Source organism: Mustela erminea, chromosome 4 (assembly GCF_009829155.1).
Source record: "Mustela erminea isolate mMusErm1 chromosome 4, mMusErm1.Pri, whole genome shotgun sequence".
Taxonomy (NCBI): domain Eukaryota; kingdom Metazoa; phylum Chordata; class Mammalia; order Carnivora; family Mustelidae; genus Mustela; species Mustela erminea.
Genome location: NC_045617.1, coordinates 137,647,731 through 137,791,909, shown reverse-complemented (window position 1 = coordinate 137,791,909; position 144,179 = coordinate 137,647,731). Strand labels below are relative to the sequence as shown.

The window sequence follows — 144,179 nt, the reverse complement described above, 5'->3', positions numbered from 1 at the left end:
TCCTCCCTCCTCCCCCAGTGGAGGGCCACTCATCTCTCAAGACCCATCAGAAGGAAACAAGGTTCCACAGCCCTAGGTGGACCTGTCTTGGATTCTAAGCACTGCCCAGAGCCAGCATCTCTGCCTGGATATGCTCCTGGGCCGCTTGCTCACTTGCTCACTTAGCTTCCAGAAGGCAGTGGCTAGATCCCCAGGGCAGGCTGGGCAGAACCAAACCTTCTGCTGGATGGGTGAAGGGGGAGAGCAAAAGAGATGAGGCAGGACACAGTCTCAGCCGTTCCTGGTGATGAATACCCAACCTGGGTCTGTGGGAGTGGAACGAAAGTAACAGCCTAGCCAACACTGCAGGCAATGGGACAGAACTCCTTACCGATGGCTGACAGGACAGGACCCTCCCCTGCAGCCGGGGAGGGGTGGGGTGCCCTGATGTTGCTGGCTAGCCAAAGCTAACAGCTGCAGTTGGGCCCAGATGATCACCTGCTCCTTTAATAAAGGACCCTTTACTGGGGCGCCTGGGTGGTACTGTCGGTTAAGCATCCAACTCTTGGTTTTGGCCTAGGTCATGAGATCAAGCTGTGAGTCAGACTCTACACTCAGCTTGGCATCTGCCTGGGAATCTCTCCCTCCCTCTGCCCCTTCTCCCTCTCTGTCTAAGAATAAATAAATAAATATTTTTTAAAAAATAAAGGATCCTTGATTAATACAGCGCTGACCATTGACTCCCCTGCTTAGGGACTTCCGACAGCTTCCTACTGCCTTCAAAGCAGCTTGTTCCTCAGCAACTTGTGGGGATCCGTATTGTGTCAGGGCTCCGCAGAGAAACAGGATCAAAAGGGTGTACGTGTGTGTGTGTGTGTGTGTGTGTGTGTGTACGTGTGCCTGCATGGAGAGAAAGAGAGCGAGATTTTGAGTTATTTGTTCATATGCATATAGAGGCTGACAAGTTCTAGCCGTGCAGAGTAGCCAGCAGGTTGAGATTCAAAGAAGCAGCAGCATTTGAAGCTCAAGCCCAAAGGTGGCCTGCTGGCAGAATTTCCTCTTCCCTGGGGAAAGCCAGTCTTGTTTCCAGGAAGGCCTTCAACTGATTGGGTGAGGCCCACCCACACTATAAAGCGTAATCTGCCTTACTCAAAGTCCACTCCTTTAAATGGTCATCTCATCTCAAGCACAGCTTCATAAAAATATGCAGAATAGTGTTCGATCAGCTATCTGGGTACCATAGCCTAGCCAAGCTCACACATAAAATTAGTCATCACAAATGTGGTTCTCTGGTTTCTTTTTCCAACACAGGCCCTCTTTCTGGCCACTCAGAGGCTAGTAACTATTCCTGGAATACACCGGGACCTGAGCAGCCTTGAGTAGACCTTGTCCATCCTGGCGTGCTCCCAGAACCCTGTTTCTGTGTCTTAGCACATTTCATTCTAATGAGGTGTGTACCTGCCTATGTGTCCTCTGGATTTTTCTACATCCTCAAAGACATTTTCAGTCTTTCATTCATCCTCATCCTGCCAGCATCTAACACAGTAGTTGGAACTCAAAGATCTTCAATGGGTGTTTGTGGAACAAAAATGAGTCCAGAAAGACAAGGCCCCACACACGGAGGAGGACTGATGGAATTAACCGTGTTCCGAGATGGCCAAAGAGCCCAGAGCCCAGAAAGCTACAGTGATGCTCAGATTCACTTCTGGCTCTGGAAGTCACAGAGGGCTCCCTGGAGGAAATAACATTTGCATTGTATGCTAGAGAATCATGGGATTTCAACACGTAGAGGTGGGGGAAGGGCATTCCAGCAAATGAAGACCTTCGTTTAGAGCAGAGACGTGGGAAGATGCAGAGAATGTTCAGGAAAGTGGACACGGTTTTCTTAGAACAAGGGCTCCACGAAGGTGGGGTGGGTGGGGTGGGGAAAGAAGCCAGCAAGGCAGCCAGGGCCAGATGATGGCACCAGGCCAAGCTCAGTAACTACCTGGATGGATTTAGAAGCAGTGGTAAAGCATCAGAGGCCGTCTACACTGGCAAGGGCTGGGGAGTGACCGAACTCTTCAAGCTGGGCTGTCATTTCTGCCTCTGCCGGGAAAAGTTATTAGTTCGAGGTCGCTAATGTGCCAGTCCGGAAGGGTGAGCTCACTGACGCCTGAGTGAGTTAAGCGCCAGGGGTAGGTGCAGAAGGCACCTTCAGTGTCATTTATTTGCTAACCCCAGATGGGGCCAGAGATCCGACAGCTCTAATCTCACTTCGTGGTGTCATTTAGACACTGTCTGAAAGAAGTAAAAGAAAATGTTCCAGAAGCTGAAAGACCCAGCAAGGGCAAGGCTTTAGTCCTGGCCGCAAATGCAAGCCCATCAAGGCGTGGCGGGTGGGGGGGGCGGGGTGCGAATGGCATTATCTCCGTGGTTCCAAACACGTGTGGAAGGCTGCCAGTGGGGCCGGGGCTGCAGCCCGCACCTCCATGGGGTCCAGGGTGCTGGGCTCCGAAGGCCTCCTCTCTGCAGACTCAGGATGACGGCAGATTCCCCTGCCCCCCTAGACTGCTGGCATGTGTACGTGCCCCCTGGGGCTCAGGCAGGCCAACCCCAGCTCACACGGCCCAAGCAGCTGCAGACAGGCACTGTTTGCTAGCTTCTTTGTGGACCTAATTCCCCACTTCCCCAGCCTCTGACTGATCCCCTACCCCAGTTCAGTCTCAAATATGATTGCAAAGGAAAAGCTCCCCAAACACCTGTTACAGGTGATGTACTTGGCCTTCGGCGTCCAGGGAAGGGCAAGTCCCCACCATGCCGCTCAACTGCTCCTCGATATTCGACTTTCAGGGGGTCTCACTCCCAACAGCTGTCAGGAATGCATTTCCAGTGGCCTTGGTTTCCTGCGGGCAACTCTCCCACAGGACATAAGCTCCCTGTTCTCTGGGCGCCCCCCCACCCCTGGTCAGTCAGATCCGCAGGTGTGTCCCTAGCACTTTGGACTCAAGGGGGTCCCATGTGGTGGGCCAGGGCTGGACCCCGGCTGGCGTGTGGTGCCACTTGGCGTCAGGCTCTGTGCCTAAACACTCAAGGCCACTCCTTTGGCCTTGCTTTGCGAAGCCTGCCCTACTGTGTGCGGTCCCAGGCAGGGCAATGGCAGGTGCTGAATTCTGGCCTTACTTTATTCCTAACTAGGTTTTAAGGCTGGAGCTCCAGGTTTTGATGGGATTGAAGAAAAAAAGAAAAAACAGCAGAGAACAAAATATTAAGGTCTATTAAGGTCTCTCAGTGAGGAGAAAATAAAATTATTTTTTCATTTAAAAAAAAAAAAGAGGGGGGCGCCTGGGTGGCTCAGTCGTTAAGCTCTGCCTTTGGCTCAGATCATGGTCCCAGGGTCCTGGGATCGAGCCCTGCATTAGGCTCCCTGCTCAATGGGGAGCCTGTTTCTCCCTCTCCCACTCTTTCTGCTTGTTTTCCCTTTCTCACTGTGTCTCTATCAAATAAATAAATAAATAAAATCTTTAAAAAAAATAAAATAAGGAAAAGAGGGGGGACCTCAGAAGGAAATTAATGAATGAAGGTCTTACTAACCATAGAAGTATTCTGTTTACTCCATACAGGTTGCATTTCACAATTGTTACATCTCTTCCTTAAAAAAAATTAAAAAATAATTAAAAAATAAAGAAAACCCAAATTGGGTCAAAAGTTAGGATACATAAAAATCTTTATGGAGGCAAACTTTCTCAAAAAGATCAGATGACAGTTTCTCTGAGCTCTGTAAAACCACAGGTGGCGGGTAATTCCACAGGCTGTGCTAGAGGTCCTCCCACTCCCTAGGATGAAGTACTGGAACATTCCAAACTCCTCCTCCCAGCAAGAAAACCAGCGAAGGCTGATTGAACAGAAACAGCAACAAGGCTGGATTTGACCCCTAAGAGCCAGGAGGGGAAGGGGCCCTGGAAGCAGTAAGGTCCCTCCAGTTCTGCCACCCTGCACTCCACCACCCAGTATGCCGGAGCCCCCACTATGACGGGGACCACGCCAGCCACTAGAACAGGACTTTGAGATCCTTCCTGAGTCACACCCTGCTCTGCATCATCTGACTTAGTCCTTACTACAGTGCCAAAGGTTAAAGAGGTACGATGATTATCTCCACTGTCTGCATAAGAAAACAGAGCCAGAGGGGTTAAGTAACCTGTCCAAGCTCACACAGCTACAATTAGAATTAGAGTTAGAACTCAGGATGGTCTAAGTCCAGAGCTCAAGAGCCAGCCTTATTTTAACTCTCTGCCTCATGTCCGTATCATGCCTCTGTCCAAGCCCTTAAAATCAGCCCTTCCGTCACGAGTGGGAGGGACAGGGTGAGGAACGTGGTTCCTCTTGCACTTAGCCTCTTGCAGAACAGCAAGAGGCTAAGTGTAAGGAGAGAACCAGGAACACAGATATGGGCGAACCATACCCCAGTCATTCCTCCGGCAATGACACCAAGGTTAACCAGCACTCCTCTCTGTAGCCCTGGGAGGGACCCCTCATTCGATGACTCCAGCTAGCCATAGACAACCTTTGCCTAAATACAAGACTCCTCTTTTATTTGCGATGTCTCTTTCCACCATTTCAGGCATCCGTTGGGGGTCCTGGAATATATCCTCAGTGGATAAAGGGGGAGATGCTGTATTCTGGGTATTCCAAATGTCAAAGGAAATCAACAAGCCTAGTGACCCAGCCTAAGACAACCAGTTTAGCACATGTGAGTCTCCCTTCTCATCTGTGGCGGAAGGTGCAGGAAAACAGACGATAATCTCCTAATGATGCTGCTTTTCGTCGCCTTCTCTCCTCTCTTCTCTGTTGAGCTACCTGGACAGTTAAAGGGGCGGGAATGATCAGAAACATACAAAAGAAATATACAAAAGAAAAATGTTGAAACACTTCCGAAGACCAGTTGAGAGGCCCGTGCGTTAAGTCTGTAGCCTTTGGCCAGACTGTGTGCTTTGCCTGCTTCTAGATACTCTGTCCAGAGACCTGACAGATCCTGGTCTCCGCCTGGCGATCTGTTGAGGTGCCAGAAGTCAGGCTGCTCTTCTTCCTCACTGAACAGAACATTCACGGTCGATGGGTACCCAACCTGTCACGCAGAGTTTGTGTGTAAAATCAAGCAGAAGTAACATGGGGCCGCGCACTTGGCATCTTTGTTTTCGTTAGTTGAGAGAGTAAGTGCCTCCATTTATACGGTCAGACCTTACCAAGACTTCCTTTCCGTCCATCTCCTGAGTACCTCATTTTCCACCCTGCGTTTATGACTTTCCAAAAGCTTGGAGGACGGAAAGGCTAAATGTTCCATCAGCTTCCCGGGTGTGGCTTATATGACAGCTGGAGGTGTCCCTCCTGGCCAGGCGGTGGGAGGTCAGACAGCGGGTTCTCATTCCTGAGAGCAGTGGAGTGTCAGGTTGGCTCAGTTGCTGGGGGTGAGTTAACCAAAGACTGAAGTCTCAAAAATCACCTTGGCTGTGTGTGCCATTAATCCCTAATGAGAAAACAGCATTTACTTACTCCCATAGTCTCAGGGGGGCACGACTCCAGAAAATATATCCTGATGCACAGAATCAAAATACTTGTTTTGGAAGCGTCGCCTCTGGTGTTGTAGAGGGTTGGGCAGTATCCTGTTCCCAGGGCCGCTCCGGTCCTGCCCCTTAATTTCTACTTGGGGGAAACATACCTTCGTATAGTTGATGCTTTCTCTCTGCTAGAAATCAAAAGAATTAAAGTGCACCACAGAAAGGAGAACTTTGGAGAACAAGTAAGCGGCTGCCAGAGCAATTTATATAAGAGACACACACGCAAACACTGGTCTACTCCCAGGATTTACAAAACCTATTTATAAATCGGCAGTTGAATTGCTTGTGAACGCCTTTGCACAAATAAATGCTGACCAGGAAACATCAGTTTGCAGCAGGAAAAAAATATTCTTAAGGGACAAGGGATGATCTACAGATAGAGAGAAATAATTCATGGCGCTATTTTCACCAGGCCTTCAACCCCTGTGCTGTCTTGAGTGAGCTGGTGATGAGGCGAATTTAAATATTCATTTGCGGGGGACAGCTATCTGCTTTTTGTTTACACTGCACGACCTCGAGCTGGCATTTCTGTAATCCCGCCTCTAACGGGCCTCCAAAGATCTTGCCTCTTGTGCTCAGACCCTCGTGCAGCCCCACCCACACGGTACAGAGCTGGTCTGTGTGGCCAACAGAATGCAGCAGTCATGAAGTGTGTCCCTCCCAAGATTAGATTATAAAAGACTGCAGTGCCACGCTGGGTTCTCCCCTCCCCTCCATGCACTCTCTCCCCTCCTGATTTGTCCCTCCACTCCCCTTCCCTCCTTTCCTGTCTTTCTTAGGTCAGTTACTCTGGGGGAAGCTAGCTGCCACGGGGAAAGGCCATTCAGGCAGCCCACGGAGAGGCCATGTGGTGAGCTACCCAACGGCCAGCGGGAAACTGAGGCCTACGAGCCGCCACATGGCTGAGCCTGGAAGTGGACCCTCCAGCTCCAGGGGAGCCTGGGAAGACAACAGCTCACCTGCAACCTCGCGACAGACCCTGAGCCAGAGCCACCCCCCAGCCAAGCTGCTCCCAGATCCCTGTCCCACAGAAACCATTTGAGATGATAAAGGCATTAAGCTGCTAAGCTTTGGAGTAATTTGCGGGGCGGCAAGAGATAACAAATACGTTGACCAATCAGATTAGGCCAAACTCCCGAAGACCTCAAGCCAACACTGTGATTGGTCCAGAGGAAGAAACACAACCTAAGCGGAGCCAATCAGAATCCTTTTTAAGAACTGCTATGGAGACTGGGTGACAGGACATTTTCTTTGGAATCTCAACGGGGGGGCTGTCCTCTGTCTCTAAGGGGCATTTGAAAGTTGGGGGGAGGACAGGTTTCGTAGTCAGGGTGTATGGTAAAAGAGGTCAGACTCAGTTACTGATATTTGCCACCCAAGGAAGCATGACTACTTCATCACTCTGTCCGTTCACGCACCTGGCGTTTACTGAGCCTTTAGTACAGGTAAGCCCCCAGTCCCATCCTGCAGAGACACAGTTAACAGTCATTCCAGAATGACAAGGAATTAACCAACAATTACAGTACAGAGTGATACGGGATATTTATACACACCACACTTTTTTTTTTTTTAATACTAAGAAAATACAAAAGAAGAAAATCAGCTCACTCTAATGGGAGGAGGGGGTGGTCAGGGAAGATCGCACCCAGATATAAAAGGAAAGTGATCACTTCTAAAGGACTGTTCAGGAATGCCAGCTGAGAGGGTAGAGGAGGCTCGCTTGATAAACAACAAGTGACTCATTGCACAGGCCAAAGCTTTTAATACATCCCAGCCCTGGCTACCGAGGCCGAGATCACAGGGGTTCAAGAATCATTTATGGACCATGTGGGAAAGCACAAAGTAATAAGACGAAACAGCATCGATCCAATAAACTGTCCATAGAAAGTACTCGGGTCATTCTCTCTCTCCACTTCTTTCCGATCTCTAGTATTCCATCTGGAGAAAGAAGGCTCCATTATGAAGCGACTCTTGTTTTTTAAAATGGATAAAAAAGAGTTAAGACAGCCTTTCCCAGCCAGACTCAGGTCGAAGTAGGCAAAATCATTTTCATTACACCTGACCTTACTACATGTCCTTCACACGGTCTGCAGAATTAGGGCAGCCGGTGACATGCTGTGAACTGGTGGGCTGCAGTGACTGTACTTCTAATTCCAGAAAGGAAAGAAGCAGCGCTACCGTTATGGAGGCTCTCGCCCTCTTGGAGGCACTCAGACTGGGTCTTGGGTGTGAGCACAGAAAGGAGCAGCGGCCGGATTTCTTTTCTAGAGACTTCCAAACATTCCCACCTTGGCTCCCCAGCCCTGGAATCTCCAGGCCCTCCTTCAATCACATAGTCCTATCAATCGGGGTCTATGAGGACAAGGCATTAGTCCAGGCACCACGGAAAATGGGGCCAGAAAGATACAGCCCTTGTTCTCAAAGAACGTGCTGTCTTCTTAGGGAGGTGATGGGGACATGACCGGAATCAGAGGTGGCAGAGCCGGTTGAAGCACACAGAGAATGGTCAGGAGGCAGCTCATAGCTGCTGGGCAGGGCCTGGAGCCAGGTCTCTGGAGCTGGTAGAGAGTGATCAAGAAGAGAGAAGGAGGGGTGCCTGGGTGGCTCAGTGGGTTAAAGCCTCTGCCTTCGGCTCAGGTCATGATCCCAAGGTCCTGGGATGGAGCCCTACATCAGGCTCTCAGCTCAGCAGAGGAGCCTGCTTCCCCTTCTCTCTCTGCCTGCCTCTCTGCCTGCTTGTGATCTCTGTCAAATAAATAAATAAAATATTAAAAAAAAAATAAGAGAGAAGGAAGAACACTCCGTAGGCGGGAGAGATCAGCGCCTGGAGGAAAACAGCTAACCTCCAAACTGAGAAGTCGGAGGGTGTGTGATGGGGAATAGGAGTCATAGAGCCACGTGAGCCAGCCTGGGGGAGCAGTCAAGGTCAGGAGCGGCTATCGGTCCGCTGCTCTCAGCCTCAAGTTCATGCTTTTTCACCAGCTCTGCGATAAAGGAGATGAAGCGTCTCTGCAGCAGTAGCAGGCTTTGCGCACCGCGCGCCGCGTCCAGCAGGTGGAAGGAGCTTCTGTTTCCGGTTCCGGTGCTGGAGCCGCGGTCTCCGCCCCACACTGCCAGGGCTGCCGGGTTCCCAGGGACTGGACGCAGCCCTGCACCCAGAACTTAGCACCCAGCTCCAGCCCTGTGATCACCCACGGGGACCACCAGGCCCCAGCGCTCCTAATGTAGTACCTGAGAGCCCCCATCCTTGAACTGCCCCACTGGGGAGGAGGCATCTGACACCCCCACTGCCCTCTGTGACCTCTCCCGCCAACCTCCACCCACCTCCACCATTGGCCAGCACCAGTGGACAAGCAGAGAGCGTCCCCCCACCCAGCAGGCTGGGATCACACGCTCTCCAGCACTTTTAAAACCCAGCCTAGAAACAGGGTCCCCTTCCAAGCTTATCCTCCCCCAGGTGCTTTCCATTAGCTTTGGGGTGTTCTGTGGGGTTCTCGACCTTTGGGTAACACCTCCGCTGTTGAAGTCGATAGGTCTGTATAGTAAACTTCCCACATGCAACCGACAGTGTGGTCTGTTTCCCATCTAACGCAGGCAGGCAGAGGAGTCTAGACGGCATGCCTGGGAGGGGGGCTGACAGCAGGTGCGGGCGCGCGGCTAGGGGAGCAGCAGGTATGAGCGCAGCTTCATTCCTGTCTCTCTGAACATCTCAGAAAGTAAAGGAGACGGGGCACAGGTGGAGAGGAGAAAGGGGAGGGTGGAGGAAAGCAGAAGCAGTACAGTCTCTAGGATCTCCCCCAGGCTCCCCAAAGCCCACCCACCGACCAGCCTCCAGGGACACGCTGGGCCCTGCAGACGCAGTCTGAGCATCAGCACGGTGAGGTGTAGGGACCGCTGAGTCTCCCAAGGGCTGGGAGAATGCATTGGAGCTGTGGTGAAGGGAGGAGGGGGACAGGGCAGGGCAGAGCTGAGCTGACGGGCTAGGGGATCAAACAGGCCAGGGGAAGAATGGTCGGGGGCTGGTGGCAGAGGAGGTCTGGCAGGAAGACTGATGCCAAGCATCACAGTGTGGTCTTGGGTCTTAGGGAGGAAAGGCAACAGCCCCCACTCCCTGTCTGGAACTGACAAAAGCTCATTATGTTAGAATGTAGAGAGCAATGGATGGGCCACCCATTAGGTGAACTTGGCCCCATGGGGGCGGGGGGGGGGGGGGTGGACAGGAGGGGAAATGGGCCACGTGCAAGGACAGGGCTCCTTGGTCACAGCCAGTCCTGGGGCAGGGAGGGAGGCTTCCCTGCGTGAAGACAAGGTGTCAAAAGGAAGGACTGGACCCAGCACAGCTTCTCTCAACTTTGGGGCTTATGGGTTTTTGAAATCCCAAACTAATCGTCCTAACATCCTTTTTTGGATGTTGCTGTTTTTTTCTCGCAGGGCAGGGTCACTGTACGGGGTTATTCAAAGGATGTGAATAAGTGTTCTTATCGTGGCAATCCGCCGCCATACATCAGTGGGACAGGGGTCTCCCTGCTCTGCCGGCCACATCCCAAAGTCAGGAGAAAATGCAAATGTTACCTTTCTCTAGGGACTTCTTGCCTCTCTCTCTTTTTTTAAACCTATGGTCTTAGAGAATTCCCTGCAGGTTAATTAAAAGCTTTACTTTTCAGCCTCTGGTGTGTTGTGCTAAATATATTTGTTGGTTTGGACGTCAACAGCAACTGGTATTTGTGACTAGCTTATGCAACACCAAAGAGTAAAAGAAGAGGAGGGGTAAACCTCAATTACTGTATGCCACACGAGTAAGTGCCTCACCTTCAGTGTTTATTAAGATCATCGAATTCTACAAGAGAAGCACTTTATTAAAAAGCTCCAAGTGAATGAATATATTTGAACAATGTAGACTTTTAAATAAAGCAGTCCTCTATTCACATCTGTATATTAGAATATGATCACACATTGATTGGGTCAAGAGAAACTGACAAATATGTGATTAAAAGTGACTATCTCTAAGTCTTCGATGGAATCTCTCCCTCCCTCTCAATCTCTCTCTCTTATCCCACCCCCTCTTTCTCTCTCACAATCACCACCCCAGATGAGAGGCTAAACAGATTCATTCATCACACTCTATCATATACGTTAAAAAGAAGAATCAGGGTTAAGAGTTTCAGTCTCTTGGGATGCCTGGGTGGCTCAGTGGGTTAAAGCCGCTGCCTTCGGCTTAGGTCATGATCTCAGGGTCCTGGGATGGAGTCCTGCATCGGGCTCTCTGCTCAGTGGGGAGCCTGCTTCCTCCTCTCTCTCTGCCTGCCTCTCTGCCTACTTGTGATCTCTGTCTGTCAAATAAATAAATAAAAATCTTTAAAAAAAAAAAAAAAGAGTTTCAGTCTCTCAAGCCAGAATTCTGACCTTCATTCAGATTATAAATCTGCTGCTGCTAATGATGAAGATGAGAATTTTTAAAAGGTTTCAAGACAAAAACAGACGTTTTCATTCAAATGCCATTTAAGGGGTACCTGGGTGGCTCAGTCGGTTGTGTCCAGCTCTCGGTTTCAGCTCAGGTCATGATCTCAGGGTCGTGGGATGGAGCCTTGCCTCTGGCTCTGGGAAGTTTGCTTAAGGTTCTCTCTCGCCCTCCGCCCTTCCCCTTGCTTACTCACATGTACACGTGTGTGCTCTCTCACTGTCTCTCTCTTTCTCTCAAATAAATAAATCTTTTTTAAAAAAATTAAAAATGCCCTTTAAAACAATTTTCCCTTTGAAAGATAACCCTCATCAAACTTGTTCTAAAACCCAACGCCCCATTTCTCAGAAAGAGGGTCGCACTAATTAGTTCCTCAGATCCCTTGGTTTATCAACAATTAGTTAGCATTAAAAACAAATTTCGTTAAATCTTTCTTCAAAGTTCTGAACCCTCCACTTCTGTTAATTAGTTCACGATTGTACAAGGTGTTAGGGACCCAATCGGAAACACTAGAGGAAATGTGAGAGTCGTTTAGCTCTTGCTCACTGGGCTTCTGCAATGAGGCACAGGTAGGGGACAAGGACCAGGCTTCAGTGGCCTCGAGGAGCCGTCAGAGCCCGGCCCCAGCTCCTTCTGGTAACTCCCTCAGCTCCTTCAGGTAACTCCCTCAGCAGGCACCACAAGCCCATGAATTCTACCACCCCACCCCATCACCACTTTGGGTCAGACGCCATCTGTGCCTGCCACATCCTGGTGCTGTGTCACCCTAGTTTCCATGACAGGCTTCACCCCATGTACTCAGCCTACCCCAGGCCCATGAGACAAACGGCAGCAGGCTGAGCACATGCCCAGGAAGCACGCTTGCTTTGGAGCTGGGTAGCTAGAGCAGCTAACCTGACATTAGCCGTGTCCTTATCCAGGGGTCCAAAGCCCTCTAAAGATGAAAAGTAATGGAAATCCTGTGCAGAACCAGAAGGAGAGAAGGCAAGAGAAGGATTGGTTATAAGTGGTTGAGAACATGACAAGCAATTATAACCAAGTGTTGTGTCTCAAGTTTTATTTTTTTAAAGATTTTATTTATTTGACAGAGAGAGAGAGAGCACACAAGAAGGGGGGTGGCTGGCAGAGGCAGAGGGAGAAGTAGATTCCCCGCTGAGCAGAGAGCCCAATGTGGAGCTCTATCCCAGGACCCTGGGATGATGACCTGAGTCAAAGGCAGATGCTTAACCGACTGAGTCACCCAGGCGTCCCATGTCTCGAGGTTTAGAATCCAAGAATCTCAGGACTGGATGGAACCTTGTAAGTTACCATATTAGCTAAGGTAACAGGGAGCTGCTAAAACAAATAAGCCCAGAAATCTCAGTCACTTAACAAAATGTGAGTAAATCCACACAGGAGTTAGGGAACGGTGATTTGGTTGATATCTAGGAAGAAGAGAAACCAGGCTGGTGAGCAACCAGCCAAGCTGGATGATAGTTCTGTAGGACACCCTCATACGTCCCCATAATCACCTGTAAGCAGGCGGCATGCCTGTCTTTGAACACCCACAGGGAGGGGCGCTTCATTCCTACCTGGGAACCAGGTAGTACACTCAGGGCCCAAAAAAATGAGCAAATGAAAGATCTGACAGTAGGACAGTAGGTCTGGCTGTGGCTAGATAGCTTTCCACATCCTGTAGCAGAAGAAAGTTACACCAACTGGGTTTAATTCTGAACTGACCCCAGCACTGTCAGAAATGCAGGCTCCACGATCATAACTTTGCAAGCTAGTCCAGTTTTCTTCTGGAAGGGCTGGAGCAACAGAATCAACAGGGATAAAGACCTAGAGCACTTTTTGAGTATTTAAGGCTGAGTGAGTAACACCAGATGATTGGTAAAAATCACGACATAATCAATTCCTGGGTATGCAGTTGTTTTCAGGAACGCTGGGATGCTTTGTAACCTGTAAAGGTCTAGACACAGGGAAGCCACTGTTGTCGCTAATTTGTATCAACAGGTGGGTATTAATTCAAATTGCTTGCATAGGTTTACTAGTGAATTCACTATTCCTTGGGAAGACTGAAGGAAAAAAATGACACACATGCACACGGCCGGCCGTCCTGCCTATTCTCTTCCACATCTGTAGTTGTGACTTCTTAGCTGACATCTGTAGCTGACTTCTCCTCTGGGCTTCCCAGAGTGCTGTGCAGCAGCCCTAAGCTCCTCGTTCCCGATTCCCCGAACAGATTACTGTGACTAAATGAGATCCTCTTGTGACACCTGTCACCTTACTGGGGATTGATCTTTGGTGCGGGGCGGGTGGATTCCCGCCGCCCACTGTGACTGCTACATGCTGCAGACAGGGGAGCCCTGGGAAGGAGGGGGTCTTAAACATGCTGAGCAGCAGGATATAAAAATACAGCAAAGGGCTTCGGGAGAAAGAGGGAAGAGTGTACCTGAGCAGCACCCACACGTGTAACGTGCTTTTTCTGTCCTACATTGGGGAGGCCTCTAAATCTCATGCCGGAGAGGGCGTTCATAGACAGCCGTCATCGGGCAGAGGGCAAGAGCAGTGCTTGCACTTGAGCAGACTCATGTCTCTGCCTTTCCTACATGCCTCAAATATGTGCACAGGCTTCACAGACACGGGAGTAGTGAGGACTTCGGAAATATGGCAGGTAACCCCTGAGCAGCACAGGCAGCACTGGGGTGGGGGTGGGGGTTACAGGAAGGACAGCAGAAATGGGAGCCACCTAGGGCTGTGACCTTTGCCCAGGGGGAACTTGGTGTGCTGCGAGCTTGGAGCTGTGTCTCCCAGAAGCCGCGGGTAGGACAGAACATAGGCTTGTGAGCAGGTGCCCAAAAAGACCTGAGGCTGTCCTGCTCCGCACTGCTCTCTGCTGCCCCCTTTAGGACTTCAGTAAAGGTGCCATCCGTTTGCAAAACACCACTGAGAAAAAAACAGCCACGGGGGGCCTGGGTGGCTCCACCGGATAAGCCCCCCTGCTCTTGGCTTCAGCTCAGGTCATGATCCCGGGTTTCTGGGATCGAGCCCCACCTGAGGCTCCGTGCTCTGCATGGAGTCTGCTTGAGATTCCCCTCTCCCTCTGCCCTTTGCCCTGCTTACTCTCTCCCTCTCTTTCTAATAAATAATAAACTTGACTCCAGCCTTTTGTTCTCTAGCTTGCCCTGTGGTTTATTCCATGTGACCAGAAGCATCTTTGCACGCTATTTGAGGCTAAAGGCTGCTTCAAAGATCTCGGTAATATTGAATACAAATATCTAAAGGAATGCATTTTTTTTTACCAAACCCACAAGAATTTGTACAACAGGAAAACAGAAAAAAAATTTTTTTCCTAATGAGCTCAGAGCATTTTAACACATTCCAGGTAAACTACTGACAGCTTTATGGAATAGGGCAGGTAGAAACCAATGTGCGCATTTTGCAGATGGGGACCGAGAAACCCAGAAAAGACTTTCCCAAAGCCCAATCGCACATTGTGCAGGAGAACTGAAGTGACAGGTAGCCCAGAGCACACTGTAGATAAGAACCTCAAAATGTTTTCTGATGATGATAGGAAATTAAGGGCCTCTAAATTAAGACTGAGAAAGTGGTCAACTCCCCTAATTTTCTTTATTGACTCTCTACGCATTGCCTTTATGTCAGAGAGATGCTTCAGAGGGCAAGAAAGGATTTGTTGACTAGCAATTAAGTTAAATCATTTATCAAAAAACTCCCCCCAAACAGAAGTCCAGGACCAGACAGCTTCACAGGTGAATGCTACCAAACATTTAGAGAAAAGTTAATACCTATTCTTCTTAAACTATTCCAAAAAAAGGCAAGAGGAAGGAAAACTTCCAAATTCATTCTATAAGGCCAGTATCCTCCTGATACCAAAACCAGATAAAGACACCACAAAAAAAGAGACACAGGCTAATATCTCTCATGAATATAGATGAAAAATCCTCAGCAAAATATTAGCAAGCTGATCCTAACAATATATTTTTAAAAATCATGCACCACAATCAAGTGGGACTTATCCCTTAGATGCAAGGGTGGTTCAGTATTCACAAAGGAATCAACATGATACGTCTCATCAATAAGGGAAAGGATGAAAACTGTGTGTTCATTTCAGTAGATGCAGAAAAGCATTTGACAAAGTAGAACATCCATTCATGGTAAAAACAACAACAACAACAACAAAAAAAAACCCTCAACAAAGTGAGTCTAGAGGGACTATACCTCAATATAATAAAGGCCTTATAGGAAAAAACCAAAGCCAACATCATCCTCAATGGTGAAAAACTGAGAGCTTTTCCCCTAAGATCAGGAACAAGACAAGGAGGTCCATTCTCACTACTTTTATTCAACATGGTACTGGGAGTCCTAGCCACAGCAATTAAGCAACAAAAAGACATAAAGGCCATCTAAATTGGTAAGGAAGAAGTAAAACTCTCACTATTTGCAGATGACGTGATACTCTTATGTAGGTAACCTAAAAGGCTCCACCAAAAGACCAGAATGGATGAATGAATTCAGGAAAGTCACAGGATACAAAATCAATGTAATAGTGTTTGCATTCCTAAACACTAATAATGGAGCAGCAGAAAATGAAATTAAGAAAACAATCCAATTTACAAATTGCACCAAAACCAATAAAACATCTAGAAATAAACTTAACCAAAGAGGTGAAAGTCCTGTGCTCTGAAAACTTTAAAACACTGATGAAAGAAATTCACGACAATGCAAAGAAAGGGAAAGACATTCCATGCTCATAGGCTAGAAGAGCAAATATTGGTAAAATATCCATACTACTCAAAACACTATACAGATGTAATGCAATCCCTATCAAAAAACCAACAGAATTTTTCACAGAAATAGAACAATTCTAAAATTTGTATGGAGCCACAATAGACCCCAATACCAAAGCAATCTTGAAAAAGAAAAACAAGGGACACCTGGGTGGCTCAGTCGGCTAAGCCGCTGCCTTTGTTCCACTCAGGTCATGATCCCAGAGTCCTGGGATCAGGCTCCTTGCTCGGCAGGGAGCCTGCTTCTCTCTCCGCCTGCCACTCTGCCTGCTTGTGTGCAGGCAAATAAATAAATAAATAAATAAATAAATAAAATCTTTGAAAAAGAAAAAGAAAAACAAGTCTGGAGTATCACAATTCCAGATTTCAAGTTATATTACAGAGTGGGAGTAACGAAAACAGTATGGTGCTGGCATAAAAACAGACACATATATCAATGGAAAAGAGGAGAAAACCCAGAAATAAACTCGCAATTATATGGTCAATTAACCCTCGACAAAGGAGGATTGATTATCCATTGGGAACAAGACAGTCTCCCCCGCAAATGGTGTTGGGAACACTGGACAGCCACATGCAGATGAATGAAATTGGACCACTTTCCTGCACCACACACACACACACACAAATAAACTCAAAATGCACTAAAGACCTAAATTTGAGACTGGAAACCATAAAAATCCTAGAAGAGAGCCCAAGCAGTAATATCTTGGACATCAGCCATAGCCACAGTTTTCTAGGTCTGCCTCCCGAGGCAAGGGAAACAAATCAAAGATAAAAGTATTGGGACTGCACCGAAATAAAAAGCTCTGCACAGTGAAGAAAACAACAAAACTAAAAGGCAATTTACTGAATAAGAGAAGATATATGCAAATGACATATTCAGTAAAGGGTTCGTATCCAAAACATACAAAGAACTGATACAGCCCAGCATCCACAAAACAAATGAACACATTTCTCCAAAGAAGACACCCAAATGGCCAAAGACACATGAAAAGATGCTCCACATCACTCATCATCAGGAAAATGCAATCAAAACTACAATGAGATCGCACTTCACACCTGCCAGAATGGCTAAAATCCACAACACAAGCAACAACAAGTGTCAGTGAGGGTGTGGAGAAAAAGGAACCCTCTTGTACTGTTGGTGGGAGTGTGAGCTGGTGCAGCCAATGTGGAGAACAGTATGGAGGTTCCTCAAAAAGGTAAAGATAGATCTACCCTGTGATCTGAAAATCACACACTACTGGATATTTTTCCAAAAAATACAAAAATACTAATTTAAAGGGATACCTGCCCTCTGATGTTTATAGCAGCATCATCTATAATAGTCAAGATATGGAAGTAGCCCAAGGGTCCATTGACAGATGAATGGATATAGATGATATACTCTCACACACACACACACACACACACACACACACACACACACACACGCACAGAGTATATATATATATATATATATATATACACACACACACACATGCACATATGTAGATACATATATAATAATATACAAATGCATACACATAAAGTATATATGTATGTATAATACATTTATATGATACATAAATATATATATATAAATATTATTTAGCCATAAAAGAAGAATGAAATCTGGCCATTTGCAACCACATGGATGGAGTTAGAGGGTACTACGCTAAGCGAAATAAGTCGGTCAGAGAAAGACAAATACCATAAAATCTCACACATACTGGAATTTAAGAAACAAAACAAATGAGCAAAGGGGAACACAGAGAGAAGCAAACCAAGACACAGGCTCTTAGCTCTAGAGAACAAACCGGTGGTCACGGGACAGGAGGTGGGGTGGGGGATGGGCAACGTAGGTGAATGGGATTAAGGAGCGCACGTGCTGTGATAAGATAAGATATATAAGATAAGATAAACAAAAAAGAAAGGCCTTGCTATTACATAAAAAATGCACGGGGAGCAAATATGCACTTAGAAAGGGACCCTTGTGATTATTTTACGGATAGAGAGACTGAGGCAGGGAAGGCAAAGGGCCTCCTCCCAACACAGCAGGAGCCTGTGACCGAGCCGGACAGGCCCTCAGCGCTGACTTCTCCCCCTCCCCCACCGGGTTGGGGGACTCAGAGCTGAAGCCCTTGTCTAAGCCCCGCTCCGACAGCAGACAGACAGGCAGGACTAATGGCTGTTTTGGTTCAAGTCTGTGTAATATCTGTGCAGACTCTGCAAGGAGATAGTCTCACTGACATGTTGATTTCTAAAATGTCAAAACATGTAAAGGATCATGAAGTTCAAATTAAATCTCAGGCGAGCTGGAGAAAATTGTCAGTTTTAGAACGAGAAGACAGGAAGAAATAAGAAAGAAAAAAAACACACCCCACTTAATGCCGCTCACAGGTGACGGCAGGAACCGCCGTGGGCAGGGCTCTGCACGGACGAGATGGGGACGGCGCCCCCCCCCCAAAGGCCTCCACTGGCCCCCAAACACCAGTGCAGCACTTGGTGAAGAAAATTTCCAACGGCAGGTTCTGGAAAACATTTGTAGGCGCTGCCAGGAGGGAGAGTCCTGGAAGTGAAAAGCCTGTCCTGGGGAACATTCTGGAACCTTTGAATGATGGTGTAAGACACGGTGGGGATAAGAACTCTGCTTCTCGACATACCTGCTCCACTCCTTTTGCTTTGCAGGCCCGGCTGGGGCACACCGAAAATGAGATACAAGAATCCCAAAGAACAAATAAGTAAATGTTCTACGCATTGAAAAAAAGCACTGGACTAACAGGACGACCGTTGACCCCCTGTGAGATTTCAGCCCCATTTACGCAGAGCGTCTGGCACCTTCTGGCCAATCTGGGTGTGGAGCTGATGGCCCCTGAGGGGCAGGAGGGGACCATGGGGTGACCAGTGACGTGACCTGCCTCCCAAAGCAGGGAAGGGCACAGGAGGGGCCTTGTCCAAAAACCCTGTGCAGGGGCCACTGTGGACTTCTACCCCGTTCTTTTTTCAGCTCAGTCTAAGGATAGAAATGGGTCTTTTTCTGCCTGAAAAAGAGAATACCTATGGGGAATAAAATCTCAACAAGGTGCAGAAGCTGGGATACTAAGATTCCCCGTTCTAGGTGCAAATTACTTCCTCTGCTCTGGGGGTTCCTTTGTCTTCCGTGGAGTCACCATGGGATCTGCTTTTTGTTTGGGACAAAGAGCGAGTTCTGTGATGAGATACAAGAGCCTTGAAATTCTACAGGTGAGTCCTTGTTGGAGCAAAAGGAAGACACCTACTTTCTACTAGTGGTGCGTCCCTCGAATTTTGGGAAGTAGAGGTCCGTGGTCCTTATCTTTATACTGCGTAAAAGGAAGCATCAGGGAAAGCAGGAAGCATGGTTATGCGCCCGTGACCACTGATGGAAACACCAGAGGAATTATCTTAGTGCTGCCCTGACGGCTTAACCTCTGGGCGTTCTGAGCTGGTCACCCAAGCTCGCTTTGAAAGTAGCCCAGAGACCTCTGTTCTGGTTATAACACCATAATCTTAGAGGATTTTCTTTCGTTCTTTCTTTTTTCTTTCTCTCTCTCTCTTTTAAGATTTCATCTATTTATTTGACCCAAAGTGAGAGAGAGAGAGAGAGAGAGAGAGAGAGCACAAGCAGGGGAAGCAGCAGAGGGAGAGAGACAAGCAGACTCCCCACTGATCAGGAAGCCCTATATGGGGCTCGATCCCAGGACCCCAGGATCATGACCTGAGCCGAAGGCAGACACTCAACTGACTAAGCCACCCAGGGGCCCCAGGGGAGGAGCTTCCATTTCACTAATGTTCAGAACACTTTACCATGGAGTTAGTCACTGGGGCAAGAACAACAGGTTTTTCTTTTCTTTTGTTTAAAAAGATTTTATTTATTCATTTGACACCAAGAGACACAGCGGGAGAGGGAATACGGGCAGGGGGAGTGGGAGAGGGAGAAGCAGGCTCCCCCTGAGCAAGGAGCCTGATGCAGGGCTCAATCCCACGACCCTGGGATTATGATCTGAGCCGAAGGCAACGACTGAGCCACCGAGGTACCCCAGCAGGTTTTTCTGACAAAAGTCTGGGCAGCTAGGCAGTGCTGCTTACAGCTGGTTCCTCCCGGTTCCTACCTGGGAGGCTTGGCATTTTCCGTTGCTATGGAGATTTGCAGGGGAGGGGGCGGTTTGAGCAAGTCCCCTGACTTGTGCTTTCACTCTGGAAATTGAGGTAAGAAAATGTATTCGGATCTAGGCCTTGGATGTCACACAGCACCACGTAAATTAAGGGACCTCCTAAGCCAGGTGCCCAGGCTCATTCCTCAGATCTTTCCGTCCGCGTGCCCCCAGCTCATTGGTTTCCAGCAACAAAAGCCACAAGTTTCTTTGATCCAGATGATTCAGAAGACAGCGACCCTCGTAACAGGCCCCGTTACCAGCAGCTTGCAGGGTAATTCCGCACCTTCAACATGAATTCCCATTTTCATCCAAACTTGGGCTCCTTCATGGGGACTGTGGCGTATGATCTGCCCCAGAAGTGCCATGGGATAAGAAATGAGGAAACGGGGGCGCCTGGGGGCTCAGTGGGTTAAGCGGCTGCCTTCGGCCCAGATCATGCTCCCAGGGTTCTGGGATCGAGTCCTACCTATGTCAAGGCGCCCTGCTCATCGGGAAGCCTGCTTCTCCCTCTCCCTCTGCCCCTCTCCCTGTTGGGGTTCTCTCTTTCGTATAAATTAGATCTTGAAAAAAAACAAAAAACAAAAAACAAAATGAGAAAACATGGCCCCTCTCCACTATTTCTCATACAAAGTTCCACAGCCCAAAGCATCTGTCTTGATGTTATTCAACCAATCCTGAGTGAATGACTTCAACAGGCAAGACAACCGAGTCCAGTAGGTCATGTGACTCGTAGGATGAGCTGGAGCTCTTATCCTTGGGTTTCAACTAACAAAAGAAAGATACAGGACAACACAAGCTACCTGAAGAATGTTTGGAAAATAATGGCAGGTGTAAATAAAAGAAATTAAATCTGCATTACTCTATGATCTGGCAATAACTACTGTGAACATCTTGCCTTAATTCACTGGTGCTCTTTCTCTTTTTCTTTTTTTTTTTAAATTTTTTCCCAATTTTTTTAAATTGACATATAATGTATGATTTGTATCAGGGGTACAGGTCCGTGAATCATCAGTCTTACGCAATTTCCTGCTCTTTTTCGGACTCCTCCTTGCTGCCCCCCAGTTGAAATTGGACTGAATACATAAATTTATTTCTTGTTTATTTCCCTTTAACGTTATAAGAAGATTAGTCTCTCTATTACCGGAGAAACCCCGTGGGCACGCCATTTTCCTCATTAGTCGTTTTGCCTTCGTCCTCCTGTGACAGATTCATTCATCACGGGTTAAATGCTTTTGTTTCAAAGTTTCATTAGGTTCTGATTAAGTAAAGTGAGGCTCTGAGGTTGCTCAGTTTCACGTGAGTTTGTTTTTAAAATCTTGAGAATAAGATGGCTGGGAGAGGGCCATCTACACACACACACACACACACACACACACACACACAGAAGGTTCAGAGGGCGGGAAGCTGACGTTGATAGGGAAGAAGCCTCCCCCCAGCCTGGAGAAAGTGCCAGAATGCCGGTCTGGCAAATGCAGAGCCGAAGAGACAGCGGAGGGATTATTGAGAAAATCAAATGTTCTGCTGATCGAAAGGCCAGATGATACTTCTGTTCAGTACAACCAAGTCCAAGAATCTCTAGTTAGAGGCAAGCATGGTGGGTAGGCGGGTAGTCCTCTGCGGAGCTAAAGAAACCCAGGGAAGTTCAAGGATTTCTGAAATTCTGGGTTAACACAAACACGGGTTCCCTGCAAGCCGGGGCATGGGGAGTAGCCAAGTTAGATGAGCTTTTGCTAATGGTGTACATGGCTATGAAGTTCCACTAGACTTTCCTAGTTCTTGAAATCTGACTGAATCACAGGCAGAAGTTGTTGTGGGTTGAATTGCGTTAGCCCTAAACTCAGATTGACGTCCTAGCTCCCGGAACTCAGAACGGGACTGTATTTGGAAACAGGGTTGTTGCCGATGTAAATAGTTAAGATGAGTTTACACTGGCCTAGGGTGGATCCTGACCACTACAACCGGGGTCTTTATGCAAAGCAGAGATTTGGACACAGAGACAGAGGCACAGGGGAGCAACACGTGCAGAGAACATGCTAGAAGCTGGGAGGGAGCCAGGAATGCATGCCTCCCTGGCACCCAGAGGAGCATGGCCCTGCTGACTCCTTGACGGCAGATCCCCGGCCTCCAGAACTGTTGTGGGAGCCCCTCCGTTTGTGGCGGTCAGGGCAGCCCTGGGAATACAGAAGACAGAAGGATCCTCCAAGTGACGTCACCCCCCTTCCTAGCTAATGAGGCTCTTCCTGCTGGTACGGATAGACGCTCACTGCCGCCAGCCTCCCCAGGACACTCGGAGGGACGTGGAGGCCACTGTTCTTTCGTGGTGCAGCACATCCACTGACTGAATAGTTGCAGTTATGTCCTTGTTGGGTGGGGGGGGGGCTGCTTCTCCAAGACTCGCTGACACTAAGTTTTGCCATTTCCATTTTTGAAGTTCTCTTTAACACTCGCTACAAGGGTGATGCGTAGAAAAATACGTCCAAATCTCCAGCCTAGCCTCTAACCCAGGCCCCTCGTTTGCCCAGAGGCCCCAAAGTATCAGGTGCTTCGATGAAGGCCCTGGCCTCCTGGATGCAAACCAAAAAGGCAAGAGCATCCTTCGAGTTCTCCGCTGTGCTCTCCACTGTGGCTCACAGAGCCTGCTGCCCCACGCGGAGCCCACAGAGAGCAAATCCGCGGTACCAGACTGGCCGACTGAGTCAGGAGAAGCACAATGCATGAGCCAGAGTTCAGCGTGTCCCCTTCTGGCTACCAGAGATCAGGGAAGGAAACAGAGCTGTGAGTCACAGAGGACGGCGGGCAATGAGAAAACCTGACTGGTGTAGGCAAGGGGACATGCGAACCATCCTTGATGTGTTCCCTGACATTCTCTGTTTCCACCCAGCCACATTTCCGGAAGGACTGAGAGCTAGTCTCCTGCCATCTCCCCTTCAGGCTGTTCAACAGAAGCATTTGTGGAGTACACACCAGCCACCCTAGGAGAAGCACCTGGAACCGTAGGGCTGATGAACTCTCCGGAGCTAAGAGTCGGTTCCTGGGAGGCTGCCTGACTCACGATCCGAGATCAAGGCATTAGGAAGGAGTGGCAAGCAGATTGCACGTCCAGAACGCCTGGCTCAGGATGCCAGTGAGAAACCCTGACCCTACTCTGTGATATGGCCTCTGGCCCACGCCTGGTAAGGAGATCAGGCCATCTCCTAGTGGGAAGCAGAGGCTGTATTTTCACCCGTCGGGCCTATCGAGGATGTTCCAAGCCCCTCTCCCCCCGGTGCACCAAGACCCCTTGTCTCACACACTCACATTCAGCAAACGTTCACCAGCTGGTGCTCACTCTGGGCAAGCCCCATGCTAGATGCTGCAGAAGCTACAAAAAGAAGGACCAGGTCCCCGGAGGACCTTGGGGAGGAAGCAAGACAATTACTCCGTCTTCCCTTGCTGACGTCAGTTCGCCAGGCTTTTCTATTTCTTTTCCGTCTGGGACTCACAGAGACCCATGGCCGTATTCCCGCACGAGTGTTTGTTTGCTGCGGGACACAGGGCAAAATCCTAGTATGGGATTCGCCCAACATGACACGCTGATTTGGAAAGTCATATGAAAAGCAAAGGACCAGCACTGGCTGAGACAGCTGGAAAGGTGACGGCCAAGGTTACGGGTCTTTCACTGCAAGATGTCAGGTTAATACGAGATGGTCACTGGTCAAGCAGAAGCACACGGCGGTGTGAGAGCATGGGAGGGGACAGTCGTGGCATTACCAACCATTCGGAAATCACAGGCTCTTTGAAAAACGGGGTTGAGACAACTGATTGGTCCAAGGAAAAAAACTAATTTTATCCTCCAAGTACTGCGGTTGTCTTCTCCTTCTGGGCCCAGGAAAAGGGTGCACTTTGCTGCCTCCTCTGAAGTTAGACATGGGCACATTCACCCCCCAAGCTGCAGGGATCCTGGAGGCCCCGTCTAGATAAGCCCCCATCAGCCTGGGTCCCTGGGAAGCTGTGATGAGCAGAGACTCTGCCCGTGAACAACAGTGTACATGAGACATAAATTTGGGATTAAATCTCTGGAATTTGAGGTGGTTTCTTTAGCATCACCTAGCCTCTCCTAAAACAAAAATAAACCCAAAATTAAACTCCCAGTGATTAGGGGCACCTGGGTGGCTCAGTAGGTTAAGCATCTGACTCTTGATGTCAGCTCAGGTCATGACCTCAGCCCCGAGTTGGGCTCCACGCTCAGCAGGAACTCTGCTGGAGATTCTCTCTCTCTCTCTCTCTCTCTCTCTCTCTCCTTCTGTCCCCCCACCTCTCACATAAATAGACAAATCTCTGGGGGAAAAAAAACAAAACAAAACAAAACACACACATAAAAACTTCCTAGTGATTAAAAACCTGGATGTGGAAATTTTAAAATTTTTAGAAGATACAAGCAAAGCTCTATATGACCACAGAGTACAGGAGAACTCTGTTAAAAGTTTTTAGAATTATAAACCATAAAGGAAAAGATCAATGTATTTGACTGCATCCAATTTAAAACCTTCTGCTCACCAACAAACACCACGCACTGAACAGATGAGACGTAGACTGGAGAGGATCCTTGCCATGTGTATACTGCTGAAAGACGAGTGTGGAACATCCACAAAAACACCCTGAAGATCAATAAAGAAAAGACAAACAAGCCAACAGAAAAAAAAGGGCAAAAACATGAAAAGACAAGAAACACGGGAAAACTGCTGCCATCATTTCGTCACTGACGAAATGCGCTGTGATATACTTTAAACCATCTCACACAGTCGGTTTACCAAAAAATTAAAATCTTGCTAATGCCTGGGATTGTCAAGGATGTCAGGAAAAGCTGCGCTGATAGCAGTTTGGACAAATCTAGTGAAGCCGGGGACGTGCACAGGTTTCAACCCAAGAATAATCGTTCTGCTCAGTGCATTTCCTAGGCACCCCTGCACTCTGGCACAAGGAGACGTGTAGTCAGGAAAATGCTTTGCAAGCTTGTTTTGAATGGCAAGCCGTTAGAAACGATTCGAACACCCACCACCAGCCGAGTAGATGCGTCATGCGGGATACGGGTTGGTGGGGGAATAGACACAGCCATTTGCAGCCTCGTGGGTAAATCTCAAAAACACAACTTTTTTTTTTTTTAATATTTTATTTATTTATTTGACAGACAGAGATCCCAAGTAGGCAGAGAGGCAGGCAGAGGGAGTAGGGGAAGCAGGCTCCCCGCCGAGCAGAGAGACCGATGCGGGGCTCGATCCCAGGACCCTGAGATCATGACCTTAGCTGAAGGCAGAGGCTTAACCCACTGAGCCACCCCGGCGCCCCAAAAACACAACTTTAAACAACAAAAGCAGTGAGGCTGTAGAAAGACCTGCGGTGTGTGTGCCGTTGATATGAAGTGTGAAAATATGTACACTTTAGTAGGTATGTAGGCAAGCAGCACCCGGCAAGGCTAGGGAAGCCTGCATGGGAATGAGAAACATCATCAGAGCGGGTAATAGGGTTGGGAACATAGGTTTTTGATGCCTATATATTCATTTAACTATTAAGAAAAATTTAAAGTAATACAGTGCAAATTTGGATTGGGTTGAGATCAGATCGAGGTAGAAGGGGTCACAGAAGATCATCAGGCTATTCTCTAGTTTTCCCCTGACGGAACCCTCCTTTTTTTTTTCATTACTTCCAAAGACCTCCTATGAGCAAAGGACAAAGTGAACCTCAGAGCACTGTTTTACTCTCCACCCCATATTCATGTTAATAAACTTAAAATCAGTAAACCTTAATTCTAACATTTCTTTTTTTTTTTTTTTAATTTTTTTCCTCCTTAATTTATTTAATTGACAGAGAGAGACACAGTGAGAGAGGGAACACAAGCAGGGGGAGTGGGAGAGAGAGAAGCAGGCCTCCCGACAAGCAGGTAGCCCAATGTGGGACTCTATCCCAGGACCTTGGGATCATGGCCTGAGCCCAAGGCAGATGCTTAACAACTGAGCCACCCAGGCGCCCCTCTAACATTTCTGTACCCCTCTTGAATAACCCAGTCTCTTAAGAGAGACGTTCTCAAATGTGGTTACACATGGGAAGTTCTTCTGGGGTGCCTGGGTCCCAAACCCAGAGGTTCTAATCACGGGCCTACCTTGGGGATATTGCTGATTTGGGTCCAGACCACACCTAATAAAACGAATTTCACAATAAAGTGAATTAAATGTATTTTTTGGTTTCCCAGTGCATATGAAAGCTGTTTACCCTCTATCGTCAGCTACTAAGTATGCAACAGTATTGTGCTAGAAAATGCTAACCATCACCTCAGCTTCCAGGGAGTTGCCATCTTCCTGCTGGTGGAGGGTCTTGCGTCCGTGCTGCTGGCCGCCGACTGGCCAGGGTGATGCCGAAGGTGGGGTGGCTGTGGAAGTTCTTAAAATAACACAGTAATGAAGTTGGCTTCATCGATTGACTCTGACTTTCATGATTTCCCTGTAGCTTGTGATGCTGTTTGGTAGCATTTTACCCACAGTAGAACATCTTTCCGAATTGAGGCCAGTCTTCTCCAACCCTGCTGCTGCTCGACCAACTAAATTTATGTCATATTCTAAATCACTCACTGTCGTTCAACAATCTTCACGGCATCATCACCCAGAGAAGCTTCCATCTCAAGAAACCACTTTCTTTCCTCATCCATAACGAGCCTCTCCTCATGAGGTTTGATCACGAGACGCAGCAGCTCACTCCCATCTTCAGGCTCCACGTCTAACGCCGGTTCTCTAGCTCTTTCCACCACTTCTGCGGTGACGTCCACCACTGACATCCTGAACCCCTCCGAGTCATCCTTGTGGGTGGGAATCAGCTTCTTCCAAACTCCTGTTCATGTTGATATTTTGACCTCCTCTCATAAGTCACAAATGCTTTTACTGGCATCCAGAATGGTGAAAGCTTTCCAGAAGGTTTTCAGTTGACTTTTCCCAGATCCATCAGAGGAACTGCTGTCTATGCAGCTATAGCCTTAAGAAATGAATTTTTTGAATAATAAGACTTGAAAGTTGAAATGACTCTTGCTCCACGGGCAGCAGAATAGATGTTGTGTGAGGAGGCATGAAAACAGCATTCATCTCCGTGTTCATCTCCATCAATGCTCTTGGGTGACCAGGTGCATTGCCAATGAGCCATCGCATCTTAGAAGGAATCTTTTTCCCCAAGCAGAAGGTCTCTACAATGGGCTTAAAGTAGTCAACCACGTCGTAAACAAATGTGCTGTCATCCAGGCTTTGCTGTTCCATTTATAGAGCACAAGCAGAGTAGATCTAGCATCATTCTTAAGGGCCCTAGGATTTTCAGAATGGTGAATGAGCACTGGCTTCAACGTCAAGGCCGTAGCTGCAATGGCCCATAACAAGATAGTCAGCCTGTGCTTTGAAGGCAGGCATTGGCTTCTCCTCTCCAGCTACAAAAGTCCTGGGGGGCATCTTCTTCCACGACAAAGCTGCTTCATCTGCTTTGAAAACCTGTGCTTGGTGCAGCCACCTGCATTAGTTCTCAGCTTGATCTTCTGGAGAACGTGCTGCAGCTTCTCCCTCTGCACCTGCTGCTTCACCTTGCACTTGGTGTTACAGAGATGGTTTCTTTCCTTAAACCTCTTGAACCAACCTCTGCCAGCTTCAGAATTTCCTTCTGTAGCCTCCTCACCTCTCTCAGCCTCCACAGACCTAAAGAGAGTCAGGGCTTGGCTCCGGATTAGACTTTGGCTTAAGGGATCCTGCGGCTGGTTATCTTCTGAGCAGATCGCTCCCAATTTTCCCCATATGAAAAGCAGGGCTGTTTTGTCTTCTTACCATGGGTGTGTTCATGAGAGTAGCACTTCTAATTTCCTTCAAGAACCTCTCCTCTGCATTCACAACTTGGCTCCCTGCTTGACACAAGAGGCCCAACTTTCCACGTATCCTGGCTTTTGACGTGACTTCCTCAATGCCTGAGCTTACTCATTTCTAGCTTTTGACTTAAAGTAAGAAACATGGAACATTTCCTTTCACTTGATCACTTAGATGTCATTGTATGGTTATTAATTGGCCTCATTTCACTATTGTTGTAGAGGCCCGAGGAGGGGGAGAGAGACAAGAAACAGTCAAGAGGAGCGGTCAGAACACGCACAACATTTATTAAGCTCGCCATCTTATATGGATACACTTCATGGTGTCCCAAAACGCTTAAAATAGTAACATCAAAGCTTACTCATCACCGATCATCATAACAGATATAATCATTTGAAATCCTGCAAGAATTACTTCATTGTGACACGGAGACATGAAGTGAGCAAGTGTTGTTGGGAAAATGGTGCCAATAAACTTGCTGGATGCAGGGCGGCCACAAAGGTTGAATTTGTAAAAGACACCGTATCTGAAAACCATGATAAAGTGAAGCAAAAGAGAGGGGCATCTGGGTGGCTCAGTGGGTTAAGCCTCTGTCTTCGGCTGGGGTCATGATCTCAGGGTCCTGGGATCGAGCCCCTTGTCGGGCTCTCTGCTCAGCAGGGAGCTTGCTTCCCCCTCTCTGCCTACTTGTGATCTCTGTCTGTTAAATAAAAAAATAAAAATCTATAGTGAAGCAAAAGAGAATGAGGTATGTTTGTGAACTGACCTGGGATGTGGCCTGGCTGTTAAGAGCATTTAAAGCTTCCAGGTGATTCTAGGAGAAATGGGGGGAAGAACTCAGGTGCTAGAGCCTGTAGGGTTGTCCAGAACAACGTGAATAATAATGCTTCTTTGAGGGGTGGGGGTGTTAGAAGAATCAAAAAAGAACGATGTGTATAAATTACCCAGCACCCAATGTATAGCAGTACCAAGTAGTTTCTCTCCTTAAGGCCGACAAAATTCAGATGCATTTGTGGAAGTGAAAATGAGTTCGTGTCCTGGATGATCTTACAAGAAATGAACAGCAAGCAGATTGCTCAGATCCTGGGAGTGGGCTGAGCGTCTTAACACCATCCTCCGCCCCGTGCCCCAGGCTTCCCTCTCTCCTCCTCCTCCATCCCACTGACTACACTATGAAAACGCCTATAATCCTGCTGCTCTCCCGGCCTGTCTTACCCAAGCGTGCTCAGAATTTTGAAAAGCCACAACTGCATGTTTATACCCAAAATACAGCCCTTCAGCCAACAACTTGGTCCGCTGGACTCTCCACATTTCTTCTTAACTGGTATCATTATCTCAAGGTGTCAAATAACCCGAGGGAAGAGATGAGTGGAAAACGCTTTTTTCTTTCTTCTTTTTTTTTTTTTAAAGTCTTTTACAATAGAGGGGAAAGATGCCATATTACAAAGCTTCAATCTTTTTTAAACTACCTTGCGCATGGATGAGACTTCTCTTGACTTCAAAAGATGGGACTCTATTTTCAAGATCTCTTGTTACTCGTTCTGCATATCATGTATTACAAAAACAATATTATATATTCACCATGTTCAAAACAACTTATTTTCTGAAATCCCTTCTTTTATGTATGTGAGGAGAGAGAAATGAGGAGTCTAGATATCCAAGTGATAAGGAACTATACGCATGCAGGCTCCCAGGTGGTTTTGCTGACCAGACCACATTCTGTGCTTAAGCAAATGTTTAGTGTATCTACCAGATACTAGATGTGTTGGAGATAAAGCAGGGCATAAGACATAACCTCCATTCACAAGACACTTGTAAGACATTTTTGAAGAATAAAAAAAGGTCTAAAAAGATCATTCATGGGGCATTCCATGGTGTAGTCCATTGAGCACCCAAGTCTTGGTTTCCACTCAAATCATGATCTCAGCATCCTCAGATTGAGCCCTGCATCAGGCTCTGCACTCAGCCTGGAGTCTGCTTAAAATTCTCTCTCCCTTGCTCTCTTCCCCTCCTGATTGTTCTCTCTCTCTCTCTCTCTCTCTCAAATAAATACCTAAGTCTTCAAAGGAGAGAGAGAGAGAGAGAGAACTCATATTACAAGATGTTTAACAATTTAAAGTTAACCACATGGAGAGATGATACTGGTGAGAATTCTGAGGAAAGGGAGATCAAGCTGCGTGGTGTAGTGAGGAGATCATTGAGGCAGCAGGGAACAGTGCTTGAGCAGGACATTAAAGGATGGATGGTTTGGCAGCCTGGAGGTTTGGCTGCAGCATCATTCATCCCTTCCTCATTGCTTCTGGATCCCTGATTATGTTTGGACAGCAATATGCCCATTCTGGAAAATAAGTCATGTCTTATGGTAATCCTGCTGTCTTTGCTGTTGGTGGATCGAGGGATGAGTTTAGGGTACAGTTTTGCTCCAATTCTGGGAAATATTATCTTGCTGTCTGACCCACTCCCTTTTCTTGCTTCCTTGCATGCCTGTCCTATGAAGATATGATTCTGAAAGCTGAATCAGCCCTCTAGTGAACATTATGGGCTGGAGGGAGGTTGCATCACCAAAACAATGAAGGTAGTAGAATACAACATGAACAAGTCTGGGTCACCCGTGATGTCGTAAAGCCCTCCAGTCAACCATGGACTGCCCACCTCCGGATTTTCTGTTATGTGAAATAACTATGCCTTTATTATTTAAAATACTTTAGTTGGCTGAACCAATAATGATTAACCTTCAAAAAAACAGAAGGTACCAGGCTTATCTGGTTTTCTGGTTATTCTACCAAACATTTTTAAATTAAATACAAAATATCCACAATTCTGTCCAGAAAATAGAAGCAGAAGGCATACTTCTTCACTCATTCTACGAGAACAGCACTGCTCTAATACCAAAACCAGATAAAAGGCATTATGAGAAAGAAAAACTACAGACCAATATCTCTCATGAACATAGATGCAAAAATCCTCAACAAAACATTAATAAATCAAATCCAATGAGGTACAAAAATTATATAACACAACCAAGTGGGATTTATTGCAAGTATATAAGTTTGGGTCAACAACCTTGAAAAATCAATCAACATAATCCACCACATCAATAAGCTAAAGAAGAAAAAACACATCATATCAACCGATTCTGAAAATGCATTTGACAAGATCCAATACCCACTCATGATAAAACGTCAGCAAAGTAGGAAAGGGCAGAATTACCTCAAGGTGACGGAGAGCATCTACAAAACTCTACAGAGCATCATACCTAATGATGAAAGACTGCATGCCTTCTCCCAGAAATGGAAAACCATAAATATGGTCAACTCATCTTCGACAAAGGAGCAAAGGCAATTCAATAAAGAAAGACTTCAGCTAATGGGTCTGGAATAAATAGATGTTCATACACAAAAAAAGGAAAAAAAAAAAAAACTACCCAGAGACCTTAAACCTTTCACAAAAATTAACTTAAATTGGATCATAGGTCTCAAAGTAAACCACTCAACCATAACATTTCTTGAAGAAAACACAGAAGAAAAATCTAGGTGATCTTGGATTTGGTGGTGAACTTTTTAGATACAACAACAAAACCACAATCCATGAAAGAAACCATTGATAAGTTGAGCTTTATTAAAATTAAAAACTTATGCTCTGAATAAGACACTGTTAAGAAAATAAAGAGACAAACCGCAATCTGGGAGAAAATATTTGCAAAACACATGTCTGATGAAGGGCGTGTATCCAAAATATACAGAGTAGTTCAAAGCCTGTTGTTCAAGAGTCAACTGTGATATATTGTATTAGGAATATCTGAAACGGCCTCTCAGAAGGTGGCGGCAGCGGGAAAGATGGTGACATAAGACACTTAGGAAACACAATAAGAATAAAGCAAAAGGGGGCGCCTGGGTGGCTCAGTGGGTTAAGCCTCTGCCTTCGGCTCAGGTCATAATCGCAGGGTCCTGGGATCAAGCCCCGCATTGGGCTCTCTGCTCAGCAGGGAGCCTGCTTCCTCCTCTCTCTCTGTCTGCCTCTCTGCCTACTTGTGCTCTCTGTCTGTCAAATAAATAAATAAAATCTTAAAAAAGAAAGAAAGAAAGAATAAAGCAAAAGGAACTGCAAAATCAAGGCATGTGGTTAATTGATAAAGTTGCATCCCACGGGGAAATGGACGAACAGTTCTGATCCTGATCTACATGTGTACTAGAACTGAACAGTGAAGCTCATGGACAGTGGATGGTGGGGCCGGTTTTCTAACCCCTGGAATGCGATTTTGTTGTTAAGCGAAGGGAGGAGGCTAGAATGACCCGTGTGGTGATGGACTGGTGTTGGAGACAATAGTATGAATTCACGTTTAAATTAATGTACTGAAATATTTATAGATTTGTGTACATACAAAAGGGGCCTAGAAGGGGGCCTAGATGCTAACAACACCCCAGTCACGATGGCAAGGTTAGTGTAGCTTGGTTTCCAGTATCAGTCTCCAGCTCAAAGGAACCAGGTTCTCTGGAGAATGGTTGATGTTAGGACTGGGAGAGAAAATATACAAGGGGAGCCTGGACCACCCTGTAGTGTCAGGAAGTAAGGAAGTGCTCACAAGCCAAACCAACCAAATCCACAACGAAGGCGGTATGTCACAGGGAAATAGGAGACAACTAAAGGAATTCCAAAGACCCAAAATGGAGCAATCTGAGACACTAAATAAAGCAGCCTTGGATTAGAACCCGAGTTATAAAATACATATCCAAGAGTCTATACTGAAAAAAATAAATGAAGAAGAGATAATTCTCCCACAGAGAAAAACCTCAAATAGTTGATGCCAATACTCCACCCTCAAGGCGGGAGAGCACAACTCCTGCTCCCTGTGGGTGAGCTCCCCAGACTAGCTTCCTTCCAAACGGGACAGTATGGAAAGAAGGGAAACGAGTAACTCTCCAGCTGAGAAATCTGACACAGAAATCTCGGCCATGCAATGAAGGTCAGTTTCAGCCATGAGAAGTCACATTGACAGTACATACCACAATACGATACAGTGAAAATGGCACTTTCTCTCCGTGGTCTTCTACCCAAATGCCCATAACCCCAAGTCTAATCCTGAGGAAAACGTCAGAGAAATCCCAGGTGGAGGACATTGTACGAAATAGCTAAAACTCTTAAAACTCTCAAGGTCTCCTGAACACTAGAAATGGCCCTCAGATAATGCGGCGGTTAAGAACACCAATCCCCTTCACCAACAAAAACCTGCATATAGCTTTTGACTCCCCCAAAATGTAACAACTAATACTAGAAGGCCTACCAATAATATAAACAGCCAGTTAACACATATGTTGAAGATTTTACTTATTTATTTGAGAGACAGAGAGAGAGAGACAGACAGAGAGCATGAGCTGGGGGAGGGGCAGAGGCAGAGGGAGAGAGAGTCTCTCGAGCCGACTCCCCACTGTGCGCAGAGTGTGATGGGGGACCCAATGTCACAGCCCTGAGATCATGAACTCAGCCAAAATCAAGAGTCAGATGCTTAACTGACTGAGCCACCCGGCATCCCAACACATAATTTGTATGTTATATGTGCTATATACTGTATTCTTTTTTTTTTTTTTAAGATTTTACTTATTTATTTGATTGACAGAGATCACAAGTAGGCTGAGAGGCAGGCAGAGAGAGAGGAGGAAGCAGGCTCCCCGCTGAGCAGAGAGCCGGATGCGGGGCTCGATCCCAGGACCCTGGGATCATGACCTGAGCTGAAGGCAGAGGCTTTAACCCACTGAGCCACCAGCCGCCCCTCTCTCTCTATACTGTATTCTTACAATAGAGGAAGGTGGAGAATAGAAAATGTTGCTAAGAAAACCATAAGGAGAAGGGATGCTTGGCTGGCTCAGGCAGTAGAGCATGTGACTCTTGATCTCAGGGTCAGGAACCCAAGCTCCCCGTGGGGCACGGAGCCTACCTAAAAAAAAAAAAAAAAAAAAAAAAAAAAAAAAAGAAGAAGAAGAAGAAGAAAAGAAAAGAAAGAAAACCACATGTGAGGGAAAATACATTTAGAGTACTGTACCGTATTTATTAAAAAACCCGCACATCAGCAGACCCGCACAATTCAAGCCTGAATGATTTGTTCGAGGATCAACTGTACTCATCAGTCTCCCTCCAGTTGTCAAGGTCATCAAAAACAAAGAATTTCCGAGAAACTGCCACAGCCAGCACGCACCTATGGAGACAGGACAAATGAGTGCACTAACTTAGATGGGCTCCCAGAAGAGGAAAATGACCTTAGAGTAAAACTAAAGAATATTACCAAACTAAAGAATTAGGGCAAAAGTAAATACAGTGTGAATTGTAGTTAATAATAATATCACAATACTCCTCATTAACTGTAACAAGTATGCCAAACTGACTTTAGATATTAAGAGGGGAAACTGAGCACAGGGTATATGGGAATTCTCTCAATTATCACGTACATCTTTCTATAAATTTAAAGCTCTCCTAAAATTAAAAAAAAAATAAAAGTTGATTTAAGAAATATTTACTTGGGGGATGCCAGTGGTTAAACGTCTGCCTTCTGCTCAGGTCATGATCTCAGGGTCCTGGGATGGAGCCCCGCATCGGGCTGTCTGCTCAGCCGGGAGTCCGTCCCCCCACCCCCCGGCTCTGCCCCTCACCTCCCACTCATGCTCGCTGTCTCGCACTCTCCTCTCTCTCAAATAAAATCTTTTTTTTTTTTAAGATTTTATTTATTTATTTGACAGAGAGAGATCACAAGTAGGCAGAGAGGCAGGCAGAGAGAGAGAGAGAGGAGGAAGCAGGCTCCTCTGCTGAGCAGAGAACCCGATGCGGGACTCGATCCCAGGACCCTGAGATCATGACCTGAGCCGAAGGCAGCGGCTTAACCCACTGAGCCACCCAGGCGCCCCTCTCTCAAATAAAATCTTAAAAAAGAAAGGAAGGGAGGGAGGGAGGGAGGCAGGAAGGAAGGAAGGAATATTTACTTAATGCACTTTGGAAACATGGCAACACACATCGCTCAGAGTCTCCACCCCAAATCAACAAAAAGCTACAATCTAAGAACCGCAGGTCAGCCAGTCATAGAGAAATAAGGTTAGGAGTTGTAGAGAGTACAGCTGAGTTTGGGCAGAGAAAACTTTCATTTTTCACATTAGCAGTGCGTAGTCGTTAGCTGCTAGCTGGGGATAATCGGGTTTCTGCGACGGCTGGCTGAGAAAACGCATTGAAGGCGTAGGTCCCGAGCGTGGCACCAGGTCGGGCCTCCGTAAATCCCACACAGGCTTCTCATCATGGGTCTTCCAGAAAGGCATGCTACAGGAGGCAGCACCAGCGCTCAGAGTCTGTAGAGACCTTAATTCACAAGCACAGGGTAACTTAAGATGTGCAGGAAGCTGGGCACCTGGGTGGCTCAATGGGTTAAAGCCGCTGCCTTCGGCTCAGGTCATGGTCTCAGGGTCCTGGGATCCAGTCCCACATCGGGCTCTCTGCTCAGTGGGGAGCCTACTTCCTCCTCTCTCTTTCTCTCTCTCTCTTTCTCTCTCTCTCTGCCTGCCTCTCCATCTACTTGTGATCTCTCTCTGTCAAATAAATAAATAAAATCTTTAAAAAAAGAAAAAAAGGAGTGTAGGAAGCAACTTTATGGCTCAACAGTGTACATCACTTCGCTTTTACTACTGGGTAACATAGAGTGTGTTGTAATTCCACAACCCGATGGGAAGCGACACCCGGCTGGTATCAGAGTCAATATCAGATACTTTTAGAGACAACAGACTCCAGTCTCACATTTACCTGCATAATTGAAAACAAATGATGCCTGACAAATGCTTAATTAATTTCTGAATTTTATATGAGAACAATGTCAGCATCGTGCAAAGTAGGAGTTTGATGAATAACTTGGCCACGGTGAACCTTGGAAAAGAAAAATACTGGCTTTGACGATCCGAGATTTTCAGATTATGAGGTCATTTATCATGGCAAGTGTTATGTCTCATTTCTGCTAGAGAGTTATTTTATACCCTTAGGGCCATAGCATGTTTATTAGACTGAAGTTAAAAAAGAAAATGATTTCTGCTCATAGCGATTCAAATTTTATTAAAAATAATTTCTAAACCAGCAATCATTTTTCCTTCTCTCCATTAAATGTAAGAAAGAGGAGGCTTTCTAAAAAAGCCCAGCCAAGCTGTCCCACACATTTTCCATGTTCTAATGCAGTGATAATAACACCCACTGATGAAGAATCTTTCCCTTTGTGAAATGGCTAGTGATGACGTGTGTGTCTCTTGTGATGGTGAACCCCAAGTGAACCCACCCAGGCACCAGGTGGAATCAGTCGGCATGTGTGTTTGAAATGTTTTAACCCTCCTTGTGTTGTGTATACACCTCGACCACATTCTAAGAGAAAGTTCTAAAATTTCTTTTTTTTTTTTTAAAGATTTTATTTATTTGACAGACAGATCACAAGTAGGCAGAGAGGCAGGCAGAGAGAGAGGAGGAAGCAGGCTCCCCGCTGAGCAGAGAGCCCGATGTGGGGCTCGATCCCAGGACCCTGGGATCATGACCCAAGCTGAAGGCAGAGGCTTTAACCCACTGAGCCACCCAGGCGCCCCAGTTCTAAAATTTCTAGAACCCATAAGAGCTACTTTGGAATCATCTCAGCTAACAAACAGAGGCGACAAACATTTACCAAAACCTTCTGCTTAAGCCTGCAGCAGGACCAAGTGGCAGAAGCAGCAAGGAGAAGAAAACATGTCAGAAGAAGCACGTTTGGGACGCCTGGGTGGCTCAGTGGGTTAAGCGTCTGCCTTTGGCTCAGGTCATGATCTCAGGGTCCTGGGGCCGAGCCCCGCATCGGGCTTCTTGCTCCGTGGGAGCCTGCTTCTCCCTGTGCTCCCCTCCCTGTCCGTGCACTCTATCTCTCTCTGTCAAAGAAATAAATAAAATCTTCAAAAGAAGAAGAAGAAGACGCAAGTTAATTCATTTAACAGAATCTTGGAAAGGCTTAAGAATCAGAGGCACCAGCTACCTCTGGCGTTGCGGGTAGAGACTAGTTGAACATTGGCACCGAAGAAATTAGCCTCCTGGATTCTCCTGTCTCTTCCTCTAGCCCACTGAAGGCCAGAGGCTCGCTTTCTCGAGGGGTTGCATCAGAGAGAGCCTGTCCCCAGAAATGGGAGTACCTGAGGGCAGAGGTAGGGAGTCCTACTGAACACAGAGGGATGAACTAAGTGACAAGGTCTATATTGAAAAGGGCATCTGACATCCTCCTCCCCTAGCTTAGCTTCCAAATCACTGGCAGCCAGGATCGGCCTCTGTGGAGAAACTCATTAACGTAAAAGACTCACAGTGAGTTAGAACTGAACATTGGCCAGCAAAACAGAAGGACCTTCCCCAGAGGCCTGTCAGTGACAAGCCGCAGCCATGCATACAATTTCCAACCTGCTCATGGAGCTCCTCACTAAACTGAAAAGACAGACAAGGGTCAGATAGTTGAAGGGTGGTTCTCCAGGAAAGACAGAGTCCAGAATAAACTGACAAAATTAACATGAAAGAAACAAGACAATGCAGGGGAGCAAAGGAACGCATAAAAACTCTAGAATTAAGATTCTCACTAAAGATCCTGTGTCCTTGAAGTCCATAAAGAGAAGAGAATATTATTAAATATTTTATATATTAAACAGATATATTTTTAAAATTCAGAGAACAAGAAAGCACTCTAAGAAATTTAAAACGATGGCAGATACTATAAAATTAAAGAGAAAAGTTGATAGGTAAAATTGAGGATGATTCTCAGGAAGCAGATAAAAAATGAAAGAGATAAGAAATGGAGAGAAAGAATGAGCAAATCAGAAGATCTGCCAAGAAGATTCTACAGGAATTCTAGAAACCAGAAGAGAAAAGTGAAGGGGAGGGTATTTCATTAAAAATAATTAAATATAATTAAAATAATTAAATATAAATATAATTATTTTATTTTAATATAATTAAAATAATCCAAGAGCAGGAAGCTTAGGTGGCTCAGTCGGTAAAGCCTGAGCCTTCAGCTCAGGTCATAATCCTAGGGTCCTGGGATCGAGTCCTGCATTGGGCTCCCTGTTCAGTGGGAAGTCTGCTTCTCCTTCTGCCTGCCACTCCCCCTGCTTGTTCTGTCTCTGGAAAGTTAAAAAAAAAAAACTTTAAAATTATAAATAAAAAAATAAATAATTCAAGAGCATTTCTAGAACCAAAGAAATGAATTTCCATGTGGAAAGGGCCTACAGAACACCCAGCACAATGAATGGAAAGAAGCCGTGTAAAGTTGTTCACCATGAAATTTCAGAACAGGACAAAAAGAAGATCCTAACAGTTTCCACAGTGGAAAATATAAAGATCACATACAAAGGCTCAGAGATTAGAATGCCATAGAACTTCTCCACAGCAAACTGGGGATTGCAAGACACAGAATCAATAAGGGAGAATGATTTATTTTTTTCTTTTTTCTTTATTTCTTTTAAATTTATTTATTTTAAAGATTTTATTTATTTATTTGACAGAGAGAGATCACAAGTAGGCAGGGGGGGGGGGCAGGGCCCCGCTGAGCAGAGAGCCCAGTGCGGGGGGGGGGGGGGGGGGGGGGGGGGGGGGGGGGGGGCGGTGTAGGTCCCTGAGATGATGACCTGAGCGGAAGGCAGAGGCTTTAACCCACTGAGCCACCCAGTCGCCCCTTTCTTTTTTAATTTAAAGTCAAGTTAGTTAACATATAGTGCAGTATTGGTTTCAGGAGTAGAATTCAGTGATTCATTTACATACAACACTAGGGCTCTCTGGACAAGAGCCTGCCTTAATGCCCATCCCTCATCTAACCCATCCCCCACCATCACCACCAACCCCTGCCCTCCAGCAACCCTCAGTTCATTCTCTTAACTATACAGTCTCTTGTGATTTGCTCCCCTCTCTGTTTTTATCTTGTTTTATTTTGAAGGAGAATGATTCCTAAACAAGTTGTGAATCAAACCTACGGCTAGAATACAGATATTTTCAAACGCACAAGTTCTTAAGAGTTTTACCTCTTCTGCCTCTTTTTTTTTCCCTCCTTCGAGCTGCTGGAAAATGTGCTCTCCCCACCTCAAAATAAATAAAGCAAGAAAAAGATGGGATGGCATGCAATTCAGAAACACAATTCCCAGGATAAAAGGAAGTCCCTGTAGGCCTGCTGGGCAGAAAACAACTAATCCAGATTTCGAGGGGACAATGAAGGGCTCCAGGAGGCCAACTGGCAGATTAGCTACCATGTTTGGTGGTAAGGTCTTGGCTGAGTCAGACACTCCGGGGATGATTCCGTTGTAAGGACAGAGACATGGAAGCAAATTCTTAAATGAGGCAATTAACTCTAGGGAAAATTAAAATAAGAACAAACATGGCTGTGGTTGACAGGGGCGGGGGGGGGGGGGGGGGGGGGGGCGGGTCCGGGGACAAAGAGTTGGTGATCAATGGGCATAAAGTTCCATTTCCCCAATCTTGGGAGTTGAGGTCCAGAGCTTGCAGCTAACAATTACGAGTAGATCTCATGTCGGAGAAGGTAGTGACAGATATGTTCACTACCTGGAGTGTGGGGATGGTTTCACATGTATACATAATCTCCAAACTCATCCAATTGCATTTATTAAATATGTCCAGGGTTGTTTTTTGTTTTGTTTTGTTTTGTTTTTTACATATCAGTTATAGTTCAAAAAAAGCTGTTAAAAAAGGAAAATGTAATCACAATACACTAGAACCTCAGCTAAGAACAATACTACAAGGTCATTCACAATCTAACCACGGAATACTTATTTTACCAAAACTTGCAATCGAACTACATTGAAAAGTAAAGAGTAGGAGCATGTCTGCCTGTGTGTGTGTGTGTGTGTGTGTGTGGTGGAGGGTAGATAATAAACGAAATCCTCACTTTCCAGAAGAGAAAACAATGAGTAAAATTGAAAAAAACAACAACAACAACAAGGACTTAAAAAGTACAGTTTTCAGGAATATGGAAGTAAAGAGTTAAAAAGATCCTCGAGCAGAAACTGTTTGCCCTTGGAGGATCAGGAAGGATGGGTCAGGGGCATCTGGTTGCCGTTATATGACCTTAAAACATTTAGTTTTTGATGACATATACATGTTTAACAGCTAAAAATAGAAGTTACTTTTTAAAAGAGTTTTCGGTCCCTTTGAGAAAAGAGTTTCATTACAGTCACAGTGGTAAAAGCCAAATGTGGGCAATTTGATGTGAGCAAGAGGATAGTGGGCATTGGGGCCATGGGGGATGGGGAGGGGGAAGAGAACCAGGATGGGGAGAAGGAAGAGAATGGGGCAGGGAGGGGCGGGGAAGAGAACCAGGATGGAAAGGAGGAGAGGACCAGGGTGGGGAGGGGGAAGAGAACCAGGATGAGAACCAGGGTGGGGAGGGGGAAGAGAACCAATCGTGGGAGTTGAGGTCCAGGTGCTGAAGGACCAGGGCATCAGAGGAGCGTGTCCCTGGATGTGAGAAATGATTCCAGATCCCGAGGACATCAGACTATGGAGTAACCCCGTGTACCAGGTCTTCAAGACTATTGCAACTACCCAGGGAAGGGTGTAGATGCATATTTACAAAGACTCTTCAGTCAGAGTCCTCTGCTCAGCTCAGCCCCACCTGGGACTTCCTCTTGGTCTTTGTGATGGGGTTTTGGAATAGAGGCCAGGGAGGTTGAGTGGGGTGGAGTCTAGAGCCCACACCCAAGAAGGAATTCTTAAGCTGTCTTTGGCAAAGTGGTGGTTTATTAAAACACGGGGACAGGACCTGAGGGCAGAAAGAGCTGCCCCTGGATTGTGAGGGGTGGTTGATTATGTACTATGGGGTTGGGGGAGGTAAAAAAAAAAAAAGGGAACAGAAGGATTTTTATATGTTAAAGAAGATTCACAGGGTACCAGAGGCCTTGTTATTATCAAGTGAAGGTTGCTTTTCCCTCCAGCAAGGCAATAACAACAGTAAGATAGTTGGGAACTTACTGGGGGAACACTACACTCTGCTCACTGCAAGTATCTGTCAATGGGCTGCAGGACATAAGGACATGTAATTGTATCTACACTTCCTTCTGGAAGCTAGGTTATTGATAGACGAGGGAGACACATGTCTTGCAGGATTGTGATCTCTGTAATTTAACTATTTATTTTTCATTTCCTCCGCTCTGGAGCAGCCAGGAGTGCCTGAGGAATGTCCCATAGATCCCATCTGGGGGAGAGGGGTCGTGGGGGGTCACCTTCTGCTTTGTCCTCAGCTTGACTTCTGTTCCCTCATCATTGGTAGAATCCGATTTGAACAAGAAAAATCACCTACCCTTGGTGTCTGAACAGCCTTAATATCTTATCCCTCTGGCCAACCTTCAGCAAGAATTATTTTGAGTGGGTCTAACAAGAATCCCTCTATCCCTCATGTCTCCTCTTCGTAACTTTCTATCCACTGACCCCCATCTTGCTCCTTGGATGGAAATCCCCACTTGTCCCTGCGGAACCACAGCTGAGTCCAGTGTCTCTCCCCCGACTGCAAGACCCCATCCCCTGGGTCCTTCAGCCACCCCAGTGCCCCCCCCCCCAACTTTGTCGTCCTTGAACAACTGTCACTGAATAAATTTTTCCTTAACAGAAAAAGTATTTTTTCTTTAAGAATGTGGAAAGAAAATATCGGTGTCAGAGTCTGCAGATCCTGATGATTTATTATACATGTACTGACCTCTTACCTTCATACCCTCTTCCTTTTCCTAATGACCACGGCTGTCTGCTGGTGTGGGACAAGCTCTCAGTTTCTGTTGCAGTACTCAGTTCAGCAGTACTCACACCACTGCTTCGATCTTTCTTCTCCAGAACAAAGAAGGATGTTGAATAATTCCAGTGATCGCCTCCTATCTTCATTACCAATTTTTGCAGCTAGACGTAACTTCTAAGAATAAAATGATCTCCATTCCACACGTATTTTGCTGCCCATAACTTGATAATGCATATGGAAAAAATAAGTTGACCAACACTGACTATTGGGAAGTGTAGGGTAAAAAGCAAGCTCGGATTTCAAACACCTTGCTGGGAACATGGCCCCCGACATTTGTCATGCGACTCCTCCAATCACTTCTCAGGGCGTAGGTCTTACAGTCTATAAAATAATGTGGTTGGGCTGTGATCTCTAAACTCTTTCCCATCCTAACATTCAATTGATGAGGGAGCAGAAGGCAAGTTGAGGACAAAGCAGAAGCTGACACCCTGACACCTTCCGCAGCCCCTACTCCTAGGTGGGACAGGTGGGACAATCTTCCAGGATAATACCTTGCTAGAGGGGGAAAGCAACCTCAACCTGACAATGGCAAGGCCTCAAGACCTCCTGTATCTTGTAGGTCCTCTTTAGCCTATGAAAGTTCTTTTGAAACCTCCATTTTCCTTACCTTCCCGAATGCCATAGTCAGCCACTCCTCACAACCTCTGGGGCAGCAGCTCTTTCTGCCCCCAGGTCCTGTCTCCATGCTTTAATAAACCACCATTTTGCACCAAAGATGTCTCAAGAATTCTTTCTTCGTTGTCAGCTCCAGGCTCCACCCCACTGAACCTCACTTATATCCTAAAACTTCATCACAATCATCAAAAATTGAAATCTGGGGGCACCCAGATTTTTAACCCACTTTTTTTTAACCCACTTTTTTTTTTAACCCATTTTTTAAAACTCATTCAGTGGGTTAAAGCCTCTGCCTTCAGCTCAGGTCATGATCTCAGGGTCCTGGGATCGAGCCCCGCATCGGGCTCTCTGATCAATGGGGAGCCTGCTTCCCCCTCTCTCCCTGCCTGCATCTGCCTACTTGTGATCTCTCTCTCTGTCAAATAAATAAATGAATCTAAAATAACAAATTGAAATCTGGTACATGTTTTACAAATTTTGGAACATAGGGTTCCATTCTTTGAGCATTAACTGTGGAAGTCACATAAGCTCAAAAAATAACCCGTAGTTCATTATTCTGCTGGGGCCCTCTTTCTGCATATATTTTGATATTTCTCCAGGTGCTATGTAAAGACTGATGCCTACCTAGGGCATACAGCCAGAGTTTCAACATGTCATTCCATACAACTCTGATAAGCATATAAATTGCTGAATTCAGAAGCAAGCCGTATTATCAACATTTTACTGTCCCTGCTCCTAGAAGCCTGTTCCTCTCCTCCTTTGCATTTTGGCATCCTACTTGGACCCGCTGCCAAATTATGACTTTCTTCTTGACTGTCTTTTTAATTCACACACTGCTTCCGTGATTGACATCTGCGGTCAGATTCCACATGGCTGTTTTATCAATTCTCTAGAGAAAATTTCCTACAATGTGCCCCCACAGAACACTAATTCCATGAAATATTAATCGATGTTTGAGAAAAAGTTTGATGGTTTCTTAAGTTTGAGAAAACACTGGATTAAACCACTAAGCAGGCTTCTTTAACCGACTGTCTTTCCAGTGCTTTCCTGGGCTGATGCCAAGTGAGCATCTTTAAGAGGAAGATCGGGTACACACAGCTACTGAAACACACACGGCCATGAAGCCCTCTCTTCTCCAGCCATCTACTCGGACATGTTCCACGTCGTGTATTTTGCAATTAGCTGCTTTCATAGGATTCTCTTTCCAAACACCGTGATTGTCTTTATGTTTTTTCACTGAAGCATGACATGCCTTGGCTCTATCAAAGAGTCAGGGAAAATTTGTATTCTATGCATGACAAGTAGTGAAGGATATGGGCTCAATAATGAATCTAAGTGTTTGATCCAATTATCTGACAAAGCTCCCCCTTGGAATACAAAGCTATTAGGTAAGGAAGAGGACTAAGTAATCGGCAGTGTAGCCTTCCTCCTTGGCTCCAAGAACAGAAGTTAGTATTCTTGGCCTTCTGGTGCCATTTCACTCTACCCTCCACTCCAACAGCAAGAAAAAGTCCACAGAATTATGGTACATTTTGCTCCCTTTCCACTGGTGGTAAGAGTTTGCCACATTATAGGCTGGAAATAGTTCTATAATTTTAAAAACTCTAACCAAAGATAAAACTTATAATAACAACAAATTTAACAACAGAAATACGTCGTGCTAGCTGGAACATCTTGAAAAAAATCACACCAAATGGAAGCAGTGTCAACATTCAGTCCATCATGTATCTCAGGATAATCTCTGATGCTTAGTAATGGTGAACACTGTAAAGGAGGAAACAATTACCTCCAAGACAAGCAGCTGAATCCATTATTCTATGAGAAGTCAGAAATGTAGTTGGGTAGAGGTCACAAAAATATTTTGAAATAGTTCTTAAATGGATAATTACTGACAGGCAAAAGACTAATACGCTTCTCCTTCACAAATCTGTTTCATACAATGTGAAGACTTGAGAGGGGTGTGTGTGTGTGTGTGTGTGTGTGTGTGTGTCTACATGCAGGAGGTGTGAAGGAGGATGACAGTGAGAAACACTAGGCTCTTTCAGAGGTGGCATTAAAGAAATTAAAGAAAGTAGAGAAGGAAGAGTGCCGGAGGTTTTGGCTCAGGACATAACAAAAACAGATATTCACTGGTTGACTAGAGATATTATTTAGCATTAAGAATAACACTTCATAGCTTAAGTGTCATTTTAATCTAATTAAAATTCCATGTTAGGAGGGAAGTTTTCTTATCTATGGATGTGGAACAATAAAAATCTTCATTTACTCTAAACTATCGAGAAGGAATTCAAGATGAAGCCAGCTCTCGGAATCACCTTACTGTAGTCCAGTATACATTTATTAATGTGTAATTCATGATGGGCTCAACCAAATTGGAATTGTATTGGCAAGAATTAAGGGGAGATGTTAAGTTTAGTTAGAATTATGCAGCACACATTTTACTTAAGAATAGCACTTATTAGAAGCTTTACAAATATATCCAAAGACTACAGATTTTATTATGTGAGCTGACATAATAAAAGACAGAAGCTCTGTGTGTATTCCACTGGCCACTCAAGGGACAGAAACATCTGAAAATGGGAGGATGCCTGTAGAAAAGTTCCAAAATACTTATCATGGCTAGGAAAATATACTGAACTTTATGGAAGTAATTCTTTGCCTGGAAAGGATTTTAGAAGGGAGAAAATGGTCAGACAATAAACAAGAGGTATTCTGGCCAAACAGAATGACTTCGAAGATAAACTGAGGAGCGCTCTCATTCTTAGAAAAACAAGAAGATTGAGCTATCTGAAGTTGAGCTGTCAAGACGATCTGACGAAGACTGAGGCAAAGGACTATGGAGTCTTAAGGAAAATGGTAAGTAGTCCCAACATGATTGGAAGATAACCAGAGAGTTGGTTAAGTAACTTAAGCCAGAGAGCCACAATGTGGTCCAGATGAGTAGTTAAATAACCAGGTGGTATTTTGAAGGTTTGAGGCTAGTCGAGCACATTATATACAAGTTTTACAAGATGTTATTTCACAGAAGTTTCAGGTTTCTTCCTTCTCTGAGATTACAGAAAGTATCTCAGGAGATAAAAGATTGTTAGCCATTTCAGCTTATTCCTTCAATAAATGAATGACTCTAATGATGCATTCCAACCTTAAGATTCACTGAGGCTTTAGACAGGTATAGGCTCCTATGAGTCTACCTCCTCCCCAACATACCTGCCAACAGGCAACTGGACCACCCCCTCTTGGAATCCTCCAGTGACAGAGAAGTTAGCTCTCATGGATAACACATTCCAAATCTTTGGGAAATGAAATAACCAATCCAAGCAAGGATCATCACTGGATGCTAAGACCATCAGATTGAAATTGTCAAGGAAGATGATATTTGCATGATGCCGAAGTATCCCCCCACAGATGACTGGGGAAATGAGAGTCCTTGATGTCACCCCCCCTTAAACTGACTGATCAGACAGCACTTCAGATGGTGGAGTGAACTTTCAATCATGCCTCCTGATGTGATGCAATACCAAGTACACAGCACCCTCTAAGAAAAATTCTTGCCCCAAATCTGAATGCAATCAAAATTTTCTACCTAACTTCCAGTTTACAGGAAATACAAGTGATAGAAGAAGAATCTCTGACCATCTCCTCACCACCACGAGGAAACAGACATCCAGAATGTGGGCTATTGTACAAGATAATGGACCTCCTTTCTTCAAGCTGTCAATGTCATGGGGAAAACAAAGTGGAGTGACTGACTGTTCCCCGTCACAGGGAACACAAAGTGGAGTGACTGTTCCGACATAAAAGAGAATAAAATACATAATAACCGAGTGCAACATGTGAATCTTGATTAGCGCCTGGCTTATGTTTTTTGCTTGGAGCTATAAAAGATATTTTGGGACTAGAAAAATTTAATGAGACTGCATATTAAGCAATTAGAGAAGTATTTTTGTCTTAGATGCAATAATGATATTTTAGTCAAATTAGAGAAAGTCTCTTATTTTTGGGGGGGAGAGAAAAAACAAATATGGCAAAAGGTTAAGTGACCGACTCTCAGAGGTGAGTGTACCAGTGATAATTACGTGATTCTCTGAACTTTTTCTTCATGAGAAAAGCTTAACAAGCCTTTTTTCAATAAAATAATCTTCATCTGCTTCCATCTGTGTTCGTCTAGTCATGCTAATTCCACCTCCTAGCTCTTGGCCCCTGTGAGCACACAGTCCTCCAGTGGCTGCTGCTCTCTTTCTCAGGGCTTGGGCTGCACCAATGCAGTCCCTTTGTCGGCTCCTCTACCGCGAAATTAGAACTTCACAGAGCTCAACCTTGACCCTCCACTCTGTCCCACTCGTCATTTCTCTACTTCCTTCACTTCCAGTTTGATATTGACACACCAAAGATGCTCAGACACAGGTGTCTTGGTCAGACCACTGATCTGAGGTAAATGGGTCTGAACACTTGCAAAAACAAAAAACAAAAACTTTCTTACCTAAAGCACTGAACTTCATGGGAAAACTAAGATCTGAAATGACCTAAGTCTCAGCATGTTCTTCTCTCTTATCAAATTCTCACCATCTCGGTTTAAAAGGAAAATGTTAATATGGTGCAAATCCAATAAGCTGCTGGCTGATTAAAAACGCTTGTTGTGTGATTGTTCCAGGTAAGTGAATGTTTTCATTAAATCAAGCTTTGACCACTCTTAAGAATACATTACCACACAGCCCCACTTGGCATACAAAATGGGCAGGGCATAATTTAACTTCTATTTTTTTTTTTAATTCCTAAATTTAAAGCCCCTTCTTGTCATAAACCATAAATATCTGTGTACTGAGCATTCCTGAGATTTGGATTATACCACAAATTTACATGACATAAGCAACTGAGTTGCACCTGTATTGCCTCTAGGACTCACTTGGAATTTATACAAACTTCGACATCCAGCTATCCACATACTCTTTTTTTTTCAAAAATCTTTTACACAAAAGTAAACCTGTAAGGGTAGACCCAATACTAAGCCTCTAGCTCCCCACAGAAGAGTAAAAATTCATAAATCATTAAGAGGCCTAGAAGTAAACATCTAATGGGCAGAATGTGGAAAATACACAAGACTCAAGCCTCAAGAGCCAGTGGTGAAACTTCTTCAGAGAGCTTACCTATAACCAAGCCTCCCATTGGTTTTAAAGAAAGTTCTGGAATAATATGTGGTGTTTCTGTGGTGTTTCTAAAGAATTAAGGCAGGTATTTGCTTTTTGCTAAGAAGAGTGAAAAAAGAAAAACCATAAAAGATACAGAAACACAGAAAACTGTAGTTCTCCCTCATTCCACGCAGGCTAACTCTTTTTCACACCTTCTATGCTCCAGGAGTCACAGAGATGGTCCTTAGACTGTGCTACCAGTCTCTCTAGCTGTATAGGATTCCCTTGGCATCTGCATCTACCTGGATGACATATGAGAACATGTCTTGGAAGTCAGGGTGTCTGTTTACAACCTAACACAGGCTCATCATTTGTGGGTCTCTCAGCAGGTAAGCAGGACTCATCCAAGTTACGACTGACTAGTGCAGGTAATGCCTTTCCTTAACCACATTCCTTGCTCATTTATGCAAAGGTTTCAGAAGTGAATGAAAACCATTTCTCTTGGTTAACATGTGGTGCCAATTCACTAATTATCATAAACATGTAACCATTACATACTGTCAACAATGTCTACTTTGCCTAACAATGGTCATATTTAAAGATCAGGTAATCACAAAAATTTGCCCAGTTCACAGAAGGCTAGTGATTGCCCAACTAAAAGGGACACTGTTTTGCTGAGTGGCTAGTCAGATTCTGGAACATAAATCAAACAAATTAAAACCAAAAAATTTACTTATAATGATAAAGACAATGGTTTAGTTTTGTCTTCTCAATTCCCTCCCCTGTTTTGTTTTTGGTTGCTTGGTTTTTGTTTTGCTTTGTTTTGTTTTTCAAAAACAAACTGGTGGGACAAGTTAGATCAACTTTGTCGGAAAGTTCTGGAATCTTCATGTGTATGACAGAGGCACTAGCTTCATCAGTGTTTCTGAAAGCTCCAGTTCGCAATTACCCAATGTTAACAGAAATCCGTAGTAATAACTGAATCTCAATCACGAGTCAGGGAAGTCAAACTTCTAGTGTCGAAATAATAATTTAATGGACAAACAAAATATTATCACAGTGAATAAAATATTGAAGCATTGTCCTGTTTTCATTCAACAGCATAAAGAATTTTCTGTTGGCTTACGTTTAAAATTCTTTAAAACCAAATTAATTTACTGACAACTAAAAAAACTAGCACAATATACAAAGAGAGACAAATTTAGCACTGCAGACATTATACGAAGAAGCAAAATACACAGTACCCACATCCAGAGCTTTCTAGAAATCTCATCATAACTCATTTGATGTACATGTCAGACAAAATGAACATTTTTTTTAAAAAACCTTATAAATATATAAATCCAAACCATGAAACACCTCCTAAACATTGTATTTACTCTAAGTACAAATGGATTTTTGGAAACTGCATTCACAATGCTTTCTAATCTAGATTTTATGAAATTATAAATGTATTCAGCTATAACTCAAGGATTAAATTCATTGGGCCACACTTCAGGTATGGTTTTCCATCATACTCACCCTTAGGGGTACGTATTCTCAAAAACAGGAGTTATATGATTAAAATCAAACTACTATACTAAAAGTAAGGGTCAATTCTTCCTGAAAAGAGAGATCAGACTGGTCCACTACAACAGTGTCACACAAGAAATGTTTCCCAAAAACAGGGGGAAGTCGTCTTAGGAAAGCCCTTTTCTAAGAGTTATAAATATTTTAATGTTAATCCTCAGTAATGGGTTTTAGGAACTGAAACCCCCCCCTTTTTTTTTGGCCCAGTTTCTGTGGACATTCTATTCCCTCAAACCTAAAATCTGCTAAAGAGTTTCTTCTCATAAATATATACATTCAACTTCCCCGACATCACGAAAAGGAGTTCATTAACTCAAGTCACACAGCTTGTGTTTTTATTTGAAATGAATTATGTAAGAACGTGAATCCATGCTAAAATGGGCTTTAAGAGGAAGAGCAACAGGTCAAGGGACGCCCTGCCGCCTCCGTCTGACTGCCCCGGAGGGTCCTCTCAAGCAGCAAGTCAGCTCTGTGTGTTCTTTCCCTGTCACTTTGGCCAAATGCAACCCCATTGTGCACAGAAGCCCAAACCGTTATGTTCTGGTACAATTCAGCCCCGTACAGCAAGAAGACTGGCATTCTCAGCACTTCAACCCGGGAGCTCAGGAATTGTTTCTGGGTTTCCACTGCCACAACTTACCCCCAGACTGTTATAGGATTACGTTAAACAAGTCCCTAGCAGAATCTGAAATACAACGGGGGGAAAAATCCTCATGCTTCGAACAACTAACTGAAGTAGAACGTCACCCAGGGTAAGGGGTGGGGTTGCCGAACAAGGTGGTGAACAAAACTCAGCGACACCGTTCGAGGGCAGGACCCACATGAAGACGCCCGTGAACTGTAACTGCTCTGTGAGAATTTCAGAGAGGAGGGAGGAAAGAAGACAACAAATATGGACGAAAGGGTCTTAAAGACAGGCGGCCATATTCAGTCATGAGTCTGCTTTAAATACAAATTCCGCAATATGTTTAATTCTCTTTAGAAATCTGGCAAAATGGGTATTTTGCCAAGGGCATGAGGCCGAGTTTCCTTTCGGCGAAGAACCATGTACAGAAGGAAGGAGCGCGTCACTGGGACACTGACAGCGTGCTGACTGGCAAGAGAGCTCCTCGAGAGGATTCTGGGGGGGGCCAACAACAGGGTGTGGGAGGGGTGTGGGAGGGGTGTGGGAGGGGGTGCGTGGAGGAGGGTGCAGGAGGGGATACAAGGGGGTACGGGAGAGGGGTGCGGGAGGAGTGTGGGAGGGGTTGGGGGAGGGGCAGGTCACACTTTTCAAGTAGATGTGTCTTGGAAAGCTCTCCTCTTGTGTCCACCCACCATCATAGATTATTAAGGATTAGAGGAACAGGTTCATCCCTAACCTTTTGCAAAGACCCCTCCTACAGCCTAACCCCTCCCTGCTAGTGCCTTCTAGCAGGGGTGAGTGAACTCCTGCCCTTTCTGTGGGCAGGCTCACAAGAAGTGCTCTGTGAAGGCTTAGCTTATACATGCTTGCATCTTTGCTAACACCTAAGAAGAAATGAGCACTTTCTATGTCCAGCATATAGGAAAACCAATGGAGTCAGCTTTTTGATGGAAAAGAGACCACAAACATTGGGCCAATGGCTTTGTTAATGTCATGGACACTAATCACTGAGAATATAAAATAAATAAATGATAAATTACCTAGCTTCAAAGATGGCAATGTGTGTCAAATTTCTTAGTCTGCATATTAATTAAGAAGAAGGTGCCATACAGTCTAGAAATTCGTGACAAACACACTGGCAAAAACCATACACCATGAGAATGACAAGGCTTGAAGGGACGAGGCTGACAAAGACAACCCCAAGAGTGACTTTCTTAGACACCAGTAGGTAGATCCCTAAGGGCAAGGAGCTGAAGTAGAGCAAGCCCAGCAGCCACACCAACACCCGGACAGACGTCTGAAAGAGCAGGGACGTACAGTTCCACACTGTCCAGTTGTGCGACACGGTGGTGACAGAGTCGAAACTCGCAGGCCTATAAAATTCTACCACGGGAGTGGAGCTCAGAGACGGGGAGCTCTCTCTCTGCACCTCCATGATGGTTATGACCAGGCAGTTGGAGGAAGTGTGAGAGGGACTGACCAGGGACGCCAGCCTCTTGGGGGTCAGCAGCAGCTCGGTGGGGTTTTCGGGCAGGCACTTCTTGCCTTTGCCTCCACAAGTCAAGTTTACCAGGATGTTGTTGTCATCGGGCAGGCTACTGACTTCATCATCTGGCAGGCAGGTCTCAAACCTGCAGAAAGGACAGACGATGACGCCTTGCGGCGAGTCCCCAAAGTCGATGATCTTGTAGAGGCATTTGGCACAAACCCTGTGACAACACTCCAGCACTTTGGGTTTCCTCTGCTTCAGATTGTACCGATTATAACAGATCTTACACTCGAGCTCGTCAGAGACCTGAGCCTCTGCCGCCTCATCTGGCGGCTGACTGGCCATCTTGAATGGTGTCTACCACCTCCCACCAGAGGCAACTCGCGGAAGAACGGCGTCGATGAAGGCGTCCCTTGGAATATCACATCATCCAAATCAGGCACTGATGCAAAAAGGCTGGACAGGTAGTAACAGAAACCAGCAATCTTCCAGGCATTTTCAGCTTCTACATTCACTCTGTCTCAAATACATATTTAAAAAGGTCACATGAAGGGTCTGCAAAGGAAAAAAGAGATTCTAATATAGTCAACAGTTCACTGAAATGTGCTTCATGGTATTTTCTGAGCTCCAAGTGGTTAGAAGCAATAGGTTTAAAGGTGAGAGTCCCAGGACAGGAAAGTGCTGTCTACATGCTTAGCTTTCTCAATCCACAAATAGGACAGTAAAGAAGGAATTAAGATTCCTTCTGGTGTAAACGCATTTAGAGCACCACCAGCATGACTAGATACAGAGTCTATCTGAGACTGGTAACAAATTCTGACCTCTTCGAAAATAAAACGGGTCATCTATCAGAAACAGATACACCTGCAGTCAGATTCCATTCAATACAGACTGGTTAATTCAAATTATCAACAGTATAAACACCAGTTATCTAAATGCCCTCAGTAGTATCTTGGAGTACACAAAAGGAAAATCTGAAGGATAAATTCACATAAGGAAGAATGAAGCAAAGGACACCTGACAGCCAAGACTAGCTCCCAGCCAAGAGAAGTAAACACAGCCACCATGGGCACGGAGAACGGCCTGTGTGAGGCTCACTCCCAGTTCCCCTGCTCCAGCTCCTGTCAATTCCCTCTCCGTAGTGAACAGGAAGCATGACAGAGTCAACAGCACTCACTGCTGGCTCTCAGGTGCTGTCACTGGCTTTGGCCCAGACTGGGGGGTGATTCCACAGGCCTGGTCAGTCCCCAGTAATCAGTACGAACGAACAGGGCAGCAGAAGGCGGCTATCACCACACCGTCTGCATTTGCCCTTGAAGTATGTGACTTTTTGGGTAACAGATTTGTCTTAAGTTGTGTTTTGCTTTGGAAAACATCAAATTGGATTTGAATCTCTGAGCACATCCCCAAGCACGGCAGCGCTGAGAAGTAGAGCAGGTAGAACTGAGAGGAAGAGCGGGTAGAGAGGTAGAACCACACAGGGATCGACTTTGCTGTGGGTTGTTCTACATAATGGGGCAGAGGCGGTGGGCAGCTCAACTTGAAATATATGAAATTATGAATAGTTGGCTTGTGAATATATATTGCCTTCCTTTTTGTGACTTCAGCTAATTTTTTAATTGACATCATATTATACAAAAATGCATAATGGGTACCAGTTGCAAGACATTCCTGCTGGGAAAAGGAAGCTAATCAATAAATAGAATCTCTAGTGACAACCAAAACATGTAGAAAGGGTTTTTTAAAATACAGTTTACTGGGACACCTGGGGGGCTCAGCCAGTTGGGCATCTGCCTTCAGCTGAGGTCATGAGCCCAGTACCCTGGGATCAAGCCCCGAATTGGGCTCTCTGCTTAGCAGGGAGCCTGCTTCTCCGTCTCCCTCTACCTATCACCCTGTCTACTTGTGCTTTCCCTCTCTGTGTCAAATAAATAAAATCTTTAAAAAAAAAAAAAAAAACAACAAAACAACAACACCAGAGTTCATTATATATGAATGCATGTATTTCAGAAATGTTATCATAAGCCAATTTCTATATATCCACTCTTAGACACACACAAAAAGGATACACAGACACAGACATCAACTCTTCTGTGCTTTTTCCTTTCATGGGCCCTGAATGTTTTCTTCATTCCTGATCCTGTTCATGAAACATGTGCCCATATGGTCACAAAATGTGACTGTGTCTTGCCCATAATCTTACAAAGCTGGCTTCTTATTCTCCTGTGACATGAACATCTATCTCCAGGAGTGGAGTCACAGACCAAGAAGGTGCTCTATCGCCGTAACCGTTCCCAATCCTCGCCGCCTTCACAGAAGGGGCCCAGGGGCTGGGCAGGTTACTGCAGATCCATGTCCTGGACAGCTCCCACTCATCAGGTGTCCTGGTCGCTAAGCGCAGACCAGAGACCTATTCAAACGGAATGTTCTGTTCTTTTCTCTCTCTACCCACCCACTCAGCCTTAATGCCTTCTCAAATCCAGGCGTACTGAAACTGATGGCAAGGGTAGAAATCACAGCACCGATCGCCTCTGCTATCATCAATAGGACTGGTGTACATGAAGGTGTGTGAAAAAGGAAAAAGACAGTATATAAACATATACATAGAGACATCCGGAAAAGAGACAGTAAAATACTGAGTGAGGATAAATAAGCAAAATTATATAAGACTCATAGAAAGCTAGAATATGCATCTAGAAACACCAACAAAAGGTGGCTCAGTCGGTTAAGCATCCAACTCTTGATTTCAGCTCCAGCATGATCTTGGGGTTGTGGGATTGAGCCCTGAGTTGGGCTCCATGATCAGCGGGGCGTCTGCTCAAGATTCTTTCCGTCTGCCCCTCCCCCCACACGTGCACACTTGTGTGTACTCTCTCTCCAATAAATACATAAATCTTCAAAAAAAAAAAAAAAAGACACTACTTTAATTCTAAGACTAACTCCAGGAAACCCACTCCACCAGCTTGAAATACTTCAAGCCCTGCCCGTGAGAGAGGCACTTCTGGGCGGGCAGGACTGGCTTACTGCCTTGAGCTCTGGTGCGTCCCTAGAAATGCAGCCAACACAAGTATTTCTTCTGGAATGGCACAAGACAGCATGGTGATCATTCCTCTCAGGAAGGCAGGGTACCAACTGCAAGGGTTCCTAGAGAATAAACACTTCATCTGTCTCATTGGGACTCTTAATGTTCCTCAAAGAATTCAATTAATAACCTAAAATCTGTAACTTCACAGGGTTGCCAGAGTCTGTTATCGAAAAGCTGTGCGTTCCCACTCTGCCTTCACTCCTGACGAAAGCTGTGGACAACATCTGTGATGCAGAATCAATGAAGCAAGACCCAAAGGAGACATGCTCCGTGATCCCACTTCTGGAAAGCTGAAAAGGCAGGCAAAACTGAACCATGCAAGATGTGCATTTAGGTGGTGAAACTAAGGGGAAAAGCCAGAAGTAAGTAACAGAAAAGTCGGGATCACTTCCGACATTGAGGGGGTGGGGCAAGCAGTGCAGGGAGGGCATGCGCTGACTGAAAATGCTCTGCTGCCTGACACAAGTGGTACTCAGGAGTGTTGGGTTTGGATACACCATGGGGCAATAAGTTTTTCTGTGTTATCTACCACATTAAGACATTTTTAAAGTGTTATCTATAACTGTACTCAGAAAACTATGAAGTATTCATAAAAGAAATTGAGGAAGATACAATGAAATGGAAAAATGTTCCATGCTCATGGATTGGAAGAACAAATATTGTGAAAATGTCTATGCTACCTAAAGCAATCTACACATTTAATGCAATCCCTATCAAAATACCATCAACTTTTTTCAAAGAAATGAAACAAATAATCCTAAAATTTATATGGAACCAGAAAAGACACCGAGTAGCCAGAGGAATGTTGAAAAAGAAAACCAAAGTTGGCGGCATCACAATTCCAGACTTCAAGATCTATTACAAAGCTGTCATTATGAAGACAGTAAGGTACTGGCACAAAAACAGACACACAGATCAATGGAACAGAATAGAGAGTCCAGAAATGGACCCTCAACTCTATGATCAACTAATCTTCGACAAAGCAGGAAAGAATGTCCAATGGAAAAAAGACAGTCTCTTCAACAAATGCTGCTGGGAAAATTGGACAGACACATTCAGAAGAATGAAACTGGACCATTTCCTTACACCACACACAAAAAATGGAAGAAAGACCTCAATGTGAGACAGGAATCCATCAAAATCCTTGAGGAGAACACAGGCAGCAACTTCTTTGACCTAAGTCACAGCAACTTCTTCCTAGAGAAACATCGTCAAAGGCAAGGGAAGCAAGGGCAACAATGAACTATTGGGACTTTATCAAGATCAAAAGCTTTTGCACAGCAAAGGAAACAGTCAACAAAACCAAAAGACAACTGACAGAATGGGAGATGATATTTTCAAATGACATAGCAGATTAAGGGCTAGTATCCAAAAATCTAGAAAGAACTTAACAAACTCAACACCCAAAGAACAAATAATCCAATCAAGAAATGGGCAGAGGACATGAACAGACATTTCTGTAAAGACAACATCCAAATGGCCAACAGATACACAAAAAAGTGCTCAACATCAGTGGGCATCATGGAAATACTAATCAAAACCACAGTGAGATACCACCTCACACCAGTCGGAATGGCTAAAATTAACAAGTCAGGAATTGACAGATGCTGGCGAGGATGCAGAGAAAGGGGAACCCTCCTGCACTGTTGGTGGGAATGCAAGCTGGTGCACCGCTCTGGAAAACAGCATGGAGGTTCCTCAAAATGTTGAAAATAGAGCTACCCTACAGCCCAGCAATCACATTACTGGGTATTTATCCTAAAGATACAAATGTAGTGATCCAAAGGGACATGTGCACCCGAATGTTTATAGCAGCAATGTCAACAACAGCCAAACTATGGAAAGAACGTAGATGTCCATCAACCGATGAATGGATAAAGATAATGAGATACGTACACACACACGCACGCACACATACACACTGGAATACTATGCAGCCATCAAAAACCCAAAATCTTGCCATTTGCAATGACATGGATGGAACCAGAGGATATTACGCTAAGTGAAATAAGTCAGTCAAAGAAAGACAATTATCATATGATCTCTCTAATATGAAGAATCTGAGAGGCAGGGCTGGGGGTAGGGAGGGAAACTATGAAACAAGATGGGATCAGGGAGACAAAGCACAAGAGACTCTTAATTTCAGGAAACAAACTGAGGGTTGCTGGGGGTGGGTTGGGAGGGACAGGGTGGCTGGGTTATGGACACTGGGGAGGGTATGTGCAATGGTGAGTGCTGTGAATTGGGTGAGACTGATGATTCACAGAACGGTACCCCCAAAGCATATAATACACTCTATGTTAATTTAAGAAAATCTTTTTAAAAAGTATTATCTGTTACAGTAAAAAAATAAAGAAATAACAAATAAAACCAGATGAATGAATGAATGGGAGGGAAGGAGAGGGGAGGTTATGAGGGGAGGGAAGAGGAGAGGACGGGAGGGAGGAAATGGAAAGAACATCTCTGGTTAAATATTTTAGGTATTTTTTATAGCCCGAATTTCTGGATCAACTTACCATCTTTTCCTCTCTGGTCTGTAATTCCATTAATTTTATTTTTTTTTTAACAAAATAGAACTGTCACTTACTAATCACCTAAATATCCAGGCACTACTATAAGTCAGTATTAAAACGGGTGGAATCTCTAGGGTGAGTGCATCTGGCGCACACGTTCCTCGACGACAGCGGCGGCTACAAGTGTGTCTCAGCAGGCACAGGGGAAAGAAGCTAACACACTAAAATCACCTCAAAAATAAATACGTGCGGTTACCCGCGATGATGAATGTGTTAACTAAGGTTACTGGGGTAAACATTTTACAGTATACCCGGGGATCACATCCCATTGTACACCTTAAACTTACACAATGTTATAAGTCAACTGCATTTCAATAAGGCTGGGGATTTTTTAAAAAGGTTTTTGTTTTCTGGAAAAATACATGTTCAAATCCATGAAGCTGATACTCCTTCCTAATCACTTAACACGTATTTTGTGAAACATCTGGGGTAAGATAATACACGTCAATACTTACCCATTATAAGTGTTGGGGTTACTGGACAAATGTTTACTCTCCCTACCCTACATACATGGTACCTACTGCTTGATTCAAATACACTTCCTCTACTATGTAATTCCTTTGATATTAAAGACGCAAACTTGGCTTATACTTGAAACAAAGCCCTCCAGCGGGCACCTGTGGTTTCTGTCTACCCAGGATCTTTTTTCTCTCCTTTACACAGAACCACTCCCCCTTTCTGCCAATACGTCTCTGGGGAAGTGTTCCCCACTCACTCGGTGTGATTGTGTTTGCACCGTCCACCACGCACAGTACCCCCTTCTCTCAAGGTGGGACTCTGTGACCCAGACCTCATCACAGTACTCCATCCTCCCCGGCTCACAGGGATTAGTCAGGGTGGGCAGGCGACTCAGCCCAGAGTCAGTGCTCTTCCCTAGGACTTTGTTATGTGAAGCCACGGGAAGAAGGAACATGCCAGGGAAGGGAGGGAGCACAGACCAGAAGAAGATGTTTCAAGGAACTGTCGGGCCGTCAAGAGGAAGAATAAGAGAGAATCAAGTCAAAAATAAAATGAGAGATACAGGAAAAGTAGAAAGCAGAGATACAGGCAGCTGATGACTGCTGCCCTGGACCTGTGAGAAGGCTCCTGGCAGCCAATAAATTTCCTTTTTCGCTTCTGCTAAGTTTTTGGTTGGATTTCTGCTACTTACTTATAATCCAAGGAGCCCTGGACAGTTACCATGCTGTATCTGATTTGAGAATTAATGTTTTTAGATTGAGGTTCTTCCTTAGTGGTACACAAACTAGAAATTACAGAATTGAATAAATGTACTTTTAAAATTTCATTTGTGCGTGGATGTACATATTCAGACTTCATAAACATGCAAATGTCCTCATAAATATCATTATTTATTAGTAGCATGTGTGTGTGTGTGTGTGCGTGCGCATTTGTCCTTTTTTTATTTGGTTAATGTCTCTTCCTCACTCCCCCCACCCATACCAGCCTCACTGTCACCCTCTTCCCCCAGTAACACACAGTAACTACCTGGTATGTTTCTTCCAGATATATTCCCATGTATACATAAGTATCCATGTACATGTAATTATACAGACACACAGAAGCACAAGTTTTCCATTGTCTTCTGACTACTAAGTAATACCCAGTATTCTGCAACGTGCCTTCCCCACATAATAATGGCTCACGGAAAGCTCTCAATTCAACTAATAAGAGCCTTACATTCCTTTTTTAATGAACGCATATCCCACCATTTGGATATGACATAATTGTAGCCAACCATTCCTCTCCTGGCAAACATCCATTTATCCTCATTTCTCCCCAACACAAACATTACGGAGGAGCACAACCTTGTGACACTCTTACGTATGGGTGTTTTTATTTAAGAGACAAGGAGTGGAATTCCTGAGTCAAACAGATATTACCACTGACCCATGTGGCTAGACCGCTCTCCAACAGGAGTATAACACAGACTTTGACCAGTAGTAATAGGACTCTTATCCTCCAACAGCAATGGATGTTAGCGGACCATAAATTTTTGCCCATCTTAGTGGTGACAGACTATGATATGGGTTGGAGCTCCTTCTCTTGTATCAGCCTTCCGAGCTTGCTCCTCTCTGAACTACACCTTCCTATTTTTTGGCTTATTTTTCTATTGGATTTCTGGGCTTTTCTGGTCAACTTGTAAACGTTCTTTGTCACAAGACATATTAAACTATCCTCTGTATTGCAAACACTTCCTCAAATTTTACCATTTATTGGTCTTGCTTAATATCTTTTGAAATGCAAAATATCTTACTCTTTGGACAGAGAGAATATCTTTACCCTCTCTCGTAGCTTCTAGGTCTCCAAACTTAATACTGCTCCTAATATTATACATGCGGCTATTTTCTTGCGAAGTTTGTCTTGCTTTTTGACTTGTTTTCAGCTTTATATACAGTATAAGATACAATCCTAATTTTATTTTCTTCCAAATTTGGACATTTATCTTTGGCAAGGAAATAACCCATTTCTTCTGGTTTCTCAAGTTCGTTGCCATAGCGTTGAATACAGTTATCTCTGCCATCCATTTTGATTCATTCCTGCCTCTCTGATTACATGTTTATTCTTGTTTCTGGTTTCATAAATTTTTGACTCTTTATCTTCTAATCAAACAAGTAAATCTTTGTATCTATTTTGTATTTTCAAGGAACTATCATCTATACTTGTCCTTTACATTATTTTTTGATTTATTAACTTTGGCTTTTATCTTTACTATTCCCTCATTCTAATTTATGTTAGTTTTCTCATTCTTTTTTCTCACTTCATAATAAGGGTACACTTTTATTCTTAAATAATGAAAACATCTAAAAGCTGTAAAATGTCCACTAGCTACACCTTTCACTGTATTCCATGGCATTGGCAATAAATTGTGTTCCTTTGATTGATTTCTAGATATCTTGTAAGTTGACTTCTGTTTTCTCCTTTGATGCTAGGGTTGTAAAGAATGTTTTTAAGTTTCCAAATGTAAAGGTTCTTTTTACTACCTCCTGTTATTTACTTCTAATATTACTGGATTATGATCAGAGAATAAGATCTATAAAAATCCCTTTTCCTTTGAATTTGCTAAGGTCTTCTTTGTGGTCAAGCATATGATCAAGTTTTATAAGTGATCCAGAAAACAAATATGCTTTTTTTTTTTTTAATCAACAATCACAATAAAATTTAATGGACTAAACTCACCAAAGATTCTCAGATGTGAAGGGGGAAAAGATCTAATTATATGTTCTTCATAAAAGACACACCCAAAATATGATAAAATGCTGCAAAGTTTGAGATAAGAGGCTGGAAGAGGATATACCAAGAAAATACTAATACAAAAAAAAAAGCTAGCATGATTTTCTTACTATTAGATTGAGCTGACTTTAGTCCATGAACTTGGTCTGCATACAGCCTGAGCTACAGTAACAAACGAGACTCCTAACCCACCTGTTGTATCGTATGACAATCCAGAGGCAAAAGATCAGTTAGATCTGGGAAAGTAGAGGCAATGGACTAGAAGGTCATTAAGAGACTCATAGTCCTTCAAACCTGGATGGTCCACCACCACGTGCAGTACTGCTCTTTTTTTTTTTAATTAACATATAATGTATTATTAGCCCCAGGGGAACAGGTCTGTGAATCGCCAGGTTTACACACTTCACAGCACTCACCAAAGCACATACCCTCCCCAATGTCCATAACCCAACTACCCTCTCCCTACCCCCCTTCCCCCAGCAACCCTCAGTTTGTTTTGTGAGATTAAGAGTCTCTTATGGTTTGTCTCCCTCGCAATCCCATCTTGTTTCATTTACTCTTTTCCTACCCCCAAACCCCCAACGTTGCCTCTCAACTTCCTCAATCAGGGAGATCATACGATAATTGTCTTTCTCTGATTGACTTATTTTGCTCAGCGTAACACCCTCTAGTTTCCTCCATGTTGTCGCAAATGGCAAGATTACGTTTCTTTTGATGGCTGCATAGTATTTATATATATCTATCTATCTATACATATACATATATATACATATACATATATATACATATATATATATATATATCTCACCTCTTCTTTACACAAAATGAATATTCTGTATTGAAGGAATGTAAAGTGTCACATAGCCACTGAATCCATTTTTATTTATTGTTTCTCCATCTTAGAGTTCTATACAAGGTTAATACAGGTTGAGAAAAGCAAGAGATGTTTCTTAAAGTGTCTCACCATAACTATTTGCATTTCTAATACTCTCACTTTGTAGATTTTGTGGCTCTGTTATTCCATAAACACAGGTCTATTTACCTCCCTCATACACTGTGACTTTTTAAAAGTATTATGTAATGTCTTATCCTATTTATGGCTTTAACTTATTAAATACTACCTGTCTAACTCTTATATTGCTAGTTCTTCTGACTCTTTGTCTTTCCCTGGGACCTTTGTCCATCCTTTTATGTTGGCCTTCTATCACTTTTTTCGTGTGTTTTTTATAAACACCAGATAACTGCATTTTGCTTATTAACTCAGTCTAACAGTATCGAATGTTTTATGGGGAAAATTCAGCTCAGGGCGCCTGGGTGGCTCAGTGGGTTAAGCCGCTGCCTTCGGCTCAGGTCATGATCTCAGGTCCTGGGATCGAGTCCCACATCGGGCTCTCTGCTCGGCAGGGAGCCTGCTTCCTCCTCTCTCTCCGCCTGCCTCTCTGCCTACTTGTCAAATCTCTCTCTGTCAAATAAATAAATAAAATCTTTAAAAAAAAAAAAAGAAAATTCAGCTCATTTTCATTAATATCAAGACTGCTACATTTGAACCTATTCTTTCCTTCCCACTTGAGTTAACTGATTAATTTAGAAAAATTTTCTCTGCTATTATCTCCCTTCACCTTGTGATGTTTATGATGAAGTTCTGGTTTGGGTGCTTTTTGTTTGATACTCTTTCTTGAGTATTTTGGTTAGAAAATGGGCGAAGGCTTCTCTGATTCTAACAGAGAAGCAAATTTCTTTTACCCTGACAGGGACAAGGCAGCTTGGGTGTGTCTGTGGCTTTCAGGCGGCTGATTTTTGTCTCCATGGTCCACAGAAGTTACGCTGCCATCTCTAGCCACGCAGGCGCCCCAGTAGATTCTTTCGATAGAAACTACACGCTCTCTTCTGCAGCACATCTCCTAATTACCAGAAACTATGATAATAAAAATTATAGAAGTTTATATATAGAAATAGTACAAGAACTGTACTTTAACCAAGAATTTTTAACCCAGACAAAAATTGCCTGACCTGCAGGGTTAGGCAGCTTCAGAGTATGTAAGAAAGTAAATCTTCTAGGTAGGAGTAATGGCCGTGATAAATGAGGAAAATAATTTCTTTGGACAGAGATTGGTTTTGAATTAGGTCAGAAAGGGAAAGTTGGGCATGCCATGTTGGTCATCTATTATTGTAAAGCAAACCCGCTTCAAAACATAGTGGCTTAATATAACAGCCATTTTACTTGCTCATGATTCTGTGGATCAAAATATTCTGCTGGGTTCAGTAGGGATGATTCCTTGGCTGATCTGTCTTGGGGTCAATCATTCCAATGGCTATAATCCCTCGTAGTTCTACAGAAGCTGACTGCTCGAGGATGGTCTCATTCACATGACTGATGTTGGTGCTGGTGCCGGCTTTTGTCTGGGCTTTTCATCTCATCATCCCGGGGTTCCAAGAGGGCAGGAGCAGAGGCCACAAGGCACCCCGAGGCCAGGGTTCAGAATTCTCACAAAGTCACTCAACTTCATTTTGTTAGTCAAAGCAAGTCACAAGGCCAGCCTAGATTTTAGTGCAAGGGAAGCAGATCCCTCCACCTGTTGATGGGATGAGGGAAAAGTCACATTGCAAAGGGCTGTGGAGAATTATTATAATCCTATTTGTGTACAGTCTACTACACATGATGGCGGAAGGGCAAAGGATAGTTAGGTACAATGGTCTGCTAATAAATTTAATATTGAAATGGAAGTGCTATGTCATAAAAGCTGGGAAGAAGACCCAAAATAGCCTAAGACCCAAACAGCAAAGACCACAAACGGTCTCAAGTTTAAAAAAATATATATGTATATTTGAAATAGAAAAATATGTACAACTCTTATCTAGTGGCTTTTTTACATAACTGGTGTGTGCTAATACAACTCTGAAATAAAAAGTAGAACTGGGGAGGTATTATTTAGGCAAGATAGCCAAGGAAGAAGTAAAAGGACTGTGATAGTCTCGGGTGTCAAGTTTATGTGTTCTTGGGATAAGACAGTTTGCTATGGAAGAAAGAAAATGACAGAATATGCAGAAGGGAGAAGTTTTTTAAAAACTGAATTTCAAAAATAGTGATGAACTCAGAGATAAATATCAGTTTGATAGTATCTTTACATAGTAGTCACCGAACATGAGGACTGACTGCCGTGTTTCCCCCAGTTAAGCTTTTATCACAAATTCCCACATTTCCCAACTGGGTAAGTGTTTGAAAAAGAAATCCAGGAATTACAGTCGGTCGAGGAATCTGGGGAGAGAGCAAGGTAAAATGGCTCACTATCCTGCCATTCTCAGTTCTACTCTGCCTCTCCTGACCCAGACCACTCCCGGAGCAAGCTGAACACCCAGGGCAGGTGAAGCCGTGAGCCGTGTGGAAGGGAACACGTGGGGGCTTTCTTCCTGGACTGCGCTGGGCTGGCAATAAAGACGGGCATCTGAGGAGTCCTGGGGGAGGATCAGAATGCCTGGGAGATGATAAAGAACTTGATCTACAGAGGTGGAGGGACACCTGGGACGAAGACTGAAAATCTCTCTCACTCCACTGTATGCATGTGTGTGTGTGTGTGTGTGTGTGTGTGTGTCCCAGAAGAGACCAAGGAGAAAGTGAACACTTGGGCCGAGGCCTCCTGTCTGGGAGGCTGGGAGAGTGTGAGGAAGACTCTGGGGCATGAGGTCCTCCCGCCTGGTGCCTTGGCAGGGCCCTGGTGCCTGTCTTCTGTCATAGTGCTACAGGAGTTGCTGCACAGAAATGGAGACCACCGTGCTCCCACAGCTTACAGAAGTGCAGCCACATGGGTCCTCCGGCGGTCAGACCTGAGCCCCAGCAATAAGGCAAAGAGAAGTAATGGCGCCAGTAATGGCACCAAACCAACAAGAGGACAGTCCATGACAACAGGAAGAACACACGGTTAATGCGATAGGGCAGCAGCTGGAGACCGAGGACAACCAGACCAGGAGCAGTAAGGGCACAGAAGGAGATTTCAGCGCAGCACAGAAAGACTGCCTAGAGCTGAAATGCGTGATTTCTCAATCAGATGTTCCAGTACATGAATTAAAGGAGGTGATGATCTTTCCTGAGACTTGATTAGTAGCCTGGTCAGTCAAGACAAAGAATCTGAAAGCACAGAACAAAAATACGAAAGGATGGAAATCACAAGAGAAAAGGATCTAGGAAACAAAATAAGTGAGTCACAGGAAAGCCTGAAGGAGGAAAAGGAACAGATGGAGGAAAGGCAATAATTAAACAAATATAAGAAACAAATTTTCTGAGCTTAAAAATCAGGACTTGAGTCTATAAATTCAAGTGGCTGATCAGATTCCAGCCAAGATTTATGAAAAAAGACATCTCTGTAGATACTGGAAAGTGCTTGTACTCTTATGAAGAAAAAGCAAAATCTTAGAAGCTTCCAAGCAGAGAGAACAACTTACCTACCATTAAGAAGTATCGGACCAGGGCGCCTGGGTGGCTCAGTGGGTTCGAGCCTCTGCCTCGGGTCATGATCCCACGGTCCTGGGATCGAGCCCCGCATTCAAAAATTTTAGAAATATGCATAACCTTCCTAACAGTGAAGGGCAATTATAATTCCCATTTAATAGATGTGTAAAGGCCCAAAGAAGGTGAGCGTTTTCTCCAAGATTCCATAAGTCAGGACAAAGGAAGCTCAAAAGACAAGCCATTACCGTGATCCTATTTTCTGCCTATCCAGGGCTCTATGCCACATATCACTCTGTTGTCTGTACAAGTCAATTTTCTGTGTCTCAGGGTGAGTTTAGCTTCTTCAAAGTCTTTCCCGCACAGGTTTCATTTCGCCTGAATCATGCTCCCAGAGTCCATGGAGCATTTTAGTTTGGCACCAATAGGACAGGTTTTATGTTCTCCCCTGTACTGAAACGGCAACAACTGCCAAGTTTCAACTCTCACTTCCTGTGTCCTCCTCCCATCCTGGAAAATAAACATTATTAACATTGCTTTCTACATGATGAGGCAAGATATTTTAAAGGGCTAACAAAAAACAAACAAACAAACAAAAAGATACAGACTAAGGTATCATCGTTTCCATGATCTATGGTTTCTGTTTTTAGAGTTGGTGCTAACAGTTTGCTTCTGCCTTTAATTTCTTCTTTTGGAAAAGGAGCCTCACTCTTTGAACATTGTCATTTCATGAGCATTGTTTTTTATGACAGCCTAAATTCTTTGAGGGATAATTCTATCCCCCAACATATAGGAAAGATTTGGGCACTAGAATACCATTCTTCTTTGTGAATGATCAAGGGAGAACATTGGTTTTGGTATTTATTTACTTTAGAGAGAGAAAGAGAGAGACCGAGAGACGGAAACAAGCAGATTCCCCAAAGAGTGCAGAGCCTGACACAGGTCTCAGTCCCAGGACCCTGAGATCATGACCTGAGCCAAAATCAGGAGTTGGACTAACGGACTGGACTAACACTGGTTTTTAAGTTCAGCTATTGACAAATGACACACCCCTGCCATCTCTCTAATGCCAAATCTCTCATTCACAAAAACAAATCTTAGTGTCTGTGGTACTTGAATCTTAAATTAAGCTAAAACCATACATGTGGCGTCTACCCTCAAGAAAGATCAGTTTAGGGGCGCCTGGGTGACTCAGTCAGTTAAGCATCTGCCTTCAGCTCAGGTCATGATACCAGGGTTCTGGGACTGAATCCCACGTTGGGCTTCCTGCTCAGTGGGGAGTCTGCTTCTCCTTCTCCTGTTGCCCCTGCTTGTGCTCTTTCCCTCTTTCTCAAATAAAAAAATCTTTAAAAAAAAAAAAAAAAGAAAGAAAGAAAGTTTAATTTTTTCATCTAGAGATTTGTAACTTGGCTTCCAGTTAAAGTCTGAAAAGCTCTCATTACCATTAATAAATAGGAATCATCAGTATGTTGGTCTCAGCCCCAGTTATAATTCTCCCTTGGGAAACATCAGCAATATTTGAACTTTCTTATTACGGCATAATAGTCTCAGAGTTCAGGTTTTTGCCATTATGCCTTTTCATGAAAAACAATCTTTCTTGTTCTAATAAGAGGCTATAACTTAGAAAACCCTAAGAGAACAGGCTCGACAGACGGCGAGCACTCATTCTTAAAGGATCACCAGCTGACTCTAAATGAATTGAACTGGCAACACCAATAGCCCTTAATGGTTGTTTAGCGGCATACCCAGAATTCCAGAAACTTCCCTCAAAGATTAAAACTCTTATTTTACCCCTCCTCCAAGACCAAGCAATTTTATTTGATATAGAATCATAATCTATTAGAATACAGCCAAATTAATGGTATACAATTCCACACTATTAATTTTGGATGAGAACCCACTTTGAACACAGTACAAAAAGGTACACAGATTTTTGGTCTCTAGATAGAGCAAAATGCAAGGAAAGCATAATCTTTTGAAATTGTGCAATTCATAATATCCTCTAATATGAATTGATAAAGAAATTCATCTTTTTAAAAATTTATTCTGTCTACATGAGGCATTGTACCTTCCTCTTTACTTGGAAGGGGCAAAGATATGATTTAAGAAGATCAAGCGTTTTTAGGAATACAGGCTGCAAATCACATTATTAAAAGTGACTGAATCCTTCCCCATTAAACAGATCTCTTTGCTATTAATGACTTCCTCCAAAATTTCCATTGCCCAAGCCTCAATAAAACTCTCTAACCATATCAAGAAAGAATAAAATGTCTAAAGAAACTAATATAGGTCCTTTGTACTATTTCTACAATTTCAAACTTAAATGGAAATAACTTAATCATAGTGACATCAATTCCAGCAAATGAAACTAATATTACACACACACACACACACACTCACTCTCTCTCTCTCTCTCTCTCTCTCTTACGCAAATGTCCCCTCTTCTTCCAAACCAATGTAAATACCTTTCTTTAGGTATCTACTTGTCAAAAAAATAATACAGTTATACTCCTGAAACCATTTTAAGTATCAAAGACTTTCGATATGTTTTTATCAGTGTACTAGTACTTGATAGAAAAGCTGTACCAACTGCTGTGGAAACTCACTCAAAGGAGTGACAGTTGGATGTAATTTTTGACAGACTCGTGATCCAGCTCTCTTTTGTCACTATCTCTTTCATTTAATCATTCAACAAGAATTCGCCTAGTGTCTATTTTGTGTCAGGCTAGATGCCAGAGGTTGGGGATGCGAAGACAAGTAAGATGAGATTTCTGAAAGCAGAAGCTGATTATAAAGGTAAATGAATCCTTCTCTGCCCTCACCTGGTTTCACCTCTCAAGAGCTGTCTACCCAAAGACCACCCCTTTCCTCCTGGAACCCTCTCTTCTCATTGCTTCTGGGATGCAGCACTGTTCCAGCTCCCTTCCTGACCTCTCTTTCTCAATGTTCTCTGCCAGTTCCTCTTCCGTCAAATCTGGAAATGCTGGAGCATCCTAGCACTTGGCCTTGAGCCACTGTTCCTCTCTGTTTGCAATCTTTCCCTTGGCTTGTCTCATCTACTCCAACACCTTTAAATACCATCTGACAACTCCCCCAGTTTTACATCCGCAGCTCATACCTTTCTTCTGAGTTCCAGACTGCCTGCTGAAAACCACCACGTGTATTCTTATAAATATTTCAATTTGGGGCACTTGGCGAGCGTAGTCAGTTAAGCATCAGACAATTGATTTCAGGCCAGGTCTCCTGATCTCAGGGTCATTAGGTCGAGCCCCACGTGGGGCTCCACATTCAGCATGGAGTCTGCTGGACTTTCTCTCTCTTCCTCTGCCCACCCCCCACTTTTGCACTCTTTCTCTCCCTCTAAAATAAATAAATATATCTTTAAAAAATATATTTCAAATGTAACCTAAGTCTAAGACCAGTCTTAGTTTTCATCTCTAATGCCCACCCAATACAGTTTTCCCATCATAACAAGTGGCACCACCATTCTCTCAGTTTTTCAGCCAAAAATAACTCTAACTAGGATTCATCTTTGATTCTACGCTGTGTCTCATCCTCACATCCAGTCCATTAGCAAGTCAGTTCTGCTTCCAATGTGTGCCTCTGAGCTCCCACCTCCATCCGACCTTGTCCACTACAAAACTGCCTCCTAACTAATCTTCCCACTTGGGAGCTCTAAACCACTACAAATGGTTTTCCTTGCAATAGTCAAAATTGAGCTTCTAAAAATATAAATTAGATTGGGCACCGTGGTGGCTCAGTCGGTTAGGTGGCTGCCTTAGGCTCAGGCCATGATCCCAGGGTCCTGGGATCAAGCTCCACACTGGGCTCCTTGTTCTACAGTGAGCCTGCTTCTCCTCTCCCTCTGCCTGCTGCTCAGCCTATTTGTATTCTGTCTGTCAAATAAATAAATATAATCTTAAAAAAAATCAATATAAATTAGATTAGATCTATTTCCTATTCAATAGGTTTCCACTAAATATAGATTAAAATCCAAAGTCAATACAACAAGGCACTACTACAGTGTGGCCCCTGCCTTCTGTCCAGTCCCACCTTGAACCACTGTCCCCACTGCTTTCCTGTCACACAGGCCTTGGTTAAGTACCTTGTAGAGTCCAAGCTCTTTTCTGCTTGGGGCTATGTCCTTGATGTGAATTGACCTTGCTGAGCTCATTCCCTCTTACAGATCTCACCTTCAGTATCAAGTCTTCAAGGAGCTCCTCCCTAATTACATCATTTTAAAAATTCCTTACCTTTTATTTTCTACTGTACGCCTTTTTCTTTCTTCAACAACCTTCCACAAGCCCAATTTAACTAATGAATTTGTTTGTCTACCCTCAATCTCCCCTACTGGACTGTAATTTCTAAGAATATGAGAGCCTTTGATCCGTTGTTTACCACCAGAGCACAAGCAGCTATGGGAAGCCAGCGCAGAGTAACTACTTGCCAAATAAATAAATATATTGAAAGATCTCCAAGATGCCTCCACCTTCCATCCATCTGTGATCGTGCGCCACACCCTGGAAGGGTGTGCCAAAGTCAGCACAGTTCTTGACATTCTTCAACGCTATACATTTTTAATCTAGATTTCTAAATTATAAATCTAATACCCCATCACGTCCATAAAGAAATACTGAATCTGATCAGCTGAACTTCCCAAAAAATCTTTAACTATAAAAGATGTATGTCAAAATAGACATAAATCACAGCATCTGGGAAGCCTTTAATATATGTCGAGCGAATGAATGAATTCCTTTATTTTCATCACTGAAAACTCACAATTATCATACATATTTGTGCACTGTTGCCTGCAGGTGCGGCTCGAAGATATGCACTAATACAATTTACAGAATGCAATTCCTTTAGGATTGTTTCTCTGTAAATGTCCAGACATCAACCTGAGAAGGCATATGTTGTCTTTAAGACTTTATAATCTTGGGGCACCTGGGTGGCTCAGTGGGTTAAAACCTCTGCCTTCAGCTCAGGTCATGATCTCAGGGTCCTGGATTGAGCCCCACATTGGGCTCTCTGCTCAGCAGGGAGCCTGTTTCCCTCTCTCTGCTTGCTTGTGATCTCTCTGTCAAATAAATAAATAAGATCTTTAAAAAAAAAAGGCTTTATAATCTTCTCTAAATGTATCCTTATATACTTAGCAAAACAGTCATCACTACTGTATCTAAATACAGCTTTCTCAAAATTATTATAGACACACAAAAAAAGCTAGAAAGATGTTATTTCTACTTTACACTACTCTAAAATAAAAAGTGACAAAATATTTTTCCTTTCCATCTTTCCCCAAAGTGTTTTGCTCACTTCCATCATTCTAAAGAACATATCATCTCTTCCCCAGCATTAATAAAGATGTTTAAAATACCTCCTGAAAGGTATATATATTTATAGTATAGAAAAGGTATATATATTTACAGTCACCAAAGTCCAAGTGTGCTCTGACTCAGCAAAATGAGAACAATCCAGTTAATGAAATGCTTCAATTAACAATGGGCAAAAAGGTTTATAAGGAGGGAAAATCACTCTCTAAATCCTACCACATTTACTTTATGTCTTAATTCAAGACTGGCATGGAGAAACAGAACTGTAGTTAGATTTTACTGCATATATTCAACCTGAATGGCATTTCTCAATAGGCCTTTCAGACTCAATCTTAATGAACATGTCACTCCACTACACGGCTACATAACGCATTACTGATTGACGCACACTTGACGGTGAAGATTAGGATACAGTGAAAAACTGCAATGTTTTTTTTTTGATGAGACAAAAGTGATAGTTATACAGGAAAAGAAGCACACTGATAGGGAAGACAGCTTTATATTTATTACATATTAAGGTTAAGCGACTGTGTTGTGCCACAGCCATATTAAACACTCATGTTCTCAAAGGCAAACCCAGAAGAGCACCCCTTCTTTCTTATCAGCCCAGAAAATAATTGGCTTATGGAAGCTTTTAAGTCACGAAAAAAACCAAATTCTTCTTAATTTTATGGTCGAGAGAAAAATATAACTCAGCTGCTGGTGTCCCTGAGGGTGGTCACAATGAGTCTGGAAAATCTTCGTGGAAAGGAAGGAAGCATGTAGTGGGACAAGATATGTTAAATACAGAAGTAATGTCATAGAGGAAAGCAAAGGGCAGCCAGCAGAGATTGGGCCAAAGCAGACAGGATGTAGTGGAAGATTAAAATAAAGAGCTATTAACAGCAAGAGTACAGTGTGAAGGGGCACCTGGGTGGCTCAGTCATTAAGCATCTGCCTTCAGCTCAGGTCATGATCCCAGAGCCCTGGGATCGAGCCCCACATTGGACTCTCTGCTCAGCAGGGAGCCTGCTTCTCCTTCCCCCTCTGCCTGCTTGTGGGTGCTCTTTCTCTCAAATAAATAAAATTAAAAAAAAAAAAATAGGACCACCCTACAATCCAGCAATTGCACTACTAGGTATATACCCAAAGAATACAAAAATATTAATTCTAAGGAATACGTACATTGCAATGTTTACAGCAGCATTATCAACTAGAGCCAAACTATGGAGAGAGCCCAAATGTCCATCAGCTGATGAATGAATAAATCATCACACAGACAGACACACACACACACACACACACACACACACACACACACACAATGGAATATTACTCAGCCATCAAAAAGAATGAAATCTTGCCATTTGCATTGATGTGGATGGAGCTAGAGTGTATTTCGTTAAGTGAAATAAGCCAGTCAGAGAAAGACAAATAAATACCAGAGGATCTCACTCATATGTGGAATCTAAGAAGGGAAACAGATGAATTCATGTGAAGGGGTGGGGGGAAGAAGAGAGGGCAATAAACCACCAGAGACTCTTAACAATAGAGAACAAACTGAGGGTTGATGAAGGGATGTGGGTGGGGAATGGGCTAGCCAGGTGATGGGGATTAAAGCCAGCACTTGTTAGATGAGCACTGGGTGTTGTATGCAAGTGATGAATCACTGAGTTCTACTCCAGAAACCAATACTGCACTGCATGTTAACTAAAGTATAAATGAAAACACAGTAATTAAAATAAACCCCTCTTCAAAATCTTTTCACTGATAACTAGCAGCCAGGGGCTCTGTGAGTGCCACACATATACTTAAAAGGTTCCTCGAGAACTTAATGTGCTCTCTTCCCTTGGATTTTATTTTTATTTGTTAGAAAAAGTCAAAGTTGAAACATCTTATATTCCACAATAAATACAGAAATAGAAACATGAGAGCTCAGAACGAGACCCAGAGTTCTAAAAGTCATCTGCACGTGGGGAGTAACTGAAATCATGACAAGAAGACTGACAAACCATGAGCTTCCCAAGGAAGTCTGAGTAACTTAGAAATGCTGAGAATTTGGAACAAGATCTAGGACATCGTTAACAGATTAGGAAAAGAAAAGAGAGAAAAAGAATCATGAAGAAGGGGCACCTGGGTGGCTCGGTGGGTTAAAGCCTCTGCCTTCAGCTCAGATCATGCTCTCAGGGTCCTGGGATTGAGCCCCACATCAGGCTCTCTGCTCAGCAGGGAGCCTGCTTCCCCCTCTCTCTCTGCCTGCCTCTCTGCCTACTTGTGATCTCTCTCTGTCAAATAAATAAATAAATAAAATCTTTAAAAAAAAAAAAAAGAATCATAAAGAAGATGAGAGGGGAAAATGGTCATCTGTAAATCCAAGAAAGAAAGGGTGAAGGGAAGTGTCCAAGCAGCAAGGCTGCCAGTGGGACAAAGGCTGAGAGGAAACCACACATAACCATAAACATCGAAGAAGAAGACAGACAACGATGGGTGCGGGGTGAACGTCTGGCCAGGGTAGAGAGGAAACACAGGCGAGGAATGTGAAGAGTAGAGTAATGGAGAAAAGAAGCAGGGAAGAACTTCTCAGAGCTAACTGAGCTAAGTGAAACATGGATGATAAGTCAGGGGAGCGTTTCTCGGTATGTGCCAAACTTGAGCTCTTCAGATATGTCCGTTTTTTGTTGGTTTTTTTTTTTAAATATTTTATTTATTTATTTGACAGACAGAGATCACAAGCAGGCAGAAAGGCAGGCAGAGAGAGAGAGAGAGGAGGAAACAGGCTCCCCGCTGAGCAGAGAGCCCGATGTGGGGCTCGATCCCAGGATCCCGGGATCATGACCCAAGCCGAAGGCAGAGGCTTTAACCCACTGAGCCACCCAGGCGCCCCCAGATATGTCCGTTTTTTCCCCACTTGGCACTAATGAGAAAAGATATGGTATTAAATGAAATTTCACATTATAGGATAATGAAGTAATGTTGCATTCTGAACTTTTAAATGGCGATCTGGCCCCACATCCGTGACCTCATCCTGCTAAAGACAAGTATATTAACCTAGATCAAAATATGTCAAACTGCAAGAAAGAATCCAATTTCTGAGTTTAAAAAAACATTCAACATTTTCCTTACCTAATAAAACTGAAAACTGTAGCACCCTAGACTTGCCACTGCCTTGTGGAACAATAAGCACCAGTGAGGCAGGTCCCTCCCGCTGCCCTCTGCAGCCCGCTGGCGCACACAGAGAAGACCCATGCCCAGTGCCTTCCTGAAGCGAGCGTGCCCCACCGACTACACTCCCCTGCTCTGTCTACTTGTAGGTGCTTGCTCTCCCAAATAAATAAAATCTTAAAAAAAAAAAAAAAAGGACCACCCTACAATCCAGCAATTGTACTCCTAGGTACTTACCCAAAGAATACAAAAATATTGATTCTAAGGGATACATACATCCCAATGTTTACAGAAGCATTATCAACTAGACACAAATTATGGACAGAGACCAAATGTCCAACAGCTGATGAATGAATAAATAAGATGTGTGTGTGTATTGTTGGAGGCTACAGCATGGTTGGAGTCGTGGATCAAACCAGGCCCTGACTTGTGTCTCCTTTAAAGTCCGGACGCCTTGATAAGGGGTCAAGGACAGGAAAGTTGAGTAACACTGAGAAAGGGTCTGTGCTACGTGTCGTGCGCTCACCTACGTGACTTCCCACATGCTCTCTCTACAGTAGGGAACAATGTGGTCAGGGTCATGAATTCTTAGTTGGTCCTTGTTGTTCTGTACCTCCCATAACCCACTCCCTGGTTGACTGTCTTGCATCAATAGTAGCTAATGGCATTAGCCATGACTACCTGGCATCAAGAGATTTGCTTGTAGTTAATGTAAACTTGTTATAGGAACTTACAGTCATCTGACTAGATACTGATGTATTACTCCTCCTATTGTGGTCTGCCTTATAAATGATTATAAGATGTGGAATAAAATCAGCACTGTTGGACATCCTCCTCCGTGCTCCTCCTGCCCCCATCTCTTTGTCCCTTAATTTCTTTTCACCATCCTCTTACCCTCACGTTCCTGGTCGATTTGTCGTGCTGGCTGTGACAATACACACACACACACACACACACACACAGAAATATTACTCAGCCATCAAAAAGAATGAAAGCTTTCCATTTGCATTGATGTGGATGGAGCTACAGTATATTTTGCTAAGTGAAATAAGCCAGTCAGAGAAAGACAAATTCCATAGGATCTCACTCATATGTGGAACCTAAGAAGGAAAACATAAGCCAGGAGACCCCATCTTTGCGCAGCCCTTTGGCCTTGCTCAGTTACGATCATGGCCCCACAGGACTGTGTGTGCTTGATATTGTAAGAGCTGCTGCCTGAGGGTCTGGCTTCCAGTCAGCCTGAAACTAGGTGTCAAACAAGATTCTGCCCCTTGATCCCTGGCAGGTCTTGGCACATCCACCTCAATGAGACCAACCAGGCCATTTAGACAGTCACAAAGGTTTAAAAGACAACACGGAGCTAGGGGGGTTGGAACAAGAAGGATCATCACCAGCAGAAGTCCACTCCTTCCAGACTGGGAGAGGAAGCTGTTACACCTAATACAGAGAAACTAACACAAGAGAGTCGAGCACCATGAAGATACAGAGAAACAAGTTCCAAACTAAAGAATAAGACAAAACATTAGAAAAAGACCTTAATGATACAGAGATAAGAAATCTACCTGATAGGGGTGCCTGGGTGGCTCAGTGGGTTAAGCCTCTGCCTTCGGCTCAGGTCATGATCTCAGGGTCCTGGGATGGAGCCCCGCATCGGGCTCTCTGCTCAGCAGGGAGCCTGCTTCCCCCCGCCCTCTGCCTGCCTCTCTGCCTACTTGTGATCTCTCTCTCTGTCGAATAAGTAAATCTTTAAAAAAGAAAAAAGAAAAAAAAAAGAAATCTACCTGATAATTCAAAATGGTAGTCATAAAGATGCTCGCTGAACTGGGAGAAGAATAAATGAACACAATGAGAACTTCAACAAAAAAGACAGAAAACCTAAGAAAGTACCAAACAGAGGTCACAGAGCTGAAGAATATAGTAACTGAACTGAAAAATATACTAGAGGATTCAGCAGAAGGCTGGATGAAGCAGAAAGATGGATGAGGGCGGAAGAGGATAAAGCAATGGATCTCAGCCAGATAGAACAACAAAAAGAAAAAAGAATTTTTAAAAATGAAGATAACTTAAGGGATCTCTGCAATGACACCAACTGGAACAAGAGTCACATATTGGGGTCCCAGAAAAAGAGGCAGAAAACTTATTTCTCACTGGAAAAGGCAAATATGTAGTAAAGATAGTACCTTAATCATGTATAAAGTTACGATACAGGTTAAAATACAAAAGTAGTATAATTAACTAAAACTACGATAATTAGTAAAGGGGTCCATAAAGTGAAAAGATGTAAAAAATGACATTAAAAGCATAAAACATGGTGAGGGGAGTAAAATGTAGAGTTTGGGGGTGTTTAAATTTCAGCTGCACTCAAAGCAGACTGTTATATTCCTAGGAAGTTATAAGTGAACTCTACTGTAAACCACAAAGCAAAAACTTATAGTAAATACACGAAAGAAAAAATGGGAAAGAAATCGAAATGTAATAGTAAAGGAAGTCCTCAAACCAAAAGGGAAGAGAGAAGAAAGGAACAGAGAGGTGCTAGAGAAACAGCCAGAAAACAATTAACAAACTGGCAATAAGTATATACATGTCAATAATTATTTTAAATGAAAATGGACTAAATTCTCCAATCAAAAAACATGGAATGGCTCAGGGCGCCTGGGTGGCTCAGTGGGTTAAGCCTCTGCTTTCTGCTCGGGTCATGATCTCAGGGTCCTAGAATCGAGCCCCATATCGGGCTCTCTGCTCGGCGGGGAACCTGCTTCCCCGACCCCGCCCCACCCCTTCTCCCCCCACCTGCCTCTCTGCCTACTTGTGATCTCTTTCTCTGTCAAATAAATAAATAAAAACTCTTAAAAAAAAATGGAATGGCTAAATGAATAATAAAACTAGATCCATCTATATTCTGCCTACAAGAGACTCACTTCAGAAGTAAGGACACACAAAGACTGAAAGTGAAGAAAATACCCCACACAAATGGAAATGAAATGAGCTCTAGTATAGGTACACTCATATCAGACAAAATGAACTTTAAAACAAAGACTGTAACAAAAGACAAAGAAGGACACTACATACTGTTAAAGGGCTCAATCCAGCAAGAAGAGATAACATTTGTAAATACGTATGCACCCAACACAGAAGCACCTAATATATAAAATATATAAAGAAATATTAAAAGGTAACATGGTAGTATGAGGAAATTTTAATACCATACTTACATCAATGGGTAGATCATCCAGACATACAATCAATAAGGAAACTATGGCTTTGAATGACATATTAGACCAGATGGACTTAACAGATATATACAGAACATTCCTCCAGGGGCACCTGGGTGGCTCAGTGGGTTGAGCCTCTGCCTTTGGCTCAGGTCATGATCTCGGGCTCCTGGGATCGAGCCCCGAGGTGGGCTCTCTGCTCAGTGAGAAGCCTGCTTCTCACGTCTCTCTGACTGCCTCTCTGCCTACTTGTGATCTCTCAAATAAATAAACAAAATCTTAAAAAAAAAAAAAAAAAAAGAAGAAGAAGAAGAAGATTCCTCCAAAAGCAGAAGAATGCACATTCTTCTCAAGTGCACATGGAACATTCTCCAGGATAGATCACATGTTAGACCACAATACAAGTCTCAGTAAATTCAAGAATTTTGAAATCAGATCAAGCATCTTTTCTCATCACAATGGTTTGAACCTAGAAATCAATTACAAGAAGAAAACTGGAAAAACTACAAATATGTGGACATTAAACAGCATTTTATAGAACAATGACTAGGTCATAGAAGAAATCAAAGGAGAAATTAAAAAATACCTAGAGACAAATGGAAAAGAAATACAACATACCAAAATTGATGAGATACTTCAAAAGTGGTTCTCAGCGGGAAGTTCATAGCAATACAAGCCTGCCTCCAGAGACAACAAAAATCTCAATAAAAAATTTACCTATACCTAAAAAATTACTTAAAAAAATAAGAAAGATAATGCTCAAAGTTAGTAAGAAGGAGGAAATAAAGAAAGATCAAAACAAATAAATAGAGACTAAAAAAAAATAGAAAAGATCACTGAAGCTAAGAACTGGTTCTCTGAAAAGACTAACAAAATTAACTAACCTTTAGCTACAGTCACCAAGAAAAAAAGAGAATTCAAATAAATAAAATGAGAAATGAAACAGATGTTACAACTCATACCACAGAAATATGAAGGATTATAAGAGAACTGTGAACAAAAAATTACATGCCATCCAATTGAACAGCCTGGGAAGATATAGATAAATTCCTAGAAATTTACAATCTTTTAAGACTAATTCATGAAGAAATAGAAAATCTAAATAGACCAATTACTAGTAAGGAGATGGAATCAGTAATCAAAAAACCTCAAAAACTAAAGTCTAAGGTCAGATGGCTTCAATAATGAATTCTACTGAATATTCAAAGAGTTCATACCTATTCTTCTCAAAATCTTCCAAAAAACTGATGAGGAGGGAAAGCTTCCAAGCTCTTTTTATGAGGTCAGCATACCAAAACCAGACAAGGGCACTCACTCAACACACACACACATACATACTTACACACACCAAAAAATTACAGGCCAATATCCCTAACGAACACATATGCAAAAATTCTCAACAAAATACTAGCAAACTGAATACAACAATACTTTAATAGGATCATATGCCATAATCAAGTGGGATTTACCCCAGCAATGCAAGGATGGTTCAACACTGGCAAATCAATGTGATATGCCACATTAACAAAAAATTAAACATCATATAATCATCTCAGTAGATACAGAAAAAACACTTGACAAAATTCAGCACTGATTTACAATAAAAATACTCAACAGAGTGGGTATAGAAGGAACATGCCTAAGGCCATATATGATAAAACCAAAGCTAGTGTCACAATACTGAAAAGTTTAAAGACTTTCCTCTAAGATTATGAACAAAACAAGGTTACCCACTATCCCCACTGTTATTCACCATGGTGTTCAAAGTCCTAGCCACAACAATTAGGCAAGAAAAAGAAATAAAAGGCATACAAATTGTAAAGGAAGAAGTAAAACTGTCACTATCTGTAGTGATGACATGGCACTATGGATAGGAAACTCTATAGACTCCATCAAAAATACTGTCAGAATAGGGCACCTGGGTGGTTCAGTTGGTTAAGCAACTGCCTTCAGCTCAGGTCATGATCCTAGAGTCTTGGGATTGAGTCCAGCATGGGGCTCCCTGCTCAGTGGGTAGCATGCTTCTCCCTTTCCTCCCTGCTCCTGCTGTCTCTCTCTCACTCTCTCTCCAATAAATAAATAAATAATTTTTTAAAAAACTAGTAGAATAAATGAATTCAGTAAGGTTGCTGGACACAAAATTAATATGCAAATATGTATTGCATGTCTATACACAAATAATGAACTATCAGAAAAAAAAAATCAAGAAAACAATCCCAATTACAAACACATCAAAAAGAATAGACAGCCCATAAATAAACCTCTGCTTACATGGACAATTAATTTATGACAAAGAAGGCAAGACTAATATGTAAAGGACAGTGTCTTCAACAAATGATGTTAGGAAAACCAGACCACTACATGCAACAGAATGAAACTGGGCCACTTTGTTATACATACATACAAAAATCAACTCAAAATAGATTAAAGACAGGAATGTAAGACCTGAAACTGTAAAATTCTTAGAATAAAACCTAAGCAGCAGGCTCCTTGACATTGGTCTTATGATGTTTTCTTGAAGATCTGACTCCAAAGGCAAGAAAAAGGCAAGTAAACCTAAATGAGACTACATCAAACTAAAAAAATTCTGCACGGTGAAGGAAACCATCCAACAAAATGAAAGGCAACCTACTGAATGAAAGAAGATAATTGCTAAGGGGTTAATATCCAAAATATATTTAAAATACTCGTATGACCTAATAACAAAAACGAAACATAAAAGCCCAAAGAATCCAATTTCAATAGGTAGAAGATCTGAATAGACAGTTTTACAAAGAAGACATACAGATGGGTAACAGACACACGAAAAGATGCTCAATATCACCAGTCATCAGGGAGATGCAAATCAAAACCACAACGAGAGATCACCTCACACCTGTCAGAATGGCCAGTACCATCAAGACAAGAAATTCCAAGTGCTGGCAAGGATGTGGAGAGAATGGAATCCTTGTGCACTGCTGGTGGAGGAGTAAACTGGTGCAGCCATTACGGAAAACAATATGGAAGGTCTTCAAAAAATTAAAAAGAGAGCTACCATACGACCCAGCAATTCCACTGCAGGATATCTAGCTGAAAGAAAATGAAAACACTAACTCAAAAAGATACATGCACTCCTATGTTCACTGTAACACTATTTACAATAGCCAAGATATGGAAACAATCTATATGCCTATCCATGGATGAATGAATAAAGATGTTACACACACACACACACACACACACACACACACACAATGGAATACTACTCAGCCATTAAAAAAAAAAAGAAATATTACCATCTGTGACAACAGGGATGGACCTTGAGGGAATCTGCTAAGTGAAAAACAGGAGACAAATCCCACATGATTTGGCTTATATTGGAATCTAAAAAATAAACCAAAACCCAGACTCAGAGAGATAGGTGGCTGTCGGGGGAAAGATGTTAAGGATAGGGTGAAATGGGTGAAGTGGGGTAAGAAGTACAAACTTTCAGTTATGGAATAAATAAGTCACGGGGATGTAATGGGCAGAACAGGGAATGTAGTCAATAACACTGTATTAACTTGTAAAGTGACAGACAATAACAAGACTCGTAGTGACAATTTTTGCAATGGACACAAATGTCAAATCACTTAATTGTACACCTGAAACTAATATAACATTTTATGTTAATTATGCTGCAATTTAAAAAAAATCCTACAACAGAGACATTCCACCACGGAGCTAACAGTGCTTCCAAAGTGCCGCATGACGGCAGTGTGACTGCCAACTGACACCCACGATAGGGTTCTCCTGGGTGTCTACAGGGCCTAAGTCCAGGAAGCCTGAAATATCAAATACCTTTAATATCCACAATTTCATGATGATACTTAAACCAGATACTTCCAGATCACCTCTGGAAGATGCTGAGAAACCAACTCCTTATTGTGAAAATAGATAACGAACAAAGGGAAAGACTCAAGCATTTATCCTGCCTTTCCTTTACAAACAGTTGCTTAGAGTAATCAATAATAGATGAAGTGAAATTCTTCTTTACAGAAGCACTTCAATTAATAAACAAAGAATGATAGAATTATTCTACTATTTTGCAACCCCTAATGAAATAATTGGTATAGGTCAGGAGTTGGCAAATAATGGCTAGCGGGCCAAATCTAAGATAGTAAATAAAGTTTTGCAGGAACATGGCCATGTCCATCATTTTCATTTGCCTAAAGCTACTGGCCCACTGCAATGACGAAGACCACATGGTCTACAAGCCTGGAAACAGTCACTATCTAGCCCTTTACAGAAAAAGTCTGCTAATGCCTGATCTTGGCAGTAATTATCAGGGGTTGCTAAAACCATTAGGAAGATGCAGATGAAAACATATATAATGGAGGGATCAGTGACAACATCTGTGCTCTCTGGTCAAACTTCACGTCACAAAACTGGAGGACGAGGTATCATATGCCCATGAGACCATGCATTAGAAAGGACCTACCCCACCTCTGAAGTCTTCTTGCCAAAAATTAAAAAATCTGATTGAACCTCTGGTTCTCATTACCAGTTTATAGGAAACATAATGAATAGAAAAACAAAACACTGTGGGGATACAATTAGTAAAAATTCACACAGTGGAAAATCCTACAGGCAAAGGATCTAGCTTCCTCAATAAATAAATTACAAGGAAGAGTAAAAGGTAAACCTACAGATTAAGAAATCCTGAGAGATTTGAACCACAACTATATGGTCAATTAATCTTTGACAACGCAGGAAAGGATATCCAAAGGAAAAAAAAAGACAGTCTCTTCAACAAATGGTGTTGGGAAAACCAGACAGCAACACACAAAAGAATGAAATTGCACCACTTTCTTACAACCATAAACAAAAACAGATTCAAAATGGATTAAAGACCCTAAATGTGAGACATGAAACCACAGAAATCCTAGAAAGAAACAGAGGCAGTAAACTCTTTGACATCCACCATAGCAAGTTCTTTCTAGATACGTGTCCCGAGGCAAGGGAAACAAAAGCAAAAATAAACTACTGGGACTTCATCAAAATAAAAACCTGCTGCACAGTGAAGGAAACAATCAACAAAACTAAAAGGCAACCTTTGGAATGGGAGAAGGTATTTGCAAGTGACATACCTGATAAAGTGTTAGTATCCAAAACATATCAAGGTCTTAATAAAAACCCCAAGGAACAAATAATTCAATTAAAAAATGAGAAGTCAGGAATGGACATTTTTCCAAAGAAGACATACAGGTAGCTAACAAACACATGAATAGATGTTCCACATCACTCAGCATCAGGGAAATACAAATCAAAAACACAATGAAATATCACCTCACACCTGTCAGAACGGCGAAAATCAACAATGCAAGAAACAACAGGGGTTGGAGAGAATGCAGAGAAAGGGGAACCCTCTTACACTGTTGGTGGGAGTGCAAGCTGGTGCAGTCACTCTGGAAAACAGTGTATGGAGGCTCCTCAAAAAGTTAAAAATACAGCTAGTCTATCATCCAGTAATTGCATTGCTAGGAATTTACCCATAGAATACAAAAATACTAATTCAAAGGGATACATGTCTCCTGATGTTTCCAGCAGCTCATCTGCAATAGCCAAACTATGGAAACAGCCCATGTCCATCGCCTGAAGAATGGACAAAGAAGAGGTGATATCTACATATAATGGAATATTACTCAGCCATAAAAAAGAATGAAATCTTGCCATTTGCAACAACATGGGTGGAGCTAGACAGTATCATGCTAAGTGAAAGACAAATACCATAGGATTTCACTCATAGGCGGAATCAAAACCAAAAAACACCCAAAGGGAAAAAAGAGAGACGCAAACCAAGAAACGGACTCTTAGCTATAGAGAACAAACTGATGGTCAGGGGGGGGGGGGGGGGGGTTATGCGTGGGTTAAACAGGTGACGGAGATGAAGGAGGGCACTTGTGATTCACATCAGGTGCTCTGTGAAAGTGCTGAATCACTACATTGTACAACTAAAACTGATATCACGCTACATGTTAACTGGGATTTAAATAAAAACTTCAAAGAGGGGACACCTGGGTGGCTCAGTGGGTTAAGCCTCTGCCTTCGGCTCAGGTCATGATCCCAGGGTCCTGGGATTGAGCCCCACATCGGGCTCTCTGCTCAGTGGGGAGCCTGCTTCCCCCTCTCTCTCTGCCTGACTCTCTGCCTACTTGTGATCTCTGTCTATCAAATAAATACATAAAATCTTTAAAAAAAAAAAAAAAAAAACTTCAAAGAGGAGCACCTGGGTAGCTCAGTCAGGTAAGCACCTGTCTTTGGCTCCAGGACACGATGCCGGGGTCCTGGGATCGAATCCTTCACCAGGCTCCCTGCTCAGTGGGGAGTCTGCTTCTCCCTCTGGCTCTGGTCCTCCCTGCAACTTGTTCTCTCTTTCTCACTGTCTCTCCCTCCCTCCTTTTCCAATAAATAAAATCTTTTTAAAAAAGAAAAAAGAAAAGAAAAGAAAGAAAGAAACTTAAAAGAAAAAAGAGTCCTAAGACATTTATCAACTAAATCATGTACAGTCCTTATTTGGATTCTGAATCTACCATACTGACTGAACAAAAAATTCACAAGACAACAGAAAATCTGAATATTAATCCAATATTTGACAGCAGCAAGAACAACCACACTGCTTCTTGGTGTGTGAACGTTGCTGTGATTAGACTTTTTAAAAAGGCAAGGCTCTTTACTGTTTTAAAGACATATACTGATGTATTCACAGATGAAATAACATGACATCTGGGCTTTCTCTAAAACAATCCACTGGGGAGGTGGCAGATAAATGAAGCAACATTGGCCATATGTTGATTGTTGTTAAGGCTGAGTAATTAGTAAAAAGGGATTCATTCTGCTATTTTTTCCTACTTTTGAATATGTTTAAACTTCTGCATAATAAAGAGATAAATTAATACAATTAACAAAGCTTTGCCTTTACTTCCAACATATGTGTTCATGGATGTTTTGTTTCTCCCCTGTCCAGGCACCATGTAGATCTGTCCAGACCAAATATTTATTAAATACTCACTATATCATGGCCCCTGTGCCCGGTGCTGGCAAAGGTCTTGCCTTCAAGAGATCCATGATGCAGAGGTAGAACTCAGTAAGAAATGGAAGATAAAGTCTGCAAGAGAAGGACCCAAAGTATGCTGAGGGACCAAGGCCAAGGAGGAGCTACCTATTTCCAGGTTTCTCATTCCTACCCCTCACTACTATCTAGTAACAGTCAGTCTATCCTGATTTTCTAGGAATAGGCTCTCTTTCTCTGAGTGGCCCTGACTTACCCCATCCTATAACCCAGGTTTTGAATCCTTATTCCATGACTCAATGAAAGCAAAAGACTAGATTCTATTTCTACCTCGTTCCCCAGAGGCCCTTTAACATCCATGCGGACGAACTCTCACAACCCCAAGCTCCTGTCTCTGCTCACTGCTGTCCTAGCCCGGTCATGCGCGCTGGTCACTAAAAACCACACACGCATGCGCACACCCCATGCAGTGCGAAACCCTCCTTCCACATCTTCTCTAATAACTCACCTGTGCACCATGTGACTGAATGGTAACAACAGTCCCCCAAGGTTTCTGCATCCAGGGATCCACTGGTATCACCAGCACAAAGGGGACATCAAAAGGAAGAGGAAAAACTGGGACTACATCTGACTGAGGAGTTTCCACACAGGAAACAAGAGTGAAAGACAACCTACAGAATGGAAGACAATGTTGGCCAACCATGTATCTGATAAGGAGTTAGTCCTACGACTCAACAGCAAAAAACTAATAACCCGACTGAGAAATAAGCAAAGGATCTGAACAGACACATTCCCAAGGAAGGCATACGAACAGCTGACAGGTATGTGAAAAAATGTTCGATGTTACTAGTCAAGGAGAAGCAAATCAAAACTGCAATGAGTGGGGCACCTGGGTGGCTCAGTGGGTTAAAGCCTCTGCCTTCAGCTCAGGTCATGATCCCAGCGTCCTGGGATCGAGCCCCGCATCGGGCTCTCTGCTCAGCAGGGAGCCTGCTTCCTCCTCTCTCTGCCTGCTTCTCTGCCTACTTGTGATCTCTGTCTGTCCAATGAATAAATAAAATATTAAAAAAAAAAAAAAGAAAAAAGAAAAATTTATTAAAAAAAAAAAAACTGCAATGAGCTAACACTTCACACCTGACAGGTTAGCTAGAATCAAGAATCAGAAAACACTGGGGCGCCTGGGTGGCTCAGTGGGTTAAGCCGCTGCCTTCGGCTCGGGTCATGGTCTCAGGATCCTGGGATCGAGTCCCACATCCGGCTCTCTGCTCAGCGGGGAGCCTGCTTCCCTCTCTCTCTCTGCCTGCCTCTCCATCTACTTGTGATCTCTCTCTGTCAAATAAATAAATAAAATCTTTAAAAAAAAAAAAAAAAGAATCAGAAAACATCAAGTGTTGACAAGGACTTGAAGAAATTAGAATCCTTGCACACTGCTGGAAGGAATGCAAAATGGCGAAGCCGCTGTGGAAAACATGATGGAGGCTACTCAGAAGATTAAAAATGGAACTATGTGGGTGGCCCAGCGGGTTAAGCATCTGACTCTGGTTTTGGCCCAGGTCATGATCTTAAGGTTGTGAGATCGAGCCCCCCACGCTCACCGCAGGGTTGGCTTGAGATTCCTTTTCTCCCTCTCCCTCTGCCCCTCCTGCTCATGTGCTCCCATGTGCTCTCTCTCTTTCTGAAATAAATAAATAAATCTAAAAAAAAACCACAAAAAACAAAAACCAGAACTACTGTATTATCCAGCAATCCCACTTCCAGGAATTCATCCAGAATTGAAATCAAGATCTTGAAGAGACATTAGCACCCTATGATCACTGCAGTGCTATTCACGGTAGCCCAGATATGGAAACAACCTAAACGTGTTTCAACACATGAATGGATAAAGAAGTGGCGGGGGGGGGGGGTACTATTCAGCCACCAAAAAAAGGAAACTTCTACCATTTTCAACAACATGGACGAACCTTCAAGACATTGTATAAGGTGAAATAAACCACATTATAGTAAGTGAAATAAACCAATCACAGAAAGGCAAATTCTGCATGATTCCACCTACATGAAGTCTCTAACAGTCAAACTCACAGAATCAGGGTAGAAGAGGAGAGAGAAGGAAATGAGGAATTCCCAATGAACAGGCACATGTTGGATAAGCAAGTAAGTTCTCGAGATCTGAACAACAGTGAACCTAGAGTCAACAATATGGCGCTGCATACTGAAAGAGTTGTAAAGAGCATAGAACTCGTCGTAAGTGTTTTTACTACAATTTTTCTAAAGGGTTATTCTAGCACACACACACAAAAAAAAACTGCAGAAGAAAATTGTCAAGATGAAATTCAGGCATAGCAATGAGAGAAGGAAAACAATAAGGGGGAAAAAAATAAAAATTAAAAAAACCAAAGTACTGTTTAATATCCCAAACAGCATAAATTAATGTTTTGATGGAAGTAAGAGAAGTGATATTATTTCACTCTTTGAAATTTATAAAACACTGTAATAGACATACTTGGGCAAAGAGTTGGTAAAGGCTTGGTTTTTTACATCTGTGTATTTTGTTATCATGGTCCTACTGCTGTTACTTTATTTTTGTCGAAACTGTAGTGGGGAGCACTCAAAAGAGACGTAGCAGATTCTGACACAGAGAGCTAAGTCACCTGATGGAGCTGCCGGGACACTGCTGAGCCATTGTCCCCTCCACCTGCAGGTCATTTTGCCTCCTGAGGTGATGCTCTGGGAGAATGCAGGGGCAACAGTGTGGCAGTTTGACCTTGGATAAAATTCTGTGATAATGGCATCTTAGGGTAAATCCCCAACTTGGGCCACAGTAATTTTTGATTAAGTCCATCCCAGCTTTCTCTAATGAGCAAACTCTGGGATCTTGAGGACATCACTTGGAGAAATCACTTAACCTTTTCTGGGTCATGACTTTTTCATGGAATCAAGTCTCTGGGCCGGATGGCTATAGAGACCCTCCTTCCTATACCAGCACTACTGGCATCTGTGATGAGGAGCAGCTTTTCCATAAGTATCGGCGTGTTAGCGGTGATTTCAATGACCACTGAGAGCATTATGTACCCCCAAAGCAAGCACTAATAACCCTCTTACTTTCTCACTCAGTTTCTCAAGCCTTGCTAACTTTTCTTCTTAGGATCTGGTACACAGTGAACAGCCTATCAGTGCTAACTGTTATTGATGTAAGTCATTCCTAAGAAAAGCAAACTGCTGTACAATATTAAAACACATGTTGATAAGCATGTATTACAATGTACTGGCACCCTGAAGTCTAATGAGTCTGAACACCCCCTCCAGCAGTCACTAACTAGATGACCTTGATCGTGCTACTTAAAATGTGTGAGCCTCTGTCTCATGAGTTAATGTGGAGATAGTACTGACCTCATAGGGTTATTAGAAGGATTAAGTAAAAATAACAGATGTTATGTGCCTTTTAGTTCCTTCTCCCCTAGCTAGTAGTGCACATTAAATTCTAGGTATCCCTGATCTCTACCTCATTTTTGGTTTCATCTTGCATTTCCATTCATAAAACACCCTTGTCGCCCTGTGTTATTGACAAAGACTCTGTCTTTGACCAAGCTCTGTTCAGGGCCCTCTGAGCCCTCTCCTCAATCAGGCCTCAACCTTGGTCTATGAAAACTGCAACCTGCAGCACAAATGATCCCCCCCCCCTCCCGCCCAGCCCTAAGAGACTTAATCGCTAGCATAGTTTCTATAGCCCGAGGCTGTGTTCCTAGAATGAGGACCTCGTGTCCCTAAACCACCTGCCTAAAGAAGCTCACTGCCGCCAGAAGAATTTACTGTTTGCTCTGGCCAAAGCCTGAGGATAGGCCACTGACCTCCCTTTTCTGAGAGCGCTTACTTTAAAAAGCTCACAACTGTAAATCCCTATACTGCCCCCTTTGAGATGTTAATCTTCTACCACTGAGAAATGCTCCTTAAGGACCTAGATGCCACCTCTTTGAATTGCAAACATCCAGGGACATAGCTGTCCCCCAGGTTCTGTGGGAGGGGAACAGCCTACCTGGGATGGGCACCTTGCTTCAATTTGCAAAACTGCAAACTGTCCTAAAGAGACAAGACGTTTGTTCCTCCTCCAGATAAGTACCAGGGAACAAATCCAGATGGCCTAACCTTACAGACCAACCCCTCTTAAAGACTTTTTGGTACCTTTCCTTTTGCGCACACCAGGATAGAAAAGGCCTCTCCCCTTTTGTACCCCGAAGTCTCTCTCCCCTACTGCAGTAGGACTAAAATCTGTCCCTGCCATTTTTAACAGGTGCCTGGTACAAAGTTCTTCTTGAACATGATTTACTTAGCCAGTGCTTGTGGAAGACCTCCCAAGTGCCCAGTGTCGTCGGTCTAACAACGAGCACGATGCTGTCCCCTCCCCCCGGGGCTCATAGTCTAAACTGGCAGAGACAGAAGTGTAAACAAGATACAGCAGCTTCGAGCAGTGAGAGAAGTGAGGGCAGCGCACCTTCTCCTGCCATCTCCGTGTTCATTGATCGCATAGTGTAACTTGGTGTCTGTACAGCCTTCTATTTCTGTGTCTCCATCAAAGAACCATGGACTTGTTTTTCGGAGAATTAGAATTAATTGTAAGGATTTCAGAAAAAGAGAATGGGAGGTGCCTGGGTGGCTCAGTTGGGTTAAATCCTCTGCCTTCGGCTCAGGTCATGGTCTCAAGGTTCTAGGATCGAGCCCCGCATCTGGCTCTCTGCTCAGCAGGAAGATTTTTTTCCCCCTCTCTCTCTGCCTGCTGCTCTGCCTACTTGTGATCTCTGTCAAATAAATGAATAAAATCTTAAAAAATAAAAAGAGAACAGGGAAAGGTTGTCATATGTTCCTAGAAAGTTGCTGATTTATCTATTTTTTTTTATTCTCCAGTTTATACAACTTAGTACCTTAACCAACAAAAACAAAATTTATTTTAAAATGTTATGGCCTCAACTTTTGAGCTTCTATTAATTCAAAATTAATGGCTATCCAAAACATATCCTTAAGATCATTAGCATTCATCCTAATATTAGTTGTTTACGACAAGGATATATAGAAAAACAGCACCTAATGTATTTAGGTCATTAATTTAAAGTTAATCATTAAAGTTTAGCCAGTCCTATATGAGAGTAACACTGCATATATCAGAATAAATATAATTTCTGTGGATTACTAAATTTTTTTGAAAATTACTAAAAAACTACTAAAATTTTTTGAAAACTTTTTTTTTCTTCATAGCAAAATTGGGAGGAAAGTACAGAAATTTCCCATATACTCCCTGCCTCTCCACATGCATAGGCCCCCCATTTTCAACATCCCCCACCAGAGTGGTATAACTGATACAATTAATGAATCTTACCTAATAACTGTTTTAAAGATTTTACTTATTTATTTGACAGAAAGACACAGAGAGAGAGGAATACAAGCAGGAGGAGTAGAAGAGGGAGAAGCAAGCTTCCCATTAAGCAGGGAGCTGATTCCAGGACTCGATCCCAGGACCCTGGAATCATGACCTGAGCTGAAGGCAGACACTTAATGACTGAACTACCCAGGCACCCCTTACCTAATGATTTTTAAAAGCTACTACCAAGACTGATTTTTACTTTTAAAATGTAATGAAAAGTATTAAATCCTAAAGAAACTGGAATTAAAAATTAAGCATTCTATGTCATTTCACTAAAAAACTAAAAAAAAAAAAAAAAAAAAAAAGACATTAATGAGATAAGCTAAATATTTGTGTTTTCCTGATAATAAGTTCAAATAAAGTTGGTCCTAATATTCCACAATCTACAAACAAAGATCTACACTAAAAGTCATTATCAAAGGGCAGCTGGGTGGCTCAGTTGGTTGAGCAGCTGCCTTCAGCTCAGGTCACAATCCCAGGGTCCTGGGACTGAATCCCACATCTGGCTCCCTGCTCAGTGGGGAGCCTGCTTCTCCCTCTTCCTCTGTCTGCCATTCTCCCTGCTTGTGCTCTCTCTCTGTCAAAAAAATAAAATCTTTAAAAAAAAAAAAAGTCATTATCAAATTTCTGTAAAATTGCTTTATATATTTTATTAACTTTCCTATAAGAAATAATAAAGAATTGGTTCAAGAGAAATTATGCAAAAGACCAATATTATAATAACACTGCAAGTCAGTTTATCCTTTTATGCAAAAATTTAGTCTCTTAGCTATTAATCAATATTGAAGAGAAGTTCCCTAGTTCAAATTTTACAAGAATTTTTAACTTTTCTGCCTACTCCTCATATCTTGAAGAGACACTCTTTGATAATTCTAAGGAAAGACCCTAATCTAGAGAAAAAAATTTCAATGATCAGATCTCTTTGTCAACTTAGGTCAAATAAAGAAATGATGCTAAAGACTGCTTTTGAAGATCCACTGCCACAGAGGAAGTTGTAGCAGACCAATCCCCTGTGAAGAAAAGCTGAATAAAATTTACAAAAGCAAAAAGCTTTCCAAGTTTTCTGACAGCAACCGAAGCAACCAGGTCTTGACAAAGTGAGACCCTGGACAGAAGAGAAATGCACTGAGTTGAGCCTGAGCTTCTCTGCCACTGTCGATCATCAAGGCATTTGCCAATTTCTTTGCACACTCAGGGGCCAGGAGGCCAGGAAGAAAGCTGCACCTCAAAAATTCTGGCTTCCTGAGCTCAGAAAGAGAAATCCAGGTTTACCAAAGCAGGTGGGACTGGAGGAGCCAAGATCCCCCAAAAAAGGGAAGAGCAAAGAACCAAGACAAACATTCTAACATTTCCCTTCAAGTCTCCAAAACTGTGTAACACGAGAAGCCAGAACACCACACACAAAGAGGCACACGTGAAGTTAAAACACTAAGCAGAGTTTCTGGTAGATTTGTAGGGTCCAGGAAAAGGAAAGTGGAGCTCAGGGTCAACAAAGAGGAAGGCCGCAGTAAACACCTCAGGTTTGCAGTTGGAATCTCTAAAAGTCTACACCCTCGGAATGAAGGGAAGCCAAGAGTAAAATATCCCTCAAAGGGAATAAAACTCTGAATGAGATTTTTTTCAATTCCTGGCTAAATAAAAACAGGCTACTCCTACTCTGCCTTCCAAAAGAAAAAGAACACCATCCAGGGTTTCCACCATGGAAAAAATTCTATCCCAAATGATCACACGTGTTAGAGGTCAAGATCAAACGCCTAAAACCCCGGATGGGAGGGAACAAGAGAGCAATGTGACCGACTGGTGATTCAAATCCTGAAGTTCTCAGGGACGTGAAAAGAACTATGAGGAATATGTCCAAGAAAACAGATGACACACAAAGAATTTCACCAGAGAACTGTAATCTGTTTTAAATGGGAGAAAGAAAGTAAGAATCAAATAAAGACTAAATCTCAGAGACACAAGAACTAGAACAGACTCACTTGGGCATAATTTAAAAATCAACAGACAAAACAATCAATTAAAAAGTAGTTAATAAAAAAGGAAGTCAAGGAGGAAGAGAGATACGAAATAGGAATATATAGAACACCAACAGCAGAATGGCAGACACGAAACCATATTAATAACAACATTAAATATAAATGGACTAAACATTTCACTCAAAAAGTAGAGACTGTCTGACTAAATGGAAAAGCATAACTGAATTAGATGCTATCTACAAGAGACACACCTAACATACAAATAGATTGGAAATAAAAGTAGAGAAAGAGTATGCCTGGGTGGTTCAGTCAGTTTGCCTGGGTGGTTCAGTCAGTTCCATATCTGCCTTTGCCTCAGGTCAGGATCCCAGAGTCCAGGGATCTACTCCCTGCATCAGGCTAATTGCTCAGAAGGGAGCCTGCTTCTCCCTCTGCCTGCTGCTCCCTGCTACTTGTGCTCTCTTTCTCTTTCCCTGACAAAATAAACAAATAAAATAAAAAAGAAAGAAAGAAAGAAAGAAAAGTAGAGAAAGATATGTTAACAACAAACGTAAGTGAAATGAAATGGCTATAATATCAAGTAAGAGAGACTTAACGCAAGAAATACTGCTAGAGTCAAAGACAGACATTTCATAATAATAAACTTAATATATCAGGAAGATATAATAATTATAAACATACATATAACTAATAATAAAACTCCTAAACTCAGAATGTACAACCTGAAAGTCATGAGAGGAAAAATAGGCAATTCGACAATAACTACTGGAGATTTCAAAAACATACTGTCACTAATTGATAGAATATCTAGACCTAAAATCAGCAATGATAGCCAAAACATAAATAAAACTATCAACTAACTTAACCTAATTGATATTAGTAGAAAATTCTATTCAGTGACTATAGAATACACATCCTTTTCAAACACACATGGAACATTCTCCAGAATGAAACACAGGCTGTGCCACAAAACAAACCTCAAGAAATTAAAAATTAAAATCAAGAAGGGATATGGCCTGATCACAATGGAACTGTATTTGAGATCCACAACAAAAATAAATAAGGGAAAATCCCAAATATTTGCAAATTAAACAACTATACCTGGATCAAAGAAATCAAAAGAGAACTACAAAAATATTTTGAGCTAAATGAAAATGAAAGCACAACATATCAAACGGGATGGAACATACTAAAATCAAAGCTTTGACTTACGGTTACAAATGTCTATATCAGAGTGAAAGAAAGGTCTTTTTTTTAAAGATTTTATTTATTTATTTGTCAGAGGAAGAGAGGGAACACAAGCAGGGGGAGCAACAGGCCAAGGGAGAAGCAGGCCTCCTTCTAAGCAGGGAGCCCAATGTGGAACTCAAACCTAGGACCCTCCAATCATGACTTGAGCCAAAGGCAGATGCTTAACCTACTGAGCCACCCAGGCACTCGAGAAGAAAGGTCTTAATAACCTAAGCTTCCACCTCAAGAAACTAGATAAAAATAAACCACCCAGGGGCACCTGGGTGGCTCAGTGGGTTGAGTCTCTGCCTTCGGCTTGGGTCATGATCTCAGGGTCCTGGAAGGGAGCGCCACATTGGGCTCTCTGCTCAGCAGGGAGCCTCCTCCCCCACCCCACCCTCTGCCTGTAGCATGGTCTACTTGTGATCTCTGTGTGTGTCAAATAAAAAAATAAAATAAAAATCTTTAAAAAAAAAAAAAGGAAAATTAAAAAAATAACCACCCAAAGCAAATGAAAAGGAGGTAGTAACAAAGATTAGAAAGAAAATCAATGAACCAGAAAGTAGAAATTAATAGTAAAAACCACTGAAGCTAAGTGTTGGTTTGTTTTTTGTGGTGGTTGTTGTTGTTTTTAAAGATTTTATTTTATTTATTTGACAGGGAGAGACACACAGCAAGAGAGGGAACACAGGCTGGGGGAGTGGGAGAGGGAGAAGCAGGCCTCCCACCGAGCAGGGTGATGTGAGGCTCAATTCCAGGACCCCGGGATCATGACCCGAGCTGAAGGCAGACACCTAATGACTGAACCACCCAGGTGCCCCCTAAATGTTGGTTTGTAAAGAAGACATAAATGTAATTGAAAAGCCAACTAAGTTAAACTTACTTAAAACAGAAGACATAAATGATCAAATTATCAAAATAAATAGAAGAAACCACTCCTGACCCTATATATATTAAAAGGCTTATAAGGAATATTACAAAAAACTACATGTTCATAGACTAATACAAGGGGAAAAAATTGAATTGGTAAATAAAATCCTCCCAAAAAGAATAGCTCCAGCCCAGATGGCTTCACGAGTGAACGCTACGAAAAATTTAAAAATGCAACAAAGTCCACTCCTCACAAACTCATTCAGAAAATAAAGGGGAGAACACTTTCCAACTCATCCTTTGAGGCCAGTACTGTTCCAAGGCCACATAAAGTTATCACAAGAAAACTATAGTGCAGGGCACCTGAGTGGGTCACTCAGTTAAGCAGCTGCCTTTGGCTCAGGCCACAATTCGGGAGTCCTGGGATCAAGCCCCACATCAGACTTCCTGCTCAGTACAGAGCCTGCTTCTCCATCTGCCTGCTGCTCCCCCTGCTACTGCTCTCTCACTGTCATTCCATCTCAAATAAATAAATAAAATCCTTTAAAAAAGAAAGAAAGAAAGAAAGAAAGAAAGAAAGAAAGAAAGAAAGAAAGAAAGAAAACTATAGCGCAATACACCTTAGTAACATAGACACAAAAATCTACTTACAAGGTACTAGCAGGCTGAATTCAACAATACAGAAAAAGGCAGCTAAGACAAATGAAATTTAACCCTGAAAGCAAAGTTCATTTAAAATTCAAAAAACAATTAGTGTAGTAAGTTATATTTGTAAACACAATATTAATAAGAGGTAAATTAATAAATATCCAAAAAGGGGGAAAAAACAAATGATCATCTCAATACATGCAGAAAAATATTTAACAACATCAAACACTCATTTATAATTGTTTAAACTCTCTAAGTATAGAAAGGGTTTTTCTTAACCTAACAAAAGGGCATCTATTAAAAAAAAAAACCAAAAAACCTACAGTTAACACCTAACATAGTACTGTAAGACTGAATGATTTCATCCCTAAGTTCAAGAACAAAGCAAGGATGTCTGCTTTTGCCACTAAATAAGATGAGGTTGTCCCCTTTTGCTACAATATTATAGTAGAAATTCTGGGTGCTATAATAAGAAGAAAGAAAGTAGAGAAGAAGGAAAGAGAAATAAAAAAAGGAGGAAAGAAAAGCATTCCTATTTGAAGGGAAAAAACAGAACGTTTTTATTTGCAGATTATATGGTCCTAGGTGTAGAATATAATATGGAATCCATGAACAATTCCTGGAAGTAATAAGTGAATTTGGCAAGATTGCAATACACAAGAACAAACACAAGAATCAATTATATTTCTTCTTATCAGCTATAAACCAGCTAATAAGCTACACACTAGCAACAAACAACCTAAAAATGAAATTAAAAAAACAACTTCATTCATAATAGCATCAAAAGGAATAAACTACTTAGGAATAATTTTAACAAAAAGAGTGCAAGACATACACACTGAAAACTACACAACATTAGTAAAGGACATTGAAGAACTAAGTAAATGGAGACATTCCATGTTCACGAATTGAAAGACTTCTTGTTAAGATGGAAATTCTCCCCAAACTGAGCTATAGATTCAAAACAATCTCTAACAAAATCCCAGTAGGTGGGGGGAGGGGTGTTTTTTGTTTTAGAAACTGGCAAACTTAAAATGTGTACAGGAATACATAGGGCTTCAAAAAAGTTGGAAGATGACTTATACTATTTGATTTCAAAATTTGATATAAGCCCACAGTGTGATACAGAGTAAGGACAGATGAAAGACAGATGATATATAGCACAGAATTAAAAGTTCAGAAATAAACCCTTAGATTTACTATCAGTAGACCTTTGACAAGATGCTAATTCAATGAGGAAATTATAGTCTTTTCAGCCAATGGTGCTGGTAAAAGATTAGACATCTATATGCAAAAAAATAAATAAACACATTTACCTCACACCAAATGCAAAAAATTAATTCAAAATAGATCACAAACCGTAACTGTAATAAAACTATAATCCTCTGGAAAAAAATATAGAAAATCACTGTGTCTCACAAAAATCTAGAAAAGCTCAGATTGGGGAAAAAGTCAGTAGGTACAACAAGAGCATGTCACAGAGGACAACATTATTAAACTGGATGCCATCAAAATTAAAATCTTTTTGCACTTCCAAAGAAATCACCATTAAGAAAATGACAATGCTAGGGTGCCTGGGTGGCTCAGTGGGTTAAGCCGCTGCCTTTGGCTCAGGTCATGATCTCAGGGTCCTGGGATCGAGTCCCGCATCGGGCACTCTGCTCAGCAGGGAGCCTGCTTCCTCCTCTCTCTCTGCCTGCCTCTATGCCTACTTGTGATCTCTCTCTGTCAAGTAAATAAATAAAATCTTTAAAAAAAAAAAAAGAAAGAAAGAAAATGACAATGCTAGTCATAGATCTGGGGAAAATATTTGCAAATTATATATCTGATTAAAAGCCTGTATCTAGAATATATAAAGTACTCTTACAAATCAATAGAAGACAACCCAATTTTTAAAATTGGCAAGAGAACTGAACAGGCATTCCACCAAACAAAACTTACAATAATAATAAGCCCATAAAAAGGTGCTCAACATCATTAATCATTAGGAAAATGCAAGTTAAATCACAAATTAAACTCAACACATCCATTATAATGACTATAATCAATAACTACTGACAATGATATGAAGAAAATGACTATCAAACACTGTGGGAATTAAAATGTTACAGCCACTTGGAAAACAGTTCATTAGTTTCCTAAACAGTTAAACATACATACACCATATAATCCAGAAATTCCACTTTACTTCTCTTACCCAAGAGAAATGAAAGCACAGGTTTACACAGAGACTTACACAAACTGTCATGGCAGCATTATTCAGAGTAGCCAATAACTGGAGACAACCCAAATTTGCATAAATAAACAGACCAAAGTATATCCATACAGAATAAATCTACTCACCAATAAAAAGGAATAAAATACCAATCAATGCATGTTAAAAAATGGACAATACTTATAAGTTTCAAAAACATTATGCTAAATGAAAGAAGCCAGATACAAAGACTATATTTGTATAATTCAATTTATATTAAATGCATAGAAAAGGCAAATTTATAAGAAACAGTGGTTGCCACATAGCAAAGGAAACATTCAACAAAACTAAAAGGCAGCGTATGGAATGGGAGAAGATATTTGCAATGACATATCTGATAAAGGGTTAGTATCCAGTATGGACAAAACACTTCCCAAACCCAACACCAAAAAACAAGTAACCAGGTTAAGAAATGGGCAGAAGACATGAACAGATGATTTTCCAGAAAAGATACTCAGATGGTCAACAGACACATGAAACAATGCTTCACATCAATCATCGTCAAGGAAATACAAATCAAAACCACAATGAGATACCACCTCACACCTGTCAGGATGGCTAAAATTAACAACACAAGAAACAACAGGTGTTGGCTAGGCTTGCAAGGAAGGGAAACCCTCTTGCACTGTTGGTGGGAAAGGAAACTGGTGCAGCCACTCTGGAGAACAGCTGGAGGTTCCTCAAAATGTTAAAAACAGAACTACCCTACAATCCAGCAACTGCACTACTAGGATACCAACATACAGATTCAAAGGGGAACCTGCACACCAATGTTTATAGCAGCATTATCAACTAGAGCCAAACTATGGAAGGAGACCTAATGTCCACCAACTGATGAATGGATAAAGAAGATGTGATGTATGTGTGTGATGGAATATTACTCAGCCATCAAAAAAGGAATGAAACCTGCCCACGCAATGATGTGCATGGAGCTAGACTGTATCATGCTGAGTGAAATAAGTCAGTCAGATAAAGACAAATACCACATGATCTCACTCATGTATGGCATTTAAGAAAGAAAACAGAGGAACATATGGGGGTGGGGAGAGGGAAACAAACCAAGAGACTCTTAACTATAGAGAACAAACTGAGGGTTGATGGAAGGATGCAGGTAAGGAGAGGCTAGCTGGGTGATGGGGATTAAGGTGGGCACTTATTCTGATGAGCACCAGGTGTTGTATGTAAGTGATGAATCACCAAATTCTACTCCAGAAACCAATACTGCACTGCATGTTAACTACCTAAAATTTAAATTTAAAAAAACAAATAAAAATAAAAGAAAACTCTATTAAGTAAATTTAATTAAAAGCATGTACAAAATTCTATCATTGTTTTTGAACTAAATGTAAAATTAAATATTAAAAAAGAAAAACAGTGGTTGCTTGGAGTTAGAGTGGGGAATAGAGATTGCAAATGGGCTCAAGAGAATTTTGGGGGTGGAAAAAATATTCTAAAACTCAATCTGGTAATGGTTGCCGAACTCTATAAATTTAACTTATATCACTAAATTGTACATTTACAAAGAGTGAATTTTATGGCACATAAATTATACCTCAGTAAAGCTATAACAATAAAAACTCAATAGATGCTTTTTAAGAGCAGATTAAGCATTAAGAAGAAACCATTAGTGTATTGGAAAATAGATCAATAGAAAATTTCCAAATTATGGGGCACCTATATGGCTCAGTCATTAAGCATCTGCCTTTGGCTCAGGTCATGATCCCAGGGTCCTGGGATCGAGCCCCACATTGGGCTCCCTGCTCAGCGGGAAGCCTGCTTCTTCCTCTCACACTCCCCCTGCTTGTGTTCCCTCTCTCAGTGTGTCTCGCTCTGTCAAATAATTTAAAAAATGAAATAAAATAAAAGTAAAGAAAAAGAAAGAAAGAAAATTTCCAAACTAAAGCAAAGAGGGAAAAATCGACAATGGAAAATACAGAAAATAGTTTGATTCAAATCAGACATAGTGAGGAGATCTACTATACATAAAACTGCACTTTCAGGAAAAGAGGAGAGAGACTGGACCAGAAGAAGTAATATCTAATGCAGTAATTGTCAAAAATATTCTAAAACTGATATAAGAGGCTCTATGATCTTGAGGCAGAATAACTAGTAAGAAAAACATGCCTAAGCACATTATAATAGAACTCTTGAATATCAAAAAAATAGAAAACAAAATTTAAAACAGAGGGAAAAAAGCACATCATCTTCAAAGGACATCAAGGAGAATGACAGCTTATACAAAATTAGGAGAAGACAGAGGATGATGAAACTATATCTTTAAAGCACTGAGGGGGAAATAGACAACCTAGAATTCTACATGCAACAAAAATACACTTCCAGAATTAAGACAGAATTTTAGAAGTTTCAAACAAAAATACAAAGAAATTCTAAAGAAAGGTCTTCCAGCAGAAGAAAAATAATCCCAGAGGGAAACAGACTTATTTGCATGGAGGAATAAAAAGAAACAGTAAACACAAATAGATCCTAACTGCCCAAAATATCAATAACAAGGGCTTTTACTGAGTTAAAAAAGTATGGTGAGGGAAGTAGTTAAGTGCTAAGAGAGAGTAAATTCCTAAGTGAGGATGGATGATTGTACAGATAAACCATTAAGACTAAGAAGCCAATGTAGCAAAATCCTTGGAATCCAAGTCAATATACCAAAATCTATTGTATTTTATATACAAAGGCAACACAAAATTAGGAGGTGAAACTTTAAAGATGTCATTTGCAACAACAAGAAGAATCAACTTCATGAAAGATGTGCAAGAATGCTACAGAGAGAACCTGAAACATTACTTTGAAGAATTAAAGACAACCTAATTAGAGAGAGAGCTACACTGTGTTCATTGATTAGAAGACTCAATATTGTTAAGCAACTCTCCCAAACTGATCTGCAAATTCAATGCAATTCCAGTCAAAATCCCAGCCAGTGTCTTTGTGAAAACTGATAAGGTGATTCTAGAATTCATATGTAACTGCTAAACACCAAGAAAAGACCAAAAGGAAATCAAGAAGAAAATAAATAAATAAATAAAAGACTTAACACTACCTGGAATTAGGACTACAGTTATTTAAAGTATTTTGTTAGACAAAGAGCCCAATAGGACAGAATACAGAGAGTCTAGAAACAGATTCACAAACACAATTACTTGATTTAGGATAAGTGTGCCACTGTAACTCAGTGGGGAAAGGATGACCTTTATAATAAGTAATGCTGGGACAACAAGATAATTACATAGATCAAAATCCTCTTGACCCCCACCTCACACCACACACAAAATACAATTCCAAGAGGGTTATAAATCTAAATGTGAAAGGTAACACAATAAGACTTCTTGAAAGGCCAGGTGAATATCTTCATGACCTTAAGCCAAGCAAAAATTTCTTAGGACAAAAAAGCATAAACCTAAAGGAAAGATTTATAAATTGGAATTCATTCAAATTAAAATTTTCTGGGGCACCTGGGTGGCTCAGTGGGTTAAAGCCTCTGCCTTCGGCTCGGGTCATGATTCTGGGGTTCTGGGATCGATCCCCGCATCGGGCTCTCTGCTCAGCAGGGAACCTGCTTCCCTCTCTCTCTCTCTCTGCCTGCCTCTCTGCCTACTTGTGATCTCTGTCTGTCAAATAAATAAATAAAATCTTAAAAAAAAAAAGGATGCTGGGGTGCCTGGGTGACTCAGTAGGTTAAAGCATCCAATTCCTGATATTGCCTCAAGTCTCAATCTCAGGGTCATGAGTTCAAACCTCACACTGGGCTTCCAGCATGAAGCCTACTTATTTACTAAATAAATAAACAAACAAAAAATGATGCTTCCTTTTATCTTTACAGGATATATATAACATAAAACAGGTAAGAGAATGCTGTGATTTTGAGAAGTCCACACTCATCCCCAGAGAGATTTTTCTAGAACTCAAATCTGATCATTTATTTCCCTGCTGAAAAGAGTTTAAGGTCTTCCTAATCTGGCCTTGCCGGGACCATCCTTCATTGTCAGTTGCAGCAAAGTGTTCACTTTTGGGTCATGAGGGCCCAGCACAGATTCCTTATACATGGTGGATATTCAATATGTATTTACTGAAAAAATGTAGTAAAGTCAGCAGAATCTTTAATGCATTTACCAAAGAAATTCTTCTTTTCTACAACACGAGAGTTTTACATGGGCTATCTAAATTTTCTCCTCTTTTAAGCTGACTTTGGCAGAAAAATCTATCATTTATAGACCAATCGACCATGACCTAGAGGTTAATAATCAAACCATTTAAATTTACTGCAGAGCAACGAATAATTGAATCTCCGTCCAGATATAAATTAGAGCTCTAAAACGCTTTAAGCTCTTCCTAATTATGTGTCCCACTGTCTGAGTAAAATTGTTTAAAGCTTTCAAACTCTTCCATCATTGTCTATAAAGACAGGAGAAGAGAAAACACTTAATCTGTTATGTTGCTAGCTCCATACCAACACTGCATAAATTCGTATCCTGGTTCATTTCCAATGCCCTATTACAGTAAGTGATGTTGGTCTTAAATCAATCACAGTCCTGTGTCTGATTTTTTCTAATTAAATGTTTTAAAATATCTTTGGTGGACACTCAGTGTAAGATATTCAGAGTGACTTTTGTACACATAAATTACCACAATGAAAAGATCCTAACAACCTCAGTGGTTTCAGTGATATCATATGGTTGGTTATAACTCACGTGTTATCATTTTTTTTAAGATTTTATTTATTTATTTGACAGAGATCACAAGTAGGCAGAGAGGCAGGCAGAGAGAGAGAGGAGGAAGCAGGCTCCCTGCTGAGCAGAGAGCCCGATGTGGGGCTCGAACCCAGGACCCTGGGATCATGACCTGAGCCGAAAGCAGAGGCTTTAACCCACTGAGCCACCCAGGCGCCCCTCACATGTTATCATTTTTGACTACCAAATGTTCTCACAGATTCCTTGTGAAAATACCTTCCACTCACTAACATGTGGCTTGTCAGTTTCACTATCAGAGTAAGAGTCAAGGGCTGACAACACTAACCTGAATATCTGAAAAAAGACCTTGATATTATGACCTCACGGATTTTTTTCCGTAACAATTTCCTTGGCCATGGTGTGTACCTCAATCTTCCATGCGTAATATCGGAAAAACACTGAATCATTCTGTCAACATAAATGGACTACATCTTATTCATTTCTCATAATCCTTACCTAGTTACTCAAGTACTAGGTCACTGAGTGCCCATATGCTACCAGGCTCTGGCTAAACACTGGAAATACAACTCCAAAAAAAAAATTGTCTCTTTCCTCATGAAGCTTACAGTCTAATGAGGGCAATATCAACCAAATAAGCACAAAAAAAAAATGTAAAATTACAATTGTAATAAGTACACCACATCTCACCTGGGCTCCTAATCATTCTGCCTGCTACCAGTCTTGCTCATCCATGATCCAACCTCTATGTGCACGAATATTTCTAAATGTAAACCAAATTTTTCCCATTTCCCTAACTGCTACCTCGGAAAAAGTCCTACAACTGTTTCCCAGGGCACATAGAATAAAACCCAGTCCTTGCCAGGAATTACAAAACCTTGAGCAATCTCGCCACTCCATTTCTCTCTGACATCATCTCATACCATTCTCCCGCTTTCTCTCTACCTCAGGGCCTTTGCACTTGTTCCTTCTGTCTGAAATTGCTCTGCTCCTGATAAAGGCTCCCTTTGTCACTCAGATCACAGCTTAAATGTTATCTTGCCTCCTAATCTAAGGTAGCATTCACTCACTTGCCTTAGGCGAGCTCAGGCCTCGATCCTGGGGTCCTGGGATCAAGCCCCACATCCGGTTCCTGTTCAGTAGGGAGTCTGCTTCTCCCTCTCCCTCTGCCCCTTCCCCTGCCTGTGCACTCACTCTCTCTCTCTCTCAAATAAATAAATAAAATCTTTATTTTAAAATCACTAAAAAATTATTTCATAATAATCAAACGAAATAAAGTATAAAAAATGTATTCAATTAGTAACAGTTCTATTTTCTTAAAGGTTTTATTTATTTGAGAGAGAGCAAGAAGCGCAAGCAGGCAGAGCTGCAGGCAGAGCTGCAGGCAGAGGGAAAGGGAGCAGCAGTCTTCCGGCTGAGCAGGGAGCCTGATGTAGAAGCTCGATCCCAGGACCCTGGGATCATGAACTGAGCTGAAGGTAGACACTTAACTGACTGAGCCACCCACGGGCCCCAATTAGTAATAATTTTAGAAAAGAAGCTACTATAACATATTTAACCTAAATCCCACAATTCAATCATATCCATTCTTATTTTCTATCCTTTCAAGAGATTGTTCCATCTTTAAAAAAAAAAAAAACTGCTACATGAAAAATGTTTTATAATGCACATCAACTGATGAAAATTTATTTGTAGATTTAGTTTAATAAGAAATCCTTATTCTATTCATTAAAATATTACTGACACTATAGTATGTCTGACATCTTAATATGTTGCACGAGTAAATGGTTATTTTTTTCTTTTTTTTAAGATTTTACTTTCCTTATTTACCAGAGAGAGAGAGAGAGAGAGAGAGAGAGAGAGCTCAATCAGGGAGAGCAGCAGGCAGAGGTAGAAGCAGGTTCCCTAGTGAGCAGGGATGCGGGGCTCAATCCCAGGACCCTGAGATCACGATCTGAGCCAAAGGCAGAGGCTTAACCCACTGAGCCACCCAGGCACCCGTGGGCTGCCTTTATTAAGTGTTTTTTATCTGTCATCTGTGTGCTGCACCTGCATCCATCCATCCATCACGTGTCCTTACAACAACCCTGCAAGGTGATGGCACCACAGCCCCTTGCAGTTCAGGTCTCCTAGCTCCTGGGCTCTCGCTGGTACATGTGCCATCTATTTTACCCGGGTAAAGGTACTGTGCAAATGGATACATTTGTTAATGGCTAAGCGCAGGGTTGACAGTTTCAGAACTACGCAAACCAGAGTCTGAACAGAAAGAGTTGTTTACTGTGCTCCTTAAATTTAATTTCATACCATCACCATCTGTCTGTTGGAAGAACTTCCTACCTTATCCCAACAAATGTATCTGTTCCCCACATTCTCTGAATTAGTCAATCTCAGCCCTGACTTTGGAGGTAGAGTTAAATCTCGTTATTTTTCGACCCAGAGACCTGTACCCCTTGCAAGACACAAAGGGCAAAGCCAATGTTCCAGCCCTGATCTGACTACCAGGAAGCCTGGGGTCTTGGCGTCCCTGCGGGGAAGGTACTGTGCAGGTGCACGTCAGATTTCATTTCCATCTTTGGGCTCCTGAGAGCTGACTTAATGATCTTCACTATGTCTATTTGCCTTCTCAGAAGCATGGATACAAGCTCAAAAAGAAAACCTTCATAAGTGACAAAGATGCATCAGATACAACAAATGGCAGAACATCTTAAATCCCAGGGAATGGGGAACTGTTCTGTAGTTTCTACAGTCCTGCCCATTTGTCACTGATTGAGACAATGAAAACCTTTGCTAAAGCACAACTTGGCAATGCCACCCTCCCCCCAAAAAATAGATAAATCAGAAAACTATTAGACTGACTTGATTTTGTACCCTCCAGCTCTTGGGAAGCCCTGTCTTTTAAAATGCTTATTATTACCATTAGTATTTGAATATCTATAAGCAAACTGCTAATTCAAGCTTATGGAGCAGTGGACTTACCATTTACCTTTTATTTCTTAGACCTAAAATTGTACATAAGAAATTCTAATTCAGGGGTGCCTGGGTGCCTCAGTCGTCAAGTGTCTGCCTTCCCAAAGACCTGGGATCAAGCCCCATATGGGGCTGCTAGCTCAGTGGAAAGCCTGCCTCTCCCTCTCCCACCACCCCCACCCCACCCTCCTGTATTTTCTCTCTTGCTGTCTCTATCAAATAAATAAACAAAATCCTTAAAAGAAAAGAAATTCCAATTCATATTAACATTAGCAAGGTTCAAAAATTATCTCCAAATGGTTTATATTCATTTTTACAAAGCCTTTGAAAATAGAAGGGAACTATACAGTACATTTTTTTAAGCCTTCAACAAAACAATGAAAATATAAAGGTATTATTAAAAAGCTCTCCACCCATTTGAGAAAGTCTCTGCCATGGAAATATTCTTGTCTTAACGATTATAGAGGTCTCAAGTTTCACCAAATCAATAATTTCGATCGGTTTACTAGAATAGAGGATGGTATTTTCTGTGCTTTTCTCTGGGATCACTTACTAAGTTAGAGAGACAATCATTTGACCACATCAAGCAGGCAGAGGCTTAACTACGGAAATCTAAAACTCCGTTATAATATTCCAGACTTTTGCTAAAATTGGTACCTTCTGCTGGAAACAGGCAACGATCATACAAAATTATCTTATTCATTCAAGAAGTGTTTATTGAGCACTTACTATGTTCCAGACATCATTCTAGAGGCTAAGAAGACAGTAGCAAAAAATTAAAAATCTTCAAAAATTAAAAAAAAAAAGAAGAGCAAGGGTCTTTATGGAATTTTATACAATGGAAGAGTAAGACAGATACATACTTTTTGTTAATTTACATGACATGCCAGGTGGTAACAGAGCTGTGGGAAAGAACAGAGAATGGAGAGAGCAGAGAGAGCCTGGACTGGAGATAAACGTTACAATTTTGCACAGTGTGCTTAGGGAGGGCCACTCTGGTAACATCAGAGCACAGACCTGAAACAAACAGGGAGTAAGGCACACAACTCCTTGGAGAAAGAGCAGTCTCAGCAAAGCAAACAGCGCTAAGGTCTGGCAACCACAGCAGGTTCGGTGAGTTCAAAGATCAAGGCTTCTAACTTCATCCAGACCTCCAGCATCCTAGGACAAGGACCTCTCCCTATGGGACAAAGACCGTGTGGCTCTGACCCCCGAGGCATCCATCCTTGGGTATACGATGTGTACGGAGTGATTTTTCATTTCATAAAATAAAATAAATTCAGGGGATAGAAGATAACTCCATTTAATTTTGGTTTTAATTCTAAAAACAGATGGAGAGAAAGAACTCACCCCACCTGGTGTCTGCAAGGCACGCACAAGCAAGGGTGTAATGTTCTTGGTTTTCCCCTGAGGACCCCCCTCTTCCTCTAATGGACCACACGCACCGTCCGGAACCTGCCCAGCCTGCAGTCCTCAGTGGCCTCTCTTCCCAAAGCATCCTCCAGGGAAAAGCATCTTCGAGGCACTAGGAAATGGTCTTTGACCATAATCAGCAAATTAATTTTGGTCAACTTCAAACTGTGATTTATTCACATGAATCACGTTTTTAAATTCACCAACTCTACTGATAGACTACCGGGCACCAAGTCAGTGCACAATAAATGGGAGCTACTATAATACTCATTCAAAGAACCTATAGAACTCTGCTTCAGTCCTTGCTTTTATGGACACCTGTCCCTTACTCTTACTTTTCATGTTCTTTAAATAAGAAAAGACCACTGAGGGGTGCCTGGGTGGCTCAGTGGGGTAAGCAGCTGCCTTCAGCTCAGGTCATGGTCCCAGGGTCCTGGGATTGATCCTCCCTCCCAACCCCTTTTTTGGGCTCCTTGCTCTGCAGGGAGTCTCCTGTCCCTCTCGCTCTGCTCCTGGACTCACTTTGGCCCACAGGCGCGCACTCTCTTTCTCAAATAAATAAATAAAATCTTAAAAAAAAAAAAAAACCACTGAAGTTAAAATGCTTAATCAGTCTTAATCACTTTAAATGGAGTGGGGAGGGGCAAATTATTATAAGAACTCAAATTATTATAAGAACAAACATTCTGAAAATATTTGAAGATCCATTTTTTGCTCATTGAGCAGAATCAAAAGTTTATTCATAATTGCTAGAATAAAATTAAATTAGCTATTATTTTTTAAGTTTTATTTCAATTCCTGTTGTTAACGTATAGTATAATGTTAGTTTCCAGCGTACAATGTAGTGATTCCACACTTACATATAACACCCTGTACTTCTACAACAAGCTAGCTACTATCTTTTTATGCTTTTTATATATAATCTTTGAGACATGAATATCAGAAATCCAAGTAAGTTAAAACAGAACTGTGATGTGATTTCTAATGTTGTGTTTCAAATAAAATCTCAAATTAATTTTATAGTGCCCTAATGATACATTAAACTTGAGTCAGTTTCCTAAGCCCCTAACATTGATTTTTTAAGCCCTCACTACTGACTTTGCAACTAGAGTAAAATGTAGTGATTTTATATCACATAAAAAAATCTTTTAAAGTATTCAATTAAGAAAAGCATACTTGTACCTACCTTATCTTTTCAAATGAGTAAGACATGGTTCTTGTTCTTTTTTTTTTTTAAGATTTTATTTATTTATTTGATAGAGAGAGATGACAAGTAGGCAGAGAGGCAGGCAGAGAGCGAGTGAGGAGGAACAGGCTTCCTGCTGAGCAGAGAGCCCAATGCGGGGCTCGATCCCAGGACCCTGGAATGATGACCTGAGCCAAAGGCAGAGGCTTAACCCACTGAGCCACCCAGGCGCCCCCATGGTTCTTGTTCTTCAGAAGCTTACAGTCTAGCACAAAGAAAGAGATACAAGTATTTTTCAACAAAACATATCAACTTGTTTTGGTTTTGGTTTTTTTTAAAAGGTATACCCAGAAATCTAATCCTTAGGGCAAGAAGTAAGCTAAGGAAAAAACAGGTAAGACCAGACTGAGGCAAGCCCACAAAAGGCAATGCAAAAGAGACAACCATTTAAAGACATACTTAACGTATACAACAAATTAACACCATAGGAAATACGGATTCTGTTAATATTGAATACAAATAATAAGTGAAAGCTCTCTTCAGAAAGCATCATTTTTGGAAATCAATCTATTCTAGTTTCTTTTTTTTTTTAAGATATTATTTTTAAGTAATTTCTCCACCCAGCATGGGGCTGGAACTCACAACCCCAAGATCAAGAGTCATGTGCTCTACCTACTGAGCCGGCTGGCTCTACTGTAGATTCTGCATACAGAAAAAAAACACTGGAACATGTCACAATATGCTACGAAGAAATCCTTCTTGTTTTAATATTTTAGGCTTCGTTTCTCATCATTAAAATGAGAAAAAAATGTCCAAGTGCCATAACAATGAGCATCATTATTTCTATACTATTATACAAACATATACATACACATATCAGTGACCTAATTAAAAAAGCTCCCTGCATTCCTTCACATAAACATAAACACACACACACACACACACACACACACACACACACACACTAGGATTCTGGTATGTTTTGTGTACCTTTAGCTTAATACAACAAAAATGATCACATCAGTTTTCTCTGTCTTAAACTGGAGATCACAAAAGTACTTCCCTCCTCGGGTTCTTGTGAGCATTAAATAAGCCAGTAGTTGTGCAGTGCAAAGGAAAGGGCCTGGCTCATAGGAAGCTCTCGTGAGGGTTTTGATTGATTGACAGAAAAAAGACGCAACCGCAGTCACACTAAACAAGGTCTGCGGAAGCCATATGTAACGAGAGGAAATGCCAATAAGACCACACAGAAACCTTTTAGTGTAGATTTACAATTCAAGACTTTGAGTAAGCATCTGTTCTTCAACATAATTATGTCTGACATGTCACAGAGTGATAAAATTGTGGAAAATGCCATGTCTCCGTTGGCCGACTATGGTTATCAGAAAGGGAAGAAGGTTCATAATGGACTGATCCTTAGAAACACAATTTCTCATGTAAACACATCAAATATGTTAGGCAAACACATAGTTAATCTGTGGTTTATACTATTCAAAGTGCACTTAGCCACAGTTCAAAGGAGTCACTTTTAGGTCAGTGGGGAGAAAAGGACTGGCATCTCTAATGCAGGAGGGGCCAACCTCGGAAAACCAAGGAAAGAGGCCTCGCGTAATCTCTTCAGGAGTTTGGACCATAGAGTGATAAAGAGATTATTAATGCCATCAGAGTCTTTTTTTTTTTTTTTCTCCCTCCTGTCCCCTGGAGCATCAAACCCCTGCAAACTTTCAGGATGTATTAAACTCCCTAATATCTGTTAAGTCACTGAAAACCTCCACTTCTCGGTCCTTTGGTTTTCACTTCAGCTGATTATAAGGTAAAGAAGCAGTGATCTAATGGAAGACACTTAGGGAAATACACAATTCCTCACCCTCCAGAACCCCAAATTTTCCTATTCATCATACATCTACGCAAATGTCCAAAATGTGAGACCGTAACATGTGTTGCATTTTTTTCTTAATGCACACTACTATAAACTAAGTTTCCAGTATTCTTCTGGTTGAATAACAAACTAACCAAATCATATTTTTTTAACACTCTGGGGATATAAAATTATTTAAGAAGATTAAGGAATTAACTTTTTCCCATAAGAAAAAAGATGGTTGAAAACTAGGCCCAAGGAAAGTATTTGGATTTTGTTCATCACGATTTAGAGATAAAATACAAGAAATAATCACAATAGTTGGAAACAAGTAATTCCTCACCCCTAGAGCTCAGATAACTTCGATCAAGCAATACAAAATATACAGAAGGAAACACCAGATAAACATTCGTTGACTGACGATTAATACTGCACTATATAATTGCTACCAAAAACTGACAGGTAAGGAAATCAATCACTGACCTTGAACTGTACTTAAAAACACTCCCATCAAGTGCCAGACAGTATAAATATATATAGCACCCCCCCCCAAGTATTTGTGCTCTACCAAATGGTTAAGACATCTAACTTCATGTTAATTGGGAGCACAAAAAATAAAACATATGCCTGGCAAACATTCCCCAATCTCCATCGTTCACTATTAATAATCCATGTCACAAAACATCCCTTCCTGTCACCACTGCCATGTGCCTCCCATGCCTTGTCTCAGCGCCATCATTATGATCAATACCGCCCTGCACAACAGGTTGGTTAACCTTATATTTATAGCATTTTTCCTCCAGGTCTCAGGGGCATATTCCTCTCCCCAACTACAAATCCATGCCTAAGGGCTTTAGTAATGAAGAAATCATTAAAAAAAACTATCATCCTTCACAAATAGACTTTTATAAAGGCCACAGCACATGGTACTCAATGCCAAGGTACCAACCAGTCAGCATGTTAGCACAGGGCAACTAGAAACTGCCAGAGAACGCTGACCCAGAAACAGCCAATAAAGTCTTTGGTGGCCTTCTGCTGCCCCTGCCAGCTTGCTCACGCGGTTACAGAACAACAGACTTTCAACGACACGGGTATAATGTGACTCCTAACTTGACCGAGAATGTTTCTGGGCTCATTTTCCATCTGTGGACAGGCTTGATAAGTGAAGTTGCAGGATGCTTCCGGTAGAATAATGGCTGTGATTACAATTATCAGACCATATTTTATAACTTATCCCAAAAACGAGGACTAGCTTCACTTCATAAAATTAAGAGTCTTGAGCCTAGGAATTCTGGAGAAGAGTCCCGCTACTGTGAAAAGGCCAGGGAGACAACTAGTTTTCACACCTGAGGATGGCTGTGCTATTCCCAATTTCCACCAGGTGGCTAATCTAAATCAAGGCCATAAAGCACACTTTTCCTTTGCGTGTCCTAGGGAGCTAGCTACTGAGGAGATGACAAGTACTTTTTTTCTTTCATTTTGGGGTATGCACATGCCCCAGAATTCTAGCAACATATATAAACATGCCAAATTATTGTTCCTTAATGCACTGATGAAAGCTCCATTTCATGCTTCAGAACTTTCATAATAAACTACAAAGCGGTGCCTGTAGTCCCTTAACTGTTTAACCCTGATGTTTATTGACTTTATTTTTTGGGAAGAGAGACAGCTTTAAAAATGCCGAACTCTTTAAAAAAAAATGAATGAATGAATAAAAATGCCAAACTCTATTGAATCTTGTGCCTTGAGTAGCAAAGGTGACACATGAGTCCTTATTGTGCTGAATTAACCTTGGATACCTCCCTCCTTCGGAATACAAACTAAGGACCACAACGTAAATGTTGAGGCTGGAACCCAGAGCGAGGGTTCCATCCGGCTGCAAAGAGGATCCAGAGTCCTTGCACCTGAATGCTGGATTTGCTGACAAATACGTGAACAAAGCTGTATTCTTGGTACCTCCGAGCACAAAATCATTATTTTTACTACAAGACATGAAACTACATTCTGCGCCTATATAACATGCCTAGGCTTCAATACTCTGATTGCCTTCATGCTTGAATGAGAAAATACTTATTTTCTCTCCTGGTTACCTTCTCAAAACAGATCTACTTCGTTTTAATCAATGTACCATTTCATTATCGCCCTCAAAGACTATTTAGCAGAGCATCTGTGACTCACTCTACAGGTAAAATCAGTTTAAAAACAAATCCCATTGTGAAATAATCTGGAAACTGTTGTTGCAACTTCATTTTTTAGTTTTCAATACAATCTTCTTATGAATTGGCATTATTTAAAATTGCCAGCAAATACAAACTGACTTAGAAATCTGGTAATCAGCAGGCTAACAGGTGTTGAAATCCCAAAAGAAAGAAGAGGAATATTAGATAATCACTTTATGCCTGACACCTCAAGTAGCTTTAATAGCCATAATTCTAATCAACTTAACTGCAATTCTAAATGATCCGTGCCACTGGTTTCTTTTCACGAACTACCTTTAGGCAAAAACCTTCTTTCTCGCATTCCATAGAACATTCTCTGACTGGCCTATTCCAACTTATGTATTATTTTATTCAATTGGGAATACAATTTAATTAGTTGAATCATTTTCCAGTTACCAACCCACATCTCTCGCCAATTAAAACAAATAGTACTAATACATTATTTCCTTCTGGACTGATGAGCTCTGTGTCTGAAAATGAATACTGCTGTCTTCCACATTATCACACATGTTATCTAAAGAGGTACAAAATAGTCTTTGCAATGGTATTCATTCTTTGTGTCTGCAACAAACTAAGTACCATGAAATGACGGCAAGGCTTGGGGCCGTTCAGACGGAGGCACCAAGAACTTGAGCAATTCCCCAGCCAGCACCCAAACGCCCTTGGCAACAGCATCTTAACCCTCTCCCTGCCCTCAAAACACAGGTGCAAACACCGCCCAGCTACGTGCCTCCTGAGGTGCTCAAGACTGCCGCTTCCTTACACGGAAAAACGCAAAGCATTTTGCATCTCCTTAAAGCAAGAACACAATACCTTCCAGAAACAATAGCAATGACACCGGGGCCAAGCACCTAACCCCCAAAGCACTGGTCCTCCTGTTAACTCTGGTGTTGCTGGATGGGAAGCCCGGGCTACCCTTCCCATCCCGTTACAGGTGTAACTACACCTTCCAAAGAGAAAGGTGACTGTGTTCAAAATGCACACGAACTTCAGAAGCACCAGAACGCTTGGGTCCCAGGCACCTAAGTACGGGCTCACTTTCCGGGACTAAAAAACGTCTCGCTTCCTCCCCCTGCGAGCCTCCCCATCCCGTCCTCCAAGAGGATCAACTAGGACACAGGCGAGTCCAAAGGGAAATCCCGCCCCCCCGCCCCAAAGCCAGCCGAACGCGCCAAACCAAACCAAAGGAGAGCCGCGCGGTGGGCGCCGCCGGCCCCCAGCGCACCGCCGCTCGGGGCAGCCCCGCGCAGGGCAGCCCGTCGAAAACCCCGGCCGAGCGCCCGCCTGCCGAGGCTCAGCCCGCCCCGCCGGCCGCAGCGCGCCCGTTCCCCGGCGGCGCCGTCCCCGGGCGGCGGGCGGCCGGGCGGGAGGCGCCGGCGGGGCAGAGGCCCCCGCGTGGCGGCGGCGTCGGGGGCCCAGCCGGCCGGAGCCCGGCGGGGACGCGCCCCTCGGAGACCCGGGAGCGACCCGGCCCGGCGGGCGGCCCCCCACCCCCGAGCGCCCCTCCCGAGCCCTCCACGGCCGCGGGCGCCCTCGCCTTACCTGGCCCGCGGCGGCGGTGGCGGCGGGCGCGGGGCCGGGAGCCGCTCCGGCAGCGGCGGCAGCGGCGGCGGCGGCGGCGGGGCCAGGGAGGGGAGGGAGGCGCCGGCGGAGGAGGAGCTCGCGCGAGGAGCGGGCGGGCCGCTTTGTTTCCACTGCGCCGCGCCGCCGACCCTGCGTCACCATGGCAACCGCCGGGGGCCCGGGGCCCAGTGGGGGAACACACCCCCCCGGCACCCAGGGTCCGGGCCGCGCGGGGCCGCCGCCGCGACCCCCGCCCTCCTGCTCGGCAGTCTGGGTGCTCCGAGGGGACAAGGGACCCCCCCCAGCCCCAGCCAGGAGCCGCCGCCACCACAAGCACACCCCTCTCCGGGTCTCCCGCACCGAACGGTGGGTCCCGCCCCTGCGAGAGGGGAAGGGGACAGACGCGAGCCAGCCCGGGGCCCGTCTTATTCCCACCCGGGGCGGCACCCCCCACCCCTTGATTTCCCGCCCTGGACACGCCGAGGCCCCGCCCACCGCACCTCTCGGCTGTGGAGCTGTACCCTCAAAATGGAAATTCCCTGAAGAGGGAAGAGCGAGCAGGGCAAACTGATAAAGTGTTGAGCAACTGGTACTCGGCGCTCCTGTTGCCACTGCCGCAGCGCGCGCGGAGCTGCCAAGGGAAACCGTGCCTCCTCCTCCTCCTCCTGCTCCTCCTCCTCCTCCTCCTGCTCCTCCCCTTTCACCAGCATCGCCCCACCTGGGTCTGCTCTCCGCTCCATCCACACCGCGCCTCGGTCCTGTGGCGGGCTCCGGGAGGAGAGATGGGGGCGGGGGGAGGGTAGTGGGCTTCGGTTTTTCGCTATAAACAACAAGATGCACTTGTAACCTCCCAAGCTGAAACTCAACTTTCAGGCTGCCCTGTGGATCGCAGCGGCTGCGGCTGCTCGGTTCCAGGCTGTGCGGGCTCATCCCGTGCCAGCGACCTGCCGCGCACTACGGACCGTGGCAGGGCCCTCCCCAGAAGAGAGTGGCGAGGCTGACCTTGGCACCTGCGTCCCTTCTTAAGGAAATTCTTGGAGAGGGAGGAAAAGTACTAGCAGACCCACGGTAGTGCTTCCTCTAAAGGACAGAGCTAGAGGACAGCTACCCTGGGGTGAGTGAGTCATCACCCCATACTATGTTTTCTTGAAAGATCAGTTCCTGAATCCCAAACCCGTGGTGAGCATGGCATTTAGGTCCCAGGGAGCATGGCATTTATTTTCTGGCATTTGTGAATCACCAAAGGAATGTCAATAACTTAAATTTAAAAAAAAAAAAAATCCAGGGTACCTGATGTTCTCTGGGTTTGCTACCTATCTGAAAAGCTATAAAGCAGAACAATGTTATTACCAATTGAAGCCATACGTATTAATCGATGAAAATATAAGATCCGTTTTATGGTGGAGAATAAAAACAGCTTGTTCTTCTGGAAGGCTGGCCAGTTTCCTGTAACAGGAACATTCATCCAGATGAAGTCAAGACAAAAGGTCTTTCCGTCAGGCTGTTAAGCAGTTTGGCAGTATTTGTCAAAATTTAAGATGAGCAGGGGTACCTGGGTGGCTCAGTGGGTTAGCACCCGGCTCTTGGTTTCTGCTCAGGTCTTGATCTCAGGGTGGTGATCTCAGGGTGGTGAGATCGAACCCCAAGATGGACTCTGCACACAAGATACAGTCTGTTTGTCCCTCTCCCCCAACCGCCCCTCCCCATGCACACACACTCTTTCTCTAAGTAAGTAAATAAATAAGTAAAATCCTTTAAAAAAATATTTTTAAGATATACATGCCTTTCACCCTGCTATCTCAGTTCTTAGAACTCTGTCAGGCATAAATGTACAAGTGTGCAATTACAGATGGGCAAGCATGCACCTTGCAGAAGTCTGTGGTAGCAGAAATTCGAAACAACTTGTATATCCATCAATAGCCTATGTACTGGGGCGCCTGGATGGCTCAGTGGGTTAAAGCCTCTGCCTTCGGCTCAGGTCATGGTCCCAGGGTCCTGGGATCGAGCCCCACATCGGGCTCTCTGCTCCAAGGGGAGACTGCTTTCTCCTCTCTCTCTTTGCCTGCCTCTCTACCTACTTGTGATCTCTGCCTGTCAAATAAATAAATAAAATCTTAAAAAAAAAAAAAGCCTATGTACTATGTAGCCATTACAGATTATATATATATATGTATCATATATATATATGTATCATATATATATAATCAGTAACTTCCTGTGTATCATATATATGATATATATGTATATATATGAATGATATATATATGAATGATATATATATGTATATATATATATATATGAATGATACACAGGAAGTTACTGATTTCTTATACTAAAAAGAGAGGGGCTCCAGAACAACATGTGTGGGGTTATCCATTTCTGTGCAAGAGAATTTTTAGAATTTTTAGATAGCAGACAGACACACACATAGACGTAGTCATATAGATAAAGATCTGGGAGAATAGAAACCTAATTTTTAACAGTGGTTATCTCTGAAACTAGGGTAAAAACTGAAGGAATCGTCACTTGTTACTACATACAGCTCAGAATCATTGAATGTGTTAGTTGCTGTTTTTCGATGAGCACGTATCAGCAATTTTTCAATGAATAATTTTAAAAAGGTCCTTACTAAATGTTTGTTGACAGATACATTACTGCCTGGCTCAGAACAGAATACAGAGCAGTGTAGACCTCCTAAATTGGCCAGCCCTGCCCTCAGATGCTACAAGCTTGGAAAAGTCCATAGTGGCCCACACTTAGCGAATTCCTTAGTGACCTAGTTCTGTCTTATTCTGTGACATTCCTTGAAGACATTCACTTTTCTCAAGGAGATTTAGTGTCATCTGAAGGTCTGCTCCATTCTAACTTTTAGAAAAAATGACAAAATTGTAAGGAAACTACTCTTCGAGAATGTGTCACCGTACCGGCCAGGGGACATCATTTGAACAGGTTATATGGCAGCCATTAATCCAATTCAGTTATGTCAGAAACAGAGCTACTGACACTGAGAAATTTTTGTGTGGATGCATGAATAGCCTTTCTGATTCTCATCATTTTTGAAATATGTAAAGTGCTAAACTGACTTTGCTAAAAAGATTTTGCAGAGGCGCACAGTCAAATTCAGTGGCCACTGCAAGCCACACGAGGCTGCTGAGCACTTGAATTGGGGTTGGTCCAAACTGATATGCTCAGTAAGTATAAAATACACACCCGATTTCACAACTTGAGTCCCACATCAGGCCCCTTGCTCAGTGGAGAGCCTGCTTCTCCCTCTGCCTGTGCTCACTCTCTCTGACAAATAAATAAATAAAATCTTTTTTAAAAATAAAATATCATCAAGAAACCCAAAGTTAGCTCTTCTCCTTAATTCTTAGCTAAAACAAAATATAGGGGCACCTGGGTGGCTCAGTGGGTTAAAGTCTCTGCTTTCGGCTCAGGTCATGATCCCAGCGTCCTGGGATCGAGCTCCACATTGGGCTCTCTGCTCAGCGGGGAGCCTGCTTCCCTTCCTCTCTCTCTCACTCTCTCTCTCTCTCTCTCTGCCTGCCCTCTCTGTCTACTTGTGATCTCTGCCAAATAAATAAATAAATAAATAAATCTTAAAAAAAAAGAGCTGATATTCATTCCACAGTGGGTACAAGGTCATGCAGGTGTTTAGAAGCAGAATTACTAGACTCTTAAGCACACACTAGGAAATATCTTTAAGTTATTTGAGAGCTTGAGCTCAAATATACTTTATTCCATTAAGCCATGAGTTCTGGAATAGGCAGAGAAAAAAAAAAAAAAAGCAAACTGCAATGTGTCCTCATTACAACCGCATTAAGCAGCTCCTCCTCCTGGACCCTGCCTTCTGGGTCTCTTTGGATAGTGTTTAATGAGGGGATAGGAATGCATTCAAAACACAGGGGGAAAAAATACCTCTATTGCCTATGTCTTAAAATTAGTCTTCTTCCTGGATAGTTTTAAAATTTGATTGGTTCCAGCCATTCAGAAAGCTTGAAAAAGAAAAACAAACATCCTGCCGAGTGTATAGAAGCTAAAAATCCAGAACTCACAAATTCCTCTCCTCCCATAACCCCACCAGGACACCAGACAGATCTGCCCTAAAAGGCAAATATTGACGGTCCTATCCGTGCAAGGAGAGAAAAATGCACTTCTTTACACACTGTTCCTGAGCAGTATGAGCATCCCGGGGGCCTTGGACTGAAAACCAAGCTGTGGCCATACAGGACCGTTTAGGTGATGTTTATTTCAAAGACTCCAAGGGCCCAATTTATATTCTCAATTCCTTCATCATCGTGATTCTCTTCAAGAAAGAAAAGATCCAGCCAAATCACAGGGCATTTCACCTAAGTTGAAATGAGGTCCCTGGACAAGTGTTGGTTGACAAAAGACTACAGACTCCCCTAATGGCTTTTGCAAGGAAAGAAAAGAAAAAGACCTCCAGCTTTCTTATCAGTGCAGTTCCAGTTCCATAACTGCTTGGGAACGGAAGGAGACTAACTTCTCCCCGCAATCCGTTCCACAAAGATAAGATGAATTTTGAAATTACATTGCTACTTAACCAGGTCTGGTGAAAAATATTGTCGGTCTTTGGTAGTGGAAATATATTGAACCACTGGGCTCAATTTCAGTATGAGAGAAGTTGCTGCTAATTAGCAGAATTAACCTCTAAGAATCCTGAAGAACACAGCCAAAAGTAGGCGGGAAGGAGAAGCACTGCCTTAGACACATTTATTATCTCCTTGTGTTTCTTATGCAGCCAATTCAAAAATATATACATATTATTTGCCAATGGGGAAAATGGCAGGTAAACAGAGAATAGAGACAAATACATCACAGTTCTTTGCCAAGAGCTCCCTATGGAGAGATTCAACATAATATGTCCGCCAAAAGTATAATTTGATATTGATCAAATCACATTAAAGTAAACTTTTGCTGTGCTTTAATCTGGTTTAAATAAATTTTGTTTGAAATAAACTAACTTTCAGCTTTGTTCAAAAATGTCATATTCAAGGAGTTGACGTCAAGGTGCTGCCTCCTTTGTTTGAGTCATGAAGTTGAGGCTCACATCTCTTTTCAGGGGTCCCCGGCATCAGAGGTCCCCACACTGACAGCTCATCTCATTTCAGTGGCAAAAATATGTCAACATATCAACCAGATCCGATATTATCTGTCTGAAATTCATAGTTCATTTACTTATTGATCCCTGACACAGCTGCAAATTAGCTCTTAGTAGAATGGAAATGATTTGTTTCTAGTTTCCTCGTCTATAAAATGAGGGTATTGAAGCTTGCCCTTATGCCCGGTAATGGATTTCATAAGTTTGAATTAGATCACTTAGTAAAGCTCATTGATCAAAGGTTCTATGTGACTCCAGTGCCATAATACGATTGCAGGGAGCGCCTAGAAGAGGTATCAAAGGGAAGTTATGTGCTGAGCACATCATTCCAATAATAAAATTGTTTTAAAGGCCCTCTTGGTGACTAGATGTTTTGCGCATTATACATGAAGAATTCAACCCCATCAAAGGCAAGCCAAGGGTGTTATGACCAGACAGGCTCTTCGTGGCTGAGGTACGCAACATTGTCAAAGGAAGGATGCCTGGTGCCCTTTCCACTGACGCCTCACCATCACTCTGAGAGCCACGCCTTGCTTTGCTAGATAGGCAGCGATCGCAGAAAACAACCAGATGCAGGCTTGACTGTAGCCAGATGTGGCAGCTTACACAGTACTAGAGAGATCTGGAACAAGCTCTGCTCAGTGCAGTGGGGAGGACTCTAGACAAAGGGCAGGTTAGAATGGCCAGATCAAATACGGATGTGCAGTATTTGGGACATATGGATTGTAAATGGTGTATTCTTGGTGTGTTGAAATTCAAATTTAATTAAACATCCTCTGTTTTTATTTGTTAAATCCGACAACTGTAGGCAGAGCCCAGGGAGGATTTCAACAGGGGCAGAAGGAGCTCCTGGGAAGAATCTATTCTAGTAGGCAGAACAAGGGCCCTACTCTACACGACCACGGTCATGGCTCATCATGGCAATGAGCTAAGTGGTTGGCCAAGAAAATGGGGACAGACGTGGGGAGGATGGGGAGAAGAAGAGCACAGTTATTAGAACTGGGCACAAGATCAAGACCATACTCAGAGGAAGCTGGCTCTGAGTCCCAAATCACTGGGCTACAGGAGTGGTTCTCAGAGCTCCTGCCTCAAGACCATTCACAAAACCAAACCCTCCAATCCGGCATATTTTCCTTCAGATTTCCCAGAAATATCCGATTGCCCAACGGGGAGATAAGTCCGAAAAACCTACCCCAAATCCTCGAACATGCACCACCACCATGAATGAGCAAATAGCAATCAGCAATTTTTGGAAGATGACTGTAGGTGAGGGAGCATGGATTTGCCACGGGCAAGATTTGCCATGAGAAAGATGAACGCGGGGAGGCCCATGATGCACTAGGGCAGAAGATGAGGCAAGAGACGATTACGGGCTGGAGTGGACAGGGGGTGGCCGTGGAGATGGAGCGGAGGAGAAGTCTCACAAGAAGGAAAAACAGAGAAGTGGTTTCCTCGAGGGCATGAGGAAGAGGACAGTGCCAAGAATGCATCTTGGGTGTCTGGCCTGCCATGAAGGATTCTGTGTTGAAGGAAAAGACCCCAGCCAATTCAATGATCTCTTCTAGCATTAAAGAAAAAAGGAGAGAAGCAGAGCCAAGAGTTCTGTGACCCCCAAGAGGCCTACAGGGTATCTCACGAGCTCTCTTTCTGTTCTTTGAAGCCATCGAGCACATTCCCATGGGAGTCCCCTGCCCTGCTTTTCCCCTGACTTGGAATGCTCTTCCCCCAGATCTACTTCCCTTGTGTCTTACATCTGCTCACTCAATGAGAACTTTCCCAACTACCTAATTTGAAACAGCACCCAGTTCCTCATGATCACATGGCCATCTTTTATTGTTTTCCAAACACCATCTTCTGACATTGTCACTGGTTAATGTATCTACTGGCCATCACCCCACGCTCCGCTGACTCCCCAGCTTCTAGAATAGTACCTGGCATGGTGGGAACCCAATAAACACCGGGTGGAGAGTCTCTCAGCAGATGGCTCCCCAGTTTCAGGTTCTAGTTCATAGGGAGCCGGCCGTAGTTTGTTTCCTAGCAGGTTTTCACAGTCATCTTTTCTTTTCCTCCAGCTTCTTCAACCGGTTTCTGCTCCTCACCAACCAAAGAGCTGTACCAGGATACACATAGAAATCTCAGTCTGCCAAGGAGATTAGAGGAAGGCCAGGGAATGAGCCAAATATGTCAACCTCTATTAAGGAGAAAAGCCACAGATTTTTAAAAGATTAGAGCAGATATGTCAAGAGAAGAATAACCCACTAAGATATGAACTTCCTACCTGTTGAAGAACATGAGTCAATTTGAAGATGGCATTCTTTGAGAGCCCTAGACGTAGAGAAGGGGCAGCCTCACCGAGAGAAGGAGGGTTGCAGAGGGCAGAGAAGGGGCGAGAGTCCGTGGCAACGGAGCGGGTAAGTATTCTGTGGCAATCCAGAGATCGTGCCACCCAGGAGGTAATTTTCCCACTGGCTCTGGAAGCAACAAAGGAAAGGGAGGTCATTCCAGGTAGAGGGAACAACGGATGCAGCAGCATATCAAGTTCTGAGACCTTGATTCAGTGTGGCCAGAATTCAGGGTGTTTATGGGCTCACGGCAGGAAACGATATTAGGACAGTAGCAAAGAGCAGATTGTATGGAACTGCATAAGGAAAAGTCATTTTATTTAGTAAAATTAAAACCCAGAGTGGTAAAATCTATAGCTCTGGAAAAATCCTTTCCCGGTGAATAGGACCTCACAGAGCCTAACTCTGTCCCCTCCTGGATTTTCCTGCCCCACGCAATGTTAACTCTTAAGATGAACAGTCCCAGGGGACCCTTGTCTTTCCAGCTGAGGACTGAGGACCTGGGACTTCACCCCCTCAGTGCCCACACACACACACACACACACACACACACACACACCCTTCCTTAAATGCTCTCTGACACCCTCTATAAGACCGCCTTCAAAGAACCTCCGCAAGTATTACAGCTGGCCGTGATTAATAATGAAGTGTATAGGAAATTCAGAGGCCTGCTGGTCCCAGGCCAGGTTCCCATGGATGGATATCCACTGTCGCCAAGACCAGCGCCATTGTTAGCCTCACCAATGACAGCTTGCCCGGGAAAGGCAGGGAGCCAGGAATCTTGCAAGGCTGCCTGTTGTGTAGGCTGATGGAGACTGCGGCATCACAGGGGGCTTCAGTGAACTCATCTAATGGGAAACGCATTCATTAGAACAGTTTGACTTCAATAAAAACAAAACCTGCAGGCTAGGAGGGTACTCCGTTCTTTCAGAAACTCACTTTCTAGAGGGAAGGCCGGGTGAACTTTTTTCTCTGCCTTTTGTACTGGCCATTTGCCACATTCTATCAACTCAGTCTTCAAAATATTTGAATTTCGAGTCCACCCTCCTCCTCACTTTCATTTCCATAAGCCTAGTAAGGTTTTTGTTTTTTTTTTTAAGATTTTATTTATTTATTTGAGAGAGAGAGATCACAAGTAGGCAGAGAGGCAGGCAGAGAGAGAGGAAGGGAAGCAGGCTCCCCGCTGAGCAGAGAGCCCGATGCGGGGCTCCATCCCAGGACCCTGGGATCATGACCTGAGCCGAAGGCAGAGGCTTTAACCCACTGAGCCACTGAGGTGCCCCTAGTAAGGTTTTTACTATATTGTATCTGAAGCATCACGAGAGCTTCTTAACTGGTCATGTGACCTCAATCTCCCCTACCTTTAGTCATTCCCCCATTGTTGCTGGCTTGACCCTCCTAACGTATTGCCATGATCTACTCCTGAACACTCTGTAACTCCCCACGGCCTATAGAATGACAGCTTTTCTCCATTCCTTTGTTCTCCATAAGCTGGCACTAACTTATTTTTCCTATGGCAATGCCTACTACATTGTCTTCATGCCACAGCTAAACTAAAATACAGTGTCTCTCTGGAGTGATGGGTTTATGCAGCTTGGAGTGCCCTTTTCTCTGACTCTTCCCAGGTTCAAATATTACTCACGCTTCCAAGCTCACTTTAAATCGTTTTTAAGATTTTATTTATTATTTATTTGACAGATAGAGATCACAAGTAGGCAGAGAGGCAGGCAGAGAGAGGAGGAAGCAGACTCCCCATGGAGCAGAGAGCCCAATGTGGGGCTCGATCCCAGGACCCTGGGATCATGACCTGAACCGAAGGCAGAGGCTTTAACCCACTGAGCCACCCAGGTGCCCCCTCAAAGCTCACTTGAAAAGCTCCCCAACTCCATGAAGCAATCTTCCATCCATTAAAAAAAAAGATGTATTTTTTTATTTGAGAGAGAAAGAAAGAGAGCAAGAGGGAGAACATGGGAGTGAGGAGAGGGTGAGAGATAGAGTCTTCAAGCAGACTCACCACTGAGCACAGAGCCCAGACATGGGGCTCGATCCCAGGACCCTGAGATCATGACCTGAGCCAAAACCAAGACTTGGATGCTTCACTGACTGAGCCATCCAGACACCCCAATCTCCCATCCTCTTGGTGGGATAGAATCTCGCCCACCTGGTACTTCCCATAGCACATGACCTTGTATCTCTCTTGTAGAACTTGCCACCTTGCATTTTGTGCTAGAGTGGTATTTGCACGTCAGGAATAAAAAGTCCCAATCCACAAAGTTGCATGTCTTACCTTTGAATCCCACATATCCCCTCGCATGGCTTCTTTCCTCTGACATGGTGTCCTGCCCTCCAATGGGAGCTATTCGTTGAATTAATTAGTTAAGTACTTCACCCAGGGTAGAACTCCCCATCCAGCTGTAACCTACATGGGGGTCATCACTGTGGATTTCTACTTACCCTTCAAAAGGCCATACACATGAAGGCTTTCTTTTGTCATCCTGCTCTGTATGGAAGGTGGTGCTTGATTGTTCAGGGTTTTGGGTGAAGGCAAACGGAAGAGGGGCCAATTTGTAAAATGGAGCCTGGAAATTAACTCATCCCGTTTCTCTAACAGCACTCTTACTGGCAAAAAAAAAAAAAAAAAAGCAGAGCTTCAGAGTTGCAATCTGGGCTTCCTTTCCTGGGTCCCTAATTACTCATGTGGGCTTCTTTTGTTGGAGGTTTTTTTCCTTTCTTGGACTTTTGCCCTGTTTAACAGCCCCGAACGCTCTAGTGCTCGGAACACATTTGTTCCATCAGCTTTTACTCCAAAAGGATTTTATGGGATCAATTTGTTTAAGCAAACTTTTAATTTGGTTTTGTTTTCTCTTCAGGGACTTTATTTGTAAAACTGGGATGTGTGTGCACAAAATCAGATGATTAAAGTGATTGAAATGCCAGGGAGCAGAAAGATAGCTCAGCCTCGGGGGACAATGGAACAAACTAATGAAATATACCCCAGATGGTTGTCTTGACTGTTTTCACAATTGTGGCAGCGGAACGTAAAATTATTCAAGTACCTGTGTCTTTGTCCGTTTGGGCTGCTCTAACAAAAACACCTTATTCTAGATGGCTCCAACACCAAATATTCCTTCCTCATAGTTCTAGAGGCTGGGGAGTCCAAGATGGAGGCTCTGGCAAATGTGTTTTGGTGAAGGACCTATTTCCTGGTGCATAGACCGGGGTCTTTTTGCTACAACCTCAGATGGCAGAAGGGGAAGGGATCTCTGCGGGGTCTCTTTTATAAGAGCACTAATCTCATTCATGAAGGTTCCACTGTCATGCCCTCAGTGCCTCCCAAAATCTTTGCTTCTTAATACCACCATACTGGGGATTAGGTTTTAAAATATGAATTTTAGGGGCACCTTGGTGGCTCACTGGGTTGAGCCTCTGCCTTCAGCTCAGGTCATGGTCTCAGGGTCCTGGGATTGAGCCCTGCATCGGGTTCTCTGCTCAGCAGGGAGCCTGCTTCCCCCTCTCTCTCTGCCTGCCTTTCTGCCTACTTGTGATCTCTCTCTGTGTCAAATAAATAAAATCTTAAATAAATAAATAAAAATGAAAATAATTTTTTAAAATAAATAAATAAGAATTTTAGGGGGACCCATTCAGACGACAGCACCTTGGATCAGGTAGGTTGCTTTCCGCTGCAAAGGAGGAAATGACTAAAAGGAGCCCAAATAACAGGTGTTTATTTCATAAAACAAGACATCTAGAGGAAGACAATTCTGCAAGAAGACAAACCTCCTACTACCAACCAAGGGTGAGCTCTTGCCATATTTCTGCTCTGCTTTTCAGTAAGCAGGCAGTGGGCCCTCATAGTCACAAAATGGCTGCCACGGCTGTAAACGTCACGTCTTCACTCAACTACCTCCACACAGGAAGAAGTGGGATGGGACAAAAGGCCTTCCTCATTACACTACTCTCTTTGATCCCGGGAAAACATCTTTCCCAGAATTCCTCAGCAACTTAAGTCTTTGCGGACTGAATTGGGTCACCGTGCTCATGCCCCGGGGCCAATCCCAGCTGAAAGGAAATTCTAAAGCCATGATGGGTGTAGGCCAATGACGTCATGTCCCAGAGGGGAGCACAATGCCAGGTGAGAAAAGCAAGGGAGTCGCTGGGCAAGGAAGCTGCTGCACCCGCCGAGGGCTGAGTCCTGCTCTCTGTCTGGTTCAATACCCGTAAGGTACTGTATAGACAGGAAATCGGTAGTGATAGGAGTGAATGGAGGACTTCCCATAAAGATTAACCCAGACCTAATCAATTGATGGTCATAACTGATATTGCTAATATTTTCATCGTCATCATCATCATCAGAAAGAGGATGAAGAACAGCTGAATCTATACAAGCAAAACAAGTCTACCTGATTCATTTAAGCTGTGGCTTGTTTTACTGTCTCGGCTATTTTCAGGCACTGTTATTGAAAACATTTCTCTTCTGTTTACTTCAATTAAGCTGAAAGGCTATCTATCAGTATTCATTTCTTCTCACGTGGATTGCTAAGTAAACGGTGGCTTATCGATAACAACTGGGCCGAGGGGCTTATCCTGCTCTGTGGGAAAATTCCTCTATTACCGGGAGCTTTCACTCAGAGTCACCCAACCTTTGCCACTTCCTGCCCGCCCGTGGACAGGTGTCATTTATCTTTCATCACTGCGTCCACAGGACGCTTCTTTGTATCCTCGCTTGTCGTTGCTGTTCGTTCTTCCCTCAGATTTACTTTATGTACCTTTTCAGGGAAGTTGCTCTTCGCCTGGCATCATTCCCACGGTCACTGCCATGTTCTTTCCAACACGTTGCAATCTCGCATGGCCCGCACATCTCTACCTTCCCCTGAGGGAAAGCAGAAACGTTGCAGATCCAATGTGAGACTACAAACAGCAGAGGGCTTTTTTTTTTTTAAAGATTTTATTTATTTATTTGACAGAGAGAGAGACCACAAGTAGGCAGAGAGTCAGGCAGAGAGAGAGAGAGGGAAGCAGGCTCTCTGCTCAGCAGGAATGCTAAGGCAGATGTGGGGCTCCATCCCAGGACCCTGAGATCATGACCTGAGCCGAAGGCAGTGGCTTAATCCACTGAGCCACCCAGGCGCCCCAGCAGAGGGCTTTTTGAAGCCGGGCTCCGTTCAAGAGACCTCAGTGGGAATGAGCGGAGCAATTGAGCCCTTTAAGAAGGAATGACTGAAGGGACGGAAGCAAGAGGAAGATAGTTGAGGCTCAAATATAATGCAGAAGACCGTGGGCCAGACTGGCTGCCAGCACGGTAAAGAGATAGGGGAGCACAGAAGCTGTCCAAGGTCTGTTCTAGAAGGCTGACTTAGCTAAACAAGGGGATGCTTGCCTGCAAGATAGCTCTGAGGAGGAACACTGATGGGAAGTTTGATCGTCTGCTAATACAGAGGGCTTTTTTAAAAAAGATTTTATTTATTTATTTGACAGAGATCATAAGTAGGCAGAGAGGCAGGCAGAGAGAATGAGGAGGAAGCAGGCTCCCCGCTGAGCAGAGAGCCCAATGCGGGGCTCCACCCCAGGACCCTGGGACCATGACCTGAGCCAAAGGCAGAGGCTTTAACCCACTGAGCCACCCAGGTGCCCTGGAGGGCTTTCTTTGATACGATATGATGTTAAGTCACTTTACTAGAATGTCAGAGTTGGTTTCTGGTGTCTCATACCTGCCACAGCCCACCGACCGACCGCCCCGCTAGCTTGAACAGCCAAGCAGAAATGGAATATGGAACACCTAATCGTTTCTCATATAAGAATCACTCTAACTTCAGGTGAGATCTTTCTGCAGATTTAGTCCCCTTGAAATCTTCTTGTAATACATAATGAAAAAATGAAACAGGCACTATTTCGTGGGCACGCTTGCATATTATTTCACTTTACGTCTCACAGATCCCCAAATCCCCGACCAATTTCACTGCCCACGCCTTCATTTTCTTCTTTGTAACACTCCTCCACCACCGTCTGGGTTTTCTGATCTACCTCTCCTTCCAGATTCAAAAATAATACAATTAAGGGAAAGAACTGTGTTCCTGGGTACCGCAGTGGCAGAGATTCTGCCCCAGTTAACCCTTTTGCACCTGGATGACAGGATGGAACGGTGAGTCCCAGACAGGGAGCGGTAGACAGAGCTTCTGTGTCAATGCCACGGTAAGTGTGCCCCTTTTTGCCCATATATAAAATGAGGAAAGGATCCACGAGGTGATCACACACAAAGATTTCCTCTCTCAAGGGCAGAATTCCTGGGACTCAGAGCACAGATCTGGGACCCTCTTAGTTCTACCCAAGAGGGTCTAATGCGGCCTCTCACAAGCTAGGCGACCTTGGCTGAGATCCTTCATCCCCTTTGTCTACAGTGCGGTCCCCGAGCTGTAAAATAAGGAAGATTAAAGTATTCACGAGATTGTTGTGAAGATTATGAGAATTAACATATGCAAAGTGCTTACCAAAAAGTACCTAGTAAATAAGTTCTACATAATTTGATGTGGCAGACTATGGATTCTTTTTATTTTTTTTAAGATTTTTTTATTTAGGGACGCCTGGGTGGCTCAGTGAGTTGGGCAGCTGCCTTCAGCTCTGGTCATGATCCTGGGGTGCTGGGATCGAGCCCTCCTCGGGCTCCCTGCTCAGAGGGAAACCTGCTTCTGCCCCTCCCCGTCCACACCCCGCCCCCACTTATGCTCTCACTCATGCTCTCTCTCTCTGTCAAATAAATAAATAAAATCTTTCTTAAAAGATTTTATTTATTCATAAAAAGATTTTATTTATTCATTTGAGAGATTGAGCATGAGCGAGAGCACAAGCAGGGTGAGGGGCAGAGGGAGAAGGAGGAAGCAGGCTCCCCGCTGAGCGGGGCACCCCAGAGTGGGGCTCAAACCCAGGACCCTGAGATCATGACTTGAGCTTGACGTCTACCCGACTGAGCCACAGCAAGAGAGAAACACAAGCAGGGACAGAGGAAAAGGGAGCAGCAGGCTTCCCGCCAAGCAGGGAGCCCAACATGGAACTCAATCCCAGGGCCCCGGGATCATGACCTGAACAGAAGGCAGACACTTAACAACTGAGCCACCCAGGTAGCCCCTCTGCATTAGGGCTATTATGCACAAGGCTGCTATAAACATCCATGTACAAGTTGTTGTGTGAACAAACATAGTCATTGCCCTTGACTGTAAATCTAAGAGTAGAGATGCTAGAACCTATGGTGATTCTAGGTATAATTATTCAAGAAACCACCAGACTGTTTTCCAAAACAGCTGCACATATTTCCTTGCCATGGATAGTAGGGCATTTCTCCACATCTTCACCAATATTTGTGGTTTTCTGACATTTTGATTCCAGCCGTCCTCGTGCGGGTGAAGTGGTATCTCATTGTAGCTTTGATCTGTGTCCTCCTGATAACTAACGATGTCAGACATCTTTGTGTGGGTGTAGTGGCCACTCATAAGCTGTGGATTCTTATAAAGTACCTCATGTCGACCCTTCAGGAGAACTTACATCACCGGAGATACTCTGAGAGCAGCTCTAGATCCTAGGTTCCCATGAGAGTTTGAGAAGGTCGGCTTCATACAACTTGGCCCTTGCAAGGTGAACATGACCACGTTCTTAATGTTAAACCAATGAAGGAAAACAAGAAAAATAGGATAGTACATCTTAAGTTAACCGGGCTCCTGCTTAGCTGCTACTTTTCTGCCCAGGCCTCTTTCCTTGCTATGAAAACTCTTTTATTCCAATCTCTTCCCAAGGCTCCAATTTCCATAATTCTAAACGCTACTACCTTGACGTCTTTTTCCTGTGTGTAAGCCCTCCCATTATAAAGTCTTCAAGGGCTTAGAACGTTTATATCTTTCATTATGCACACAGAAGTAATCTATACATACTAAGAAGGTCAAAGTCTTGCTGCTTCTTAAGAAGGAGCCATCCTTAAACTAGCCAGAGCAGCTTAAAACAGATTTGTAAACTTGAACAAGTTCATTCACTTCTATTTCTTCACTGGCCAAATAAGATTCATAATCTCTAATTTATGGAGCATTTATGAGTATTTAATGAGATGTATGTAAAAATTTTGTGCTAGACAAATAATAAGCTCAAAATAAAAGAAAAAACATGTATAGCCCTATCAATCAGTTTATGCTTATTTAAATTGTTGTCTAAAAAATACCTGCAGGTTGACCCTCCAACCTCGTGGGGGCGCTGGTGTACATCAGGACTTGGGGGCCACCCCAAAATAACAATTTGGTGGGAGGCTGGGAAATAAGAGAGAAAGAGACTCCAGACCCATAGAGTCCAAATGGGTAAGACTGAGCTTCCAGAACTTTCATTTCGGCACACTTGAGTTGAAGGAGTTGAGTGGAATGAGTTGAGTGATTGAGACTGCAGAAGGCACCAGAGCCACCCAGGGAAGCCCCAGGCCACACACCCTCCCTGCCCGGCCTTGACCGTTCCTTCAGTGTTGCTGGGATTCTTCTCTCAAATCTCATAAGAAGAATCAAAACAGAACAAAGTCGGGCGCCTGGGCGGCTCAGTTGGTAAAGCGTCTGCCTTCGGCTCAGGTCATGATCCCAGGGTCCTGGGATTGAGCCCAGCATCGGGTTTCCTCTCCCACTCCCCCTGCTTCTCTTCTGTCTCTCACTGTGTCTCTGTCAAATAAATACATAAAATATTAAAAAAAAAAAATGTATCCAGCTCTGAAGAGAGGAACCGCATCGCAGACAACTAAATAAAGCATCCTCCAGACACGTGACCTGCTGTCTTCCGCATTCCTCCCTTTATCGTGGTTTTATCCGCCCTGGGCCTGCGGGGACTGGCCGGGCAGGGAGGGTTAGCAGAGTGAGCGCTTGCTGCCATCTATGGGTAGTCCGTTAAAAGTGACCAAAAGGAAAATGAAAATTTCTCCTGTCCGTTCGTTCTCGTTTAAACATAATTCTATGGAGAGTACCAAAGAAGGTCTTTTTGCTTAAGCACTGATTTTCCTAAGTGCAGAAATATAAGAAAAAAAAAGATTTGGGATTTCTAGCAACCCTACAACAAATATCTTCAAATCGGCCTGAGAACAGTGATGCACAGAATATGCTACTGGCTTGAAAAACGAATTGATTCTGATTTGTCTGACCCACCAGAACCTTTAACTGGGAGCAAGTTAAAAAACAGAGACCAAGTTAGGTTAAGGGATTTTTTTAATAACAAAAACTGACTTTCTTTGTTCTAACTAAAAATAAGCCCGTCAAAACCTATTATAACAAAGGTCTATTTGTCACTGTTACCATGGAATTAGGAACTTTGCAATTATTTTAAAATAGTAGTTTCTCTCCACAGCTAGAAACTTATGCATACAGAGACAGGAGAACGGGTTTTAATGAGAAAAATTCAATTGTGTCCTGAAATATTTATACCAGCTTTGCAATTAAGTATAAAACATTTACCAGTTCTGCCTCCAAATACATCCTTGAAAAAGATAGAAACTGTTCTCTCTGATTCACCGAAAAGCAGAAACAAAGAAACTCTTTTGACTCACCTGGTCTGCTAATGTTTAGGCAAATTAAAAAGTCCAAGGTAGGGATGCCTGGGTGGCTCGGTCAGCTAAGTGTCCACCTTCAGCTCAGGTCCTGATCCCAGGGTCCTTGGATCAAGCCCCGCATCGGGCTCCTTGAGTCTGAGGTAGGTAAATAGAACAGCAAAATAGGAAATGACAACTTCATTTGGCGAGATTGAGGCAGACGTACAGTGCCCTCAATTGTTAAAGCATTCATCATATTTCTGGTTATATTCCTATCTCCTAACTAGATTTAAGATCTTTGAAAGCAGGAACAGTATTTTATTTGTCCTTGTATTTTCCAAAGCTGTTCCTAGTGCCTGAAGTATAAACAATAAGTATTTGTGAATATGTATAGTCAGCAAAAATTTACTTTCTAGATACTTGTTCCAAGTACTATCACAGGTAAAATGAAAGAAGGATGAATGGATTTTAGTGTGTGTGAAAAACTGTGTGTTAGGGGCGCCTGGGTGGCTCAGTGGGTTAAGCCTCTGCCTTCGGCTCAGGTCATGATCTCAGGGTCCTGGGATCAAGCCCCACAGGCTCTCTGCTCAGCGGGGAGCCTGCTTCCCCTTCTCTCTCTGCCTGCCTCTCTGCCTACTTGTGATCTCTGTCTGTTAAAAAAAAAAAAAAAAAAAAAAACCTGGGTGTTAACTTTAGCAATGCAGGCATGATACACGGCAGGAGAAATAGCATCTTGTCGAATGAATTAAGTTCAGACAAGGTCATTTGATTTGACTAGTAAGCGCCCCATGGTGTAGCCTGGGTTACTAACATGTAATATATAAAAGCTAAATCTTGGTGGGATACATTGACCACATTCAAGTAGAGCAGGTGATGACTTCCCAGCGGAAGAAGGTAACATCACCTTTGGGGGGAAAAAAATCAATTCTCATCTATTTTGTTTACAGCTCTTTCTCTAGCACTTGGAACAGTTCTCAGCATACAGGGCTCAGTGAGTATCTGTGAATAAACATTATTATCATACCCTCCTACTGGAGGCATTATGTGGCATACTTGTGAAAATGAGGCCTTCAGAGAGAAGGAATGATCCTCCCAAGGTCATATAACAAGAAACTATTGGAATTCTAACTGGTATCCAAATGCTTGACTTCGGAGACCCCAAGGTCTGTCATTAGACCGGACAGTGTTATCCACTAAGATCTGATTCCAGTCTTACTGACTGTAGCAAAGAAATACACACAAAGAAGCAAATAGAGTAAACCCACAGCCTCTTCACCTGCCATACTTACCGTCCACCTTCTGTCTGAGACAATCCGAAGGGTTCCATGATAATCACTGAATTACATAACCATCCAAATGAGATTGTTTTCCCATCTGTTAAGGGCCATCAGAGCCCCCGTGCAATGAATTTCAATTTAAGGAGCTTTATGTCCCATCTGGAGCAAGAGGATTCATTCCGATATAAGAGAAAAAAGATCATTGTGATTTTAACCTGGTTTTAATGGAAACGACTCAATCCCAACTTTAAAATTTAAATGATGTTTAAATATTGCATGTCTCAGCACACTGAGAGAGAATGATTTTGCCAACAATTATTTTCAAAGTCACATTTTCACAGCAGTAAATGCTCATTAAAAATAAACCGTATTTCCAAGAGCTCTCATTGTAGCATTGTTTGTTAAGAGGAGAAAACTTGAAACTAACCCAAATGTCTACCAAAGGAGATGACACAAAGAAATTGTGCTGTGTTCATACCGTGCAGCTATTAAAAAGAATGAAGCAGACCTGCGTGCGTCAGTGACAAGATATTTAACATCTACAAATACAAGAAAAAAAAAAGCAAGATGCAAAACACTGTGCATGTTTCTAATGCTGGCAGTAGTAACAGCAGTAAATGTCAGTATGTGCATATCAAAAAATCTGGAAGTGTTCACAAAATATAGACAGTAATTACTCTAGGAAATAATTTCATTTTCAACCTTATTCAAAATCATCACCTAGTGCTTCTCTAATTGAAAAAGGTATCTACCTTATTTTAAATATGAGTAGGTGTAATAAATACATTTCACGTTAATAACCTGAAAGTTTCAAATGAAAGTTAACGTATCAACAGAGTACGCTCCTTTTCTACAGTTACTGTGTGCTATAAACATTGCATTGTTGGGATACCTGGGTGGCTCAGTCAGTTGGTTAAGTGTCTGCCTTAAGCTCAGGTCATGATTCCAGGGTCCTGGGATTGAGTCCCACATCAGGATCCTTGCTCAGGGAGAAGCCTGCTTCTCTGTCTGCCTGCCACTCCCCTTGCTTGTGCTCTCTCTCTCTCTCTGTGTCACACACACACACACACACACACACACACACATAAAATCTTTAAAAAAAAAAAACCACATTGGGGGCTTCTGGGTGGCTCAGTGGGTTAAAGCCTCTGCCTTCAGCTCAGGTCATGATCTCAGGGTCCTGGGATGGAGCCCCGCATTGGGTTCTCTGCTCAATGGGGAGCCTGCTTCCCCCTCTCTCTCTGCCTGCTTCTCTGCCTACTTGTGATCTCTGTCTGTTAAATAAATACATTTTTTTAATATTTTTAAAAATACTTAAAAAAAAAAAAAAAACAAGTTCTAATCCTTCAGCTGCCCTTAACCTTCCCAGCACTCTGGAGCGACCCACTGACCTCTCCACTGAATCACTGTAAAATTAGACAATTTCATTAAATTAAATGAGAAACCAAATAATTTATGGCAAATGAAATACCCACGAAAGGAGGTCTATTTTTCTAATGGTTAAGCTTAGCATCACAAATGAGCACCCAGGGATCCACAGGCCAGCTTCCGAAGCATTGAATTCATCACAATTCAGACACTCAATGACTTAATTCCTCCATTTTTCAACTTTTTCACTTGGGAAACAACTGTGTTGAACTAGAATCTAAATTTTAGTCTTAGAATTTTCCTAAAATGAAGAGATTGGAAATTAACTACCCTGTGCTGAGGACGGATTAGTTACTTATTCGACATACAGAGACACGAACATCTAAAGGGGCAGAGAAAGCTGACGAAAGTGGAGACCGAGCGAGGTAGGGTTCAGTCCGGTGTTGGAATCCTTCTCTCTAAGCTCTCGTAGGGCAGAGAAGTGAGGCTTCCGAGGGATGAACCATCTATCCAAGGTACTGCCAGTTAGCGCCAGGCCAACCCAGGTCTCCTGACGCCCGTCATCCGTCTACTTTACATTTTCCTCTTTCTATATTTTTACAAGTTCATTATCGTCAATTACCAGTATTTCGCCTCTCTTGCTTTATTTTATTTTCCCCTTCCACTTCCTCTCTTCACCAATTTGCCTTCTGGGAGTGTTTGTAGACCCGGTATTGCGGTTCACCAATTTGTTCTCCAACGACATACTTTCGACTCTGTATCCTATCTCTTGAGTTTGATATTGCAACCGTATTTTTAATCTACAATCAGTAGATCCTCTTACACACTGTCTTGTCCCTGCATCATGTCACAGACATTCTCTCATCTCTTTGATACTCTGTATAGAGCTATTTGGAATTCTTGATCTATCTGATTATTTCCAATTCCTAGAGTAATGCGAAAGTCAGGATAGGATAGGAGGTGCTGCCGCAACAACTATTCTGGATAGTTCAATGCTAACCCAAAGCTTTATTTCTCACCCACAGGCAACTACCCTCTCTCACCATGATCCTGTCCCCCGTACACTTTTAATTCTCTGTCTGGGCGTTGTTCTCAGGAAAATGTCCCGAGTGTACTCACCAACTGCTTGGGGTCTGGAGGGAAAGAACAACGAAGGAATGCTCAGTGGTGGACTAGTAGGCTGGCTCCTCTGTCTCCCGGACACTATCCCTACCCTATGTCTGCAATACAGGACAGATGCTGCCGTTTATCCACAAAGAGGCAGGCTATGATTTTTCCCAAGGCCATGAGGTGGGGCGTAATCCATGGGGGAGGGGTGCTCAAATTGTTCCAAACTCTTGAGCACAAACCTCTTCTGCTCCAAACCCATTGCTTTCCCAACAGCTCTCACAACCCGCTTTTCACTCCCTAGGGGTTTCCTGCTCTTTGCTTCTCAGATTCACATGCTGCTTTAATTTTTCTGGCAACCCCAGAGTTAGGCTGGGCTGGGGGAGGGTGCAGGGGACTGTCCTAGGTCCCTGACTTGGAAATTGATAAGATCTCTAAGATAGTGAGTTTTTCCAGAGAACACTAGATTTCTTCCCCCGCCGCCTCCCCCGCCACACACACACACAATTTTGCAATAAGGATACAGAGTACTGGCACAAAGCAACAGTTAAAAATGTGTTGACTTGCCTTGAATACCCAATACTCTTTCATGTGAAGAAGGAGCCATTTCTCCCAAAATGTGCAGCCCCAAGCAGTGTACACCAAAGTGTATTTTACCATTCTTGCAAGAAGCTTAAACTCAGCACCCTCTCTTTTCTCCAGCTATTTTTCCTATTTGGACAGCTTAGGAGAATGGGACAGGAGGTCAGACATGACAGTCATGAGGTGAGCTGATTTCCTCCTTTGCACCCTGCCTGGAAGTTGACTTTTATGAAATAGACACCAGGAAGCAACCAAATGAGATGCTGCTGTCAGCAATTTCCCCTTGCTGCTCTCTCCAGCCAGCAGCCTACCCGGCACCCTCTTCTGAGTCCCCAGGTCTGACTGTTCTCTTCCTTTTCCTCAACCTCAGGAGGAACCACCACCCAAATGCAGATTTTTGTGAAAATCCTTATGGGGAAGACCATCCCTTTGGAGGCTGAACCCTCCGATACAATAGAAAATGAAAAGGCCAAGATCCAGGATAAGGAAGGAACTCCTCCTGATCAGCAGAGACCGATCTTTGCTGCAAGCGACTGGAAGATGGACGTAGTTCGTCTGACTCATTCAGAAGGAGCCCACTCTTCATCTTGTGTTGAGACTTCGAGCTGGGGCTGAGAAAAGAAGTCTTATACCACTCCCAAGAAGAACAGGTGTAAGAGAAAGGTTAAACTGGCCATCCTGAGATCCTAAAGACGGATGAGCAAGATCAGTCAGTTGCCTTCATCGGGAGTGCCCTTAAGATGATTGTGATGCTATAGTGTTTATGGCCAGCCACTTTGACAGATGTTATTGAGGCAAATGTCATCTGACCTATTGCTTCAAGAAACCAGAAGATGAATAATTGTATATGGGTTAATAATAAAAGACATGAACTGAGAGGAAAAAGAGTATCTTGCTAATAAAAGCATACATATTGGTTACAGAAAATGGAAGGAAGGAAAAAGGAAAAAAAAACTATAATAAAGAATGTTATGTCATTTATAATCCCACCACCCAGGTGAAACCATTATTAATATTGTCTCATATTTCCTGTAGGATTTTTTAGGATGGGTATTGGTGTTGCGTATGCATGCACATAGGTGTGTATTAAGTAAAATTGGGATTTACTGTAAGCTGTTAACTATTTTTCTTGTTATTGTTATGTTGTAAACATTTTCTCCTGCAATTAACTATTCCTTAAAAACAGGACTCTTTTACTAATTATTTATTTATTTATTTATTTATTAAAGATTTTATTTATTTATTTGACAGAGAGATATCACAAGTAGGCAGAGAGGCAGGCAGAGAGAGAGAGGAGGAAGCAGGCTCCCTGCTGAGCAAAGAGCCCGATGCGGGACTCGATCCCGGGATCCTGAGATCATGACCTGAGCCGAAGGCAGCGGCTTAACCCACTGAGCCACCCAGGAGCCCTTATTAATGATTTATTAATGATTGTGAAGTATTTCACCGTAAAATTGAATTGCATTGCATTTAACCTTTCCCTATTGTTGAAATTTGATCCATATCCAATTCTTGAATATTCTAAATGAAGCTCCAATTGCATATTGTTAAGATAATTACAATAATGACAAGAGTGAGAGGTAAAGTGGAGAGAGATAACAGTGGGGTCCAGCCTGCCTCCCACCATTTGGCACGAGGAGAAGATAGGAGTGCCCTTCTCTGGAAGGAAGTAAACCATGAGCCATTTCTTATGGTGATTCACTAAAGCAAAAGAACCCAAAGATCGAGAAACCTGGGTGTTCAGACAGTGGCAGGAGCTAAACAGGGGTGCAGACAATCAAGCTGCAGCCAAATCTCCAATATCAGAGAATTGTTCAGTGGAGAGTTCCCCCAGCTCTCAAACACAAACCTTTTTTTAAAAACTTCATGTAGCCCAATACAACCATGCTGTCATTCAGCTGACCTCAAGGGCCAGTCCATGGGAGTCAAAAAAACAGAGAGCAGGGGCGCCTGGATGGCTCAGTGGGTTAAAGCCTCTGCCTTTGGCTCAGGTCATGATCCTAGAGTCCTGGGATTGAGCCCCACATCAGGCTCTCTGCTCAGTGGGGAGCCTGCTTCCCCCCTCTCTCTGTCTGCCGCTCTGCCTACTTGTGATCTCTGTATGTCAAATAAATAATAAATAAAATCTTTTAAAAAAAAAAAAAAGCAGAGAGCACAGTTTCTGTTGGAATCTTCATGATTTTCTACATATAAGATCATGTCATCTTCAAACAGAGGCGATTTTACTTCTTCTTTCCTAATTTGGATGACTTGTTTTTCTTTTTCTTGTCTGATGGCCTTGGCTAGGATTTCAAAGATTATGCTGAAGAGGAGTGATGAGTGTTTTGGTTTTCATCTTTTTTTTTTCTTTTAAGATTTTATCCATTTATTTGACAGAGTGAGAGAGAGAGAGAGCATGAGAGGGGAGGTCAGAAGGAGAAGCAGACTCCCTGTGGAGCTAGGAGCCCAATGCAGGACTCGATCCCAGGATTCCAAGATCATGACCTGCGCCAAAGGCAGTTGCCTAAACAACTGAGTCACCCAGGTGCCCCTTTTTTTTTTTTTAAAGATTTTATCCATTTATTTGAGAGAGAGAGAGACAGAGTGCGAGAGACAATGAGAGGGGAGAATTGTTTTTCATCTTAGAGCAAGAGTTCTCCACTTCTCCCCATGAAGCATAATGTTAACTGTGACCTTGTCATATATAAACTTTATTATATTGAGATGTATTTCTGCTATACCCAGTCTGTTGAGGTTTTTTATTCACGAAAGAATTTCATCAAGGCTTTTTCTATAGCTACTGAGATAATTGTATGTGTCATATCATTGTTCTCTTAATTTAATGAATCTTATTTATTTATTTGCCTGGGTTAAGCCATCCTTGAATAGTGGGGATGAGTCCTTCTTGATAATCATGCGTGATCATTTCCATGTGCTACTGACTTTCGTTTCCTAGTTGGATTTTGTTGAGAATAGTCTTGAGGGATACGGGCTCTAGTTTTCTTTTCTTATAGTGTCCTTCTCTCGCTCTGTTATCCGTGTAATGCTGGTCCCATAAAATGAGTTTGAGAGTATCCTCCCCTTCAATATTTTAGAGGAGTTTGAGAAGAATTGGTATTAATATTCTTTAAATGTTTGGTAGAATTCACCAGTGAAACCAGCTGGTCCTGTGTTCTTTTTCCCCGGGAGGAGGACAACTCTACTATTGACATGCTAGGTGATTTTATGATTCAGAATACTTTAGTTCTAGCAGTTCCCAAGTTTTCACAATTTTTACTTCCACAAATACAGTTTGGCTGAAGTCATATTTAACACAGTTTGTCAATCCAAAACTGAATTCATAATTGAAATGTCTACAGGGCTATACAAGTTCCTGGCGCAGTGCATATAGGACCAGCTGTGCCCAGTTAACGCTTCATCACAGAATAGCTAACAGCCCTCCATAAAACCAAATAATCACCTGGAAGGAAAGCAGGAGGGCAGGAGGGCAGGTGCTAGAGGCTTCCATGACTACCCAAACAAACACGGGATCCATCACCCCCCTGGGAACATGGTAAGAATTTTAATGTTTCAAAACTCACTGATTGCTACATTCTTCCAGGAATACTTCTCAGGAAAATCCTCAAAGGGAAGCATAAAAATGTAGGTTTTAAATTCATGAAACTTGCTTCCTACATACTCTGAGCTATTCTGTTGTGAAAGAGTTGCCAAGTAACCTAGGATTACAAAATCTGAGACCTAAAAACATACCAACAGAACCATATATGTGCCATGGTAAGTATTTGTATTTTCATTGGATGAATAGGTCCATAAAGAGGCAATAAAATAGGTAGTGTGTTGGAAAGGGGGCTCAAAAGCTACCCTGGCTTCCACATGTGGTTAGCAATGTTATCACTCCAAAATGAACCTACAGAAATAGGGCATGGGTTTATCAAAAAGGTCACCGTGGTTGAAGTTTTGTCGGATACTCTTTTTTCTGAAGTTTTTCAGTGACTAAGGATTACACAATATTATTCTTCAAACTGGTAATATTTCTTTACAGTGCTGCTTATCAGAGGAGAAGTCCTGCCATCACACTTAGTTTGAGCAATGCCGAAGCAGAGACGTGAATTTGCAGTATATGCAGACCGAATAAATAGGTCTGTGTCCTATAACTTGAGGGTCTGAGAAAGGCTCTCTGGAAACAGACTCTAGCGTGGAAGAGCATGAAGTGGGTTCATTGGCAAATCCTCTCAGGAGGTATACTTGGGGAAAAGCATGGGGAAGACAGGACTTGAACAGGGGGAAAAGCCATTTTGCAATGCATTTGTGACAGAGGCCTTGGCCCACCCTTCAGGGAGTTTGCATGACCCTTCAGATGCTCCAGATTGAGGTAAGAGAATATAACAGACTAAACTGTGCCCCTTCCAAGTCATATGTTGAAGTCCTAAGCCCCTGTACCTTAGACTATGACTGTAATTGGAGCTGGAGAGAGGAAACTCTATTAAACGAGGTCATATGAGTGGATCCTAATCCAGTAGGACTCGTATTCTTATCAAAAGAGGAAGAGATACCGGAGATGCACAAACACAGAAGCAAGACCACGTGAGGACACCGTGAGAAGGCAGACAGTCACCTGAAAGCCAAGATGAGATACTACACAAGGACCCAACCTTCCTAACACTTTGATTGTGGACTTTGAACTTCCAGAACTAGAGCAAATAAAATTCTGTTGTTTAAGACACCTGGTCTGCCGTATTTTGTTATGGCAACCAGAGCTAACTAATACGGCCAGGGCTCTTTCCAACAAACAGTATCTCATTCTGCCTGAAATTCGACCACCATAATTCTTTTATATAACCAGCAACATATTTCATTCATTCACTGAAAATAGTAATAATAATAATACTATTGGGGTCCCTGGGTGGCTCAGTTGGTTAAGAGTCTGCCTTCAGATCATATCATGATCCCAGGGTCCTGGAATCGAGTCCCTGCGGCAGGCTCCCTGCTCAACCGGAGTCTGCTTCTCCCTCTCCCTTTGTCCTTCCCCCAACTTGTGCACTCTCTCTCAAATAAATAAATGAAATATTTTTTAAAAATAATACTATTATCCACCTTGTTTCTGTCAGGCACGACGCTATGCACTAACAATATAAGGATTCTCATGCTAGACACAGTTCCTGCCCTCTTGAAGGGTCTAGACAAAAGGTAATTATAATAATTTAATAAGGTGAGTACAATGATGTAGGATGAACATGATCTCAGAAGTAGAGATGTGGGGCGATTAATTAGACTTGGGTGGTTGAGAGGACTTACTGGATGAGTAGGAGACTTTAGGCTGAGTGGGGGATGGAAAAATCCAGGAATAAAGGCCAGGAAGTGAGAAGTAATGGTGTATCCTACAACAGAAGGGTGGAGGGGACACATTGGTAAGGGGGCGGGGGTGTGGGGACTGTTGAGAGTGACTGAGCCATCCAAGGAGTTTTGACCTTATACAAAGAACGAAGGGGAGGGGTTTGCAAGATCTAAAGCGAAGGGATGAGACAGAAGTGGTTTTGCAGAGAAAATTGCTCAGGCTGTAGAATGGATTCAATCGAAGATGGGCTGCAGATGAAACATGGATTAGGGAATGGTATGATGAAGCCAGACCAATCCCAGGGCACTTGCGGGAAATCGGGAGAGAAAGCATGGTAGCCTCTTAGAGGGACACGGCTGTGAGGACATAGCAAGCTTTCCCAATCGGAGCCAGAGCTGAATAGACATCAAAAAGGCTTTGTGATTGACCGACAGCCAGCGGTGAAGTCAAAGGAAGAGTCATTTGGGAAAGCAGGTGGACGGTGGCGCCCTCCCCAAGAACAAGGAGGACAGCACAGAGCGGCTGGATTCCGAGCAAGATGAGGATGCCCTGATGAGACGAGTTAGAGTTAGCGTAGCTCCAGGCTAAGGGAAGAAATATGGCCATGGTTTTGGCACCATTTAATTGGAGATAAATGTTACCGTTTTGGAGAAGATTCAAAGAGCAATTAAGCAGAGAAAAGAACTAGCAAATTATAAAACCAGTTAAGTATTTTCTCCAAAAGCTGAACAGACTCTGCTCCATGATGATAGGGAGAAAAAAAAAAAAAAGGTCGCCAAGAAGAAGCGCTGTAAAGGAGAAAAATGTCTCAGTCACCAAGTATAAGCCTCTTGTTTTAATCAACTCGTTTGAAGTCACCAAAGAGGGAAATATTTATGTCAGTCATGAAAATACAATCTGTAAAATGGAAATAGAACTATTGTGTTAAGGAGACTACTTCATTATTCTGCAGAATAGATGTGCTTTGGGAAAGGTATGATTATATCACACTCCAAAACAGAGGAAGAGACCAGTAGTGAGGGCACAGAACATCTTTCTGAAGAGGCAAAAACTGGGGCGCCCAAGTGGCTCAGTCAGTCAAGCGTCTGTCTCCGGCTCAGGTCATGATCTCAGGGTCCTGGTCATGATCTCAGGTCATGATCGAGCCCCACATCAGGCTCCCTGCTTGGCAGGAAGCCTGTTTCTTCCTCTCCCGCTCCCCCTGCCTGTAATCTCTCTCTCTCTCACTCGCACGTGCGCTTGCTCATTCATTCTCTCAAATAAATAAAATCTTTGGGGAAAAAAAAAGAGAGAGAGAGACAAAAACTGAAGGGAACAACAAAAGGAAGAGGAGGAGGATAGACACCCCTAAGTTAAAGGAACCTAACTGCCTATGATCAGCAGGCAAACCCTTCAAAGTAGTGTCCTGTAACACATGGCAGCAAGGGCTATGGGGTGGGGGGTGCAAAGCAGAGACAGTCTCCACAGTGACCTAACCGCCAGGGGCCGGGAAGGAAGACAGAGGAGAGACATCGTGAGGTATCCCAAAGTCTCCCCTCGCCACACCCTACACGCACACATACACACACATACACAAACTCATCCACGCACCCCACAGGTGCACACAGAGCCTTCCTGTGCACACACACCCACTCACACACACACACCTTTCATGCTGACATATATACATGCTCACACATACACACTCCTACACACACGCTCATATGTACACACGTGTACTCTCACATACTCGCTTAGCCAGAAGGAGGAATTTCAAGGGGTTGCTGGCCAGAAGAAGTGGCTGGACTGCTCGGGGCCTCATAATCATCGTTTGTCACTGTTCCCCATAACCACTGTGAATACTCAAGTGGGAAGCCAATGAAACACCTGTTACTATATAAACTATAGCAAGAGACTGTATAATAAGCAAGGGAGGGAAAAAATTAGTAACCCAGTCAGAATCCATCTTCTCAATTTTATTTTTATTTTATTTTATTTATTTATTTCTGAGAAAGAGAGGGGGCACACATGAGCTGGAGAGGGAGAGGATCTCGAGCAGACTCGGCTGAGTGTGGAACCTGACACAGGCTTGATCTCATGACCCTGAGATCATGACCTGACCTGAAACCAAGAGTTAGACGCTTAACCGACTGGGCCACCCAAGTGCCCCTGCTTCGTCTCATTTTTAATCTCCAACTAGCAAAGGTTTTGAAGCTTTGTCTATAAAGCTGTGTCTCCCATGAACAAGCCAAACCACAGACTCTCCCTCTCTGCCTGCAGAGAACTGGCAGTCCAGCGGGGGAAGAGGGTGTCGGCAGGTGGCAGCGGGGGGAGCAGTGAGCCAGGACCAGACTTGCCCTGAGAATCAGACACAGTCTGCCCACCAGGAAGCTGATCCTGTAATAACTTTGGATAACAGGAAATGTTTTTAAGACAATGTATTTTTATTTCATCACTACACATTCTTCTTTGAAGTTAAAAATCCTGTTTATGGGGCGCCTGGGTGGCTCAGTGGGTTAAAGCCTCTACCTTTGGCTCAGGTCATGATCCCAGGGTCCTGGAATCAAGCCCCGCATCGGGCTCTCTGCTCAGCAGGGAGCCTGCTTCCTCCTCTCTCTCTGCCCGCCTCTCTGCCTACTTGTGATCTCTGTCTGTTAAATAAATAAAATCTTAAAAAAAAATCCTGTTTATGATGTAAATAACACAGTCAGCCCCAGAAATATTCATCGAGGGACTCTATTATTATTATAATATTATACATATATAATATTATAATATTACGTAATATTACATAATATTATAATATAGTATTATTGTCTGGGGTTCTCTGCCATAATGGAATATAAATTCCATTGCAGGGGGAGGGAGACAAAAATCCAATGGCTATGAAGAATACACAATCTGTCCGATGGTGGTAAGTCTATGATAAAAACCAAGAAGACTACAGATAAGCATCACCCCTCTTCCTTCTTGGGTGGTTTTCCATCTTCTGAAGGTACATCTTCTAGAAATTCCTTCAGTGAGGATCTGTTGGCGACAAACTCTCAGTGTTTATCAGAATTCTCTGTACCTCAGCCTTCTCTCTGAAGAGCAGTTCGGCGGGATATTCAGTTCCACGTTGGTAAGTATTTTCCTTCCATACTGTATATTGTTTCCTTCTCTTGCAACTTCTGTTTTGCTCTCGGGACCTCCCCTACCAGTCTAAATTGGTTCCCTGTTATGTAATCCATGTTTCCTCTCTGGCTGCTTTAAGAATTTTGCATTGTCTTTAGCGTTTTGTAATTTTTATTACAAATATGTCTAATGGCAGATTTCCTTGCAGTTACCATTCCCAGAAATTTGTCTTCTCTTTTTTTAAAAATTATGTATTTATTTTTAAGAGCAAGAAAGAGAGTGGGGGGGAGGGGCAGAGAGGAGGGAGAGGGCATCTCAAGAAGACTCTGCGATGAGCAGCAAGTCAATGGGGAGAGGGATCTCATGACCCCAAAATCATGACCTAAGCCGTGTTTGAGAGTCAAGCGCCCAACCGAGCCACACAGGTGCCCAAAACTGGTCTTTTCAACGAACCACTGTCCATCTTTGTTAATATATTCCTTTATTGTTTCTTCATTTTGTTTCATTATTTTTCTCTTCTGAATTTTCCCTTCTTAAATTCTCAGATTTCCTTTTTTTTTTTTTTAAGATGTTTATTTATTTAAGAGAGAGAGAGAGAACAAGAGTGAGCGAGCACAAGCAGGGGGAGCAGCGAATTGAGAGAGAAAAGCAGGCTCCCCGCTGAGCAAGGAGACGGACTCAGGGCTCGATCTCAGGACCCTGGAATTATGACCCCGAATCAAAGACAGATGCCTGACTGACTGAGCCACCCAGGCACCCCGAGTCTTTCTTTTTGAGACTAAAAATTTCTCATAAGATATCTCTTACGTTACAGGCTTTCGGTTTAGTGTACATTGTTACGATCATTCCATTTTAAATATTTTTTAAACTTCCGTTGAGCTTCCTTCCTTAACCCACGAGGTACTTAGAAATGTGTTCTCTAGCTTTCTAAGTGTATGGGGCTTTTCATTTTTCTAGTTAATTTCTCATTGAATATCCCTGTTCTCACAAACTGTGGTCTTTGAAATTTGTCAAGGTAGCCTTCATGATCCATTTATGATCAATGTCTGTATGTGTGTTCTTCTTAAAAAAATATATGTATTCTCCAATTTGTAGATCCAAGAGTTTATAACGTGTTATAATATTGTTAGGAGCATTTTTTTAACTCTTTCGTGTCCTTATTGTTCTATCTGTTTTGGTCTTGGAGAAGTGAAAAGTGCCTGTTAACTTATCTCACTATGAAGGTGGGTGTGTCATTTCCCCTAATGGTTTTTTTTTTTTTTCTTTGTGTGTTTAAGGAAATTAGGTGCAGTGTTGTTTTCTTTCTGGTAAATTCAACGTGGTATCATGACGAAGATTTATGGCTAGTCATTCTTTCTGCCCCAAGTCTAGTTTTTCTGCTGTTCAAGCGGCTACCGTAGCTTTCCCTGTGTTAGCCCGGGAATCCAGCGGTTCCAGACTATGGGGATCCAGGGTTCTCAGCCTTCTGAACAAAGGAGGAGCGCTTTATGCTTCTCAGGAACTGATAATGACTCTGCTCAGAGGAGCTCGGTCCTCTTGCCCCTTGGGCCTCAGCAGCTTGCTGCCCCCGCGATGCACCTGCGCCTGTCCTCACCCGGTCCCCGTCCCTCGTCCCCCGCTGCGGGCCGCCGCCGGCGTGGTCCTGGGCGCCGCGCGTGGTCTTCGCGTGCCCAGCGGCAGGTGTCTGCCCACCGCAAAGGGTGGGACCCTCAGGGCGGCGCAGGAATTCCGCCGGGGTGGCCTCTCCTCTCGGACAGTCCTCCACCTGCCGGGGCCTTTGATACGCCTCTGCCCGCCGCCAGGTCCCTCCCCACTCCCGCGGTCGTGCTACCTCTCCGGGCAGCGGGGCGCACAGCCTCCCTCGGGGATTCTCCTGGAGCCCGAGGGGGGCGATCAGGAACCCTTGCCGGGGTCGGGCGGGGCACACGCGTGTCCGGTCCCCTCTGCACAGGAAGGGCAGGGGGAGGGAATGTGGCCGCCTCGCTGACTCTGATCTTCAAAAGACATCTCTCCCCCACCTTCTCTCTCTCTCTCTTTCTCTCTCTCTCTCTCTCTCTCACACACACACACACACAAGAAAAGAAGACCAACCGGTTTTCCCTCTTTTTCTGGACTTTGTTCCATCACGACGAATTCACTCAGTATCTCACTCTGGCCTCCTAGCAAAGTACCACAGACCCGGGGACATAAACAACAAAAATGTATGTCCCCGCAGGTCTGGAGGCCAGAAGTCCCAGATCCAGGTGTCTGCAGGGTTGGTCTCTCTCCTTGGCCGGCAGGTGGCTGCCTTCTCCGTGTGCCCTCTCCAGGGCTGTCCTCTGAGCACAAGTGCCCCTTAGGCTGTCGCCACAGTAAGCACCTCTCATGGGTCTGGGGCCCATATTTAAGGCCCCTCATTCACATAGTGGCGTAAAGCTCCTTCTCAGCTGCTTCAGATGGGTTCCATGAACCCCTTTCCGGCGGCTCAGCACTGATAAAACAAAATGTGGGAGTTTGGGGAGGAGGGGAAACAGCCCTTTCTCTTACAACAGAAATAACTCCACTGGCGCCAAGAGAATGCGCCACAAGTATAGACACGAGACTAAAAAGTCCCTGGCATCATCCTCGCCAGAGGTAAAGGGGAAAAAAATGAAAGCAGAAGCCGAGGTGTTGGAGCTGGCTGGGCCCCAAGGCCTCACCTTGGATTTCACCAGCTCACCGCACAGGTTTCTTTGACTACCTAAGGCTCCCTGACAAGCATTAACGAGAGTTAGAGACGGATTTGTTCCAGAAAGCATTTTACCAAAGTAAAAACTCCTAACGACCTTAACTGACCACAGAGCCATTTCTCCAGGGTATTTTTTTTTTAAGATTTTATTTATTTATTTGACAGATACAGATCACAAGTAGGCAGAGAGAAAGAGAGAGAGAGAGGAGGAAGCAGGCTCCCTGCTGAGCAGAGAGCCCAATGCAGGACTCGATTCCAGGACCCTGGAATCATGACCCGAGCTGAAGGCAGAAGCCTCAACCCACTGAGCCACCCAGGCACCCCTCTCCAGGGTAT

At 43.2% G+C, this 144,179-nt stretch overlaps 2 protein-coding genes, 2 long non-coding RNA genes and 1 pseudogene across 4 annotated transcripts; 3 read left to right on the top strand and 2 right to left on the bottom strand.

Annotated features, from left to right (window-relative positions):
• Positions 1-49,142: 49,142 nt before the first annotated feature.
• On the bottom strand, positions 49,143-111,931 carry RNF182 (ring finger protein 182). Its single transcript, XM_032341150.1, has 2 exons — positions 111,900-111,931; positions 49,143-51,620 (listed from the first exon to the last, which is right to left on the bottom strand). Exon 2 carries the CDS (start codon positions 51,408-51,410, stop codon positions 50,667-50,669), a length of 744 nt encoding a protein of 247 aa, XP_032197041.1. The 5' UTR covers positions 51,411-51,620; positions 111,900-111,931; the 3' UTR covers positions 49,143-50,666.
• LOC116589170 lies at positions 63,792-75,490 on the top strand. Its single transcript, XR_004285221.1, has 3 exons — positions 63,792-63,804; positions 73,890-73,894; positions 75,405-75,490. It is a non-coding gene; the product is annotated as an uncharacterized LOC116589170 (long non-coding RNA).
• On the top strand, positions 107,082-112,471 carry LOC116589437 (proline-rich protein 2-like). The gene is made up of 3 exons (XM_032341381.1): positions 107,082-107,195; positions 110,916-111,448; positions 112,273-112,471. Exons 1-3 carry the CDS (start codon positions 107,082-107,084, stop codon positions 112,469-112,471), a joined length of 846 nt encoding a protein of 281 aa, XP_032197272.1.
• A 5,878-nt stretch (positions 112,472-118,349) lies between these two features.
• Positions 118,350-128,507, bottom strand: LOC116589169. Its single transcript, XR_004285220.1, has 6 exons — positions 128,414-128,507; positions 123,630-123,733; positions 121,318-121,482; positions 119,605-119,711; positions 118,800-118,992; positions 118,350-118,661 (listed from the first exon to the last, which is right to left on the bottom strand). It is a non-coding gene; the product is annotated as an uncharacterized LOC116589169 (long non-coding RNA).
• A 4,381-nt stretch (positions 128,508-132,888) lies between these two features.
• Positions 132,889-133,570, top strand: LOC116589165 (annotated as a pseudogene).
• Positions 133,571-144,179: the final 10,609 nt, after the last annotated feature.

Coding starts and splice junctions, on each gene's coding strand:
- LOC116589437 (XM_032341381.1), top strand. CDS start 107,082: ATGTCACAGAGTGATAAAATTGTGGAAAATGCCATGTCTCCGTTGGCC. Junction 107,196..110,915: donor TTAGAAACACAATTTCTCAT/GTAAACACATCA, acceptor TCCCCCTGCGAG/CCTCCCCATCCCGTCCTCCA. Junction 111,449..112,272: donor CAGCGGCGGCAGCGGCGGCG/GCGGCGGCGGGG, acceptor CTCAACTTTCAG/GCTGCCCTGTGGATCGCAGC.
- RNF182 (XM_032341150.1), bottom strand. CDS start 51,410: ATGGCCAGTCAGCCGCCAGATGAGGCGGCAGAGGCTCAGGTCTCTGAC.